At 46.7% G+C, this 110653-nt stretch overlaps 1 protein-coding gene across 1 annotated transcript; it reads right to left on the bottom strand.

Annotated features, from left to right (window-relative positions):
• Positions 1-17339: 17339 nt before the first annotated feature.
• Positions 17340-103669, bottom strand: tmtc2b (transmembrane O-mannosyltransferase targeting cadherins 2b). Its single transcript, XM_076042706.1, has 12 exons — positions 103489-103669; positions 65768-66344; positions 47406-48255; positions 45000-45114; positions 43777-43862; positions 40985-41169; positions 40040-40118; positions 36734-36855; positions 31192-31273; positions 29380-29494; positions 24436-24499; positions 17340-19672 (listed from the first exon to the last, which is right to left on the bottom strand). Exons 1-12 carry the CDS (start codon positions 103569-103571, stop codon positions 19493-19495), a joined length of 2538 nt encoding a protein of 845 aa, XP_075898821.1. The 5' UTR covers positions 103572-103669; the 3' UTR covers positions 17340-19492.
• Between the last annotated feature and the right edge of the window lie 6984 nt (positions 103670-110653).

Here is a 110653-nt window from a genome sequence, read left to right as displayed (position 1 = left end):
ACGCGAGTGTGGATGTTTGCTGGACCCGTGACGATCTGGCAACTCACCCAGGATAGGTTGGCCCGCCGTCACCCTGAGACAGCTGGGATATGCAGCAGGCTGCCGGAACCTTGGGTGTAGTATGGAAATGAATAGCTGAATGATGGACATAAGAGACCTCTGATACATAAGCGTAAGGTTGCCAGTTGCCATCAGACAGTTTTTTTTTTATTATTGGCATCAGTCCTTTGAAATAGCTAAAAAATGAGTGTTTTTCACATCCCAATCCAAGGCCTGTATTGATGAAGTCAGCGCAAATGCTGAGTCGGCACCCAGCTGGGCAATGATTAGATCTGAAATGATTTTCCACGTCTGGTAAAAGCTTCTAAAAGGGGAAGATAGAGGAAAAAAATATTAGAGAATTTAGCCGATAGTGGGAAGACTCAGGGCTGATTAAAATGCTGCCAGCTGAGCATTTTTCCTCACGCTCCAATTGCAAGACTTGATAAATCAACCAAGCGTCGGGGAAGCATGGGCCCTCTCCTGACCACCAGAGTCCTCGGCAGAGCCCGTCTGAAAGAGAGAGTTCATTTTCAGCTCCAGCACAAGTGGCCTCCAAAAGCAATTAGCGGCGGCAGCAGTGTTGGAAAAGTGCCCACTTTAGATCACAATCCATTTGAAAAACAAAAATCCGTTTTAGAATTCAGTTTTCTTTGAAGCATTTCATTCTGGTGTCTTCAAAAGCAGCCAAATGAACACAAGGCAGTAATTCATCATCTGGCATGAAGTCATACTGTGCATAACTTTGCTTGCTATCTCACAGGGCTCTTTAGGGTTGTAGTGCTGTACAGTTGATAATTCATGAATGGTAAATAATGCAACAAGTGTCAGAACGGGTCAAATGCACAATGGCACAGGTTTTTAGAGGAACACCGGGGGGGGATATTTTTACACGGGATGCATTTTTGATCTGGTGAAGCTGTTCTGGTTTCACTCCCCTCCCGCTGACGTCCAAGTTCCAATCGGCTGCCGACGATCAAACTGCAACGGAGACGGAAAAGCAAGCGATGATCACAAGAGAAAATGGAAAACCAAACAGGTGGAAGAATTTGACGTTGCTTGTGTTGGATGAGGAGATCGATGATAAATGACTCGAGTGACAGAGTCAGAGCCACTGAAGTTTGCAGCAGAGTTATAAAGTGATTGAATTGAATGTTTCTAGTGGAGCCGCTCACTCTAGTGGTGGACGGAGGAATTTGGCCTGTTTTGAAGGAGGTGGACAGAAAGTTTGGTGTTAGCCTCCTCCACTGGATCACATGATATTTAAAACACATGATCTGACATGTGAGGTTAGTCTCGTGCGAGAGGTCCTCTCAGAATACTGTGTTTCTGTGTCATACAAATAATAATGTTTTAATTCAATTCTGGCTTGGTTTTTTGTGTTTATTTTTGCGCAAAAGGTTCCATGTTTTGTTAAGTTGTCTTTACTAATGTCTTCTAGCAGAAGTTGATGACAGCGAACTCTCCACTACTGAAATTTGTCCCTCATGTGGTTGTCTTTCTCAGCTCCTTATTAAAGAGTGCCTTTGTGATGTCACTGACTCATTGCCCCACCTCGTTTTAGCTGGATTCTTAACATGAGGAAGATGCAATGAAGCAGTGGATCATTTGTAGCAGGATGTTAAAGTCAAGCGTTTTTTGCTGGCAGCAGCAAACAGAGGGCTAAACATGCTGTTTTCAAGAGATCTATACTATTTTTTTGGACTGAATAATACTGTATTAACAGAAGTATGAAATTTGTGAGACAGCTTGCGTTTCTCCTGCCTTCAAGCCATGCTTGTTGAACCATAGCAACAAGAGAATGACTGCATTTAATTTTAAAGCAACAACAACATAAATCATACGTCCTCAGCGTGGACTCGGACTGGCTGGCAGACGTGAGAGTGATCACGCGGCAGGATTCGTTGTACCGCGGCAAAAGGAGCCGGATGTCCACTGTCAAGCCCGGACATGAAAAACGAGCTCTTTTAAGCAGCGACAATTGGTTCTACTTTTTCATAACAAATGGAACATGCTGCACCACTGGGAGTACTTCAAATGCTTAACTGCATTTATTTCCCAAAAGCACCACAAACCGTGGACATCTGCTACAGCTGATGACCATTCCAGACTTGTTTCCCCACTCACATATCAACCTGTGCAATTGTTTCTTGGATAAAGAAAAAAAAAATAATACATATATTGAAAGTGAAAGGAGTCATCCTCGGGGAGGATGCATGGGATAGGTCGCAGATGTTGCAGCGTCAAATTATTGCTGATGTCATGTTGCGGTGCCGATGGTTGTGCTCTGCTAAATGAGGAGCGCAGCGACGGAGATTTATTGTATCGGATGAACGCGGAAGGACGACTGCCGCAGCAGCTCGGCAGACGGTGGAAGTCAAGCTCGACTACGTCACAAGCCACAGTAGTTGAGGCTCGATGATGACGATGAGCCGTTGGATCGCTCTGAGTTGAGAGGTGTCAGGCGGCCTCGTTGTGAAAGGCTGCAGCAAATGCGTTTGTATGCATAATTTAACTTTAATGTTCCAGTGTGCATGAATAACAGTGCTACTCCCCGATCTCGCATCATTCTTGTACTGTATGAGTAGTAGACCTGCTCTAAATGGAAAAAACCCTTTCGACCAGGAAATACTATGTAGTTATTTTTCAGAAACATGTTCAATTTACTGAATTTTATAAAAACAAAAAAATCTATTTCAGCAAGAGATGTTACCTGCGCACACACCTCTCTCGCTCTCTCTCTCTCTCTATATATATATATAGATACATATACACACACACGCGCACACACACACACACACACACACACACACACACACACACACACACACACACACACAGGCCTCAACGTAAACAAGATCCTGGGAGCTCGCTGCACTGTTTGCCTGCAGTCGATTGCATAATGCCTGAAGTGGAGGCCCCTGCCTGCCTCGTGATTAGAAGACATGGTCCTGTCGTAAGAATCAGGGATTATGTTGTTTCAAAGTTTTGCCCACCAGCAGCGACGGATTTTTCGACTCAGCGCTCAAACATAAAACACGCACTTGCTTCCTCAATCAGCCTGAAACAAGAAGCTCTTCAGATCTCTGACTTTGGAGCCGTCCCAAGGCCTCCTCTTGCTTGTCTTGTTGGATCACCTTGCTGTGATGGGTGAATGTGTCCTGTGATAACCTCGGGCACATTTCAAGGTTCAGCTGGGAAAAGCCAACATGACGGGAGGATAACAAGGGAAGATGGATAGTTGTATAAATCTTCAGCCTTAGAACACTGATGAACGGTGGAAAGAAAAGGGAGAAAAAAAAACATCTTGGCTCAATTATCGTTGCTTTAATGTCTCCTGTCCCTCGGCTCCTCTTCTGTGAAACAATTTATCCGCCACCGAAGTAGCAACACGCTTGTGTGTGCCAATCCCCCCCCTTCTTTCCCCCTGCAGAGAAAAAAAAAAAATCAGCTGTTTTTTGTACAGACTTCAATGTTTTGCTTTCATAAATACAAACCCTATGGATGTATACGACTCCACACAGCGCTGGTGTTTATGCAATGTGGTCTGTGAGATAGTTCAGGCAGTCGATTTGTGTTCACTGCAGCTGTCATTTCTTATCCCGTCAGATAAACTGGAGCAAATTCAAGAACCTATTCACCGCACTTGGCGATTAACATTCTGGGAGATACTACTGTTCTAATGTTTTGTTTTAATTTGCTTTTTTCATGATGAAAACGTTGTAAGAGTAAAGTAATTTATGGCATACAATTGAAGAAAACTAAAATTGCATGACCTTATGTATGTTTGTGTGGTGGGGCAGGCACAAGTGCTGTATTAGTGCTGTTTGGGGGCTAAAATGATTAATTCAGGACTAGATAATACAATAAATGGATGATAACTTTTAAAATATTTCTAAAGCGCACCAGCAGACACAGCAGCTCAAAGGCCAAGTGAGGGACACATTTGGCAAAGGCAACAGGTTGAACACCAGCTGAAATGAGTTCTGGTTAACGAGCACCAGGTGAGACACATCAGAGCAATCAGTGAAGGAGAGTTCAGGGCGTGTGAAGAAAAAAGAAAGGTTGACTTGCATGCAAACAATCATACATGGTGTTGAAAATCATACGCAACAAATGTGCGCAATAAACAAATACACAAGAGGTTAAAAAGGAAAGCTCACCCAAAATTGAAATTCCACCCATTCACAATTACAGCTATGGAGGTTCTGGGGACATTTTGGGCTGCATGTTTTCTCTTTTTCTCCTTTTTTTTTTTTAATCCTCAAAAGGAACAATGTGTGCAAAGTCACATTTTACTGATGTCACAACATCTTGACACCCTGAGCAGATCCTTGTTCTTGGCAACTCTCAACATCCTGCGCCTTCCAAATGATGATTCACAGTAGGGGAGCGATTCTGCGCAATGCCAATGGAAGTCCATGGTACAAACTTCAAATAATATCTGATGTCATGATCCAAAAAAGTCTCGCAAGGCCTTGAAACATGCTTGTCAACACCATGTCTTTAGCCGAACACCATGTTAGCTGTGGTGAGTACGTGGCAATAAGGCATAAGCAGTTGTTATTTTGGGGCAAGCTGGACCTCTGAGTCTCCTGCACACTTGGATGCCACCGCATGACATTGAGCAGAGTGGTAAGAGGGAGACATTTTCATTTTAAGCTGACCCTTTCAGAATATACCCAAACCACATATGAAAACAACTCACTTGCAAAAGCTTTGTCATCAAATGTTTGCGTCGTATTTAGCTGTAAGATGGTTGGCAACTCTCATCTGGAGCCAGAAATTAGCAGAATTAAACAGTGTGTGGCTGGTCTGATTTCTGGCGTCTGAACTAAAAGGTTGCTGCTTTACACACATGAGCCAAACCAAACATTTTCACCAAACATATACCCAATTAAGGGGGGGGGGAAGGGGGGGGGTTGGGAGTTTGGCCCTCCCACGTCAGGTCAGGGTTTATTTCTTCCTGTCTGTGGCAGGAAGCTGCAGTCATGTGCCGTTCTTTAGTTTTACCTCTTCATGTCCACGCAGTCCTCTGTGACTCACCATCACCTTTCACATGTGGTCCCCTGCACTTGCCGCTAATGCGGAGGTCTGCCCCAATGTGGCCCGCAGATGTTCATTTGATGGGTCATTTGCTGTTGATGTTGTATTAACACAAGTGTTTTAGTTGACCGAGCCAGCGGTGATTTATCATCTCCTGGGAGCTCCAGGAAACTGCGGTAAATGTTTTAATTGCGGGCCAACGTTTTCAAGCTCCCGATAGCTGACCGAGCATCGCGGTCTGGTCATGTGGTCTGAGAAACAATTATGTCTGAAACACTTGCGTCAAAAATACCCCAAAAAACAGGACTGTCGCAGGGTCACCGTGTGTGATTTCTCGATTGATGTCACTGGAATTAACTGGCCAGTAATGAGTGTTTACATACTTTGGTCTCTGCATCACGCAGTAAATCGTTGGGCAATGAAAGGGAAGGCGAGTCTTTGAACCGCCCCCCCCCCGTCCGCCTCCGTTGCTGTTTCCTGCAGGTGTCCATCACACAAAGGGCTGCTGTGTGTGTCAGAGCCTACCTGCGAGGTCGTTGCAAAGAGGCGCTCGCACAATGGAACTCTTGTGCACGTGTTCGTGTTCTGGTAAAATAAGAGGTTCAAGTCTTTTCAGAAGTATGAAGCAGCCTAATCCAAAGTCTAACACGAATGAATGCAAGCTGCTTGCTATGGAATAAACTCACAATTATTTCTTTCTTTCTTTGAGAAGAAACTGGCCTTGCATTTGCATTAGATGGACAACGGTAACAACGTCGATGACGAACAGGCAGTCAGTCTTTTTAAAAAGGCCTTTAAATTCCTTAAAACCACCATGTAATTAAATGAGTGATTTACTGGTTTCTTTTGCAACAATTAATTAACGTGACATTGCCTTGGTACGTTTTTCTTCATTACTGAGCCAATAAGGAGATGAGTCACTTCAGAAGACACTTATCGTCTCTTGCACAGTGTTAAAAATTCAAGTTTGAAAAGGCCTTTTTTCCAAAAAGAAAAGAGAGAGAAGCAAACGTCCATCCACACTGGTACACCCACCAAGCAACAATTCAAAGTTGTCTTTGCATTGTGAAGCCAGAGAACCCGCAGAACCAACACAGACGCAGTGAAAACACGCAAACTCCACACAGAAAGACCCACAACCCACAACCTTCTTGCTGTGAGGCAACAGTGCGAACCTTCGCACCGCCGAGTCCTCACTGGGTCGAACATGGTTGTGCAAGAGTCAACACTTACATTGTGTTTCAAGCATTTTCAAGATTATATAGGTGTAAAAATGACATCCTATGGAAAACATCCATCATTTGTCTCAGTTTCCTTTTTTTTTGTAAGCGTGCTTTTCACAAACATTTCATAATTGTTTCCAGAGCTCAGTTGTGTTGTGTTCTTCTTCCTGCTTGTTTGATGCCTGATGTGATGAATGAATACAGATCAGCAAACCTCCATAACTGGTGACAGAAACATATTACATTTTTCCAGCCTTCAACAGATGTACACCAGCACCAGAAATGGCCATGAATGAACTATAACAAACGTTTAAACTAAATGTTTTACTCTGTTGACAAGTTAATCCATATTTTGAGAGAATATCATGGTTCCTATCAGAGCTTTTATACACTTTACAGATACATGGAAGGCTGTTAATGCTTTTTAGTCATCACCTTTTGCCCTCCACGAAAGAACAACAGAGTTTGTTGTGTGGCCATAAAAGGCCACGCTGTTCGGTCTCTCCTCTGGCTGCTTTGAAACACAACAGAAGCTGCAGTGCGCGACGTTCCTCGGGTTCCTCAACGTTCTCCAGGAGGACGCGCGGCCGTGAATGGCCAAGCCGCGACACAATCAGAGGGGCAACCGGTTGCAGTCGGACGTGTGATGGCGGCCGGCAGCAACTGCAAAAAAAAAAAAGGCTGATTCTGCACAAAAACAAGTCGCACGGCGAAAGAGGAGGAGGGGGGAGGGCTTTTTCCGACAAAACACATGTTTGCGTGTAACTGGAGAGACTCCGCGCTCGAGGCCGCGCTGAGGTTGCCTGAAAGGATGAAAAATGCAGACATCGCCGCCAAACAATGACCCCCCGAATGCGACTGTACGTATGTGCGTTGATTGTTTTAACAGTGGGCTAAAACGCGGTCGAGCCAAAAACTCTTTGTCTTTGGGGCTCCAGCGATTTTACTTCATCAGTTAAAACATTTTTTCCCCCCTTTCGGTGCCGTTAAACACTTGCGTGCACGTTGTTGTCTTAAGGCTTTATCAACATTCCTGCAGAAAGGGGCCGACTCCAAGAGACGCTAATGGTAAAAATGAGTGGCACCCAGGCTCGCTTACCAATAGGTGGCGCAGCGTCTTTTTAATGTCAAAGGGCGAAAACGATCAACTTTTCGTTTACTTTAAGTTTCTGCGCATAGCAATTTTAATTGTCAGACTGCGTATTACACATCTTAGCATTGTTTGGTCTAACACACTGACTCTAATCGGTATAAACAACCCAGGGGATTCTTCTGGAGTTCAGTCATGCCCTGGTAGACATCCAAACCACAGCGCTGGGAGTTGTTTTTTTCTGTTTTTTTTTTTCCCCCGCTCCCCAATGGAATCCATACTGGAGCTGTCGAGGCCCTCAGGCTTGGAACCACTGTGTTTGTGAAGCGTCCTGAAGCCTCTTTGCACATTACCTCCCTCGGCAGAGTGCAGGGTAGAATAACACACGGCTGCCGTTCAGCCGTCCCGGGCCCGGACCCCCGGTTACCCGGGTCGACCGCCGCTGGGACAAGAGACGTGTGGTGGTGGGGAGGGGCTGTCAGATCTGGCTAAGCGGACCCCCGCTGATGCAAAGAGCCGTAGCTCCCTCCACGCTAACCCACTGGTGTCTCGTTACTATGGGAGCTCTCTTACAGGAAGTGTCCAGAGTTGTTAGCGTTGGACTTTTTACTGTTTCTGACATGCGGGTATAATAAAGCAGTCATAATGGTGGACTGGAGGGCCACGTTCATGTTTCATGTATTTGCATGATGGATGGTGGCAAAGGGTGAGCTGGACAGGCTGCCCGGCTCTAATGGGTCTCTTAGGAACTTAATCTGCTGTTCCCACAGCGCTGGGGTTAAGAAACAAGGCGGACAAGAAAGAGAAGTGGGGTGGCAAAAAAAAAAGTAAAATAAAAAAAATGCTAAGTTTAGCTAATGAGCTTGATCAAGAGTGAAGGCTGAGAAAGTCTGACACACACTTTTAAAACATGTCTTTCTTTCCAGAGTCGTGGGCTCTTGGCTGTCAAATGTGTTTATTAACATGAATGGTGAATACTTTTGGACGGATATTTCCTGTTCAAGCCTCCTGATGTATTTCCACTCAGATGATTTACAGCGAGGTGTGGTGGCCGCTCGCACTGCAACGGAAAGTGTCCTGGGTGCAAACTGGTCCATCCTCGTGGATTCCCACCAAGAAAAGTTCGACGAAACCAGCCAAACGCCGCCGTCCAAGTCTCCGCTTCTAGTTTTAGGAATGTATTGATGGAGTGTTTTTGGAAATTGTTCCGCAACAGATGGTTGGAAATGGCAAAGGAAAGAGCCGTCTGCTGGAGAGCGTTGATAATGAACTCATTATGTCTGCAATATGAGCCGAATAACTAAGTGCGAGGCCGGTCCGGCCGCTTTCCCCTCGTGGTCGTTCCCTTTTACCGCTGAATCCATACAAGCCGGATGATCAAATTGCAGCGCGTTATAAAAGCTCTCGCTGAGGTTAGGCTGCCGAGGCTACTGTGAGAACATTACAAGGCCTCTCCTTCGGGCCCGAAGTAAAACAAAGTTGTAAAAATGTCAAACTCAAGCTGCGTCGAAAGGAGAGGCACAGCGGCAGAAGGTTGCACTCTGGTTCTGAACAGTGGTTGGGATGAATGCAAAACACTTGAACGTCGCTCTGTAATTTTCTACACCGTAACAAGACAGTTCTTTGCTCCAGCGAGCTGCTTTGGGTAAAAAGGGCTGCACAGAAACTTCCAACATGATGACTTTTATTTAACGCTTTCTGTGAAATATCGGCAAAAAAAAATAAAATAAATACTTTTCATATGGGAAAATCTGGGACAGCATCCTTTGGGTACCCAAGGGGGGGGGGGTCTGTGGTCAGTTTCTGATAGCTCAGCAGTCACGGTCTTATGGAAAAAAAAAAATACTTGAGAAAAACTATTCAAATTGTAAGACAACACAAATGTAGCATAAATCCTACTGACGTTACTGTCCTCAAGAGAAAACAACTTTGCAACTCAGCTCTTTGGAAATGTCAGACAGCAATTCGACGTGCAATTACCACAAAACGGCAAAACACAAAACACAAGGATCACTAGCAGTTTGCATATTTCCTTTTACACATTAATTAAAGCAATATGTCTGCTTTTTCACATGAATTAAAAAAAAATACATGAATGAGCTTGTACGGCCCCTGAAATTGTTGGCTTGAATTGCAGTCACCTAATCTCAGTACACCGCATAGTTTAAAAAAAAAAAAAAGAAGAAGAAAAGAAAACGGATCAAAATTGTGGAACACACCTAACCTGTTGCACAGACGCACCAGTGGGATCAGACTGAATCATGACCTCGGCGCAGTTACTCACACATCTTTTTTTTTTTTTTTTTTTTTGCCGTCTTGCGGCGTGACCAAATGATTTGTTGAGTGAGAGTCAGAAGTTTACGGCCGGCGGGTTTCAGTTCGGGACGAGCGAAAAGGAGCAGACGCACGAGATGCAATTGATATTTTTCATTCGGTTGGAGAACCATCTCGTCCGACACATTCGTCAACATTTTCACTTTCTCAGGTTCCGGTTCAGACCCACCACGGAGCGCACTTTGCAGCGGTCGCTTCCTGTGTTTGTCGCCGGCGGTTACACAATGCGGGGAACATCTGAAGAAGCACTTTGGGTCGGCTCTTGGCAGGGTGGACGCGCAGGGTTTCAGTATCTGGGCTGCTCTGGGCTGCTCTGCGAGGCTACGCCGCTGGCGCCGTGCGAGGCTGCTGCTCCAGGAGCCATCAGTTACAGGGTTTGTGCTGACTGTGTAGCAGCCAGGTGAGAGATGTGCTTGCGCGGCTCCTGCCTGCTCTTTAATGGATTGGCTGTTTTTCACCAGCGAAGCCAAAACAACTGGACGAACGGGAAACCTGCCCGGATACAGAGGCCCCTGCCGTTGCACCATGTGCGATCCTGCGCAAGTGCACGGTGCCATAAGATAAAATCAAGTAAATTAAAACAATACGGAAATTTTCAGTGCTAGAAAATATTCAGGAAAACGGTGATTAGGTCTTTCACTGTTGCCCATGCTGGGTTTTACGTGTATAAGAAACTCGGTATAAACATAATAACGCCTGCATCCGCTCCCGTGTCGTAGAAAAGTCACTTGCACCCGCCTCGGCCAGATCATTTCTACTGATCTCACGCTGCGGTGCGAGCGAATTAAGACAGAGCGCTTGTTGTCGCGCACATGAAAAATGGAGGCGACGGTACAGTTTGGCGGTTAATTTCCCGGCAGGTGGAACGTCCCACTGTTTCATCACAGCGGGACGTTTTGAAAACACGTCACGTGATAAATTACACGCAGTAATCCCCGGCAAGATGTTCAGTAGAGCTAAACGGCGCCAGAGGTGCAGCGGCACGTCGCGAATGGAGAGACGGAGAAGAAGGGAACAGAAATCAAAGGTAAATGTCACATCCAGACAGGACAATGGATTACACAGACTACTGCTTTGTGATTAATTACTAAAAGTAGATAAACAAGATGCAAAAGTCCTGAAGTCACCCAATAATGAATCTTTTCATTTTTTTTATTTTTGATTAGAAAATTTTCATTGCAAATCATTCGCCAAACCCAGCTGACGTATTTCCAGAACGGCCTGGCTTTGTGAATGCTTTCAAAAGTGCTAACACGCTTCCTTGAACGTTCCCTTTTTCCCTGGAACTGATTTATCCAAAATGTCATTTGATGCCTATTTAAACGTTGCCATGGGGCTCGTTTGACCTGGAATCCACGCTCTTTACCCTAAATTGCGAATAATTTCCTCCTATTGTTTCGGATCTCCTGGCTTCGGCGTTCACACAACTTCTGATCCTTTTCGGCGCATCGCATTCAAACCACCTACAAGTATCATTCCGATGAGCGTGCCGACCGCGCGGCCGCCTGAACGAAAAGCCAGCTGCGCAAGGACGAGCCCGTTGTTTTGACAGCGCGGCGCTGGAATCCTCGCTTCTCGTCTGCGTCTCCAGCTCTCTGCGGAACCAATCAATCCCGATGCTGCGATGTGCACGGTCCACCTGCCCCGTCGCTTCCTTTTCCTCTTCAACACATGGATGCGCACGCACAACTAACAATGCATTTTTTTTCTCCAGCGCTGTGGCCCTTCTTCTGCTCTGCATCAGTCAGGGCAGAAGGACGTCAAAGACAAAACCTGTCGGTGATGATGGGGGGGGGTTGGGGAATAAACCAACAAATTAAGGAGCCATTTGTTGAGATATGTTGGCACCGCACTGCCAAAGAAGCACGCCGTTCAGTGTGTTGAGAAGGTCTGCAGAGTGTGGCTGTTCATAACACTGTAAATCCTGGAGGGTGGCCGTCTGAGGGACGCAGGTGTCTGGTTTGTGTCAGCAGCCCCTTCCTCTTGTTTGTTTTTTCTTTATGTTTTATTACGCTTACAGGGTCCACCTGCATAAGCACACACGACCTCCTGTGCAGCAAGTCACTGGGACGTTGCGGCGATGAAGTCCAGACATTGTAGAATAACAGAAAATGTTCCTCACCAGAAATGTATTTGAGACATATTGGGGATTCTGTGGGAGCGGTGATGGGATTCCAATGCGTCTGCACCATCCGTATCCCGCCGTGCTCCGTCTCGGCATCGCACAGGTCAGCGACTTCTGTTTGAGACTATTCAGAGGATGTTTTCCCGACACGTTTTACATCATGCGCCGCTGTCAGTGGGGTCGGTGTGACGGCTACAGACCAAATGGAGCTCTGCCGCGGCGCTGAAAAGGAGATTTATGGCGTGGACAGAGCACCACCCAGAGTGTTCATTTCCTGCGACACACACACACACACACACACACACACACACACACACACACACACACACACACACGCACACACGCCGTGCAGGTAGCAAAGCGCTGAGGTGACCTTACATTTCTATAAACTCACCGTCTCATCATTTGTCATTTTTAAAGGCGTGCCTTACAGAGCCGCAGTGCCACAGACGGGTCACCGACACACAAGCACGTGTAGGCCGAGGCCACTTGGCAATCAGTGTCTTTCTAAATATTCACAGGTGCAACACCACTATCACAGTGGACCGTCCTGCCTAAATTAAGCCCTGACGACCACAGCTGTGTCCCCCCCCTGAGTCAGTCACATGCAGTTAAATGAAACATGTAGCACTGCCAGCTATATTTATAAAAATAAAGGACGGGGGGGGGCATGACCATCACAGGCCAGTGGCTCACCAGTAGTGGTAAAGCATAACTTAAAATAGGGTTTCACACAACAAGTGCAGGAAGGATGGACTTTACAAAGGAATTAAGTAAATAAAGCTGTGAAGAACAAGCTATCCTGATTCATAGTATACTCAACGCAAGCTACGCAGCCAGTACACATTTGTTGTGAATGGGTTGCGCAATGGTATTACCCGCAGCTCATTATGGAATCCAACATGAGTTTGCATCAAACATAAATCAAATACGTGTCAAATACGGGACAATTGTGCATTTTAAGCGACGGTTGGCAACTCTAGCCACATGCTAACACCAAGCAGGAATAGCGTGTAGCATTCTCATTTTCTTAATCCAGCTCATTAGCATGCTAATCTAACTAGACATGAGTACAGTATCTGCTGCTGCTGAGCAAAAGGGCTTCAGAATCACCGTCAGCACCTGGACCCAGAGCTCTAATTAGGCTAAATTAGCCCCACCTGCCTGCACATTCACTCTGCTGTCACTGGTAGCGCTGCTTTTACCTGTGCAGTTTGACTACTAGTTTGTTTGACTAATGGCATATAAATAAATTCACCTCTTGTGTTGTGCATCTCATGCCCACTTTGTCACGACTCCCTAACCAGATTGTGACATTTTCACAACAAACAATAATCATAGAAGCTGTTAAACGAAAACTCTTTTATATTACACTACACCCAGTATGTGAGCATTTTTCTTACATCGGCTGGGATGTCTGGGTGAAGCCATGAAGTCCCACATCCCAATAAAGCACTCAACTGTAGATGTGGCATAGTAATATGACAACTTTTTTTTTTTTTTTAAGTCAACAAAAGCACGACGGTTGCTTGTTTTTTTTTTTTTAGAAACTTTGTCATGTTATTTGACAATAACATAACACATTCAATACACGTTCCATTTCACTGCAATACATTGCTTTTGAATTGTAACAAACTGGGCCTTAAGCACAATAAGGTTCAACAATCCCATCTGTAATGAACTCAGGTCGGCATCCATGCTGTGAAAGTCAAAGCTTCTGTCTGGCTCCAGTAGGCACAGAGAGTAACTTTCCAAAGAAATACAATTTCCTTTCATGACATCAAAACACTTTAATAATATGAAGCAGAGGCTCCGCTTAATGCTCCTCCTGTCAAGTAATAACAATGGATATTAGATCCAGAGGGAAGATCTTGACAGCATCACGCACAGAGCTGCGCTCTAAAGGAGCTGGCCGGTGCGCCAAGCAGCAGGTCCTGAGCTGCCTCACATCAAAGGCCCGACGGTTCATCAGCACATACCACAATATATTAGCAGATAGCGGTGGGCAGATTTGTCCGACCGCCGGATAATATAAAGAAATTCTTCTCTCAAAGCTTGAACCTTTCAGGGTGATTCGAAGCAATGAAACAGAGTTTCTTTTTCCAAGACATTTTTGATTTCCTTGGGTGCACAGAAAATCCAGGGTCTATCTCGTGTCTCGAACAAAATGCAAATGCCAGGAAATCAAGTTGCATGAGATTTGATTTTTCTCCCGGGGAGCCAAGCTACTTACCGACAGTCAGGGTTGAATCAGAACTCCTTCTGTGTCTTGGCCACTTCACGTCAGGATTGCTGCTGCACACGATGGCAGCGTGAGTGATTAGGTTTAGGGTGAGTATCCTTGATTCTGATTAATCTCAACAACAAAGACAAACTGACAAACCTGGGGCATAATTTCAAATCGACGCCTAAATGGGGACACGCAAACCTAAACACTGTCACCCACACAAATAAACTTTATTTATTATTAGCTCACCATTAAAAGGGGAACAACTGGAATTGTTAACCACAGATGATTGTGGCAAGCACACAGGAACCTTGATTTGGCAGTTTATTTCAATCTAATTTCCAGCCGCTCCTCTTCTCATCCCTAAATCTCAGTAAACCGACTCAAATTGATGGAGCCTGCATCACAAATTTCCCCTCATATATTGCAGCACAAAGGGTGGTTTAGTTTGGATGAGCGCGTGAGATGACTGATAAGGAGGAACCTTTACAGGATGGTAAGATTAGAGGGAATTAGGGAGGATATTGAAGGCAGGCAGTTGGATGGAATGAGGGGTCGACAAACAGCTGAAAATGTTGTTGACTGTGAGGCTCCAGTTCATGTTTTTTTTTTTTTTTTTATCAAAAGTGTCTGCAACCTGTATGCTTGGAGGTCTTCCACTACTATTCTTAAACTTAACCCACAGCTGTTTAATTGCTTTAACTGTTGCATTCTGTTGCTCTTTTACATTTATATTTAACATCCCCTACGGCATTGTGATTGAACAGCACTTTGATCATCAGTAACTGACAAAAACCTAAAAGAAAACTTATATTTTGGCTTCATGACAAGACTTGCAGCGAGGGTGCTGCAGAACTCGTGAGGGTTTTGATGGGCCGGCCAACACACGCTGAGAGCTGCAGAGCCACATTGAAGCCACAAGCCTCACTGAGTTCAGCAGAAGTGACAGTAGCTTCAGGCAGGCTGTGCCACGGTCAGGCCCTAATGCAGTCGGGAATATATCTTCTTGTGGAGTTGTCTCGCCTTCTGCAGGACACCAAGCATGGATGAGGAACTGAGATGGAGACGGTTAGTCTGCTGAAGTAGCCCTCTGGCCTCGCAAGGAGCAGTGTGACCTGCGGTTCACTGGAAAAACCATGTATGGCAGAGTGGGGCAGAGGTGGCGATGCAGGTGACGACCTGGCGTGACCCATTGGAATGACATGTGCTAAAATGTGGAATGACAGCTGAAAGCTGAAACATATTAAAAGAGGAGCGTAATTTCCCCCCATGAAGGGCCGATTTTGGCATTTTGGATTTTGGGATTTCTCCCCTGGCCCAGTTTACAAATACATTAATCTTTTTCTTTCTTTTTTCTTTTTTCTTTTTTACTGAAGTACGCGATAAAGGCCCTGTGTTAAAAATAAATGAAAATAAAATAAAAAGTAAGGGTTATGACGAGCCATCTGCAAACCTCTCGGATGCTTCGGAACAGATGGATTTGACTTTTCCACAGCTGCGGTGAGAGTTGCATGCCTACATGCTTCACACTGGGGCAAAAAACAACATTAGTATTGCCTTAAACGCGGCGAAAATATCTCTCTCGGTGCTGCGTCTAGCACTTGAGAATAGAATTTTTTAAGACTGGGGTATATTTACCATTGTGAAGGAGAAAAGACAAGAAATGGTCTGTGTGGCGAGGGGACGGGGACGGCAGGTCGCCGGGCCTCGCCGTCTCACTATTTTCCAAGGCGAGGGGGAGGGGGGCGCACCTGTGTTATGAGAAGGAGACGAGCCAAAACCCGGAGCGGACGGACGGCGGCGGTCGCCTCTCCGCACGCTGATCCAATAAAGGCAGCCGGGGAGCCGTGGTGAGCCGCGATGGCGGGAGCAGACCTTCCATGTCAGACACGTGAGAAACATCACAGGACGGAGCAGCCGGGGTCTCGGGGTGCGGCTCCTTTCTTGTCAGCAGGGTCTGTGGGGGCGGTTGTAATTGAAACACAGCAGCCATATGCAGACGTGCGCCACCCCCCCCCCCCTCCATATGGGAATGTTTTCTCTCGCTGTTGTTCGAACATCAAAGCGAGAGCAGATCCATTCGAGTTGATTTTATGACACATTTGAGGTAAATTTGCAGTGGGGGTGACTTTAAATGCCTTGTAAAAGCTGCTGCAGCATGCAGGAGCACCCCATTAAGTCTGATAGGCCACATGGACATCAAGGAGCTCCGACTGCCAACTGTTGACTGGAGACATTTCCAACTGAACCTTCAAGGGGCCCCATTATGGCCATTTACAAATTAGGAAGAATTAATTGTGGAAGTCTGCTTCCAACAATAACTCAAAAGATCTCACAAAACCTGAGTTTTGGCTCTCTTCATCCTCCCCTACCTGCTCCAGACGTGGCTCCGCCTACGTGGCTCCGCCTCGAAACAGCCCACTGTTCAAAAGTCTGAACTACTCATTTCAGGGCAGCAACACAGAAAAAAGCGATCTAGAGAAGGGCAAGTTCACATTCTTTGTACTTGGTGTGACCTTGAAGTGTAAAGTGGCAAAAATTCACTTGAACAATAGCTTCCTGTCCATGAGATATGTCATTCTACAGTCAATCTTATCTGCATTGCTTACCACATTTTTAATTTCTGGAAATCATCCCTTTATGATGTCACAATGGGCCTTGTGCAAGTTAGTAACAGCATTATTTTATTTTTTTTATCTATCCTGTTGAATTATTGGATTGTTACGGAATGCATTACTGCCACCCTAGGAAAAAAAACAAACATGTCTAGGTATCATGTTGTAACGTGATACGTGTAACGTGAAACTGCGTGATAATTTTCACGTTATAACGTGATACTGAGGGGACATTCTAAAACGCTTAAAAGCTTAACGTAGCTTAAGGACCGAAAACAGCGATCAATCATAGCCAAATTTCACGCGGATATCTGTAGTCATGCCCGGTTTAAATTTCAAATACCCGTATTGCATTCATTGTATTGTTTATTTCCCAAAATAAAGTACTAAGTTCTGTACACATGAAGACATAACAACAAACCGGTTTCAGCAGGATCGTTGTTCAACAGCAAAAAAACCCAAACCTCTTTATTGGCATCCTCTAAGCACTAAGTGAGCAGGCTGACGATGCTGTTTTCTGGAGATCTATGGACAATTAATCACACTTGGCTTCTCCACTGATGTCCATAAATTCCCAATTTAGTGTACGGCAACAAAGAAATACGAGAAAAAAAAAGTGCTTCACAAACCAAATTGGAAAACAGAATAACCGTAAATTTATTGTGGAAAACAAAGTGACATTAAGAAGAGGAAACAGTCTAATCTGGCACATTGCTCTTCTTTCTTTATATTACAAAAAAGGGGGAGAAAGGCTACAAATCTCCATAATTTATACAAATACGACAAGCTTTCAAAAATAAATCTTTAATTTAGTAAACGCTCTGTGAACACGTATCTGCAGTAACCCACTCCTTGAAATCCCTGAGCAGAGACACAGAGTGCAACCTTTTTTTTTTGTCCTTTTTTTTTTTAAAAAGAAAAAGAAAAAGAAAACATCTTCACTCACGCGGTAACATTTATCGGTGCTTGGTCACACACAGACACACACGCTTGATGTGAGGTTGCGTGAAGGGAACGTGAACGATGCCACTGCGGCTGCAGCAACAACAACAAAAAAAGTTGACGAGTAATTCCAGTCCGACGCTTCAATCCTTCGTCGGCGCTGCTTTTCCTTCACGTGGATTTAAATATCAAGCAGCAAAAGACCGGATCCTCTGCACTTGGATGTCCTGACCTCCGCTCGCCTCCTTCATGCTTCCCGGCTACGACACAGTGCCAGCTGTTTCTGCGCGCAGAGACTTGAGAACCGAGGACACAGACGCTTGGCCAATTACAACGAAAAACATCACAAAATACTGCACATAGTCTCACTGGCGGGAAGGTGCACTTTCGCTTTGCTGTGTTCCGACGACACCACGCACACGCACACGCACACACACACACTCAGATGTTAATTACACAGAATATATACAGAATGACACCTTAAGACTTCCGACAGGGTGGGAATATAATTCACGCGGCCAAACCTGCTCAGTGTCGAAGCTCCCACTTCAAGTCTGGCTACTTGCTTTGTCTGCACGCTTTTTTTTTTTTTTTTTTTATTATTATTATCATTATTATTGAAAACTATTCACACTGTTATTATATATTAAGATTAATTTATACAACCAAAATCAACGAAAAAAAAATGTGTTGCACCATTTCCCTCAGATGTGCAGCGTCGGTGCAACAGGTTGCTTGGCGAAAAGCACCTGCAAAGTGGTGGTTTTTGTATTTGGTTTTGGGGATATTTCTCCGTTGATTTGAATTTGTTGAACGGCTCGGCACACGTCCTACCGCCCGCCGTACCTGCTTATTCACTGCCATCAGCTCCATCTGACAGCGGTGTTTATTAAACTCTGTTTCTATGTTGTTGTTTTTTTTTTTTTTGCTTTTTTCTGCCACTTTTCTGCAAGAACGAAAAAAAAAAAAAAAAAATGTCACCTGGCTTCTGTGACATCAAAGCTAAAACAACTTGTGTGATCAGACAAGGCAACACCCGAGGGGTCCAATTTTTCCCGTTGAAAAAAAACATGCGTCTGCAACACTTGCGCCTCATCGGCAACCAAATTCAGTTCCCTTTCTTTAAGTTTTGTCTCTAAATACCTGCTTGCATGCAGTTTGGGGGGGAGATAGCACTTATATCAAAGCTTCATGGAGTGTGCGTAATCTCATTAGCAAAGCTGAATTGCAGATGTGTGCAAAAGTCAATTTAATTTGTCTTATGCGCGAAGGGATTCCAGCTGGTTTCTTCATATATGCCTAAATCTCTTTGTCATCCAGCCAGAACAGCTGAGACCTTTAATTAAACAGAAAAGAAATGGGATTCTTTGTCCTCCTTCACATTTCTTCTCCTGCTTTGGGACAAATTTCACCACTTTGAAGTCCATTTTCTTTAGTTTCCTTTTGTCTTTTTTTTTTTTTTTTTGAGAAAACCCCTAATTCATCACAAATGTGGAACAGTGTACCTATCTGGCTTCAAGCTTAAGTGCTGTAGATCTAAAGGAGAAAAAAAAAAAAAAAACACAAGGAGAAATAAAAGTGTGGTTCCTGTGAGGAGCTTTGACTTTGACGACAGTCCTTCAGAGTCCAGATACTTTCCCTCCGAGCGCCTGCCCGAGTGCGGCAAAGCTCCCGAGGGAAGCCGGCTGCCCAGTGGTGGATGCAGATCTCTGGACCCCCGTAGGTCGCTTTGAAGCAACAACCTCCCTGAGACCTTCTTGTCTTTTCCCAGCAAGATGGGCGGAAGGACCCGTACGTCCTCCTTGTTCCAGCTGGAGGCCCCGCGGCGGGGTGGTGGTAGGTGGAGGGAGGTCAGGGGCTCATGGTCCGCAGGCCCTGTTTCTCCATGATGTTCCACAGCTTGCGCAAGTTGGACTGGGTGATGGTGTCATCGGGCTTCAGATCAAGCGCTCGGAGGTAATTGGCTTCGGCTTCCTGCAGCTTGCCGTTGAGGTGGAGGATGGCTCCCAGGTTCATCAAGGCCGCGGGATACTGAAAGCCAGAGGAGGAGGCAAAGTCAGTTCATTTCAACTTCCTCTGCATCTTCTTCTGAAGACATTTTTAGTGGAGTAGAGAAATGCCCACAACTAATCAGAATTGATAGTTTTAAACCAATGTTTTTTTGATTTTTAATGTATTATCCAAGTACTAGAACTCTAGAAAACATAGAGTGAATTTAATGCAATTTTTAGAGTGAAATTCTTCAACTTGGTCAATTTCAAGCTTTTAAAAATTATCATTTGTACTACAGGATAGATAATTGTCCAATAGCAGCGCAGCAACTTTGTAGTTGTATGAGCATCTCTTTGGTCTTTCTTAGCATCATCCGCCAAACTGTTTTCACATTCTTTGCAATTTCAATTCACAGCGTGCGTTGCATCGCTGTGCCTTGTCACTTCTGAGCGAGCAACCGCAACTTCAAAGTGGAGGTAGGTAAACACGCCGCGGTGCCAGGGGGCCCAAATCCTCATCAGTTCGATAGGCGGCTGACTCACGGGGACATAAATACGGGAAAGGCGTCCGGGGAACAATTGCGGCAGCGCTGTAAAATATCCCGGCCCGGAGAGAGAGGGGCCACATCTGATTTCCATTTTAATTTGATGTGTGGAAAAGAAGTCTAATGCTGCAGCGAAGCTACTGTTTAACTGCTTAGGCCGATTGCAATTTCAAGTGAGACTCCTTGGAAACAAGGAATGTTAAACAGAAACAGGATCCTGTACTTTCTCTCGCACCGTTTTGTCTTTCTCCCCCCGTAATCGCCACCTCATGCATCACTGTCACGCGCAGTGGCACATGGCATCCTCACCATTGCTCATCCGCCGTTGGACGAGACTTCAGTCCCGTTCTCATGGATTCTTAAGCGATTCTGAATAACTGTCAGTTGCACTTTTAAAATAAAAGAACAACTGGGAAGTTTTACGTAATCGTCAAACAAAGGAGTTCCAGGAAAACAGAGCAAAAATATTTTCATGACTTGCCATCAAAAGGTGATGAAACTTTTAAAGGAGTTTTTTTTTATTTTATTTTTTTATATTTTTGAATATTAACACGCTAGCTACTTCGTTTGTGTTTCAGTTACAACTGACTGACTTCCTTGCTCAGTCATGAAGCGTAACACATGCACTACACAGGTCTGCACCAAAAGTGCTGCGAGTGTATTTAAGGTACTGACTTTATTACTCTGACTTCATGCTGTGCAATCACGTTAATCCCCCGGCGAAACAGAATTATCTCTCTGTGTTTCAATTATTGTTGGCAGGGAGCAGCCAGAGTTCCTGACGTTAATAGTTGTAGCAATTTGGAGCCTGCTTCTACGATAAATTGCCTGCAGACTGACCCACTACATATAGGAAGGTCAAACAACATTACAACGTTTAGTTTGAAAGTTGGTTGCTGTTATATCGCACAACTCGGCAGGGCATAACTTTTTAGAACTATTTTAATACACATGGATGTGGTTGAAAGAGACGTGGAAACGGCCAACTGAGGTAATGGCAGGAGGCAGGTGACAAGTAGGTGTATATTGAAAAATGGCTGTAAGTGGTAGGTGGCGCAAAATTTAAGAGGTAGCTCACCCAAAATGGACCCTTCTGTGGCAAATTTCAACACAATTATTTCTTGTGAGAAAAAGGTGATGTGTCTATTTGATTTTAGTATTTTACGAAGCAAAATATAGAAACAGAAGTGAAATGTAAACTGTAAACAGTTGAATTAGATGTCATAGCATGAGTGTTAGAGATGTATGTCCACAGTTTTGTGTGCGAATGACACCCTGCCAACCTCTGTCTTTAACTCAGACCGATGATTGAAGGAGAAAATTGAAAAGTCAACCACGTATTCGTGATTGACGGCTGTGATTATCTGGGCTGTGATTGTGATTCCTGGGGGCTGCACATGAAGGTCTCTGCTGGGTGAAAGAGAATCCACTGCTGGCAGGTTCTCGGGTCAAGACTCTTTCAGCAGAAACTCCGATGATCCCGATGATCCCTTCCCCATGCAAAACTTATCAGTTTGAGGCTTTACTTTCCCTCACCTTATCTTCATCCAAAGGCTGTCCCCCGACTGGGTACTGCTAAGACTTTGCTAATTTACAGCCCCAACACGGCATTTGTGCTCACCCTTGCAACGCTTGCAACACTTTGCAAAGCGTTCCCTTGTCAAAAACGCTCTTTTCTTTGCTCCCCACCCAACCCCCCGGCTTCACTTCCCGCTGCTCTGCAACGTCTTTGGCTCCCTTCTCTTCCCAAAATTGGCAATGCAGCGACGGAGGCGATGCCAGATGTGAAGCATATTAGTCCCGACCGTAAAGCTACATGTGCCGTAAAGGCTGTGGGTTTAGCTCAGGATGACCCAACCCTAATGGTTTTAAATCGCTATTTCAGTGAAATCACTGACATAGAATTAGGGACTTGGAAAGGACAGATGTCAATGGAGGCAGAAATTGGGCAAAAGCCACTGCGGTATCCACTTTGATTGGACTGGTCGAATTCAAGGGCCAAATGGACTGAATCCTGTCAACGGAGCGAATGGCTCTGTCTCCAGGTCATGGCGAGAGAACACATGTGCCTAATGTAAAACACAAGTGCCGCTGTTCAGTGTGATGGGACAAATGATGAAGATGGACAGGCTACACGGCAGAAGTCAAGTAGTATGAGGTGGAACAAAGGACAAGCGTGGCTGAAGATGCACTATTCGTGAGGCAGCTCGTAGAAGAAATGCCCATTACACAGCATTGAAATAAATGGGGACAAAATAGTTGCAGTGAAATAGGTCTGGGCCTGAGATACACCTCTGAGGAACACCTTAAGCTTATTCCCAGTGATTTTTAAATGCATCTACAAAGGGCTGATGTGAATTTGTAAAAGACAGTTTGTATCAACATAGACGTATTTATAAAATTTAAACTGTGAGCTACCCCTGTGATGGTGAGAAATGCAATCAAAATTGTTAATCTTTACTTCTGGTTTATGATGTACTTGAAGCAAAGAAAATATAAAACATTAAGCCTATGGCATTTAACTAAGAAACATTTGCTAGTAGGTTTTAAGAAATTGTTAAAAAAAACACCAATTTGCAGGAATGCGCTGTCGTGTGTGTTCCCCGTCCTGGTTTAGGGTGTTAGTCATTGCCAGCCAAGCACTTTGACACAGACGATGTTTTGTTGGATTTTTGGTGATTTAGTCAGAGAGTCAACTGAGCAGTTGGGGATAAAACATGTTCAAATTCAGCACTTTATCGCAATAAACACTTCACACAACACATCCCCCCTCCTCACACTGGGGATTAACACACTGCTGACTTTGGAAATAGAAATTCTACAGTCATTCGTATTTCTGAAATACAGTGGAAACTTACTTACACACACAAAAAACAAGACACAACCCATAAAACTGAATTAGTTCATTTCCACGTAAACTTTGATCACATCACAAGTGATCAATGGCAGAACACATGGAAAAACCCCATTCCAAATAAGCGCTTGCATGGACGTACAACCTGGCAAACACGGAGTTCCGTTCACAGCTTCCACATGTTCAAGATGAGCGCGACCGATTCCTTACCAAACCTTCAGCTACGGCTGCTGCCGGTGCTCAGAAACTCTCAGCACAAATGGATTTTGCACATGTCCAGACAACAAATCCGGGCAGTCCACGCTGCTTCTCCTATTAACCGGTGCCGAGCCAGTTCATGTGGACAATAGCTGCCATATCTGTCACCCCCCCCCCCCCCCCCCCCTCTGAAATCCATTGGACCTATAAAGCATTTTGGGTCCATTTGCATATCACACTTTAGTTTGCAGTCGAAAAGCTCCCCGCTACGTGTTTCTTTATCCGACGCTTCAGCAGCCATTGTGACTTTAAGATTATTACTATTATTTTAATGAGCTTCTGAGATGAGCCGCACTGTATCATGTCCTAAAAATAGAACTGGTGAAATTTAAAAGTGTTCTTGGGGCATTGCTACTGAAAGAGAAACTATACCGGAACACCTACCTAGATCGCGATGGTTCCCTGACATTATTTACGGTCCATGTGTTTGTATTAAGGCAGCGGGGGAAGAGTGTTTCTCTTGCATATGGATATGATCACATGCAGCAAACAAACAATCCCTTTCCAGGAATTTTACCCAAGATCAGGGTTAACAATGGAGCTCAGTTTGATGGTTTGTTTTCTGCGTGTCCTTTCGTTTTTTTTGGCGTTTCGTAAGACCCAAACTTCCCGTTGGCTTTTTGTTTGCCTTTGACTGATTATGTTACTGAAAAGCCCAACTACAGCCCTGACTGTCTTACATTGTCCAGAAAATAGTTTGATCATTAATCCTGGGCCGATTTCTTCTAATCAAGACGCCGGCGCAAACAGCGTGACCACATGCCGAACATAAGTCAGTTCCTTCTGCGGGACCCCGCCTAAACAAGTGGAGCCCCTCCCGTTGGGAGGCGGGGGAGGGGAGTGGGGGGAGAGTGAGCCCCCATTTGTTTTCAAGATGTCAAAGTCCCCTGACGGAGTGTTATTATCATTATTCTTTTGGGTCAACTCGCTTCGGCTCCCTCTTTGAAGTAGGTGATGGATGCTGCGCAAACAAACCGCTAAGCTCGGTCGAAAGTGAGCGAGCTCATTTCTCCGAAGTTTCACTGACAATGGAGGCTTGTTGAGACGAGGCAGTGCCGGGCACGGAGCCACGCGCGCTTTAATTTCAACGTCGGCCATCACGGCAAATAGTAATGAGGATGATTAGAGAGTCACGGCTGTACTCACGTTGGGTCTCAGGCTCGCCGCCTGTCCGTAATACTTCTCGGCGGCCTCGTTTAGGCTGGCTTGTCTGCAAAGGAAAAAAAAAAAACAGGGAGAGGCGCCCATTAGTCATCTTTATTACTCCTGGCTTCAGATGAGGCCTTGAACCCTGTGTGTATACTGGAACTCAGGGGTCACTGAGAAAATAACAGGGAGGACCAGCAAGAGGGATGAGAAAAGCTGCTCCAATCGGCTTTTTCTTTTCGCGTTGGAAAGCGTCGTCCAGTTCGTAACATCTGTCCTGTTTGTGTTAAAAATGAACTTCACGGTGGGGATGATTGGCCGATTGGCCGAAAAAACAAACAAACAAACAAACATAACGTCGGCAATCTGAGACTAAGCTGTAATGAAGAAGAAGAAAAAGAAGAAGAAGGAGAAGAAGAAGGAGAAGACCTTTATTGATCCCACGGTGGGGAAATTTGCATAATTACAGCAGCAAAAAAAAGGCTACAGTGCAAAAGATCAAGAACTATATTAACGTTAAAACGTTAAAGACACAAACAAAAATTAAATATCTGTAGGTATAAACAGAAAAATAAAGAGAGTTGGAAGTTCCTCTTCAAAACAGGAGAGGCGATACGAGGTTGGATGTGCGAAGTGAATGGCACAATCGCGCCTCTATTGTATCCAGGACAGCAGAACGGAGCACAACATGCTGCTCATCCCACACTGCGACACAAAAGGCTTTGGGAGGCAGATGGCTTGTCGGCATGATTCCCCGGAAGTGGGAATGTGCTTTTATGTTGTTCCCCCCACCCCCCGTAAGACATAAAACTCTGCAGTTATAACAGGAAATGTCCTGCTTCTTATCTCCTTTCATAGGCACCACTCCGCCCCGTGGCTCCTCCATTTCCGTTCACTTCCTGCTATTAATGCGTCTCCCATCCCACACGTTCACCTTGATGCTTTGCCGCTGCGCTCCCCCTCGACTGATGGCAACGATTGTCTCCTCGCAAATAATTCACCGCTGACAAAGTCAAGGGCGAGGTGGACGACGGCTCGCCCCTCAAGTCGCGCTGATCAAAGCGGCGGGGCCACTGGACCCCCAGCTTCATTTGGGCTGTCGCGGTTTATTAAGGGATCGTCAGCCGTACCGTCCCAGATAAAAGGAAAAGCTTTTACTGTAGGATTACTGCATCGGTCGCGGCCTGGCAAGACACATAGCCCTTTTGAATTACTCTTGATTTACGAGCTCTGTGGCTTCGTTCAGAGTGAAATAGAGTAAAGAATTGTAAATACTGAGCCTGAAAACATTTGTTTGTTTGTTTTATTGGGTCCAAATTACCCCAAGGGGGAAAAAAACCCCCAGATATTTAAAATCTATGAGTGAGTAGCATTTATAACTAGAGCATTACATACAAATTCTATCTCAATTTTAACTTTGGAATAATTACTTAATGGAGAAAACAAATCAGGAGTAGCGCGTTTGAAATAAAATAAATGCAATATTTTATCGCACTAAATCAGAAGTGTTGCATTTTAATTGAGAATATTTGAGAGAAGATGCCATTGAGGGCATGGGGAGTAACAAAGGTGAGTATAATCTGTCTTCTGAAAACTTTAGTCACAATTTACAAAAGCAAATGAGCTGTGAAACGCCAGGCTGCTTTGAAAAATTTGAATGACCACGAGCTGGACCTGAAGCTTCGGCGTATTCTAAAGAACACTCAACGGGCGAAGGCCGTCCTGGTAGTTATCCACTTTGCACACCGAGACCAACGGGCCACTGCTGTTTATTTTCTTAAACACAACTACATTTTTCCAAAGCCGTGCTACAAGAGGCATTTTACATTCCTGAGGCGATCCAGACACCGTCTTGAGTTGCTGAATTTGTCCTGAGATTATAAATGTGGGTTGTTCCGAGTCCAACCACAACCGCATGTTCGTTTGCCAGCATAATATTTAGAAAGCGCAGTGCCTTATGTGATTTTAATTTTTTTATTTTTTTTTTAAAGACAGACAAAAAACATAAATTTCATTCTATAATATCATTATCACATTTATAAACACATTATCAGAGGGAACTGTAGTGTTGCCCCGCTGTGGCGGCGAGGCAATGAGACCTCCGGGCCGACTGTGGGCTCAGAGGGGAGAGAGAGAGAGAGAGAGAGAAGGGAAAGGCCAAGCATGCAAAACTGCCGCCTGAGCACAAAATCCGGGTTAGCGCGAGGCTAGAAGAGCTCCAGGGTGAAGAGCAAGAAGAACTAAGCTGAGCAAGGGAAAAAAAAATAGGGGGGAATCGCCTCCGACCATATTCAAAATCGACCCCGCAAAACATCTTGTTGTCTTGCGACGCTTTATTAACTTCAGACGTGCACAAATCGCGGCGGCGACAGGACAGCTTGCGAGCGCGCGCCGCTGGATGCTAATGACCGAATGAAGAAATTGCATCCCTAACAACAGCCAGACACTCGTGCTGAAGACTGCAGCTGTGTCGTCTGCCTCCATTGCGCGGCCGACCACGGATACCTTCCCCCAGGAGGAGCCCACGAGGCTATCGCTCCAATTTCATTAGCAGTTTAGACAAATTGATACAACTGGAGACTGAGAAGGGGGCCGATGTGCGCAAACAGGCATGCCTAACAGTATGACATGCTGGTAATATGAAAAGTATGGAGTGCGGCATTCAATTAAAGACACATGGTTGGAGTAAAGGTCTCTGAAGGTGAACTAGAAGAACCGGTAGAAGTATTTCTCTCCGTCCCCGTGATGTCACATCAAAGATTTTCCTCTTGTGAAGAATTAGGAGGCAAAAGCACATCCCCGGTCACCTCGGCATTTACCAGTCTTCCATGTTCAACGGTCGCAACATAAACCGCAAATTAGTCTGAGAAACGTACCCCAAGCAGGCGGGGACGAAAGCGAAGCCAAACGGTTGCAGAGGAAAAAACCTTCCACGAGAGCAATAAAAACATTTGCACATCTGAGAGCGTCTGCCTCTCCGTTTTCTGATCTCTTCCCGTCTTCCGCGTCGGCTCGCTTGTGCCGCCACCAACCGTGGGCTTTTCCACGTCCCCGCGTCCAAGACAAACACTCAAAGCGCTGGAGCAGCAGAGCGCCGGGACCTCATGCCAAGCTGGCGGGAGAAAAAGTACAGAGGCAGCGACGGGCCTGGAGCTCTTCAAAAACTGACGCCGGCCCAGAGCTTGGGGAGAGGCTCTCCCAAAACTCCTGGTGGTGAAGATCCGGCGGACTAATGGGAGACGTGCCTGTGAAATGAAACTAAGGCGGTAGCAAAATTCCAAGAAATTTTCATTCCAAAAAAAAAAAAAGGGCCAAAAAATGGTCTTTGATTGGAAGAAAAATGGGGAAAACATCCTATTCTGGCGCAGAGGCTAAAAACAGGTGCAACTTCAACTTATTTGCTTCTCGGAAATGAGGACTGTTATCTTTGAAGGGCCGGTTTGTAAGACTTGGTAGCATCTACTGAGAAGAAAGGAAATTACAAACAAACCAGCAGCCACATTTTCATCATGTACAGCCTCCTGCTCATGGCCATAATGAAAGACTGATATGCATCACCAATAACCTTCTCACATCAAGATAAAGTCCACAGCGTGTTGACGTACCTTGATGGCTCGGCTGATCTCACTGCTTGTGTTTTTTCGTGCTGCGACGTCAGACCACGATGCTAAGATGCTAAGGTGGCAACTTAACGGCGCCGTATAGTGGACCATATCAAATAATTCTGATTATAAAAACACAACAATTACTTATTGTTGGTGGTTTTGTTTAACCAAACGCGAATGTGTTGATTGACGTTCAGACGTGCAGCTGCTTGTGGAGCGGCTCAGGCTCATCACCTGATGGGCGCAATGAGCCGATAGCGGATCGCCAGGACCGAAAAGGGGGAGAAAGAGTGAGATGGAGTGCTGCACCACCATATGAAGACACATCGCAGCAAGGCGCAGCAGTAGCTGCGGGGCTGGCACGGCGGCGGCGGTGGCGAGAGACGAGGATTACGAGGCATGGCCAAGTAATCAGGCAGGCTGAGGGAGTCGTGTAAAGCCTGTGGATAAAGCTCGCAGACGGTGGACCTCCCTCCCTTCTTTCCTGCCTCCCTCTCACACACAAGCAGCCTCCTCTCAGCTCGCCAGTGGAAAAGTGCAGTGAGGCTGAGCAGAGTAAAACAAATAAATAAATAATCCCGTGTCTTTGCGTAAACGGTCGGGGCAGGAGTAGGGGGGAGGTTTTTCGAGAAGGAAGGAGAATAGAATGGAACAGAATAGAATAAACTTTATTGAAATGTGCAGCAACGCATACGCAAGACAGTAACAGTATCAATAGCTTTGCGTTTCCATGACGTTTTTTCGCAAAACAAAAGCGATATTTCTAAAATTTCGACGAAGTACAGTTGCGATTTGCAGGTGCTTTCTGCTGAATGGCGTGAAGCGCATAAGCCGTAATTCTCTCGGAAAATCTCGTCCCGCGAGATTTACGTTTGCGCTTGCTTGCTTACGTTTGTTTGCTGTCAAGAATGGTTGTTCTAATTTTCTCTTTGGCTACTTGTGAAAAATATTCCGCTTCCTCCTCCATCCAAACAGAATGCGCCATTTTCACTTGAAGTGAACTGGTCACGTGACCCACGTACATCACGTCCGGTGAGGCGTAAATGCGAGAAAAGTGTTTCCATGACACCTTTGCGATATCTTATACCTCTTTATCGATACGTCTGAAAAACCACCTCATGAGAGCGTCAAAGCCTTTTAGCGATAGTTTAGGCGTTTCCAATACCAGTTTTTTTATTGCGATATTTAGGTTTTTGCGCAACTGTGATGGAGTGATGGAAATGCAGCTAATGTTATGTGTGTCACTAGCAGCAACAACAACATCAACAATACATATTCAACAATAAATAAGATGAAGATGACGGTGAGACAATATGATAAGAGGAGCTGAAACGCTCACCTGAGCATGTGGGCCGCGCTGAACACCACGTCAAACTCCTCGCCGTCGAGGCGCGCGGCCGTCTCCGCCATCTCCGCCGCTTCCTGCAGGCGCGACTCTTCCAACAAAAACTGGCCTGGCGGAGCGAGGGAGAGAGAGAGCTGTTAAAACACTGAGGGATCCCCTCCGAGGGCACGCCGGGGGAGAACACAATCTGCAAATGTTTCCTTTGGCCCGGACACGGGGCACAGCCTGCACCGCACCGGGGTAGAATGCTGATATATGAGATATTAGAGCCGTCGCTGCCTCAGATCTCTTTTGTGAATTTGCAAGCGTTTGCCTTCTCGGTGTCTTCCTTTTTTTTTTTTTTTTTTTTAAACGCGCCGACGGCGGCGCAAAGACGTGGCTCACCGACAGGTTTGAATCTCAGCCGCCGGTCGTGTATTTGAACGCCAAACCGCACCTGCGAAGTCACTTTCATCCAGAAGTGTGGAAGAAGAAACAGAACACCAGTGGACGCAAACCTGAGGTGCGTGGAGATTTTTCAAGGAACACTTTGGAGCATAAGTGAGTGTAAAATAGCTGCGGGCTCGGCAGAGGCTACGCAGGGCTGGTGATTTATCAAAGATAAATGAATAAAAAGCACATTAAGATGTAAAAAAAAAAAAAAAAAAAGGCATTCAAAAGACTGCGCGTATGGATACTTTAATTGATGGTGTGCGATTTCAAGGGGACGACTTGAAGAATTGGTTAGAATGCTAACAGTTCACAGTTGGAAACCAGAGCTCAGTGGCTTGTGTGGTCTTTGAAACAGAGTATCATTCAGCTTTCAAAACCGGCAACCAAAAATAGCATTATATATTAATGTGTCCCGTGATGATAAAGTATGTAATCGGAAAACATGCTAACTACTGAACCATGACCAGTCTCGGCGTCCGAACCAGGACTCTTTCTTTTCTAAACCAATTCACTTTATCTTATAAAAAGGAATATATAAAGAGACAAATTCCAGATGCACACCTTTTGATTTGAAAAAAAACTGCACCTGATTCACCACTGACCTGATGAATCGAACGGTTTCAGCGTCAAATATAATCATATAATAATAATTATTATTAGAACGTATTATTAATGTATCATTAATGTGTTATTACGTATTATTATAATAAGTTGCTGTTTACAAGTTTTGACATGAGGGAAGTGATTAACTTTTGATATGATGTGAGTGTTTATGTCCAGTTGGTGTGATATTGTGACTTTCATTGTGTTTCGTCGTGCAATGGGCAGCGATCAAATTATTCACAAACCGGCAAAAACTCCACATAAAAACAGCTTAAATTTAAATATTAAACAAAATAAATACACGACAAGCGGTGCCCGCGACAAAAAAATCTTTTTTAAAGATTGAAGGAATCAAAGCAAATACATGTTCAAACGTTGGCATAGAGTCGCATAAAATGAGGGAAGTTCGCATGATAAAAGTGAGTTTCTTAAGCCGGGATTTAAGAGAAGCCTGGTGATGACGTCTGTCCTCAGGCGGCGTGATCCAAAGCCTCAGGGCTTTTCAGAAGATGTAAGACGGGAGACGCCAAGAGCGTCACGTTTCATATTTCCGCCAAATTAAAGAAGACAATGAGAGGAAACCATCCTCTCCTCTGGTCAGTTTTTTTCAGCGGCCACGTGCCGGCGGACGAGCGCGGCTGATCACAGCGACGGAGGCGGCGAAGGAAATTCCGGCTTTTGTGCAAAACGCACGTGTGTTCGATTGCCAAACGCGAGATCTGAGCGCGGACGTGTCAGAGTTTCATGAAACGTTCGCAAGCGTGCGCTCACCGTAATGCATGTAGCAGTTTCCCTTGGCGGGGTCGAGCTGGATGGCCTTCAGGAAGTAGCGCTCGGCCTCGGTCTTCTTCCCCTGGGGTTAAACACAGTGGCGTTATTGTTCTTCGCTCCATTAAAATAACCCACGAGAGAGCCAGGAGAACCGTCGGGAACGGCTAATGTTCCCCTGCACGGCTCCACTTTGACAATAATGATAATAATAGAAAATCCACATCAACAGGCATGAAACACAGTGTTGGTCTGTGCTGGTTTAGGTGTCCGCTGTCGTGGTTGGCACAGGCCGACCAGCCGGGGTCGAGTGCTTGTTCATTATTAAACCCTATTATCTGTTCATATAATACTTCCAGAGCACAACCCAGGGTCGCCTGTGTGTTTATATGAGTGTGAATGTGTGTGCGTGGGTGGCCTGAACTCTACCAAACATAACAGGGTGAGTCCAGAGCTGTGAGAAACAAGAGAGAAATAGAACTTTCTCTATGTATGATGATTAATTATTGAAGTTAGCAGTATTTATATGTATACATGAATATACGTGGATGTGCAATATATTCACAAGCACAAAACCCTGTGCTTCCCTATTAGTGCATCAGTAATATATCACACTTTTCTCACAAATAAAGAAACATCATCAAACTATTGTTACCACTTTATTAGCTTAACTTTTCAGAAGAATTTGCTGTTATGCATTGACTTTTCTTTTGGCATTAATTGTTGCTGCAAAATAGAGAAAAACAAACAAACAAAAAAAAAAAACAGGTATTGTAGTTTATTATGAATATCCACTTTAAAGAACATATACTGTGATTGAAGGACAATTTTACACCATTCAAACAGGCTGAATGAAATCATGCAAGGCGCAGCAGTGGCACACAGGAATCCTTTCATCTGCTTTTGCAGCTTTGCTTCCACCATTATGAGACAATGGAATGCACGCAGTGAGGACGAGCACACCCCAATCAGAAGCATGTGAGGGCTTCACATGCTGGTGTGGTTACGGGGGGGGGAGGGGGGGGGGAGCTCCCGCAGGCCCTTTTAAACGTGACATGTAACCAATCACAGCTCAAACAGAACCGAGCAGCTGGCCAATGGAGGGTAGGGGGCCAGCTGGGACCGCCACACATCCCTGCTTTCAATCTGACACCAGATGCCACCCGATCAGTGATGTGCACCCGTCAGTGAAGGCGGATGTTTTGTCAATCGGCTCGGGCAAGTGACATCATTGAACTGTAATGCTCCGTAGTAAATAACTTCGAAAATGTTTACGTTTTTCTCCAAGGGCTGTGACGATTTGTGATGGCTGGAGAGATGGAGACTTTTAAGAGGGGTGTTAAGGCTCAGGATTGGCAATGAATCCGAGATGCAATGTTGGATTCAACCAAAAAGGCCGCGTTTAGACTGTGAGCGAAAATCCAATTTTTAGCCCATCCAGATTGAAACCAGTTGCAGTCTGAACAGTCACGTATCACATGAATCGGATTTTTGCAAAACAGATTAAAACCACGTTTGGGGGGTGGTTTCACATAATCACATTTGGACAGATGCGTCTCAGTGTGAACAGCGCTGAATACACCGATGGGTTTTGACTGTCTGTGACTGTGGACAGTCAGCCCTGAAAATTTGAGATTTGAGAAGGAATCTGATTTGAATCAGATTCGCCTGCAGTCTGAACGCAGCAAAATCGTAATGTCTGGGTTGGATTTTTCCTTTGTACAGTGTTAAATCACATCTGGAGCAAAAAATAACTAGTCTTCTTTTTGTTGCTGAAAGTGTCCAAAAATGCTCCTGATTGACAGCTTGTTTAATGGTTTTATTGTTTTTATAATAGAGTCTCTGGGTTCGTTTGTCTAACAAAGAAAAAAAAGAAAAATGGTGGTAAAAAAGTTTTTATCGACTCAAATGCTTTTCAGGGGCAAGTGATGAATTATGACACGACAAAGTGTAATAGCGCACGTCCTGCTGAGAGGAGCTGTATGGCTATTAGGGAGCAATAGACCCCCCCCCCCCCAAAGAAAACGTTCCGCATGTTGAAGAAGTTTCCAGGCTATAACGCACGGATATTGTTGTCATGAAAATCATTTTCCCAGTCAAGCATTGGACCTTACGATGGAAATACGTTTTGTTTCCTGCTCATAACTCATCATCCCAGCATCCACTGGGAAAAAAAAAAAGCTTCTGACTAACTTCTGTGCTGAACATGAAAGGCTCCTGCTTGAGACGAAAGCGGCCGGGGATTGATAGAAACCACAGCCGGCCGGCTTTGACGTCACTTTCCCCCCGGAATCTCGTGACATGAACTGCTGAACTGAGAGCACCTCGGAGGGTTGTGGGTGAAAAGACACAAAGCTGAAAACAAGACGTCGAAAAGGAAGGAAAAAGCCCAACACTTGCCGGGCTCGACCGGCCGCTAGCTTCACGCAGTAGCTTCTCCTGATACGATCGGACGAAGCGCAGATGTCGCTCCGGCTTCGGTAGGACGAGGCGACGACGCCGGCTGAGGCCTGCGCCGCGTTAGCCGAGGAATTGACAAATGTCAGCGCCGATCCGAAGCTGCGAGGCTGCTCGTGTACGTGTGACCCGCTGAGTGCACGAGAACCAGAGACAGACCCCCCCCCCCCGGAGGCGCGGAGGGGTCAGCGCGGCCTGACATCGATCTGTGCGATTCACTCCCACTTCCTCACCCTCCCTCCACTCCGTCCTCTGCTCATTGCTCATTCACACATCACGCAGCGCCTCCGCGGGGCTCCGCTCGGATCGGATCGACTCGGCTCGGCTCAGCCCTGGTCTGTCAGACCCTCTTCGCTCTCCCACTGGGATCCGAACCTCAAAAAAAAAAAAAAAAACATCTAAAGGAGCTTCATCGCTCACAGCGTTGCCACCACAGGAAGTGCCGTGGAAAAAGGGGGTTGGGAGTTCGACTTCCTGCGCTGGTTTTGATCATCAGCCTTTAACGGGCGTCAACACCGGGATCGACGTATATCAAAGTTGGAGTTTAACGGCCGCAAATGCGTTATTGCACTTTGATTAAAGGTCTCTCCCTTTTCAGAGGATCTTTTATGGCACTCGAGCTCTTTCACCAATTTCCCCTCCTGCGAGGGTTTTATTGGATCTCCAGACGCCATCCTTCCACCGACGAACCGAGCTCCGGCCGGCCGCAGCCGCCGTCTCGCTCGCTCCGGGTCTTGTTGAAACGCTGTGGGCTTTCGCAGACAGGAATTTACGACGGCGTGGCATTTTTTAACAGCGCTGCTGCCACACAGGAGGTTGCCTCACCAGGAGAAAATGACGCCGAAAGGCCGGTGTCCGACATTTCAACAATGCTGTTGTAGTGGAAAGGAAAGGACAGGGGGCAGACAGTGCGGCTTTATTGTCTGCTAGGTTTTCATTCACTAGTTGATCTCAACAGACAAAGATAATCATCTAATTGCCCCAAAAAAAAAAAAAAAACAGTTTGTAAATGAGTTTCTGCCAGCACAATGTGTCCTTTATGACCTTCCCTTTGAATTTTGGAGGATAAAAATTGACTTATTGTGTGCGATCGCAGCAAGCGATCACCACTTTTGTGAAACTCACGGTTTAAAAAAAAAAAAAAAAAAAGGCGGCGCCGCCAGCGCTGGCGCAATAAAATCCATTCAGATGTGAAAGAGGAATTCATCCTCCCCTGGACAAATTCAACAAGTCCAAATCAAAACCGGGCGCAAAACAAACAGTCAGAGGACACAAAAGAGGTTTTTGGCTAAGCTGTGAAACACGCACAGTCAAATAATTAGGGGAAGCGTCGGCGGCCGGCGAGGAAATGAGAGGGGACACGGCTGGGATGGCTCTCCCCTCGCTGTTGAAAACCAGATCCCACCGCTTCGGGCTCGGTGACACATTGGCTTCCTCCGGGGCATGTCGGCGTGGAAGGGAGAGGGGGGGGGGGACGGGGACGGGCGTCGGCCACATTTCTCTTGACCCTCGGTGCGGCGGCCGCTCTCCTTAATTTGTTTATTTTTCTTGGGGCAGCCCTCCCCGCCCCCGCTTTCAGCTCTCTGTCAGCGCCGCTCCAAATACGCCTATCTAGCCTGGATCAGTAACGGATGACTGGCCGACCCCAGCTCGCCGTCCACCCCCACGGTACACTCGGCCTGCAGCCTCCCCCTGCCCAGGAGACCTTCCCTGCAGCACAGGCGGCTCATTCTTTGCTTATCGAAACATAAGTCAGCTGCAAGAGAATCTCACTTTCTTCATTCTGGGAGAATGCCGGGTGGATGTAGGTTTTCTTTCTCTTTTAGCACTTGATATCCCCAGAATCCGAACGCGCTACGTGCCCGAGCAGAGCCACGCATTCGATTGGCGGTGCTGCTATGCTACCCTCGCTCAAATCAGCGCGCGCAGAGATGGATTTTAAATCAACCCCTGTTGCTGGTGACGGACAGATGCAACGTCACGTCTCGTTCTCTCACTCTAACCTTTTCTCCCTTTCATTCCGCCTCTTTGCCAGAGACGATTGATTATCCGTACCGAGTTTGCATCGTTCCAGCCTATGGCGAAAAAAAGAAAGAAGAAAAAACAGCTGAGGGAACTGATGGAAAACTAGCCGAGATGAAAGAGCGCAATGAAGAGGATTGAGCGAGCTGACGGACGGAATGATAAGAGGTCCGGTGAAACAAGGCGCTGGATGAAGAGGGCTCAGACATGCAATTATTGGGCCTTCAGACCTCAAAGTCGCCCCGTCTGGTACAACAGCTGAAAGGTAAAAATCCTCTGAGCAGCACACTACTGAGGAGTTTCCAACCTTTGATGGTTTATTCACCGACGCTAAGCATCAATCTGGAGTGCAGTCACGTCACTGGACGACTGTCTGAGTAGGGAATGACTCGACTCTCCTAGTCCATCAACTCAATCAATCAGCCTTTATTTGGCTTGCGCGAAACCGTAACCAAAGGTGTCTCAAAGTGTTGTGCCGACATCAGTGGAAAGCCTAAAGGTCAAGTGTGTAATATTTGAGGATTTTCAAGAATAAAAGTCGACATTTCAGATCGCAGTGTCTTTCATTGTCTCTCCCCCTCCTGCGCTTGCCTGTGAGCTACGGTGGCCTGCACGGACAAACCTGGATACCTCATCCACCTTCTTCTTCGTTGGTTTATTTGAAGATGCAAGCAGTCACCCTAATTATGAAACGTGCTGTCAGGCGGACTGGATTGTCCACACCAGGCTTCCTTAGAAATATGGCAGTGCAAGATGGCAGCTAACTGGAAGATCGACCCTTGGTCCCTGTATATTCTTTAATATGTATATGAATGTAAACCATAGTACATTTATTGTACTGCGATTATACACTTTTTCCAAATGTATTTATGGGCAGTATATGAACCTTATACAAATATAAAATTATAAATCCAGCCAAATATTATGGCTAAAAATAAAGATGTGCCTTTGTTTTGTGCAAACAATAAGACTTCGGCCTTGTATTAATCTGTATTCTATCCTCCTCAAACACAAACCGAGTCACCACTGAAGGATGGCGGTGGCTCCGGGCATTATAACATCTTACCGTCATGGCCAGCAGTTTGCCGTAAGTGAGATGTGCTGGGATGTGGTCCGGCTTGGCTCGCAGGGACTCCCTGTACCAGTGTTCAGCCTCGGGCAGCTTGTTCAGCCTGATGTAGGCCTCCCCTGTGGGGGCAGAATGGAGGGTCCGGTCAGGGGTCAAGCTGTCAGAAAGGTTAAGACATCGCAGCTGTGGGTTTCCATGACAGCCGGATCGGCCCTCGGCACCCCGCACATGTGCTGTTTTCACTGCGCAGACTTCTGGAAAGACTCTTTTCTACCAAACAAGCAAAGATTATACTGTGTTTTCTTCGATAGGGGAAAAAGGGGGGGGGAGTCTCCGTGGGATGGCTTATGGAGAAATAAATAAAAAAGCATATCAGTGTATTACACCCACTTTTTCTCAGCCTGACCTGTCAGACATCACCCGATACCTCCCCCACCCTGAGGTCCCACCCTGTGCCTCCTGACACCTGAAAAAACAACCGCCTCCCCCCCGTCCCCAATCTCATGGTCATCCAATAACACGTGTATTATTGCAGGACCCGAACAACATGGACTGGTACACGGCTGTTAAAATCAACACATATATCATCTCGAGGTGCTGGAGACAATGTGGTGGCCGGCGAGACGTGCGTTTCGCTGGGTTTTCCGTGCCCTGGCGGGGATTAAGGAAACAGGTGTCACGCCGAATCACAGCTCGGGTTCGTGAGTCGCAGCTCGCTGCCCGTTGAGCGATAACACTGTGTAATGACAACCCTGAACACGCGGCGAGGTAAATCAGGTTTAAGACGCAACTTCCCCTTATTGTGGAAACAAGAGAGGGGCAGCCAGTTTGAAGCCGGTTTCCCCTGAGATGTAAAATAATATACGAGTGTGTTCTCGAGATCTTATCTTGGTGTGAGCGCGGCGGCCTCGTGTTTCAGACCTGAGTGAGTGTTGGGGATCCGCACTATTGCACCGACCTAATGAGAAACATCCCCCCTCAGAGGTTACGTCAAGTGTGGAAAATAATTTGATTAAGACGATACCGTTCTCTTCCACCTCTTGTTTCCAACTTAGCGGCTTAAAAAATGTCAAGAGCGCATTTTGCGTTTTCCAAAAGAGGACTTAGGAAGTTTATTTCTGCCTTTGCGTTTGGTTAAATCCTCTGTGACTGACAGAAAGGATTATCGGGATTTCAGAGATTTACCACCAACCAACGGGCTGGATTATTGAAAAAAAAAATTTATGTATGTACTTTCTGTTCTGACACGACTTCCCTATTTGCTGATGGGTTTTAAAGGAACCTGGAAGATTAGTAAATTTACAGGCTGCAGACCTTTGGGTGAGATTAGCAAATAAGAAGAAATTCCATCGCTAGAACTGGAGTAGACGTCTACAAAGAGGGGAACATTCCTCATCCTACGAGGGAAACGTTGGAATGTGATCAGCAGGGCGCTGGATTCCCATCCACCTTCTGCTACGGAGCATCTGACAAACAGCTCAAGAACTGCGAGTGCACGTGCGCAGGTGTGCCAAAATGTGCAAATCGGTTCAGGCGGGGGTGGGGGGGTGGGGGGGACGAGGCTAAGCCGTGCAAATCGCTGATCTCCGGCTCAGCGCCTCCATTACAGACGCAGGGCTGCTCCTCGGCGGCAGCCACTGTGGCTTTTCATCAACATTTTGACATAATCTCAGTCGCTCTGTCAAACAGCATTTCGCCACCGGAGAAGTGAAGCTGCTGCACCCGCTCCCGGCCCTCCCTCCCACTTTGGAACTCACACAACCAGTGCCGTGCGAGTGGGAGTGAGAGTTAAGAGTGTGTTTGTATGTGTGTGCTGTATGTGCCTTCATGGGCCCAGGACTGAGTGAGTTGGGGAGGAAAGAGAGAGAGAGGGAGGGAGAAGCAGAGACGTAACGTATAGCTGCGGCGATAATGAGGCCTACAGCAGCTGTTGTGCAGCTGCAATCTAACGAGGCCGGTTGTTCCAGCAGTGAAAAACACAGATAGAGGTACCACAGTGTCAAAATAGTCCTAAACACAGTGTATTCCAAAAAAGAATTCCAGCGAATCCACTTTTTTGTTGCGTTGAAACTTTTTGCAGATTGGATCTGATTAGCTTAGGCTACAGGTTCAACTCTAAAAGAGTGAAGAGAAGTTAGAATAGAAAAAAGGCGTAAATTCTCCCGGCCTGGCTGTCAGCCTGTCAAACTTTTGCCATAACACATTTACACTGCAGGTACTGGTTACATGTGGGCTCAGAGTCAAGAATTACATTCTCAATGTAATGAGTCGAAAGATGACTCGAAAGGACTTGAATTTAAAAAAATATATATATATTAAATATTAGCATTTTTTGGCAACTTTTATTTATTTATTTATTTATTTTTAGATTACATTAGAAAATGTGTTTTATTTTGAAACATGATCGAGTGAAATGCACGCTGCCCGCTGACCAACAGCGGTCAAAACATCAACACATGAGCAGCAGTCATAGAGGTGGCTAGACCAAGGATAATTCAATTTGGGTCTAAGGATTATGTTGTCGATGATTCTCTGAAGAAGAGAACAGCGGTATGCAGGGTGTGCAGCTCAAAGACCAGTGACACAACCACCACAACTTCATCCGTCACTATAAAACCCCCAAAGAACGGCAAGCTACGTGAATGCACCCACCTAGCGAACTGTTAGGGCTGTTAGAAAGCTAACGTTCGCTAATACTAACATATAGCTTGAACTTAGCATGGCCAGAAAGCTAATAAGGAAGGTATGTCTTCTCAATAAAATACACAATAAAGGTGTCTTTAGCTAACTTATTGGCTGGTCCAATTCGTCAAACGTTAGCTAAAAAGCTAGCGTTTGCTCATTATAAATGCTAGTATTAAGCCATGTTAAGTTTAAGATGCATCAACGTAACGTCATATAAAGTAACTTACGCTTAAAGTGAAAACTGGGGGGAGATGGGTCAGATTTTTGTATGACTCGACTTGACTTCCTTGGTTCTCACCACAGTGACTTTGGACTTGCTACTCCCACTTCTGACAAAACAATAACGTTTCAACCAGAACCGCTGGGGTTTAACAATTTTCACAGAGCAAAATGAATGAGGCGGAAATTGTGGTGTCCGAAGCTAAATCAGTTCTGCCACGCGTGATTTAGGTTTTTCATGATTCAGAGGCAAACTAGTGCAGTGCCTGTCGTGGGCATCTAAACACAACTGTCCCACCACAACTGCAGCAGCAGTGCATTTTGTAAAGATTTTGTCTTCACTCCTCCATCTACATCTGCCACTGAAAAGCAAGACAAGTGACCCTTCGAGGCTCTTACCCATCATGTTGTAGAGGCTCTGCGGCGCAAACTGCCTCGGCATCTTGTGGATTGCTTCTTTAAACACAGCGAGGGCCTCCTGTGAATAAAACGAGGAGGGAAAAAAAGAGGTTGGAGAAGAGAAAGAGGAGCTGGTCAAGCCAGCGCTGCAGCTTTCAGCGTGGAATCGGGGGTCATTGGGAAGCCGGTACTGGTAGAGAGGGCCCCCGGTGTCACGGCCTCCGAGGGCCAGCGGAGCAGCGTCACACATTAACAATGTATAGAGCCGAGCGACCCAGCCGTTCACCTCCGTGTTTTATTAGTTCGGGGAGTTGAAAGCACTCTGCCGCTGGAGAAAATGTTGTGGCTGGAGGTCGGCGGAAGCGGGGCCGCACTCTTTCTCTGGCGAGCCAGCAATTTATAAAAGCCTTTTTTATTAAATCGTGCACGAGCCCTGATCGAATCAGCAGCTTCCGGCCGGCGCTTGTGTGCAAGATGTCAATGTGCGCCGTGCGGCGGAGCGCCAGTCACTGAAGGCCACCGGGAGCATGAAAGAGAGCGAATTAGTGCGGGAACGGCTGAAGACTATCTGCGCAAAACACTGTGTCCCCCCCCGTGACAAAGGCAATTCTGAAACATCTCCACATGAAAGTGCACATTTTCCCAGCGTCTCCCCTGACGGCCTCCGTCAGCCTGGCCGCATTTCAGCTCAATTTTCTGCAGGTTACGCATTTTCAAGCCTTTATTATAATGGTTGGAGGGCTGTTTGAGGATGAGATTGCAGATTTTTTTATATAAAACAAGGGCGCCCGGGGAATATTGGGGATACCAGAAACTTCAAAAAAACGATACAACAAAAACAGGAAAACAAAAGCACTTGCTCTAGATTCGTTCATGCATTATTCATGCAAAACATTCATTCATTCTTTCATTCATTTGACAGCCATTCATCTCTGGCCCTCTCACCTCCTGGTGGCCTTGCTCGTGCAGCAGCTTGCCCAGATTGTACAAGCAGGAGGTGACGGAGCTCTTGTGGGCGTGCGGGTCCTTCAGGTTCTCGTCCGGGATGTCGGCGCAGGTCAGGAAAGTGCGCTTGGCCTCGTCCAGCCGAGCCTGGTTCATCAGGATGATTCCCGTGTTCAAGTAGGCCGCTGGCGGTGAGACACAAGCAGTGCGGTTACTTTGAGGAGAAGAGCCAGAGCTCCTGCTTCAGCCAAACGGCTGTTCGACTGTTTTACACCAACGTGTTTACCAGGTCTGGGTTTTCTCCAAACCTGATGCATGTATTGTAAAAAGAAGATTTATGCATTGCAAATCTTGTTTTTATCCCTGTTTAATTTACGACTTCCAGAGCCGCTGTGACATGTGACTTCCCCTGGGTTGGATAAATAAAGTTCAGTCTTATTTCACCTCATCTTCACTTGAAATGTTTCCCCTCGCTCGACCTCAACCCATTTCACCTCATCTACATCTCATGTTCCCCTCATCTCTTTAAATACGTTCTTTTTTCTTCAGAGTTCCCATTTATTCGCTTCTGCATTCAGGCTGCATGTGAATCTGATTCAAATCAGATTCCTTCTCAAATCCCAAAATTTTTAGGGCTGACCATCCACACTGTTTTTAGCAAGTGTCCAATTGGGATCTGGCTCTGTTCACACTGGGTCACACTATTGACCCATCTGACAGGTTGCTGGAGCAACAACGTCGGAGCGGAGGCGTCGTCCAGCGTAGCGTGTAATCTGTGACGCCATATCATTGCGACAGCGCCACTTGTTGCGATACATGGCCTGGAGCTTGGCCTGAATGGAGCTATCTCCCCACAGCCTGATGAGCCAATGACTTTCCTCCTCTGTCCAGGGACTGCTGTTTTCCATTTATTCTGTCTGCTCCATTACGTGAAAAGCTCCGCACCTGGAATGGCGCCCTCTGGTCTGGCGCATTGGGTCTTGCGTCGCGTAGGAGCGACGTCCCGGGCAGTCGAAACCCCATCGGTGTGTTTGGAGCTGTTCACATCGAGACTCATCTGTCCAAATGCCATTTGAAATTTGGTTTCAATCCGGTTTGCAAAAAATGGGATTTCATGTGATTTGTGACTGTTCAGACTACAAAAGAGCCATCAGGTTTGAATCTGGATGGGCTAAAAATCTGATTTTGACTGGCAGTCTGAAAGCGGCTTCAACTGATCCTAGTTTTTTCTCTCCTAACGAATGGCACCTGGCTATCTGGAGAAATCAGCGCTCCTCGTTGGCGCCTTGCTTTCATTGGCTTAGTGGACCTCTTGTTGCTATCTGCGCCACACAGTATTCCCTTGGCTTGTTTCCTCCTCCAAAGACTTTCAAACCGATTTGCATCACACACACATATCAACACGCTGCTAGATGGACCTGTACAAATAAACAGCGCTTCAAAGGTGTTGAGAGGAAGTTATGCAGCCCGATCACGATCAGATTCCAGCTTTGCTGAATGCTTGACTACGGCACTCGTCCTCTGGTGTGTAATTGCTAAACTTTTCTTTCTGAAGTCGCAGACACCGCCGAGAGATCAATGCGCCGCAGAGAGTAATTAGTCCTCGGAGGGATCTCCCCCTCGCTAAACAACCTCACTATCAGGCGGCAGTGGGGATGAATTAACCTGACGCGGCGGATCAATCTGGGCGGCTCTCCTTCCCACTGCTGACAGGAAATCAAGGCGAAAGAAAAGAGGGCGAGTCTGTGGTCTGCACCATTGTCTCATCTGCTCTTCATGCTCTTGCATTCACGGGTCAATAGCCAGATTTCTTTGTTGTTGTAATTCCCATTGCACGGGAAGGCAAAACAGACGAGAGAAAAAAAAAAAAAAAAAAAAAAAAGACGGCAAAATCATTGGATTTTTCTCGTTAGATTTCCTGCGTGACAGGAATCCCAGACACTTTATCGCAGGAGGGGATCGCGCCGCAATGTTAAATAAATAAAGCCCTCTGGCGCCTCGCTCTGATTTCGCCTCCAATTAGCCGGCGAGGAATGGCGCAACCTTGAAAAACACTTCAACTCTCACATTCTCATTCCGCCGCCGCCGCCGACGCTCGGCTGTTCGAGGTAATTAATTAAGCTTGTTATCAGCTGTAGCAGATTGAATAATTGCATGCTGAATGAAAGCGGTCTCGTCCGACCGGGATCTTGATTAGGTCCATAATTAATCCGCGGAAGACGGAAAGAGACGTTGAAGATTGGTTGTTTATCTGTCATTGACGGATGCCTGGAACAATGGGCAGCTAATTTAACGCATGATCAGTTAAGATTGCCGGCGATTTGTACCAATCAGGGAGCCCGGGCTGCGAAGACAACCCCTGTATGGAAAATATAATTCAAGGGGAAGTGTAGAGAAAATTAAAAAAAATAATTGTCATTTGTCACTGGAGGGAGAGGCGGACTGGAAAGGCGGAGAGAGAGAAGAGAGGACGTGGCGAATGTGGGGCGGAAGAGATGAAACGAGGGTGTCGCGGCCCGAATTCATAATAAATGACATCGCGCCGCAGCCCGATGCGTCGACGCGAGTCGGCTCCGAGCGCCGGCTCGGACAGCTGTGCCCAGTGTCCAATTCAGCTGTGTGCCCGCTGGCCTTTGCCACCGATTACTGTCGCTCGGCAGAACCGCAGCACTGCTGCTCGGCGTTGCCTGGACACAGCACAGCCGCGACCGCGAGAGGCTGGAGACTGTCAATAAATTAGAAAAAAAAAAGAGGGAGAGGGGGGGAGGGAAAGAAAGAAGAGCTGTACTTACAAGCCAGAGTTGGCCGGCTCCCAATGGCCAGCTTATAGTAGTGGAGAGCCTCTGAGAACTTGTTGCTCTCCTGCAGCAGCAAACCACTGGAACGGACAGAGAGAAAGAATGGAAGAGGCGCAGCCAAAGTTTACAGGTCGGACGTTTTTTGGAGGAAAGGTTGTAACTGAGGGAACGATTGTGAGGAGGAGGCAGGACGGCCGGCAGCTGATTTAAAAACTGAGGTGGAAGGTTTGGATCTGAGCGGCGCACATCGCTGTTTAATGCTGACTTTTATTTTATTTTGTTTTATTTAAATTTTTTGGATGGATTCGCTAAAGGATTCCCTCTAAACAAGAAGCCGCGATGTGGAGAACAGCGATGCATCTATTGTGGTGTTCTGGCTGAATAGCAATTTTGCCTACGGGAAATGATGCCTTTTTATAGTCACTGTCAAAACAAATCACTTATTTGTTGTGACAGTGATAATGATGCCCATTCGGTGCTCCTTCGCTGAATGGGCAGAAAGTTCAGTCTTGAAAATTTAGGAAACAATTGTCAAACAAATGAATGAATGACTTTATTTTGACTGGAACGAAGCAGAAATAAAAAGGAAAGCTTTAACATAGAAGGTCACAATATATAACCAAAAAGGAGGAGGCTGAAGCCCAAGGCTTATTTGTGCCTATCATGTACCATCCATGAAGTTAAATAAGCATGGATAAACCAGAACATTTATAATAGGGAAAAACAGGACTTGCACTGACATTTGCCTTTTTAAATTCTCATTTACATTCAGTTTGCCATGTAGTCTTTCATTATTTTACACTTTAAAGTCTTTCTAAATTCCAGAAGAGAATCACACAGTTTGAGTCCATCATTGAGTCCGTTCAAATCTTGTTAGACCAGACCAGATTGACTTCTAGTGTGATCTAAAGCCATCAGCTCTGTAGGATTTTCTCTCTTTTTTTCAGAGACTCACAGGCGAATCTTAATGAAAACAGCCACACATCTGCCACCACCGGCAGTATTTCTTTTAACAGGCTGACAGCGATTAAGAATGCAAACGTTGGCCTTCATCCAGACTCGACTGACACCTCGGTGCATATTTTAAAGGACACACCCGAAAGAAGTTCCAGCATGTCTTGCAGGCGTCGACGGGGCACCAGATGGGATTAAATTTTGAAGAGGAACAGAGGGAAAAGAACGAGGGAAAAGAACGAGACGACGACAAACACACTCACAGGTTGTACAGCATGTCGGCCATGTTGCTGCGGTAGTAGAGGGCGTTCCTGTACGCCTGCTCGGCCTCCTCGATCTTGCCCTGGCTCTTCAGCACGTTGCCAAGGTTTCCCCAAGCTGACAGGGGACAAAAGAAGAGAGCGAAAAAAGAAGAGTTTTAAAAAAAAGGTGGCAACCTTTTTTTTGCATTATGCCGCCATTACCACCATTATTCCACCATTTCAATAGGAAAAAAAAAAGCTCTAAGACCAAAAACAGCAGGAGAGAGGCATTTTCCTGAGTGGCAACTAATGATTTTCTTTTGTGATGAAGTTCAAAAGTGGGGTTCATTTTTTTTTTTTTTTCCCCACCTCTTTATTTCTAAAGGTGCAGCTGGTTTTCTCTGAGACATCATAATGTAGGTAGAAAGAGAGGGGGAGCAGGGGAGGGGCGGGGGGGGTGCACTCAGTCTCGTGTCCGCCTGAGTGACACGGAGACCACCGCTGTGCTGTGGCGCAGCTCGCGGCGCTGGACTTAAATGACAGGGTTGCGGAGACTGACAGGTTCAACAGGGCTGAAGAGAGCCTTTTTGTAACAGAAGTGGCGAGGCGCGGTAACAGATGGTGGTGGTGGTGGTGGGGGGGGGGGGGGGGGGGGCGGAGAAAGGAGAAAAAAAAGAGAATAAATGGACGAAGAGAAGAGAAGTCGATGTTGGCAGTGAGTGATATCTCAGTTTTCTGCCCCGAAAAAGCTCGGCGGCGTCTTTGGATGGCGTTTAATGCAGGTAAAATGTATGAAATGATTCCATTCATGGAGGGATGTTTGAAGAAAGTACATGGAGCGAATATTTAATGCATTCCAGGTGTGATAAAGGAAGGGGTATAAAACTTGAGCATGTCTGAATATCCCGCCACTCCATCGCAGACGGATTAAGTCTGGGCGCATGCTGTTCTGTTGACTCGCTAAATTATGCACTGCATTTGGGGCATTTAGTTGTTGAAATTCATAACAACCACGGAATCCCACAAGAAAATTCAGTATAAACAAGCAGGGAGAGAGAGGAAAAGACAGAACCAAAAAAAAAACAACAACTTTATTTGCAAACTTTGCAAACACTCTGTTGTGCTCAAACTAATTAATAAAGTTAGTTCTAAGGTGGAAGTGTACAGGGAGAGGGGGTGGGGAGGGTGGATAAAAAGCTGCTTTGTGCATCCGGAAATTTCACGGTTCAAACAGAAGTGGGTGCGTCTCCGACGGCAGCTTGGCGAGATGCGAGCCGGTGACTTTGCGGCTGCTCCGTTTCGGCTGACGGCCAAAGCAAGCAGCTGTCGGGCCTCGGCTCCGCGGCAGCAATCCGAGAGGCAAATGAACGAGCGGAGGACGGCCGTCCTGCTGTTGCCTCTCGCCCCGACTCAGCACATCTCAGAACTTTCCTACATGGGCAGGAATCTGTTGCGCGCCCTTGAACGATGGCACGACTGGATACTTTATCCGCTGGCCGGCGGAGCCGAACCCCCATCCTCCCTTCCCAGAGATGGAAGGCAGCAGGGGAGCACTGATACAGACGTCAAATTGAAGTCCAACTTGTCTCATTTTAGATCTAATACCCACTTGTGCACAGGCAATCGTTATATATTGACGATGCCGTGTTTTATGTAGATGGAGGCAGGAAATGATTCGGTCCAACAAACTTTTCAGTGCTAACAAGCAACATATATGGTGATCATATATTTACATTTTCTTTCAGCAGCAACTGTTGATCCATGGGACCAGATTTTATGCCCTCAAGTTTACTACTTATTCTACATATTTTAATTCACTTATTCTATATTGCATGTACTTTTTATAGTACATGCGTAATTTAGCCTCCGTCTTTGCCTGGCCACTCTTGAAAATAAGGCTAAACATATTAATCATAGTTATGTTGTGTTAGCATTGATGCTAGCTGTTAAATGCAAACTTTAAGGATGAAGGTCTTTAAAGGTCCAGTGTGTAAAATCTGTCCTGATGATGATTTTTATCTTGGCAAAAGTTTAATATGAAACCCTTAAAACCATTAATAAAAGTGTATACTCACAGTACAATAAAAGTAATTTGGTTTTCCTACTCGTAGAACGGTTCATATTAATAAGCAAGGGTCATTCTCCCAGTTAGTTCTCCCATCTTGCACTGCAATATTTCTAAGGAAGCCTGGTGTGGACAATCCAACCCACCTGACAGCACGTTTCGTATTCAGGGTGAACGCTCGTGTCTTCAAATAAACCAACGAAAAAGAAGGTGGACGAGGTATCCAAGTTTAGGTGCGCAGGACACCGTAGTTCACTGGCAAGCTCAGGAGAGGGAGGGTGAGTGAAAGGGCACTGCAATCTAAAAAGTAACCACTTGATGTCGCCGTTTCTTCTCAAAATATCCAAATAGTACACTCTCACCTTTAGCAGGATTGACGTAGATCCCCGACCTGTAGAGCATCTCCTCGTTCTGCCAGTCGGCGTTCCTCAGGACGGTCTTGGCGCTGAAGAACAGAACTAAGGTGGCGCCGCAGCAGAGCAGCGCGGCCTTCGCCGAGCGGCCCCGCAGGCGGACGTGCAGGGCCCTGAGACCCACGGCCACCAGGAGGCAGAAGCCCATGCTGGGGATGTACAGAACCCGCTCTGCGATCACGAAGCCCACGTAGAAAAAGAGGTTGGTGGCCGGGAGGAAGGGGATAGCCAGCAGGCCCAGGGAAAAGACCACCACGTTCTCAGTGGTGGGCAGTGGAGTCCTGCACTCGTGGTGCTTTCCGGTACCGTTCTGAGTGTTGTTGTTGGCGTGAGCGTGAGCGTGGGAGTTGTTGTTTGCGTGTTCGTGATTGCTGCACTGGTAACTGTGTCCGTTGCTGTTGCCGTTCCTGGCGACGTGATGCGCTTTGCCGTTGGTCTCCTTGACCTTGGCCGCCCGATCGCTCGTCCGCAAGCCGAGCCACGCCAGCGACAGCAGCCCGAGGTAGAACGCCGCCGTGTGAACGTTCCTCCAGTCAGCGAAGGTCCGGACCAGCGGCAAGGCGTCCATTGACCAGTCGAAGCTCAGCGTGTCCGGGAAAAGGAGGAGCCAAAAGTTGGCGGCGGGCAGGTAGAGGAAGGTCAACGTCCGGGTGAGGAGCGAGGGCGAGTCGGCCGCGGGGTTGTCCGAGTTGGAGAAGTTGGGGGGTTTGTTGCCCATCCAGTAGAATCGACAGGCCAGCATGATGACTCCCCAGGCGGCCAGCAAGACCACGTTGAGCAGCAGGTGGAGGTTCTTTCTCTGGAAGGAAGCAGAGAAACGCAGATCAAACCTAGGCTCTGCCCCAAAACTGCGGCAGAGTCAGAAACACAAGGCATTTTTCAGAATGGAAAGACTGTTTTCCCCTCTGGGATATAGAATTTTTGTTGAAAAGAACCAGTGGATTGGAAGTTGAGGAAAGGTGGCCAAAGCGGAGGTTGGTTCAGCTTTCACAAATCTCAAATAAAGCACAATTTAATTAAGAGATGTGGCAGAGACCGAATAATGACTTTCAGAAAACGGTTTTGTTTGGCTTTTGTGGTCTTTGGAACAAAAAAAAAAAAAAAAAATTCTTCCTCTGGTTCTTTCTGACTGCACCCGCCAAGGAGTTTTACATTATTATTTTTTTTTTTATCAAAACCAGATTGTTCACACTGAGACAATTCATTTAGTGTTTATAAATGAAAGTAGCCTTACATCACAAGGTTCTATTCATACTTTAGAAAATCCTTTTCTCCGTGGCCTCTACAGACTAAACAAACACAACTTTATGAACCCCATTCATCATATTAGAGAGTCGGAATTAAACACATTCCGAAATGCTGCATGGAAATGGTTCTGAAATATTTATAGTGTGTTTTGGGTGTTTAATACTCTGCTGGCAAAGCGCTGAGAAATGACTGAACAGTTTCCCCCTCGAGCTTGTTCCGTACCTGGGTTGCGGCCAGCTGACCTTTTGTGTTGTGTTCATTTTGGAATCAACTCAAGCAAATTATTTTTCCAAATTCAGTGTTCTTAAGCGAAAGCTGCCGTGTTACCTTGTATTTTTTACACGTTACATAACCTCTAACCGCCGATCTCTTGCGGTATTAGTCGTAGTTGTCTTAACACAAATTGCCAGGTAGTGAAATTCAACAATCTGAACTTTGGCTTGCGGTATTGATTTCCCCTCCTGCCGGTTGTGTCATTTTCTATTTTTTTTTATTATTTTTCATTTTTTGCAGATTGCAATTATAAGGAAAACATTCAATAACCTCTGGGGAACGAAAGGGGGGGAAAAAAGCTTCTTGTGCTCTTGGGGTCACTGTTCATGAGAAAAATCGCATTCATGATGGGAACAGCAGCATAGGAACACGCCTGTCTGTCTGCCTGTCTGCCTGTGTGCGTTCGCTTAACTAGCCTTGAGAAAAACACTGATAAGAGAAACGGAGGAGGACAATCAATCAGAAACACACAAGATATTTTTTTGCTGTATTTCTACTTCTTTTCTTCTGAAAGTGCCGCTACTTCAGCGCTCTTGCTAATCTCTTTCGCAGCAGCCGTTGTTCAAAGCTCGCGGCAGCGTCTTTGGGAATTTTCCGAGCACTTATGGAAACCACCAAAATAGAAAAAGTGATTAAAAAGGTCGGCGAGATGGACGGTCCAGCTGACAGTTGAAGTCTCAGCGCAGCGTTGTCCAATTAACACGCGCGCACGCGGTGCATCGGCCAGCGCCTCCGCCATTCCTCTGGATATCTACATTAAACAATTTTTTTTTTGTCTTTTTAATTTAAAAAGGTCAACCCTGTCAGGAGCCCTTAAGGAGACGTGACAACAGTCCAAGTGCTGGTTGGTATTTCATAAAAGATATGCAGCTGCGGAAGAGTTATTATGTCGCTAGGCAACAGAAGGTCATCGCTTCACACCACATCACCGTTTCCGACTCGCTGGAGCCAAAGGTGGTATGGACGGATTCCACTGGAACTGTGCACATCACAGTGGTTAACGCGCTTTCCCCCGGTGTAACGCCCCGTAAAGAGCCAGGGTTTTGAAAGAAGCACATGCTTCAAAATACTCTTTTCTTTAAAATGAAACTGCCGTGCAAGGACTGCAAGCGCACGTGACCATGCCAAGCGCCGAGCCAAAATCAGTGTAATTTAGCTGAAAGCCTGCTATGATAATGACGGTGGAGTCCCTGCATAACAATTACCATTATCTAAACGCTATTAAAAATAGATTAGAGAGTTAAATACAGCAATCTGTTGGGGTGCGGCGAAACGGTCGTGACTGATAACACATGGCGGCGTTCCAAAAAAAGGAGCTCAAATTGCGCCGATAAAAGTACAGTGGTCATGATTCAAAGAATTGTGGGAAAAAAAAAACAGCCCAATTTCAAGAAAATATGTCGTAGTTCCTGCAGTACAAAGGTCAGCACTGCGCCTATGCATCATTTTAATTTGCTCACAGCACCCCTGTCTCTGTTGAATGGACTCGCTGCAACGGCCGCCCTCAAAATATACAAAACATAGATATGTTTAATTGGGTGATTTATATGGCATACATTTACAGTTCATAACTTAAGGGGGGGGGGGGAGATAACGCTCTCCATTTACTTGCTGAGAGTTGCACTGATTAGCCTCAGTGTCACGTAAAATGAATAGCTTATAGATGCAATTTGAATCGGGTTGACAAAAGAAAAGAAGTTGTTGAGCAAAACACATTTTCAGGCCTTTTTCCACTCAGGCCCTTTTTTTCTTCTGTATTTATTCAAGCTTTATTTTTTATTAACATATAATTATCTGGGCGTTTTGTTGTATGACTGACTGTGGTTAAACTGCAGAATAATATTTTGAGCATTGGTACAATATTATGGAAGCGCATTGCGGCCACCCCGGACAAAAAAAAAAAAACAGAGCTCAGTGTCTCGTTATTATGTGAAACTATTACGTTTTTACGTGATAATTATCACGGAATATATTTACATGTACCTAAATTCACTTTGGATTAACACAGTTCCTTCACCCTGACACCAATTAACTCTACGCCACTATTCACAACGGAAGCGTGCGCGTCTCACGCCTCCCGTGTTTACACCTCCCACCTCCAGAGTGCGCCGATGCCGACCACTCTGATCCACGCTCACCCTCGCCTCCGCGACGAGCCGATATGTCATCCTGACTCTTCCCAGATGGACTGCGCGCTTACACGTTTCCTCCTTAACGACGTCCATGTGTGGACAGGGAGGATCTACGCAGCGCAAAGTTTACTTTATCCGCCGTGCACTCAGACACAAGGTATTCCCTTTATCCTCGCGGGGAGCTGTCAACGTGCAAGGTGCGAATGGGGAACAGGAAGTGATTTTCGCGTTGATTGACGCCACGGACGGTCATAAAGATCAGTGTGTTTGGAGCTGTTCTCCGTCCAAATGAGATTTGAAATGATCTCCCGAAGGTGGTTTCAATCCGTTTAGCAAATATCGGATTTCATGTGATCTGTGACTGTTCGGACTACGAAAGTGCGATCCGCTTTCAGTCTGGATGGGTTAAAAATCGGATTTTGGCTGGCCGTCTGAACGCGGCTTCAGAAACATTTGAGCCTGCCGTGGGGAGACGGCCTCCTGGGTGGTTTCGCTATCAGACTGGACGAAATTCAAGGCGTTACAGCGTTGCGTCCTTTGTCCAAGACGCCGTTTTCTTTTGAATAAGCAGTTTAACGTGACCCCGTAGGCGGCAGGAGGGCAGCATTTTAGTTTTTCCTTCTTTTTGTGCTCCAGGCACAATCAGTGCGCCAATAAAACAATTTAGCCTTTTCTGAGGCAAGACCGTGGATTAAATATCCTTGGGGATGAAATGCAAAACAGGCCAATTACTGAAAGCTTTGATCGGGCTGAATAAGGACAATGTGAATTTCAGTTTTTCTTATTTTAACCACCGAAGATGGCGAAGATGTGACTGCGTTTATTTGAAAGAACTGAGATTTTTTTTTTTTTTTTTTCATGAAGCACGTAGCCTTTTTTTTCTTTAGTCCTCACATAATTGGCCGATGCACGGCAGAGCCTTTTCATGAGCGGCCCATAATACAATAACCTTAACAAGCCCATCAGACTGCCGTGAACTGCCCACAACTCAGAAAAAAAAAGAAAAAAACGAATCCTCCAAAAGAAGAAAAGACACGTCTGACCCGCCCCTTCCTTCCTCCTCCTCCTCCTCATTATAGCTCAGATCAATTGTCTGCAGAAGGTCTTTCATCAAGATCCCGCCTCAAGTTGATGGATTGGTAATGGAGGTATAAATGAGCTCAGGGTACCAATCAGTGACCGTAACTACCTTCAAAGTCTTCGCGTAAGGGCACACACACGTTTGGTGATGGGAGTGAGAGAAGAAAAAAAGGGTTCTCTTAAAGTGACAGAACACATCTTCTACACATTTTGACAGTCTGAAAAACAGCCTCGACTCGCGTCCTTGGCCCTCAGCTGTGGGATCAACTGATTGAGCCTGTTGCCGGTGAGCAAAAAAATTCGACACGTAATTTCGTCCTGATCGGCCACAGCTGTTGGGTGTGAAACCTGATTGTAAGCAGGCCGGACAAGATAAGAGCCGGCTCCCTGTCCTAACAACGTTTTAGGCATCGCCACCTGCTGGCTCATGTTTTGAAAACGTAATTAATGGGATGCCGGACGGTTTGTCCTCACGCATTCCTCACACATGTTGCATGTGGCTAATTTCATACTGCAATAGAGAGAGAAAAACTGCTCCAGCTGAAGATCTTCTGAGCTTCAGGACTTGGAAAATCGAGGCCACCTTGTCGTGGAGATGAAAGCAGCTGAACGCTGTGAATTTAAAGCTGCAGTCGTCGACCTCGTGTGGAGGATGGATCGCCGTCGGTGACAGAAACAATACACCCTCCGCGTTTTAAAGCGCTCAGATCTCTCCGGCTGCGCTCACGTCTCCCACCTGCCGCGCGGCCACTTTTACCATTTGGCGCTTATCGAACTCGCAAAGCCGACTAAACGCGACGTATCAAATCCGAGCGTTAAAAGTCGTTTGGAGACACTTTCAGAAATGATTCACTCTCTTTTATAATGTAAGCTTATGCTGTCATGACATGGTTTGGCCATTTTGCCAGATTGGCCTCACGGCCTGGCTGTCCTCGGCGGGAGCTTGGACTCGGATGCAGCTATCTTGGCTCCGTCCTTCAGTGATTCATGCGAGAGGCGCTCGGATATGGCCAGAATAAGCAGAATGGGGACACATGCCACAGAGACATTGGTGAACACGGACTGAAGAGTAGCTTAAGGAAATCACAATCTACTGTATAACAAGAGGCCTTAAATCAAACCTTTATTGATGCTGTTCATTGTCTTCATGCAGCTGAGATAAAGTGGGAGAGAAACTCCAGCCATTAGAAGCTCTCCCGCTCTCTCTCTCTCTCTCTCATGATAAATGATGGCGCTGCAGTGCAGAGTTTACTTTAAGTCAAGTGGCCGCCTACTCGATAGGAGCCTGCGCGCTGCGAAAGGTCACCGAGTCAGAACTCAAGGGGGTGGACCTGCTGCACAGTGTCGGGGCGATCAAAGCCTTTGGAGCGGAGGGGGCCCACAGAGCAGAGTCAGCTGCTCCGGCTGCCGGACAGACCGTGCAGTGGAAGGGTGGACGTGCCTCCGAGCGGTGGAAAAAAAAAAGCCCACCGACGTGCAAAAGGCAGTTAAAGATGCGTAAACAGAGCAGCAAAACACGCCGTGTTTGTTCCTAAAAATGTGAGTCATTAAAGGGGGAAGATAATGGGAAACATGAGGCTAGCAGCGGGGAACAGATACGGCGTGAGTAACTCATCGCATGAGACCAGCACTTCTACAGGAGGTTCACACAATGTCGAAGTTAAATCTTGTTTTTCTTTTTTTTTTTTTTCAAATATGGAATGCCGTCCTACAGCCAACCTCCAAATAAAAAGACGTAAAATTCAAGTGCGGTTAAGCCGAACATAGCTGAGTAAGACAATTTCCACCCGAGACATAGCAAAACACGCCACATCACGCTCTCTTGGTCAGCTTTGATTAGCCACAATCGCAGAGCCAACAACCTCATGATACTATTTTCTTAAAACGTCGACTGAAAATCTCAGCCCTTCACATCCTTCTTCATTCAGACACTTGTTTCAAAGGAATTACGGAACAAACTGTCTCTGAACCCCACTCACAAGAGTAAGAGGGTTGCAAAATGTCTTTCTTCTCCATCAATAGACGTTTATTTTATCCTAATTGGAAATCCGACACGTGAATGCAGAGCGGTGCATGAAAGATCTCTTTGCCCTTTGCCCATCCTTTGAGTTGACCTTTGTAAATGCAAACCTGAGCCGCTTCACACTACTAATCAGCAGGAATGCAAGTGAATGATGATGATTTATCTCAATATTTTCGTGGGTTGGTTGTAAAGCTGTCAATTTTAAGATTGTGGGTCACAATAACAATTTGATTTTAGCACTGATGTATTGATCATTGCAGAAGCCTGAAAATCGTTTTGGTGATGACGTCGTTGAAGTCGGTAATTTGGGACAGCTGTGACATTAAGCATACATTAGGATTTATATTGAACAGGTATGTGTTGTGTCATGTCCCAAAAAAAAACTTGAGCTTGTAATAGTTGCAAAAGACACTTAAGCTATGTACTTATAAAAAGACTCTGCATACTTATACCCATGCAATAATTCTGTTTTACTTTCACTAATCATGTCTTGTCACGTGTGAAAGAAATGAAATAAAGTTACAAAAGAATTGCGTACAAGTACCTGTCCTCTTCCATGAAAGTGTGCGTGTCAGACAGAACGAAGCACAATAGTCGCTCGGAGGCCTCATTCTTTTATAGTAAGACTCAGAAAAACCACAGAAATGGATTTGAAAATAAACTCGTACTTTCTAGCCTTTCTAGTTTCTGGCCTTTCTGTTTCCCCTTATTTCTCTCTGGATGTGTTTGCGCTGCCAAGGGCCCAACTAGACTGTGTGGCCACTACTGCAAATCGACCCTGACAAGATGCTGACTCAGGCTCGGCGGACGGGTGTGAAACGTTGCTCGCTTGTTGCCTTTTTTTTTTTTCTTCCTTCCTGCCGCAGGGACGGCGACCGTCTCATACGTTCTCTTTTTTTTTGTGTGTGTGCAAACCAGATTAGTCCCGCTCTACTATGGATTCCCGAATCATTACTATGCATCTGGGAGATCTGTGCCATTGTGTTTGCGGGATTTCACACAGCGTGTAAGCTCCCTCGGAACGTGCACGGGACCAGGCCTGCGACACGCACAAAGCCAGTGGCGGAGTCCGCAGCCTTGCAGGCTTCTTGTCACAAAACTGCCCCGACTGAATTCCTTTACTTTGTTCCCTCTGAAGCTCAATTGGAAAAAACAAAAACAAAAACAAAGCTCGCTGGTGTGTCACATTACAGTTGACCACCACGCGGCAGCAACAGAAAGTCATTGCATTGATAAAGGAGCCCATTCCCCTCTAGAAGAACGCAGCATAAAGGCAGCGTTCACACTGCCAGCCAAAATCCGATTTTTAGCCCATCCAGATTGAAACCGGTTGGCTCTTTTGTAGTCTGACGTCATTGCTGCAGCAACCTGTCAGATGGGTCAGTAATGTGGCCCAGTCTGAACAGAGCCAGATCCAATTTGGACACTTGCTAACAGTGTTAACAGTGTTGACAGTCAGCCCTAAAAATTGAGAGGGTATCAGATTTGAATCAGATTCGCCTGCAGTCTTAACGCAGCCAAAGACTTTCCATGTCAAATCTGTTTGTCCATGCAAGTCAAGAAATTTGTCAATACGTATGTGGAAATGTGTTTATCATACATGCTTTTCATGTCTGCCAAGTTCTATTCCACAGACCCAATCTGCTGTTGGGAAAAAGAAAAGCAAGAAACAGGGCTTTGCATTCAAATTATTCATCCTAGGTGTTCTAACTACTGCCATTTAGCTTTTACGAGGCCCACTGGGGACGAGGCATCTTTCACACCAGCCCTGTTTACAGCCAATAGATGTCCAACCTGGTTTCAATTTACTGCTGAGATAATTATTCCAGTGTGTCCAAGGACTGAAATTACAGTGTGAATCACATGTGGTTCGGAGGCCATTTAGTCCACACATTTGAATGGGAAAAAAACAGACAAATAAGTGCAAGGCAACATCTGAACGTGGGCGCTCAGAGAGAGAGAGAGAGAGAGAGAGAGAGAGAGGGAGAGAGAGAGAGAGAGACAGCGCTGAAGGAGCAGCACTCTGTGTTTTGGCTGCGGAGACGTTGCCGACACTCTGTGTGTGCTTTGAAAACCAAAGCTGGGGAACGTCACGTCCCGCGGGGCTGATTCATCACGGTGCCTCAATGTTGTGACACGCTAAAGAGCGCAAAATCTGATCTGAGGGCAACTGCAGACTCTCATGTGACGGCGAGGAATTAATTATTGACGATAAATAAATAAATAAATAAATAAATAAATAGATAAAAATCACTGAGTCTAATCTTCCAGACGGCGAGACATTACCGATCATAGCATTAGGCGGATCAAATTGCCTTTTAAAAGCATGGCGTGTCCTCGCCTACGCGCGGCATTAATGTTAGCCTCGTATGGACTGAAGGGACGGCTGAGGTCTGCGACTGCACAGAAACCAGGCTTGATTCATTCCCACTAACCCTTGAGGTTGTTTTCAGTGTGAGGGCACCGCGAGCCGATTGTATTAGAATAGAAAAGCAAATTACAGAAAGCAAATTTAGCCCCAGCAAGAGCTCAGGGGTAAGATTTAATGGGTTGGTAAAAGAAAATCAAACTATACCGTGTCTTGAATTATACTGTACTAGGACTATAAGGGGGGGTGCAGGGCCTGACGAGGCCTTCAGGCAGTGGTGAAACCTGGTGCAACACACACACACACACACACACTGTTTGTTAGCTTACTGCTGCTGGCCTTGTTCACTTTCGGCTAGTCTTTATTCATGTCTGTCATCCAACTGTGTTCTTTCACAAAACCTTTTTTTTAATGTGGAATAACAGTCATATTTTTGTCTTTTATTCAATATCAAGTAAAGGTGATTCTTATTTGAGCAAAACAATAAAATTATTAATTAAAAAACGTAACATAAAAAGCAGCATTGACAGGAGAGGTGTCCGCTAAAAAAATAATATATGGTGGGCATATGTATATCAGTACTACTAGCGGTACTAGTAGTAGTTATGGTAGTAGTATCAAAAATCTACAATGTGAAAGACATTTTCTTCTGGATCAAATTTGCAGAGTTTACTGGTTGTGAATGACTGATATCCTGTTTTTACATTAGCACATAAGTGCACTTCAGTGCCAACACTCACAGTGCCCTAAAATAGAAAATCAAGCCTCGGAAAAACCGTCTCCTGTCCCCTGGCTGCCCCGTCCGTCCATTACTACCGTCTCTCTGCCTCCACTTCACCGCGTCTCCTTCACATGCTTCCTTCCTCTTTAATTCTCTTCCCCTGCACCGGGTGCGGGGTGGGAGAAGGGGAGGGGCACGCCCACAGCGATGACAGGACCTCGGCTGGAAAAAAACGGAGCGGTCCATTGTGGTGGCACACGCGGGGAGGTAATTTCTCCCCCCCCCCCCCCCCCCCAAAAAAAAGGACTTTTATTTTATTGGGTCGAACCGACTGGGACGATGCACCCCGGGGGGCCACGCCGTGCGTATCGCAGGACGCGATTAAATAATGCGGCGGCGAATTTGCAGATCGTCCCACATTTATTATCCCGTTTCCTTTGTTTGTTGACAGTGGCCGCCCGCCCATTCCACATCTGAACGTTTCCATTTCTTGTACTCGGGCTGAGCCCTGGCAGCAGTTTATGGTTTATTGGGTATCTGGTTGTGCTTGTTTTGAATAGGATTCCTCGAGGTTGTTTTAACTGTGCTAAGCACATGAACGACGAACATGAGAAAATTCCCCAAGAGTCGGGCCCTACTGTAAACCTGTCACGGAGGTTTATGCCGCCGCGCTTTATGCATTTGCATCGAGCTTCATGTAGCGAGCGACCGCGAGGCGGCTAAAAAAACGGTACGGAGTTTTCAACAAGTCTCAAAAGGGGAAACGGTGCAAAAGGCGGAATGAAGCCCAAGCCGGGTGTCTTGCGTGAGGACAAGCGCTGGCTTTGAAAAGTCAATAGGAATTTGATGTGAAATACACAGGAAAATATATTCCGACCGGCTGGTTCTGCATGCCAGATTCATTTTTGCTGAGATCATAGAAAGGAATCATAAAAAGCAGCTGGAACAAAAGCCTAATTATAGCTCACTAGCGCCGAGGGTCCGAACTGTGATTTGCAAAAGTCTCCGAGCAAAACATGAACTGCCCGCCCGGATTCTAAAAGTCTTTGCTGCGCTGACATGGTGAACTCATGGGTGACTGAAAAATCTTTTGTGGGAGCTTAACAAGTTTGGAAGCGACCTATGTATGATCTATACATCCAGTGTATCCACCATGCGAGCCACCAGGGCTGGGATATTTATTCCAACAACTGTGTTCTTACATAACACACCACTTTCCATTCATGGACATGTAGCCCATAAAAAAAAAACAAAAAACAAAAACAACTTGCAAGTATTTTCTGCAATTCCACATTTCTGTCCCCCATCCCCCCCCGCCACCCCCCTCTTTTTTATTGTGTTTCCGTGGGTCTCATTCTTTCTCTTGCCTTCCACCTTCTCAAAGTCAGAGCGCCGGCCGCCGCCGCCCTGTCACATCCACTTGAGCGTGATGAACGGGAGGCTGAGGCGAACCCAGCAACAGTCACTTTCGATCAATGTGCTTTCTTGACTCGCCTTATTTTACCCCAAAGCGAAGACATTCAGACCTGTTCTGTCAGCGTCATGCGTCTGGGCGTCTCCGCGACTTGCTTTGCCTCTTGTGCTTCTCTGCAGAGGACACGATGTGAGGCCCAGGCAGCGTTTAACTCCAGCTTTGCTTTTTAAGTGCAGCTTAAGAAGTTAAAAGTTAAAAAAAAAAATCCTAAATTTATTGATGTGTTTAATTCATTTCATTCCGTAATAACCAAGAACAGAGTAGGTTGTCTTCTCCTGGTCCAACTTTCATTGGGAAAATAAACCAATATATATATATATATATTTTCAGAATACCTGTTCTTTTGACCTTTTGTGTCTCCTACAAACCGGTTTCCATTACCTGCGCCACCGACCGACCATCCCCGTGTAGCGACCAGATGCGTTGGCGCGTATCCCTGAGCGGGAGACAGGTGGGCGAGGGCAGGGGGCACCGGCTGAGCCCACCGGGGCCAATCTATCACACAGTGACAGGAGCCACCAGAGCATGGGGGAGCATCTGCGGCGCCCCAGGTAAGAATGTATCGGCTGGGCTGGGATTCACTCTACCTCGTCTGACGAGCAGCAAGGGAGAGTGTGGATGGATGTCGAGTGGATTCCGCGAGCGCAACACAAACACACGTACACACAAACCGGTTAACGTTTCATTTTGAAGGCCCGAACAGAAGAGGCGTCAGCTGCTGTGACTACAGATCGAAAACAGGTGAACAGCCATTTTTCTTTTTTATTTGTGAATAAAAAATAAACGTGTAATTGTGAAAATAAAGTCAGTGTTTTCACTTAATGTCCGATGGAGTCTGTTTAGTGCAAAATTGCTGCATTGTAACTGCTCAAGTTCACATTAAGGCTTTCACTCTTGATTGTCCAAACATTTATTTTACGTATCCAAGAAAGGGGAGAAAAAGGCCCCTCTGGGAAGGCAGTTTACAGCGTTATGCGATGCAATTAACGCTGTGAAATTACATTAAAAAGCATTCCTTCCGCAAATATATTAGCACTTTCACAATCCCTTTTTGGAAATGGGCCTATTAACTAACGCTGCGCAGGAAACAGACTCATAAAAATGGGAAATTTTCCACATAAACCGTGGCGGTACCACACACCAACCACGTTGCCGGCGGTTTCCTTTGAAATGCCATAAACCCCTGCCAGTGCCTGCGAGTAGCGCTGGGCCACATGGGCACAACCGCTTCCATCACACGCGAAAAGGTAGCAGGAGACTGCCGGCAGAGGAAAGGTCAGCCTGAGTGAACTAATTAACGACGGCTTTTTTTCCACGTCCCAAGAAGCTCTGCGGACAGAAGTAATTACGACATGATGCAAGTCATGAGACGACACGAGCAGCACTTAGCCTCACTTGGGGTTCAACACGGAACACTGACGAGCGGAGGGAAGAAAGTATTTACTTCTCTGTGTCGGCTGCCTGACAGAATGAATATCATACCGCAGACTTATTACTTTGATATTATGGTAATGTTACACTTGGATTTAAATACACCACTCTGGATCGTTGTACCCGCAGCCTTCCTTCTACTTATTAGCTTGTTGCTGTGATTTGGTTGAACGGTGCACAGGTGGTGCAAACCGAATGAGTCAAAACTGTTTTGTTCATTTCGTTCTTATGTTAATTCAGCGGAGTAAATAGATTTTACAAGTACATTATTACATTTTTTACCTGTGGAGCATCACAATGACTGACCAGCTCAGTGGTCGAGGTGTAGAGTGTCCGCCTGAGACTGGTAGGTTGTGGGTTCGATCCCTCGCTCGGTCAAACCAAAGACTGTAAAAATGGTACCAACTGCCTCCCTGCTTGGCACTCGGTACTCGGGGTTGAATCACCCAATGATTCCCGGGATGTCGGGTCTAATGCGTAGGACAAATTTCGCATCCTTTGGGATAATCCCTGAGACTTTTAACATCATCATCGCCTGAGAGAAAACACTGAAAGGTGAAAAAGCAACACGAGGAAGCTCGGATTTTGAATGGTACGTTCGCGGCTTGCGCGTCACTCTATAGCAGCTCACGATGAGTCAGCAGTATCGGTTCGACACCATCTCGGCCAAACAGGCGAAACCCAAGCGCAAAACTTTTAGCGTTGAAAGCTTTGTTTGCTTGATTCACCATAGACCGTGACAAACGCTTCGTATCCTTGGAATGGACAATGGAAAACACGCACTGGCCATGTGTTTCATAATCTTGTTAGCCGTTGTGTAAGGCAGACGGGGGAAATGTGATGAGAGGCCGAATCAGACGGGGCTTTCAGATTGGCAGCGCGCGTCCCGGCTTGAATTTGATACAGAGCGATCGAATGCACAATAAAGCCCTTTTTTTCGGGGAGTTATTGGTTCACGGCCTGAATCAGGAGGAGGATCCGCCGTGATTACTCTTCCGCAAACGGGTGGCGTATCCACTCGTGTTACGCAAGCTCTGATTTACGAATCCCGTCCGAAAAATCGTGCTTCCCCCTAACATGCAGACAGACAGTTAAATAGTTGATGAGACGAGTTATGATGTGGAATTCGCCTCCGAGCTCTCCGTCCCGACTGCTCCTGCCTGCGAGCCCTCGAACCGCGAAAAAACGGGAGCAGTTACGGCACAAAGAGAGATTAGCGGCAGACACGAGACCGTAACGTAATTGGCTGCGCGCAACAGTCAGATAAGCGGCTCCCAATTCGCCATTTCAGACGCTGAATGTCAGGGAGATTGCGGCTGAGTGGGAGAGTTGGCCGATAAAACCGCGGTGCCGGCTCGTTGTGGTCTGTCAGTAACGCAACCAGGCAGGTCCTCCAGCCAGCTGGAGGAGGCTGATGAGATCAGAAGAGGGAAATAGAACAAGCTGGGGAGAGGAGGAGACGTTTCCGTGCCCCCCCCCCACCCCCCCCGGACGCATCCACTTCTCACTGAAGTTTGGGGAGTCGGCGGGAGATTGCGGCGCCTCGCAGATAATAATAATACCTTGCTTAAATGATGAGAGAAACTGTGTTCAGCTGGCAAAACGGAGGCTTCAAGGAAGGAAGCCCCGGGGAACAACCTTGTTAGCGCCTTGTTAGCGTCTCGTCGGTCAATATGCAGCGGCGGACAGATTGTTCATCACCAGGCCGCACAGAAATTAGCCCCAGGAATCGGATCAGAACATTTGCACAAAAATCTTCAGGATGTAAGAACATTTAATCTGTAGACACGGACAGCAAGCAAGTTCAAATCACTCGAGACCGATGCAGATTTTTCTTGCAGACTGCATTTGCCAAAGCCCCAGGGGTACAGCAACCTTGACAGTTCTGGATGGCTGATGTCCGACAATTTCGAGGAGGTCGAGCCATTCGCCTTTTCGCCTCTGCAAAATTCGACACGAGAGCGAAAAAGCAACAGCCGCTTTTTCGGCTCCGTGGAAATTCGGTTGCGTTGACTTCAAGAGGTTTTTTTTTAAAAAAAAAAAAAAAAAAAAGCTAATGTGCACCTGGCAAATTTGCTCCCAGTGTGACAGGACCTTTAGACATATATATGTGTATATAAGTATTTTCACATGCTCAGGGATAAGCTGCCTAATTCAGCGGGGTGTGTTAAACCTCGTAACATCTTTTACAAATGGCTCTGCGAACAAGACCATTAAAATCACCGCCGCTTCTCTCGCAAATTGGTTGAAATTTTAATGAGCCTTTTCTTTTGTCTCTGAAGGCGAACGGCGCTTTTCACTGACGCTCACGTCTGGTGGTAACATGGGAAGGATTTTTTAATTGTCTTTCGGGCCGACTGGTGAGGTGTCAGTATTGAAAGTTAGCGGCGACATTTCAACATATTCTATTCTCTCATTTTATTCATTGGAATTTAAATATATGGGCGGATTCTCGGCAAAACAAGCGGAAAGGCAGAGGGAGAGAGGCGTCGACCTCGCGTTTCAAACTTCAGTGTTTATTCCGAGTGTGAAAAATCCATCTGGAGTTGACAGAACCCTGAATGATTCAGCAGATTCAGTTTGCTTCTTGCCTCCAACGCCCCCAAAACCTTCCTCCTCTCTCTTTATCATCGCGTTGCATCCTCGACTCGCCTCCTCCGACTACAATCTGCTGCCGCTGTGCCGAAACGAAGGAGCTAGAAAACATAAGGGAAGTTTCCTCTTTTTTTTTTTTATTCAGGTTTTCTTTTTTTTTTCCACCGGACGTGCCACGCTAGCAGCAAAACACATCTGCCCCTGGAGACGCATGCCAAGTTAGTTAAGCGCGATGGCAAACCATGAAAGGAGTCTGCGGGATTCGCTCCGTGCCAGCAGTGCACGCAGTGCGAGTCTATTTTTCTCTCCCTCCCTCTCTCACAGAGACAATTGGATCAGCAGGCTTTGTGGATTTTCAATCAAAAAAGGCTTGAAAAACTGTCAGCGACGAGGCATCATCTCTTCTGGCCCTGCTGGCTGTGTTTCCTTTCCAGTGCAGCCATGCCTGACAAGCCATCAGAAGGCCCGCCTGCCTGCCCGGCTGCCTGCGGCAACTGACGGGCCGAACTCCAGAAGGACGCAGGGGGCCAAACGAGGTTCAAATCACGAGAGGTCAGCGAAGAGGCGGCGGACCTTGAGTTGCACTTCCACTCTGCTGCCGAGCAGTGTTGGCAAGCAATCTATTAATAAGTAATCCACCACTGTACTTAAACTACTTTTTGAGTAATGGAATGGAATTACTGTGGCAAAACTGGTAATTATATCATAATTACTTTATAATTACTTTTACGAATCCGTCACTTTTCCGGAACATTTTACAAGCTGAAAGCTGAAAGAGGACGGAGGCAATACTTGGAATTGCAAAATTTGCACTTTACTAAAGTTTATTCCAAAACACTGAGCAACTTTATCTTTCTTGACTAAAGTAATTTGTAACACAGTACTTAAAGAAGTAATTGGATTACTTTTTAAAGGCGTAATCAGTAATCAGTAGTAGGATTGCTTTTGTGGAGTAATGCCACCAACACTGCTGCCGAGCAAAGACAGGAAAAGGCAGCGACTTCCTCGTTTTGCCTTGACCTCGATCTCTACGGACCGCCGGCCCACTGTCAACCTCTGTCACACTGACCACCAGCCAACTCTTTCCTGTCGGCAACAGCAGAAAAAGCAGAAGAACCCGTTTCCGAGATGTTGGACACTCGAAAAGAGAAACAAGTGTATAAAAACACGAGTGAGTGAAATAATTAATTACAGGCTTTGGTTGGATGTGATGACATCAATGCATAAAGCGAGGAGATCATTTCCCTCTTGTGTTTTTAAATTACTTCTTTTTTTTTGTCTTTGATTTGAACTTGATTAATACACTATAAATAATAAATGATTCAACAACAATACAGACGATTGAATGAGGCAATTAAATAAAGAGACTGTTTTGTTGTTTTGTTTTGATTGACTGGTGACACTTGTTGCCAGGCAGAATAATTCAAGTCCATGTAGCATTGTCCTATGATACAATGACTCTTTTTTTTGTTGCCTTGGTGATTCGCCTCAAAATCAAATCATGGAAATGTGGCGGCTTTATTTGCATTCTGTGACAACAAAGGGACTCATTGACGTGCGCACACACACTCGTTCACCTCCCACACCTGCCACTGCTTTTGCCTCAAGCCCACCAGCTCTTCATCAGCTTGTCACCACCGCTCACTATATCAGCTCCATCCAGAACCTCAGTCCCTGCCAGTTTGTCTGTCTGTGCGCGACGCTGTCTCGGAAAAAAAATCCATTCAGTTCATGTTTGTCCAAAATCCTGACTCAGCTTCCCGGCCAACCCAGTTCCTCCCCTTCAAGCCCTTTGCTTCGCTCTGCTCTGCTCCTGCTGCTCCTGCTGCTCCTGCTGCTCCCCTGACACCCACAACACCTTCACCTTTGCATTCTAATTTAACATCGTTCATCCATTAAAGTCGAGCCTGCTCCTCTGCCAAACCTCCAGACTAATTAGCCTGTTTGGTCGGTTAGAGAAAAACATAACCACAGGGAGAAATGATTTCCCCATCAGGAGAAAATGCTCCTAGCTAGTAGCTCCAATGGTTGCACAGAAATATGAGACACATTATAATGGAGCCACACCAAAGAACAACTTCTTTTTTCTTTCAGGCAGGTTTGAGTTAAGAGTTCACTTCCAAAAATGTACAACAGACCTGTTTGTTTGAGGATTCTGCAGCAGGCTGACATTAGTTGTGAGGATAATAAAGCAAGACCATTTCAGTGTAATACTTCCGAACCGATGCAATAATGGTTCGGAGCAGCCGTGACAACACACAGCAAATTATGCGTCATTTTCTGCATTAGCAAAACGCCTTCTGTGTTCACGCTGAATCAACAATGGACTCTGTTTGCTTTGCTCTGCCAGCACGTGGGATTCCCTGCGTCCGACAGAGAACACGGCACTCCGGCTAAAGCGGCGCAGCTGTGCACACACCGGCGCAAATGTTTTTCCCCGAATCATACCACAATGGAAAACATTCCCGTACGATCCAGCCCGCGCTGATATCGTGAACCCTCAACCGGTGTTGGAGCGGGAGCAGGTGCAAGAGATCGCACCGGAGTTGCAGGACTGGTGCCAAAGTGTCAAACACCATGGTTGGTGCCCAGCCCTCTCGGGCTTATTAGACACTGATCAATACATTTATCAAACGATATTCCCCACAATTACATCCACGTTAACAGGTTTTCTCTATAAATTTCGCGAAAGCAAAAACATAATTTTCAAACAACCAGCAGGGAATCTCACGTTCGTATTTCGGGAAATATATCTGAATTTGTTTAATTGAATTAATTAAAAAAGAAAATTCCTAAAGGATGATGATGACAAATGATATAAACTCGACAGAATCGTCAATATTAAGAAATAACAACGCTGCGAGTATGAATGGAGATTACGATTATTACGTTTTTTACGATTAATTATGTTTTTTAAGATTAATCCTGTAGCCCTACTTTATTAGCATTAATTTAATTTATTTCACCTTGTGCAGGAGCAGCACGACCTGCCGCAGCTTGAGCTTGTGGTGGACGCAGACGTCGTAGAGCGCCGACACGGCCAGCACGGTCACCCCCAGCTCCTTCCACAGCATGCTGCAGGTGGCGCACGCCAGGCTGGCCGCCAGCCAGGCGGCGCGGCGGCAGGGGCCGGCGTGGCCCCGCAGCCGGCAGTGGCGCACGTAGCACAGCAGCGAGAGCAGGAAGAAGACGGCGGCGCCCTCGTCGGCCCGGCCCACCACGCCGGCCACCGCCTCCGTGTGGACCGGGTGCGAGGCGAAGAGCAGGCCGGCCAGCAGGCTCCACGGGCCCTCGCCGAGCAGCAGGCGGGCCAGCGTGGCGAAGAGGCCGCTCACGGCGCCGTGCGCCGCCACGTTGGCCAGGTGGTAGCCCCACGGGTCCAGGCCCCCTGCCGCGTGGTTGAGGCGGAAGGAGAGGGTGCAGAGGGGCCGGTAGGACTTGTGGCTGCCGCTGTGCGTGAGCAGCGTGCCCCAGAAGTCATCGTAGAAGACGTTGATCCAGGGGGTCTCGGGCAGCAGGTCCTGGTTGGTCTTGATGGCGCGGCTGCGGGGAGGAACAGAGAGACGAAATGATGAGAGAAGCCAACGTCGGAGGGAAGGTGGAAGGCGGCGGGGGGGCAGGTTCTATGCAATGCAATGTCATTATCACGCTGCTTCCGTCGCCGTCTGCTGCTTCTGAGAGCACTTTGTCGGCCGCCAGCGAGGATGCAGCGGCGTGAAGAGAACAGAAAGTGTAGGTTGTCAGCGCATGACATTTGAAGAGAGAGAGAGAGAGAGAGAGAAAGTTTGAGAGAGAGAGAGAGAGAGAGAGAGAGAGAGAGAGAGAGAGAGAGAGAGAGGTCAGAAAATCAGAGGGCTCGTCGCCGCCACAGCCGCAGCTCTTAAAGGTCCAGTTATGATTTGTTAGCTGAACGTACTAGCCATAAATACAATAATAAAAGTGTGTACTCGCAGTACAATACAAGTAATTTGGTTTTCCAACCCTTAGAGCAGTTCTCATATATATACAAGAACATATATAGAGCAGTAAGGGTCTTGTCCCGAGTTTGCTGCCCACCTGACAGAGCCCTGAATATAAAACTCACTGTGCTTCCTTCAAAATTCTCCACACTGGACCTTGGGGATGAAGCCAGTGCACAAGACCCTCAGCCTGTAAAAAGGAAAAAAGTACAGGCACTCCGCGGGGGGTGGGGGCGGTTGCAATGTTTCCCAAAAAATAAAAATAAGAAACGCAACCCCATGGTGACGACAGACGAGGCAACAAACAATATTTTCTTGCGAAACTTGTTTTTTTTCCTTTCCTCCGCACAAATCTTGGCACGCTCGGGGGCCAAGTGACGGCTCGGCCTGATTTCCAGGCCTTGAGTGGGGACCCGCGCGACCTCGACTAATGACATTACATCAGCCCCAAGCTGTGCGTGTCAGCGGCCAGGGGGCAGACGGGGGCAGGGGGAGGGGCCAGCCAGCAGGAGGCCAGAGTGTGAAAAGGAAGGTGCATTTTCTCTCCTCGGGGACGGTTTTTCTTTCCCCTCAGCTGCCGACGGTGCAACCACTGCTGCTTTCACTGGTGGATGCAGGCGATTAAAAAGGACGGGCCGCTGCTGGGACGAGGAGCTCAGGGCAGAGGGACGGGCTCAGGTGTTTGGTAATTAAAAAGCATGTAGTAAACAGGACACGTCACGTGACCAAGCCAGCCGTCCTGAGACATCCAGGTTCATAACAAGTCGAGCGCGCCGGCTTGTTTTCTCACAAGAATCACAATTAAAGTACTCGATCTATTTAAAAGGTACAGTGTGTCCATTTATGCCATCTGGTGGTCAGATTAAAGATTGCAGCGCTCATTCGCTCACCCTCCCTCTCCGAAGCTTGCCAGTGAACTAAAGTGGCCTTCACACAGGAACCTGGATACCTCGGCCACTTTCTTCTTTGTTGGTTTATTTGAGGACGCCAGTGTTCACGTTAAATACGAAACGTGCTGACAGGCGAGCTGCGAACTAGGAGCGAGGAGCATGTATATTCTTATATGTAAATAATAGTCGTTCTATGGGTAGGAAAACCACATTTATTTTATTGAACCATGATTATGAGTATATTTAGGAGCAGTGTATTAAACTTTTACCAATATAAAAATCAGAAATCAGGCCAAAGTTTACACACTGGATCTTTAAAGATGGGCAGGTGGAGAGCAGGCAGGACAAAATGGAAGAGGATCAACTTTTTCCAATGAAAACGATACATGTGAGGCAAAAAATAAAATGGAACCACAGAAGCAGATCATTAAAAAGGCTTTAGCAGCAAAAAAAAAAAAAAGAGAAAAAAAAAGAATTGTACTCCAGTAAGCGTAACTGCAAGCACAGCGCACGACCGCAGGGTTTACCCAATCGCAAAATAAACCGCCGTTCCGGCAGAAAGGTGAGCGTGCGTCGCTGTCTCCGTGATGGATTGAGGGGAAGTGAAAACTACCTGGCGCTGGAGACGCTGGAACGAGGACAAAAATAACCAGCAGGGGGCGGGGAGGGAGCTGGGGAGCGGGAGAGGGGCGGGAGGTTGGGGGCGACGCGAAGGGTAAGACTCCGGTGTGAGCCCGGAGATTTCTGAGGTTCCTCCCGCGCTCTGCGCTGGACTAGCGGAGGCTCTGCGGCTCCACCGGTGGGCTTAAGGCTCGCCGGCACAGGCGCTCCACTCCATGACTCAGATGTGCCACTTTATTTTCTTTGGCCCATTTGTCAAGTGAGATCTCCATTCTGCTGAGAGATGCTCACATAAGGGGGATTATGCTTCAATTACTTCTTTAAACCATTTTGGAGACAAGTGTGCTGGAGCTGGAGAGCTCCTTTTTTTTTTTTTTTTTTTTTCCACATCGTAAATGCGGTGGAGGAGGCAGCGTCGGTGCCAGATACATTATATCTAGAGTAAAAACCACACCAGACCTTTCTGGCAGGCGAGCCAACAGACAAAAGCCAGAGCGAGTCGCTCCGAGTTCCAAGGGGCTTCCTGAATCTCCTCTGCAGGAGGTTCACCTCTCAAATCACACACGACCATTAGCAGACTTGAAGGGAACACACTTTAATGCGGTACGTGTAATTCCGCCGCGCATTAGCTTCGACGCTGGCGGTGTTGGACGTGAACCGGTCACATAAATACTCCTAAGCCGTAATCGTACTAACCCTTTGCTATCGTGGTGAAGCCGCTTTGTCAAATCCATGCTAACGGTGCATTTTCTCATGCGCCCAAAATGTGATATTTAGTATTTTAAGTACTTCCCACAGGACTCATTTTGAGTTTGCACACAAATATGTTAACGACAAGGCCGCTGCTCACACAATGGCCTTCAGCTTGTTTACTTCTTATTTCCTTGTTGCTGTTGCTAAGCTAGCGCCCCCGAGGATCACCCAGGATGTTTACCAAAGCATTTATTAATTTAAAGCATAACGTTGATGACTCGGACACACTGCCGTTCTACACTTTTCATACTTTTCTATGAGAGCGAAGCAAGGACGTGGCAAATTGTGAGAGAACGCCGGGGTGTGGCTACACTGAGCAAATGAGAACCCCTCAGAATGGATTTAGCACATTAGCATCGCAGCGCAACCGATCACGGGTCTGTCTTCCTCCAAAGCGCAATGGCTGCGGCTGTAGCTCCCGCTCGTCATCAGAGCCTCCACCAGCTGAGGGGCCAGCTGGAGACCAAGATTGAGTTTCTGCGGCCGGTCAGCCCATTTTTCAGTCGAGCTGGCGGCGAGAAGGACCTCTCTGTGCACTGCAATCCCTTTCCAGGCCGAGAGGACATTCCTCCCCCAACCGCATGCCAGCCCAGCGTCTCCCCGAGGGACCGGGGAACCATGTGGATGCTAACGAGACGAGCCCCCCCCCCGCCCCTCCGAGCCCCAACAAAACGGTTCCACCTCACATTATTCTCGCGAATCGACGTCTCGCTGCCAAACCCTCCAGCCCTCGACGAGCTCTCCGGATCTCAATCACGCTCGGTGAAATGTCACAAACAGTTTGCCTGAGCAAAAACAGTGGTTTTGACTCCTTGTGGATTTGACTATTTTATTCCCCTCCCCCCAAAAAAAGAAAAACTGAGACTCATTTTGTCGGGAGAGAATGAAACACGAAAACAGGCCAATGGTGCAGCTTTATTGTTCCAATCTGATGTACTGTACGCTATGCAACCGAAGAGGACAATCACGCTGCGGTCTAGACGTGGTAACAACATTTTCTCAACTATGTTAAAGTGTTACATTGCCAGCCAAAGATGCTCACGAAACAATACAAAGACAACACTGTGTCTCCTGATTATAGTTGAAACCAGAATAAGGTTAGAAAAAAAGGTCACGCTAGCATCCCATCAATCAGGGCTCTTAAAATAGAGCGTACACTTTTGACTTTTCAATCATGGATCACTGACAAAAGCTATTTATTTTTTGGCAGACACCGGCCATTAGCACAGCGACCCGAATCTGTGACTTATTTAGGATTCCACAAACCAGCCTCAAACCAAGGACACCTGCTGAGCTTGCAGTTCAAACCCAAAGTGAAACGATTTCCGTCCCCAAGGGCGTTTTGCTGACATCAAATTGATTTTCATGAAAAATGTCCGACCATGGCCTTATCTCTTTACCTGTGTAAAAAAAAAAAAATAATAATAATGAGAGTGTGCCTCCATTCCTCTGGAAAAGGTTTCACTTATAGAAGAGGATGCAGCTGCAAGGTGGAAAAAAAAACAAAAAAAAAACAGACAGGTCCGCTGACTACAGAATGCCATTTTAACAACCTATCTAAAATTGGAGAACGATGGGCTTTGTGGCGTGCAGGCCGAGCGCCGAGGCTGGATATTTCAAAAGAGATTGAAAACCAAGGACGTGTCATCAGGTCTTCCCTCGAGATGCACTCAATGAATTTGAGATGAAGCTGCGAGTGAAACGGATCTGTACCACCACAATAAAACCTTTTGTATGACTTCCAAACCCTAAAGCAATTGTGCTGCGGAACAGACGGACTATTCTTACCAAGGCGTGCATATGCAAGGCAACTGTCTGTAAATAGCATATGGGAGAGGGAGGGGAAAAAAAATAAAATAAAGGCAGAGCGCGTGTGTGTGGCGGAAAAAATGCTGGAGCGAAATCAAAGAACGGTCTTGTAAACAGAACACAAAATAACAGAGCCCCTCTTTCGGCGCTGATCGCATTCCTCCGTCAGATGGGTTTGTGAATGCTAACCGAGGAGGCTCAGGCAGGCCAGGGCAGCACTCTGACAAATGTTATTTATTATTATTATATATTAGAACATCCAAAAACATTCAGTTTGCAGTTGGAAGCCAGTTAGATTAAGTTAGAGTCAATACAAAAGTCAATGCTGCGTAACCTCGAAAGCACAACTAGCATAACGTGACGCGAGTTTCAAAAGCTGCCTGTTTGGGGGGGGAAAAAAAGAAAGAAATTAAGAAAGAAACTGAATATTCTCTGAGTTCACTTCTGTCTGAGTGCTGTTACACGGGGAGGACAGACTAACAAAAACAACAGATTCATAATATTTACACACGAGTCCCAGGCTAGAACGCAGACCGACCGGGCCTCCCGTTTGGATAATAAAAACACGACAGAGAGAATCAGCATGTGAAATTAAAAAATTTCCAGTCTGCCAGTTTTATGTCATCACCCGGGCTTGGCCTTCTGAAAAAGGCACAGTGGTATTTTTAGACTGCCCGCAGAGACACAGAGGGTAGCCCGCTAACTGTTTCCGGCAAGATCTTTTGTCTAATGTTTCTTCCCATGGGCACGGCGGCAGCACGTCAATGGCACTCACAGCATCCCCCTGTTACACCACAACAGACAGTTTGGTGTAACATTTTATCTGCTCGGATCCGACAAAAGGGATGGCAAATCCCAGTGAAAAGACGTGAAACAAAAGACTCACAAAAAAAAAAAAATAGCAACCAAATGTTCTCGTTTTTTTTTTTACTATGAAAAAAACAAAACTAGGGGAAAATTAACGCAGATGGACTGAGCGACATCCGAAAACCGCTCGGTTCGAATGAATCATTTAATTTGTGGTGAGTAGAGGATAATGAAGGACACAAGCCCCAAATGAGAGAGGGGGAAAAACCTTTAAGTGTCCCTTTAAAAAGCATGTAATAAACCACTAATGACATAATGACAACCGCCAGTTAAGTCGAGCATTTACATTTCAAGAATTAGCGACTGAAAGAAAAAAAAAAAAAAAACTGAGGAGAATCCATTTGAGAAATGCGAACTTGAAAAACCCTCCATAACGTCGGGCCTGAGGGGAATCAACACGGCTCGAGATTCAAAGTGACGCTGATGGTTTGACACCGATGTTCGGACAAAGGACAAAGCGAATAAAATATGAGGCACGCGAGGGAGGACAAATGCACACTGACACCGAGAGCCCCGTAAAATCCCGCCTTTGTCAGGGATGAATGGCTGCTTTCTTTCATTCGACATATGTGATTAGTAAGCCTGGAATAATAAAAAAAAAAAAAAGCTCTTGGGAAAAGAAAAATCAGCCCCAGGAAGCTTTAAAAAGCAAATGTATGTAAGAATTACGGCTCTCGACAAGCGTTTTCTTAATGTATTTAAAAGCTTACGTTCAGTCTTTTTTATCTCCTCATGGAACCTAACTAAGAATTTAGAATTGGGCACATATCAACTGACCAAGCGCGACCGAAATGCACGACAAAGTCATTTGACAACAAAATAGCGGGAACATTTCCTTTGTGAAATTCTGAGGTTTCTCTCTTTTTATAAACGGGCACAATGCAACCCTCAGCGTTTCTCCAAGTCAACCGGGTTTCCCTGTGAGGGGGCTATTTGCATTGCTCCACTTGCACAATCACACACCCACTCTCTCTATTTCATGGCGCAGCAGCCGAGCAAACACAGGGACACTGAGACGGCTGAGTCTGGAGCGGGGCCGGCGTCGTAGCGTTCGCTGCTCGTCGTCGTTGCGTGTTTCCGCTTCGGTTTGTTCCCCCGCCGCGCTCTTCGGCTCTCTTTTGTGCCCGACGGGTCTACGCGGTTGATCTGCGACCCGAATGCTGATGTCCGGGGCCAACGAGCCGCTAGATCGGAACCAACCAGGAGGCCACGGTTCCCAGCCAACTGGGCAGCCCCCCGCCGCCGAATGTCAGGGTGTGAAGATGCCAAGGGCTCAAGCTGGAGCTCCATGCGGCAGAAGACCTCCGGTGGAAACAGCCCAGTTATTACATCTGCACTGAAGTATGTCTCCATTATCCCCAGGAACAGCTACAAATCAATCGAGCGACTGGCAACCGGCATTCACATTTCTTTGATTAAGGATCATTTTCACATCTCGAAAAACACTTGAAACACCGCAGTGATTGTCAAGAGTCGCACTCCCGACACAGAGAGCAACGTCCTGCGCTGTTTAAAGTCGGGCTCCAGGTGAACAAGCTAATTAAAAAGCTGCCCGCACAGCACAGACGGGTACGGGGTTGATTTACGCTCTTGTTTTCCTGTCCAGTAAATCTCTCAGCATTTGCATGACTGCGGCGGGACGGTAAAGACCGACCCGGGTCGACCCCGCAGCTCTACCGCCCTCGACAAGGCCCCCCCCCCGGTCCATTCCTCACAGGCCTCATCTTTTCTCCCCGGTCCACTGCGCTTCGATTCCCACGATCTTCATTTAAAAATGACTTCGCCAATGAAAACGTGTGGTGGCAGAACGTTCCACAGCTGCAGATCAGATGGCCCTCGCGAGGGAATAGAACCTTCCTCAAGGGTAAGATTCGGTTGGCACTCATGATGCGCTAGCACACACACACGAGGGTCAAAGAGGGGAAAGAACAACAAAGTAACTTTGTTTTTTAACCACATTAGTCACATCAGTAACTCTATAAAGCTGCCATAAAAAAAAACGAAGAAAAGCAAGACCTAAAAGACACGTTGTGCTAAACGCTAATTTCAGTGCGGTAATACGTGTGGCTAATTTGTTTCATGCTAGTTTAGCTTGTGACCGGCTACTACCCGCCGTTAAAAGAAAAATAAGAGTTTCATTTTAGTTTAAGTCACTTGAACACTTAAGTGGAACATTTAACCAAACAGGTTTTCATTCAATCAACGTCCCGGGAGACAAGAAGGAGGTTTTTGTTTTCAACCAGGTTGTCCCCGTGTCTCCCCGCAGTCTGACCCATGTCTAATGCCGCGGCCGTCACCCAGCCTGTGTTTGGAGAGGGGCTGCCCCGCAACACTCCTACTCTCAACAGGAGGCCTTTTGTCACACTCTGACCTTTTTGGCAGTGCGCTAATAAATTTCCCTGATTTGTTCCTCCTCTCTTGTTTGTAGTGCTTCTCTTTGGCGCAGAGAGCCTTGATCAATGCCGGGTTGGGTCCTCTTCTCTTGCTAGGGTTTTCTTTTTTTTCTTTTTTTTTTTGCCTGACCCACCGGCCGGCCCTTTCAGCGCACTTACCGGCTTGGGCCCCGGGGGTACGTTGACCCATGAAGAGGGTCAGAATAACCCGCACCAGATGAGGGAGGCACCAGTGGAACGGGATGCAAAAACCTTGTCGGACAAGTCAGACAAGCAGAAATTGACAGATTGGGATTGTCTGCCCACTGCTTCCTCCCCAAAGAATTTCTTTCAGCCGCCCCGAAGGATGAGCCTGAATAATGGCAGATCAACCAAGAGGCCCTCTGCCCACTGATGTTTATTGCATGGGGGCCCTGTGTGCAGGAAGAGCCTTTAAGAAAGCCAGTGGAGCAGAAAGGGGAAGGCATCTTTAGTGCCCCCAAAACATCTAATACTCGCATTTGAAACAGCTGTGCCTTTCCCCAGTTCTCCTTGTGGCTACGAGGGCTCGGCTGTTTACATGTGAGGACGGTGCCTAAGTGCACGGGGACTCGGGGAGCCTGTTTTTCCTGCAGGCGTTGAGCTCTGCACTTATTTTTCAGAAACCCCACGACCGTCAGTCAACAACAGCGGCGGATAAAAAATAATGGCAAGGGCTGAAGACTCTGACGGCGCGAGACGGAGAACGTGCAGATGGAGAGCAGGAGACGGAAGCAGTTGATTGTTTTTCTTCCTGCACTTTTGATCATCCCGTCATTAGCTTTACATGAAGCTAATGACACAGATTTAACGGCGGACCCGACCGTCTGCTCACCGCAAGAGCCCGGCACAGCGCAAGAGCACATTTGGTGAACACAGGGGGGGGAATAAAAGCACACATGCGTAAAAAGACAAAAAAAAAAAAAAAATAGCACTAAAGAGTTAATGAACGTCAGGGTTGAAGAACGTTTTTTGAATGATGTCATGAGATACTATCACAACAACAGCCCAGTGTTCTCCCGGTGCTCTCGATGCAGATACAGCTTCTCTTTTTTTCTTCTTCTTCTTTTTTTAATAATGCAGCTCCCATTTGGGCCGCAGCTCCAGGCACTAATTGAAGGCACATGTAACTGAGTCACAAAAGAGATCGAAAGCCCCCGCGCACCAGCCGCGTGACTCACTTCACTTGTGCTGAGCTTGTCAGCGCTAATGTGGAATGACGGGAAGAGGAGGGGGTTGGGAGGGGGGGGGGGGATCAGCAAAGTCTCGCGATGACAAAATGCAAACTGACCCTCGGGATGGTCAGGATGGATGACTGCCGGTACGCCGGGGTGTCGGGTTAAGGCGACGGGTTTAATCCGGTATTTATTTGAACATGAATTGGAAGCGGAAAGCCAGGCTGCAGGGGATTGACCTTTTATCTCTAAAACAATTAGTTCAGAGATCAGCGGCTCTGGAAGTGTGTGGCTGAGAGGCCGGGGTGTTTGAGCTGAGATAAAGACTTTATAAGCTAGGTTTTTTACTAACTTTTACGTCACAGACATTTTCACGGTTGTTTTAAGTCATTTTCACATATTGACTTAAAACATCAGCCATTAAGAGCGCTTAATGTGTTAACCAGCGTGTCAACCGTTGCGTTTTTTGTTATACGCCGTTAAGCACATTCCGGTTTTCAACATTGACGGTTAACATTAACTCGATGGGAGCAAGGCAACGTGAAAGGGAATCGTGTAAAAATCACAAGACACGTTTTATTGCCCCAAAACTAAGTGCGGAACCTCCTCCTCTACTGACAGTATTACTTCCTGCTGCCTCCACATCTTTCCAGATCACACTGTTACTACCAGCAGTGCAGCACAAAGGACTTTCCCTTGTGATTTCTCTTGCTCTGAGTCAATAACACTGGGAGGCAATTTTCTTTGCTTTCCACCATCGGGGTAAATTGAATTCCAAACAGCATATGTATACTCAAACAGTCAGCACTATTGGATTTTCTAAAACTCAACTTTTTTTTTTTTCTTCCAAAATCAGTGAACTGTGGGCTCGCAGAGCACAGAACGCAAACATCACAAGAAAATGTGTGACAATCGCGTTAGAAAAGGCCGGGTAGAGTCCACAGACGTTGATAGAGCCATCTTATTAGCCTTGATTTACTGTGGGAGTGGGCGAGTCAATTGGCTGAGGGCGGCAGTGATCGATGTGTTTGGCCAATTCTCTTCAGAGAGCCGGTTTCAAACACCAGAAATCTATAGCTGCTCTGTTTAGAAGCTGGTCCTGATGGCTCCGCGGACAGCTGCTTGTTTCCTTGCCACTAATTGGCCGCCGAAAACGATCAGGGTCACGTGACTCCTCGGGGACAGATGGCGACGTTCGATACTCCCTACGAGCCCAGTAGGCTCCGGGCTGAGTTCCTGAAGTTGCCGAATTGTGGACGAAGACCTGAGGCTGAAAATAAATCAAAAAAAGTCAACAACAACATGAAAAATGCTTCAGCTGTTGCTGATGTTCGGACAGAACTCCACTGACTTTGCTTGGCCCTGACTTTGCCACTCGGTACAGCTGGTTTACATGGCTAAGATAAAAGTGTTGAACGTGTTTGTTCCAAACCCGCACAAAAGCCCCAAAAAGCTAAACTTGAAGACTGTGGAAAATACTCCAAGCAGCACGGTGACCTGAATTGGTGAAACATGAAACTGAAGGCCCCGGTGAAGGCAACCCAGAGGTAACCGCGTCCCTTTGATGTCCCGCCATACTCCTGTCTCGGTTTTGTGGCAAAACAACAAAGAACCACGTGGTGCGGAGGACGTACTCTAGAGCTCGACATCGGGCGAGTGCACGCCATGCACGCAGGGGCAGTGGCGGTGTGACACACCGGAGCCGAGGGCAGGAGAAGTTCACGCGCCTCGAGAAATGCCATCCCAGTCTCACATTCTCAAATAGTTTCAGTACTTTGATTAAGTGTCAGGGTGGTACTGCGGCCACAGGCCTTGACAGAAGTTTTTCAAATTAGCGATGCCTGCAGTGAAATTGAAAAGAAGAAGGAAACCTCACCGCCACGTGTGTCAAACATTAAAAAAGCACCGCAAAAATAGGAAATTTAATAATAAACCTCAAATAAAATGCGGCCAGATATCTTACATGCAGACTTTGGGCGCCTGTTTTTTTTTTTCAGTCCATTCCATTTCTTATTTCCAAGTCTGATAAATGTATCTCAAGGATGGATTAAAAAGAAAAAACAAAACCCTGCATGTTCATTCATGTGGCGTGATGATGGTTGCCCCACCAAAGTGGAACCACCGGGACCGAGATCTATCTGCTCTGTTGTATGTTTTTTGTTTTGCCCAAAAATGAATCCAGGACTGTGAAGCTTTAACTCGCTGATCAATCCAAGCAGGTTAGGAACATAATCCTTGAGACGCTAACGTCACCAATTAATATTCAAATTACCCAAATAAATGCCAAAAGAAGGACCTCGGCGGTAACAAGATCAAATCGCCCCCTTTTTCCCCCTTTCTTTCTTTACTTAGTCGCATTGACGGCGGCAGAAAGACGAGCATTCATCGCAAATCTGGAATACTTGTTGCTCGCATTTTGTACGACGGGGGCCGAACAAAGCCGAGGGGAGTGGACGCCGAGGCTGCGTGGAGCCCCGAGAGGCGGGGACAAAGGGCCCGGCGGGGCTGAGGCTGAGTGAAAGGGCCCACACAAAAGGCGGAGGAGAAGAACGCTTTATGGGGTTAGTTGGAGGGAGTGGCAGCAGAGGCGATGGGGGTGCGCAGCCAGGCCTCCCCAGTCCTGGGTGAGCCCCTGGAGAAGGACCATGTGTGGTCCATTATCACAGCGGGCCAGAAAACGAGCTCGACGGCTCTTTCAATGGGGAAGACGGATGCCCCCCCCCTCCCCCACTCGATGGCTGTTCCGAAGCACTGCGTAAGAAAAGGCGCGGGGAACAAAAAAAAAAAAAAAGGTTCCCCCTCCTTGGGGAGAGAAGCAATTGGGGAAAAAAAGGTCGAATGGACCATGTGTGCATTGATTCCCCTTCCACCGGCGGACGACAATGAGGCCGACAGGTGCTGCAGGGAGACAGACAAGTGGACCGGGAGGTGAAATGAAGATTGCGGACGGGTTGAGTGGGAGTGCGGAGGCGGTTAACGAGATGAAGAAAAGGCAAATCACTTCCCGGGTGCCCCGGCGCGCCAATTGGTGCCTCCTTCATTTCCAGCCTGTTTGTTTTCACTGACGGAGCAAAACAAGAAGGAGCCAAACGGTTCACAGCCACAGACAGAAAAAAAAAAGACGCTCACGGCGGGATTGTGCCTTCCGCGGCTAATGACGCGGCGGCGCGCTCATTAGCAAACGTGTCAATATTTCCCCGCCTCGCGCGCTCTAAAAGCAGGCGGACTTGTCACAACATGAATATTAAAAGGGCCGTGACTCATCCTTCCGCTCATTCATTCGCCTCCATCCGACGTGAGTGGCGGAAGCCTCCGGGAGCAGGAAACAGATGGAGGCTCGTCCTTCATCGGCTCCCAAAACAAAAAAAGAAAACGAAGTGGCACAGGAAGCACTTTGGGCCCTTCAGCGTCACGCCTGCATCGCGGTGTGACCTCCTGCCTCCTACTGCCTACGTCAGCCGCTCCCCCGGCGGTGTTTCCAGGTCAGCCGCCAAGAGTTGTGGGGGAGGAGGGGGGGGGGGCCCACTCATCTCAGGAAGCCTCCCCTTGAGGAATTGGGGTCAGCCGCTCTCCTCCGTTGACCTCGGAGGCGCCGAGGTTCAGAGATCAGCGGGCGAACGGCAGGAAGGACGTCACTCCCCCCGCATCCATTCCCTCCTCTCCCCTCCCGTCGTTAGCGATCTCTTACACAAGAGGCTTTGCTTACAGCATCAGATCGGGGGAGGGTGTGAGGAGGAGGAGGGGTATACGGGAGCAAGGATGCCGCGTCCATCCAGCGGGCAGATAGCTCATGACTGTCACCACAAATCTGTCGGCAAAGAGCACGCGATGGCGCGCGCGCGCTAACCGGGCTAGCTTCCGCTATGGCGGCTCTCAGCAGCTTGTTATGTCCGGTGACGGATGCCTGGGCGCGGCCTGGACGCCGTTCCTCCTCGTCCGGCCGCTGTTCCAGTCAGCACATATAAGGTAAAAAAAACTACAACACTGGGAGTATTTTTTATTTTTTTCCAAGGTGGTAAAATATGATAGCTAATGTTACACAGCTGTACAAGCTACCTGCTTTCTATTTTCTTTTCTTTTTTCCCCTTTTCCTTTTTTTCCCCGGCAAACCCAAGCTCCTCTCTCGGCCGTATTTAAATGATGAAGCGAAGCGTTAGCCGTGCATTCACATCGCCAGTAACTAGATCAACAAGTCACCAGGGGGCCATTCATTTCCTCAAAAGGAGAGCCGGGGGAGGAGGGGAGCGCGAGCCACGGGGTGGAAAAGGCCACCATGTACGAACTTACTTGGCGTCTGCCGCTCGGTATACTTGCCTCAGCAAGGAGACAAATAAGTTCACCTTGCGAGCAATTAGATCTTCTCAAAGTAGAGCTATAGAGCTTAATGGGGCGGGACTAATTGTGAAAAAAATAGCAGGGATTGTCTGGTTAACCAGGCAGGATTATTAGATCAGACGCTGAAGCAGAACCGGTTGCGTTCAATGATGACGGGTGGAGGAGCACTTTGGGGGCACAGTGGCCAGGCTTCAATCAAATAAGAATTGAAAAAGAAAAATTTGATTTTTTTTAATTTTTTTTTTGGTGTTGTTAAGTCGCACAAACGAGCGAAAGAAGAGTTAATATCATGTCCAAAGTTTCCTGAACTGCATCGAGAGCAACACAGCAGGAGACATGAGCAAACAAACTTGCTGTATGAGTGTCACGTGACCAGTTTATTGTGTTACGATAGGCTGATTCCACTCAATGTATCTGGGATTCCACCAATGGGAAAACTCCAAGTACCGACGCTGAAAGATGGAAGACAGGAATTCCATGAAAAATATTTTCAGAAATGGGGGAAATCCATATTTGCAAAAGCAAACAAGCGGCGTTTTTTATTCCTTTGCAAACAAGCAAAATTCCACTCCAAGGTTACAGAAGTTAATTTTTTGGGATATTTCAAAACGAAAAGTATCGTCTAACACCCCCGACATTCCCTACGTTGGCCCGCCTCCCACCGCCGCCTTCACCCAGCCGCCCCCCCCGACCCCGCTCACGTTGCGAACACCAAAGTGGTGACAATGGAAAGACCATGGTTTAAACATCCGTAAGTGGGGAATCATAATAACTGTCTGTTGGCGGCTTTGTCTGTTGATTTATGTGGCCAAACACTCCGGCCGGCCCGAGGTGATCCAAGAACGCTGGGAAACAATATTTGTGCAAATGACAAGATGCAGGCACTGCGAGAGACGTCTCCGCGTGGCCACCCAGGTCCAGCATCTGGGCTGGAGTCTGATAATGACTCATGCACGGTCACTGCAAAGTGCAACACAAAGAAAAAACCCACACGTCCTTCCTGTGGTGCAATAAGAATCAAAGCTCATTCCCACTAAGATAAATATGAAAAAAAAGGGTTAGGGTCAGGGTCGTCTTCCGCAGGGCGGCCAAATGATGGGCTGACTCATTTCCATTCTAAACAGTGACCTGCATGCGCACTGCCAGAACTAAAGCATCCAGATCAACAACAACAACAACAACAACAACAAAAGAAAAACACTGGACTTTTGCAGGAAGCTGTTTCACTGGATGTCACAGAAACAAAATAAAGCAACCGCTTTATTTTCAAACTGAAAAAAATAAAAAAAATAAAAAAGTTTAATACCATATCGCATTACGGTGCTAAACCACTAACAGCTTTCGGAAAGGCCAGATCAGAGTGCTAAACGAGAAATGATAACATTTCCTGTAAGCAGAAGAGCAAAAGTCCTCCCAAACGTCAGGAGCTCGGGGCTTGCGGTTTCCCTGATTCCAACTACACTGTGTTATATCACTCAATCTTTAGTGACTTCTTCGATTACCTCGGACCTCACTTGGCGCCGGACGGTTAGCGCACAACGCCGAAGCCTCCAGTCTGATTCCAGCGGCGGAACGGCCCGAGCAGACGGCCGAGCGAGACTTCTAATAATGCCAATATCTGCGGAAAAGCTTTCGCGGATCATTGTTTCAGCCCCAGCGCGGTTTGCCAACCTCTCAGAAGAAATCCCGCTCGCTCTTTTCCCTTCTGACTGGTTGCGTCGGAACGGCTGCCACCGGCGCCGCGTCGCCGAGACGGCAACGTTCAAACAAAAGGAAAACAGCTCTGATAAAAAACACACACGGCCACGTGTGCCAGATACGCGCCAGGGCGGAGGAGCCGCACTTGGCTCGCTCAGCCGTCGCCCCCGCGGAGACACGACGTCCAGGAATAAACTGGAGGGAGAAGATCAAAGATGTTTAGGTTGAGAGGGCCAGGAATACCATTCCCGAGGCGAAAGTTGTTCTCTGCTCATCGGTCCGAGCGCCACGCTGTCATTTCTGGTATGTGACCGCTAAATATAATTGGCTTTGGAAGGCCGTCGGGCCAGGGGCATCGCGTTTCTCATCTCGCAACACCTTCGCCGATATTTCACGCGCAATCTTAAGCCACATGCGATCCGCGAATAAATCAAGGGGAAGAAGGGAGTGGGGGGAAGAAAAAAAAAAAAAGAAGGATCATTCACGCCGCTGCTTTTGGATGTTTCCACTACTCCGGGGAGTCATTTGTTATTGCAGGTGCCTCCCAGAAATCCCACAGTTCCCTCTTAAATTTCTCAAACGAAGGAAACAAACCCCCCCGAGATTAGCAATTCTTATTAAAACGGCAATACGACAAAGCACAGAAGACGTAATGAATTGGCAATTCCCCCCTTTTTCAATGAAAACAGGGCTCATTTTGTGTTGCTTTTTTTTTTTTTTTTTAGCGTGACAAACACTTTGCATAAGTAAATTCACAAAAGTAGATTAGTCTGATTCCCCCCGCGGTAATCCCCTTTTGTTGCCAAGAGGAATGGATTTGTGGGTCAAGCCTGGGGGGGGCGGCGGGGGGGGGGGGGTTGACGGGTTCACTGCGTGTCCACCTACAGTGGCGACGCTGCCATAAGACAAGAAGCCTCGCCGCCCCTCCCCCAACAACAAACAGACACGCGACCTAGACACACACACACACACACAGGCAAACATCTTCTGCCAGACGAACAGGGCGCAAACCGTGATGGCCCAAAGACCTATAAACCGCAGCCCCCCCCCCTGCAGGAATTATTCACAAGCTTTTAAATCAGATTCCATTAAAAGTCAGCTGCTGCTGCTGCTGCTGCTGCTGCTGCTGCTGCTGCTGCTGCAGAGATGCCCGCCTTGCACGCAGCCCACGCGTTCTAACGCGCCATTGTTTAATGAGCTCATAACAAAAGACTCTCAGGCGGAACAATCCGCCTCTGTTAACAACATACTGTCTATTGTTCGCCGAGCGCTGGATGACTTCTGAGTCGTTGCGGCAGGAGAGCGCGCAGAGTTCTGGAAATGCACCAGGAAACGGCTGCAGTTCATTAGCACTTCGTGAATGGGTTTGTTTTAGGCAGGGCTATTAGGGTAATTACAGATTTCATTACGATTAGATGGAATTCATTTTTATTTTTTTCCCCCCATTGAGCCTCGCCGCCCCCCCCCCCCACCCCCCCCCCAACTTTGTGACGTGCCGTTGGAAGAACGAAGAAGAATGCAAGCGAAAGCTTCATTAACACTGACAAAGCCAAGAGTGAGTTAGCATGAGTCCGCAAGCTCGTGGTAATTCATAAATGGCCCTAAATAGATCTCCCTCAAACAGGTGGTAGACTTTGGGGGCCACCGCAGTGTTTTCTTTTCCCAGCAATGACCTTGACCGCCGCGGCCCACCCTGATCTAATTTGGCTGAGGATCTCTTTATTGCTTGAGTAAACGTTCTCTCGCTACCCCCCCCCCACACACACAACCCCCCCCAGCCTAAACTGGTGCTCTTTAGGACTACGAACCCGCCACCTCCAGTTTCCTATTAGCAACAGAATGAAACGGAACGAGACGCACAGATTCTGACTCAGCAGGGGCGGACTGGGATTACTGTTGAAACTGCCGGCGTGTGCACGTGACCAGCCTCCCGCGTGTGCCCGTTCTATTGATGATCTGATATCTCGGTCACGTTCTCATTCTGGGTCAGACTGATGAATCCAGCTGACACCCTGTATTACGGGGTGCGCTTCCAAGCACCGTCGCTCCCTGTTTGCGTCACGTGGATCAGACAGGAATTGAAACCGACACGTACAGGAACACAAAGCTTTGATGACGAACAAAGTCACTGATGCCGCTTTCAAACTGAAATTAGCAGGTCGACATAGTTTTTTTTTTTTTTTTAAAAAACGGGTCGACCAAATCCAGCTGGGTCTGACCACCTGCTGGCAAGCTGAAAAAACAACATGCTGAATGAATCCAGTCTCGAACGCAAACAGAGCTTTGTTTCGGTGCGTGATATACGCGATATTTTGCCGTAGCGCACGTCAACACTCAACGTCATCGCATAAATTTGCGTGTGGACGCAGGTCTGGCTCTCCCACTGCTAGCCAATCAGAGCCGATTATTACAGAGATCGATTAAAGATGATTTTTAAACCGGGTCGCTTTCCAGATTGTTTGACGCGGGTCGGTGAGCCTTTCCCGCTGCCACTAAATGCCGATTGTTAGAAGGATTAAACATTTTTTTGGGCCAGTGGGAAAAAGGCTTTATTATTCTTATCTACTCAGATTGTTTTTTTTTTTTTTTAGAACAACGACCTCAGATGAAACTTTTCTAAAACCCCTATATCACTCTATACCATCTCTTCACAGTGCAGGCACTCCCAGTGGAAATTGGGGGGGTCAAGGGCCACCTACCAGAGTCCCACTGTGTCCTACACTACTCAGAGCCCAACGTCGTTCCATTTGCGACTCTGGCCTCCGTTTTCTCCTCTCGGTCGGTGTTGTCCTTTTTGGAGAGCACGGTCGAGCGGCGGCCAGTAAATGTGGCTTTCTGTATTTACACAAACTGGACGTGCAACTGGAAGCAGTTAACACCTTTACAGCTCTTTTCATTGCAGCTGTACAAACTGCGCGGGAGTTTTACACGCGCTCCATAGGGGAGTCATGAAACAGAGGCGCTCTTTCTCACCCGCAACCCAGAAAACGTACGGAACGTTAACAACCTCCCATCCGTCGACGCGCAGGGAGGGAGGCAAACTTCTTTACGGCAGCCGGTCAGAAGACGCTGCGGCGACGCCGGCGTTGCTTTTGCGGCACAAACGGCGCGCTTCCTCTCGCTCTCGGTGATGTGATGGACCACCTGTTAAGACGCGACGCTCATCATTAGCGGCGACGCTGGGAGGCTGCCGTGGGCGGGCGTTCGCTCAAACGGGACGACTCATCCCGGCAGAGATGGGGCAATAAAGCGCACCCTCGGCGGGAAATCGCTGGCGAAAGGCGGGCGCGGGCGTTTACTCGCGACTCACGCAGACCTAAGAAGAGCGCGCGACGGCGCGGAATTTACACCGCTCTGCGTTAGTCGAGCGATCACGAGCAGCCGTCCTTGAGCACTGAAAGAGGCCATTATCCAGGTGGCTGTCGTTTTATTTCTGCTGCTGTTTCATCAGCGCGGCAAGTTGCCGGTGAAAACGCATTATCTCCCCAGCGGGTAAAAAAAAAAAAAAAAACAAATTTCAAAAAGATTTTGTAATTCCAACTAGCTGATGGAGTTGCTCTTTTATCTTCTCCATTCCAATGAGTCAAAGCATTCGTTCTAATCCCATTTGAATTTGCAATACATACATGGAACAAAGCACATGGACTGAGAGCACCGGCCGCGTTTTCGGCAGCGTCACTGCGCACGTCAACTTCGGGCTTTCGCTCTCCCAGAATTCCTGTCACAGCTTGAGCTCAAGCTCAGCTCAGGTATTTCAAGGTATTTCAGCGAGCGAAAGACTTTGTTCTTTGCAATACCGTCTCGGCTGTGGCGTCACTCCGCGCGGATTGCGGCGGATGCTGCAAACTATTTAGGGGCCCTGGATCGGGTAACAGCGTTTTACATGTGCACGGAAACTTTTTTTTTTCTTTTTTCCAGGAGTAATAAGAATCTGTGCCAGGCAAGGAAAGTGCAAAGCACACTCAGCTGGCCCCGGGGGCAGACAAAACAGCATTAAGTATTAAGGCTGCTTAAATGGAAAGAAATTCACTGTGTCAACCCAATTTCCACACGAAAGCGCACGGAAGCCATAATCTTAAAAAAAAAAGAAAGAAAAAAAAAAAAACGCTGACAGAGAAGGTGTGTGTTCGCCCTGCTACCGGTGCCGGCGGTGGTGGTCGCTGCGCACGCACGTGGCAGAGGTGGCGAGCAAATTACAGCAGCCTCGTTATGTCATCCCCCGACTCGCAACGGCACGATTAGTAGTGATGAAATATTCACGACTGCTGGTGGTATGAATGAACTTTCTATCCCTAATTACCTCGTGTGGTGGTTTATGGCGGCACGCTATAATAGCACGATAATGTGTAATGAAACCAGGCTTACGCGTCCGCAGCCGATCTTTTGCTAATTGTTAGCAGGTAGCAAGACAAGGCAAAAGAACAGAAATGAAAAGAAAACAAGAACACTGGCCAACACTGCAGGACGTGAAGCAGAAATCGAAAAGAGAGGCGCGTCCAGGGACAACAGAGCTACGAGAGTTTCTTTGTATTGCGCCGCCGGGCCGTCGTATGACTGATAACAGAGTTCAGAGGAGGACAGGCCTTCTTGGGGAAAAGATTTATTGACCCGCGCGACCCAGAAGAAGAGCGGGAGGAAGCCTTCGTCGCAACCTTTTCTACCAAGTGAGCCATATAAAATGAAGAGTTATGATTGGGTCAAAAGTTTTTGGCTACATATTGCATATTCCAGCCCATCTCCTTCACGGGTCTTGATTTATGACGCAGGTGCGGCGCAGTGAAATATTCAAGCCCTGAATTTCTTTCTATTGTTTTGTACTTTTAGTTTCAGTAAGCGGCTTAACTCAGTGGTTGACACGCCACCAGCCGCCCAGACTGAGACGCGACTTTGCCTTGCTGACAAAGTCGTGCTTTATTTTAAAAGAAACCGCCGACAACGTGTCTGTTTAGCCACTGCCGGTTCGGCCTCTCCAGCTTGTCGGCGAACCGCTACAGCAGGAGAAAATCACTCCGGCTAAACGTTATGGAGACTCGCCGTCCGCTGGCTGCAACAGAGCGCAGCCCTGGATTATTTACGGAACACGTATCAAAAATTCAAGTCATGCGAAGTGGGTTAAAACGCGGCGCAGTGCACAATTTCGGTCCAGCTCGGTAGCCAAGCGGTGCGACCAGACACATAAGTACTTCAGTGCTTTGCGGCACTGGGCTTTTAGGTGTGGCTGCGCGAGGAAACCCTGCACCCGACCGCCCAAGTGCAGCTCTGATGATGAAGAGAAATTGGCTTTACATTATTCTCTCCTTCTTTTATTACGCTAGGACAGCATTTCATGGTGACAGACAAAGGATGACTGACATAACCGGCCAAAACCCCGACTGTGTCCATGAAGATCCCTCCTCCTCACTACTTTCAGGCCTCAGGGTTCTCCTTCACGGGGCTGCGAACTAGGGGCCTTTCGGTGAAAAGTCTTGGGCAGCCGCCCACGAGGTGCGCTTCAAGGTTTTATGAGGTGCGAAGTGAACCTTTATTCCCTCGCCTTTGCCGAGGCAGAGGAATTCTCTCCAAACGTCAAAGGAAAATACTTATATTTGCATTTTTAGGACTTGAAAACTGTACTTGGCGGTTGACCTCTCGCCTTTTCTTTCCCTGGGAAAAGCAGAGTCGAAAGACCCGGCTGTCAGACGTGGCGGTGCGCGGTGGGAGAGAGCTTGCGGTGAAGGCTGGAGACACTCGACCGAGGGGCGGGAGCGGAGCGCTACGCCATCTCTGCATTAGTGTCCTTCGCCTGCATTATTCATGTTACACCAACAAATTATTTAGGCCTTGCCCCGAGCAAACGCCGGAATGTGGTGGATTTATTAGAGGGTATATTTTCCCTCTCGCATCATACAGCGCAATCAAGACTGCATCCCAAAGATGTGAGCTCACCTTTCTGAGATACGCTCAAATTGAGGTTATTAATCTTTTCATGACTAGCACCAAATGCTCCACACAAGGCCAGGATTGATGTGGACGGGTCCATTCCCGCTTTGCTGCCAGACTCCCCCCAACCGTATATGACATTCTGTTTTGGATTTGCATTCCTTTCAATACCCTTGACATCATTACAAATGCGCAATTACTTAATCACCGCCCGTGGCGTGGAAGAATGACCCAACACACGGCCACAGTAAAACCAAACGGCTTGTGTCACTGTGATGTATGTTTTTGTTTTCTTTTACAAATAACATCAGGAATACACAGTCGCTTTAAGGCCCGAATGAGAACAAAGGGCTGCGGCACAATTTCCACTCTCTCATCATGTAGTATTGATCCCCATATGGGTCATGGGCCACCTTTACTCTCTCCCTGCCCCTCCCCCTCCCGGTATGGCCTGAGGACTATACTTGTCATCTCGTTTCACCATCCCGGAGAGTGGCCTGAACAAATCAATTATCAGCTGCTCGCTGCATGACTCTATTGCAGACCGGAGTCCTTTTAAGGAATCAATGTTTTTCAGTAAATCTAAACAGCTCAACGCTCCACTCAAAATATGGAAGTTCGTCTGACTGACAGCCAGAGGTGTCGCTATTTCCCACCCGACTGAAGGACGAACACTTCCGACTGGTCCAATGGCTGTTTATCTAAGATTTATTTATTTTAAGAACTATTTTGTTTTTGTTTTTTTCTTTATATGTGATTTATTTCATTTCTGTATGTAATTGCATCATCCATTTGTATACCATAAAGAGAAGAACCGCATTGAAATATGAGCGAAACAGCTTCGAGTGTCGATTCGACGGGTTTCTCAGTGCAACTGACGCTGGCTGCTGCGCTCCCATCACAGATCGGCCAGAAGTTACACCACTCGTAGCGGCTCTTGCATCAGAGCATCATATTTGGATGAGGAAGGTGTAGGCTCACATTTCTCTGCGTGGGGTTTTTTCTCATAACGCACCGAGTATTGCAAAAGTGTTTACTACTCAAACTGACATATTTGTCTTGGTTGCGATACACAATGGAACATAATGTATTCGTGCCAAGTCCAGCTTACTGTGTGCAGTAAGGAAACACCAAATCCACATTTTTGTTTTTATGAATTTTACTTTTTCTCTTTGTTACTTAAGAAATTCCAGAGTATTTATGTGTTGCATGGTGTGAATCGTTAAATGGTTCCATGGTTCAGCTGTAATAGCGTGGAAGAAAATCTAAACCAAGGGATTTTCAACGACCACTTCATCATTGGCTGAAGGATTTAGGCTATTGAGTTTGTTTAGTCTGTGTGGGTCCACTGACACTGACACAAAAAACCTTTCAAGTCGGAAAAATCTTCCAGAAATAAAGCTTTTGAAAGGAACTTCTTTTTGGCAATTTGTACGTTTCAACTACATTTCAAGGAATAGGGGAGTTTATACATGCAAATGTTATCTGTGGAGTTCAGATAAAGTGACACCAGTCAAAGACACTTGTTCAGCTCAAATCACACTCCCATTTTTGACATGTCCCTATACTCTCGGAGGAACAGGCTCGCGTAAAGATTCCCCAACAGTGAGAGACACTTGAATTGAGTTGGCTAGTTGCACTATGGCAAGGGATTACTGTCAAGAAAAGACAACGGATGCTTTCCAAGACCAAATGAGAAATAAATCATCTGGATATTTACTCCGGCAATCAGATCCTTGACATGATGAGACAGCGGAGCGGCTTTTACGAAGAAAACCAGAGCTCTTCTTATTAAATGCCATGAGGTCCCTCGGAATGATGATTATGTGATTATGGCACAGCTCTGACTGAGAGTCCCGTCTCGGACTGTGCGCTGTAAAACTATTAGGCTGGGGCAACGTGTGGCATGACAGCTGAAGCAAAACCCTGGCTAATATCCAACAAGATGTCTTCCTTTTTCCTGAATCAACTCCTCATATTTGATTAAATATAAAATAAAGAAACATACACAAAAAAAGCTACAATAGGAGGCCTTGAATGAAGCAGACTGTAAAGAGCGAGCGCGGTCTAATCACGCCTCTCAGATGGGAAACCGTGATTGCACGCAGTGGAAGCCAAGTTTGCAACTTAGTGTGAAACACAAATTACCCTGAAAACACAGGCCAATTAGGCTGACAAGAAACAGAATGTGTAAACACAGCCAAGCTGAGAAAGAGGGATATTTTCTGTGCGCTAATAAATAAATATATGATAGTAATCCAACCACGGAGGCAACTGTGTAGCCTCCTAAACAGCTTCAGGAAAAAAAAATTCACTGACCAAAACCTCATTTCTCAAGAGCTTTCCACCAGATGGTTGAAAACCTTTTTTTTTTTTTTCTGTTGCACATTTCATTTGAAATTTTCAGGTCCTATGAATAAATAGATGAGCGCATTTAGTCGAGCTTCTGACCTTCAAAATGTGTCTCTCCAGCTATTCCAAGGTAAGGAACCTTGAAGGTCTCCATGTCACTCGGCCTGAGGAGAGGAAACAGCTCGTATGTCCTTTTAATGGAGAGTCAAATATTCCGCTGATGTATATGCTGATGTCACAATGTTACCGCAAATTAAAAAATCATTGCTTTTCAAAACAGGCCAGGGAGAATCCGGCCAAGTCAGCAGTTTGTCGTGACAGCACGCATCAATCATTCATCCTCATGATGTACGGTCAAACGCACGTCAACGGTTCCCACATGAATCCTGGCCGGACTAAGAGCCGTATGCAACATGTCAAATGCTAAACACCCTGTCTTGTATATGATCCAAGCTCCTTAGGGTTGGATTTTTTTATTTTTTTTTAGTTTCATCTATTTCAAGATGTAATCCGCCCCGGCCTCCGCAAAAGAATATATTTCACGAGCCAGAGTACAAAGCAGCGGCGCTGCGGGAAACAGACCTAAAAGCCATTCATTTTTCATAATGGATTGAAACATCAGTGAGCGAAGGAATGAGCCTTGCCATGCCTGCTCCGAAGAAACAAATTAAACCCTTATTCACCTAATAAGCGCAAGGCATCTGTGTTCTCACCGGGAAACGATGGCAGATTATTCCTTTGCTGAAAATCAATAACCTCAGAACGAGCTGCCAGCGGCGGGCGTGAGGAACTAGACGGCAGCGAGCAGCAGGGCTCGTGGTCGAGGAGGTGGCATAATCATAGGAGCCAATAAAGATCCATTGTCCTCAGACAACGGGGCCGGGTCCCCGGGGAGCCGGCGGGACGGCCAGATACCGGAGGCCTGCCTGCTTCGCTTCAGCTGTCAGCCCCATCAATCAAGCGGAGGCGACGCACCCACAGCACATGTTTAAAAGTGTTGCTAATGAGAAGCGGCGGAGGCGGCTGAGGCGACCCACTAATCATTTGTTCCGGGGGCTCAGCGCCTTATGTGACGTTCTGCATCTGCGCAAGTGTACAAATTCTGCAGTAGAGGCGAAAGATAATCCTATTTCTGGGGCCTCACCATAGACTGGAGTTCCTCTGTAGCATGTCACAAATATTCAAGGGGAATTTTAGAAAGAAAAAGTGTGTTTATGTGCTTTTCCACCCACCCACTTTAGTGTTGGAGTGTTTTTTTTTTTTTTTAAGAAAAATGACTGGCACTGTGCTGCACGATGGATCAAATCAGCCTTTGCAACATACATAATATGAAATAGAAATTATCAGACAGTGTGTTTACAGATGTGACAGTTTATTTGATGTGCAGTCTGCTTACTGTGATCAGTCCATTCACTGGAATTGACCACTGTGACGGTATTTGGGCAACAAGTTGGGGCATTTTTGAAAGCTGTGCAACAGAACCATCTGTGAAGAATTGATGGAAAAAAGTTAATTAGACAAATTTATTTTTAACAACAAAGACAAAGATAAAAGCTTCGTCTTCAGGCGTTCCACCTCAGCATAAGACCTCCCCGTCCCCCTCTTGAGTGACACTCTGTTTAAACAAGCAACAGGCTTGTGTTACTGAATGTTCGGGTCTTCATCAGCGAGCCCAACCAGTCACTCACTCCAAAGAAAAACAAAGCTTGGGAGCCACCAGCACTGCGGATGGATTTGCCTTAAAACTGCTTCCTAATTAAAGCAGCCGCTGATGTTTCCAACATGTGGCAGCAAGAAATGTGTCTACTGTGCCGGCCGGACACGTTACCGACGAGCCACTTGGGGGATCCCGCTGTGGGTTTGGACCCTCTTAACATCTAATCAGGCAAATGTTAGAGGACCCTAAGCAGCTTGAGTTCATCGTCGGGACAACACGTGTCTGATACAGGTTGCAGCAAGCGTCCGTGCATTCATGGTCACACTTTAGCAATCAAGGATCGGACCTGCCCTCGAATGCAATGATGGTCCATCACTCGGTCAATCAAGCGTCTCTATTTGAACTTCTCCGAGACTCTAAACATCTCAGGTGAACAGTGTATTTTCTCGAGAAGACGTGTCATTATTCTGCCGGAACCGCTGACAGATTCTCTTTCCATATCCTCAAATTTCAGGGCTACTTAGGAAAAAAGAAACCGTTGTGCACACTTTCTCCCAACCCAAACATCCTCCTGGCTTGGAAAATAAACTCCAGGCCAATTGTGTGCATCCACCTCCTGCCAACGAGGAAGAGCTCACTTAGCTGTATAGCCCGAGGGGGGGGAAAGTCACATCCCGACAGGTCGAAGACGAGCAGAGGCAGCCAAAAAAAGCCTCTCCAATCAAGGCCTGGTTCAGTCAATCCATCACTGGAGTGACTTTATTCGCAGTGACAGAGCGCGAGCGCGAGAGAAACCCAGCATATGAGACAGTTGGCTCTGTTCAAGAAATACAATACGACGCAAGCTGTTCCCCATATGGGCACATGTCGGACTCGTCTGGCTCGCCGAGCCACAACAAGCCACTTTATAAGTTGTCAATTGACACCACATCTGAGTGGACTTGGTTATGCCACGTACATACCAACACACAAAAAAAATTCATGGCTGAATAAAACATATGATCACTTATGACTCTATTGCAGGTGTAATTGGTGAGGAGGAGCAGCACTGTGGAGGAAAATACAGGAGAAAGCAGTGATGGATGGCCCAAAAGAGAATCTTTAGCTAAATATGTGTTTCACTTTTTTGTTAATCCGCACAACAATTCAGTCCAAAACTCTCCTTCGGGCTGAGATTACAGTCCTGGACGGTCTTGAACTATCGCCTCAACTGCAGCACTGTTTAATGAAGGGGCTTTTGCGAGGGTTTCATTGCTGCGGTTATTTTGTGTTTTCGTCTAAACTTACTTGAACGAAACTATACTAAAACCCGGGCTAGACTGGATGTCTGGTTGTGAATAACCTGCGGTGTCCCAGAGGGTGGCACGCCACTGGCTGTTGCGCCTTGCACGCATTTTGCTGAGTACCGAAAACCGCGCGCTGGTTTCCGAGGGATGGACGGTATCAATTAAAGGCAGAGAAAAGATGGGCCTCCCCCCGCCGCTGCGGTCTGGTCCGAGGGAGGAAGTGAGGGGAGGAGAGGGAGGAGGTGACATTGACAGAGGTGACTGTTTGGAGTCCACAAGTGGACAGTCTCTAATTTGCTCTTCAGCTTTGTGCAGTTTATAATTCAAGGGTACTTCAGTACCTTGCAAATCCCCTGGCGTTTGCTATCTCCCATTCAAAATAGACAGGAATGTTTTCTTTTCTACATCTCTGAACTGTTTGCAGGCAAAGTTCATATATTTATATCTCCTTGTACTTCTGCAAGTACTTAAATACTTGTAAAGCGCAAGAACTCCCAAGGGCTTCACCACAGGTTGAGTCAGTGATCCCAGAATCAACCACGTTAAGTTATTTCATTGGAAGCCAAGAAATACAAATATTAGGGTTTCACTTTTATTTTGCTCTTCTCTTCTTATTTGTTTTTTCTATACATTTACTGAATACCGTTGTGATGGTCCCAAGACCTTTGTTTGACATTCTCCAACAGGTCCCAGGAGAGTGGCGTTTCACCCCGGATTGACCACAATATATGACTATATAAGCCCAACCGGCCTGATCTGGGTTTGCTTCCTAGCACCACATGCCATTCACACCAAACAAACAAACACACCCTACCGCTGCATTTGATTATTTGTTGCCTTTTGGTTTGACTTTTACGGAATAAAAAAAAATCAGATTTCTCGCATTTGGCAGCATCTCCCGTTTGCTTCGTCACGGCTTTCGAGCCTGATTGTTAAACAGCAAATGTTTTTCATTACCATTTTGTTTGTTCATTTGTGCCTAATGGAAAACACGCTGAACTTTCTTATGTTTGTCTTGTGCTGTGTTGAAGTAAAACTATTGTTCCTCGTAAGGAAACGCGCCTTTTGAGTGCTCATCTTAGCTCTGAAGCAGCTGCACTACGTCCAAGCAGGGGTGCTAACAGCAGCAGACGTGACTCGTCAGGCCCTTTGGCCCTAAACTTGACTCACTTGAAACTTTCGCCACAACAAGAGCAGAAAGTAAATAGACAGAACAGCCACAACATTTAAAACCAACTGAAGTAAACCACGCCGATGGAGCACCGACAGTAGCTTCCCCGTGCTCCTAAAAGAATAAAGAGATGATCAGGGCTCCAAACAGTTAGTGGTTTAAATGTTTAGGCTGCTTGGTGGATGTCACCAACACTCCACCGTTCTTTCTAAACAGCATAAGGTTTGTTGGTCCAGAATTAACGCTAGAGCAATTAAAACACAAAAAGGCAAGAGCTTGATCATCTGCTTATTTTGCTCCCCAATTAAACCACTGCTACGACTTCAAGGAAGTGAAGGTGTGATCTAAATTTAACAGAGTAATGGATTTCTTGTCTAAACATTAGATGAAGACCAACTGAACACGCAGCCAAAGTCCAACCAGCAGTCATGTTTCTTAGGAACAAAGATCAATCTGTCACTGATGGAAAAATGATGCATTACGATGCATCAGTGCTTTGGATTGAGGTTTGCTGTGGTTACTTCCCATACACACACACACACACACACACTCACACATAGTAGAGGTTAAAATGACTGTCATTAGCGTTAGGCAAGAATGATCTTGGCCCCGCTGATAGACAAACAAACTGTCAACCCATCCAGAGTTGTCTTGACCTTATCCCTCCTGACCTCCTTCCTACACAGGATTTGTTATATAATAACATCCCTTGTCGTTTCCTCTTTAGCTGTGGTCATAATTTCCATGGCATGGAGTTGTTTTGAGGCACTTGTTCATATAAATGCTCCTGACATTTTTCTCAGGAAAGAAATCCCAGGAGTCCCTTGTTGTCCTCAGTACAGAATGTCTCTTTGCGGCACTCTTGCACCGGTTCAATCCATCCTAGACAAATAACGGCAAAAACAACAGAAAGGCCATCAATAACTGGGTTGTTTTTTTTAGTTATGCCACCCTTTTTGTGATTAACTCTTTTCAAAAGGAGGATTGTTGATGAACGGTCCAGTGCAAGTCACTGAAATATGCAACTGCTCTGTCACCCATTGCCAAAAACTGATGGTTGATCTCCAACCTGGCAACGGGCGCTGAAACTTGTCAGGCTGCATTTTCTCGGGCGTGCTGACTGACGCGTCATCTTTCCTGCCAAATGTCCACAATCCAACAACATGCCAGCAAGCTGAACCAGTATAACTCAGAAAAACAAAGAAGCTTCTGTTGATCTCCCAACTCTGAATCCTTTGCATTTATTTTTTCGTCCAGGTCCCTTGCAAACACTAACACGTCATGCTCGAGCATAACAACCGCTCCCGCTAGAGAGTTTTGGTTGCGAAAGCTGCAGCAGTACTCGCTATCTTATTTGTTTGTCCCCCATAAACAACCGGCAGACACCACTGGGATTTAATTGCTCTGCATGGGGACAAATAGCCTTCAGCATTGGGTCCAGGGAGAAAAGAGGGCATCGTACAATGGACAAAAGCCTTGCTCCTGAACCGGCCAACTTGTGTCATAACCTTCCCGAAACAAGCAAGCACTTATTGTCGGGGAATAAGGCCACCGAGCTGGAGAAGCCCAGAGAAGAAGGGTGGCCTTTCCTTCCCCTGGAACAGAAAAGGGCCAACTATAGCATCGCTGTTGGATATTGGGGACAGGGGGAAGTTTTGTCTCAAACAGCTCGGGGTTCTCTGCTTACACGTTGTGCCCCCTCTTACCCACACTCTTGTTAATCCCATTAATATGAAGAGGGCCAAGAGCCTGCGAGTGGCCACAGCTTAAGAGCCATCAGGCAGCATTATCCCTCCAAATCCAAACCCTTGTCTAGACCAATTAGCAACTTAGACCGGCAAAGTCGAATCATTCCAGACTTGTGCTGTAATGAAGGGAGTGTAACCTGTGATCAATAGGTAATGCATTCCATAAGGAAGCGCAGGGCAGATATATGGGAGCGGGAGAGACTCTTCATGTTGGTGAAAATGCACAGTGGCAGCTTTAATACCTTCTTGGGATTACTGAAAAGCTGTATTAAACATCTGCTCCACATTAGAGGGAGTCTGCAAAACAGGGTGACTCAATCTAGTATTAGATGTTACTTAAGGGTAATTAATGTCCTTGTGTCTATCTGCATTTGCCTGTGCTACTCTGACCACAATGACGCAAGAGCAGAGATAATCTCTTGTTTCTAATTTAAAAAAGACCAAGGTCAAGGTCTTGTGCACTGCACCAGCACAAATGATCACTATCACAAATTTCCACCTTCTAATAATGACCAGGTTATGTAACAATTAGTCATGACTGCATGGGTCAAAGTTTGCTGTGACCAAGACAGGTTTTCAGGTAACCACACTGAAAAGCTTGTTCATTTCTTATTTCTGTCTTACTGTGAATAACTGTTTGTTTGTTTTTTTCATCCTACCTGCCACTAATTCAAACGTGAAGTCAATAACATGATTTAATACAGAGAGGTGCAACATATTAAGGGCTACATTTACTGTGTCATAAACAACACAGATACAATAAATGCTGCCTCTATTTTTAGGCCTGAATAGTGGAGGAAGAAAATGGAGCATCATAGCAAGTCAGCTGTTTACCGCTGACCTAAATATGAACTCACTCTGTCCAAGATTCCCAGTGCCTCAAGTGATTCTGTAAGATTTTGTGGCAAAGGGAAGCAGCACACGCACTTATCTGAACCCTTCATTAAGACTTATTTTAGGAACAAATGACCCTCCACCAAAGTATCTTATCTTGCTGTATGTGGCTCATTTAAAGTAACAATTTAAAGTCCTACTGGAAAACAAGGTAATAGAATGATGGAAATCAAATCCATCTGTGGTAAGACATCGTAAGATGATATCTCTAGTCTGTCAAAGCTTAAGAGAAAACAACCACTGGCAACAAGCATACAAATGCAGGAAACTGCGTCATGTTTCTGGGGGGGAAAAAAGCTCTGAAAACTTTTTCGCATTTGAGTTTGTTGACTCACAAATTTGACTGTGATCACTTGCAGTAATATAATCTGTGACTGTTGCTCAAACTGCCCTTTCATCTTAAAATATCTGCAAGAAAAAGTAATCAGAAAACAGGATTTGGCACGCTCTCCATACTGTCATGCCAACAGATTGTGCTCCCCAGTGGTTTCATCAAGGAAATGTGGGAACATCATATTTCCTGCTCGGCAACAGAGCAACTGGCTCTGCTCAGCTTTTTTTCTTTTTCAACATGCTTTGTATTAATTTTCCGTTTACTTGATTTGCAATTTCTTTCTTTACTGATTGCAAGACGAAAAAAACAAGCTGCTAGCTTTCACAACCGTTAGGCTCCACTGAGACCAAATCTAGAAATGCATTGAAATGCCACTGGGTTGCGAAGCAATTGAAGATTTATTTCAATTCCTGTACCTAACACCCAATGTGTGACCTCAAGTTTTTTGACAAGAAGAAAAAGAAATGCGCAGGCATTAGAAGACGATTCAGCTCAGCTAGTTTTTCAAGTGAAAAATTCAAACAAAAACATATTTGTTGAACCACTTCCCGGGTAATTGGTAGAGTATTTCCATACAGAAATCATGGATGCTACTGTAAAAAAATCAAGACTGACTGTATTTTTGCCACTTAGAACAATCATCCAATCAGGACACTAAGTCTTATTGTCAATCCTTCTAAGAACTAGTAAATAATAATAAGCTGGTGAACATAGATAAAAAAAAAAAAAAAACCTTAACCTTGGCATCCATGCAAAGTAATTTTTTATGCACAAACCACAAATATAAGAAAAACACCCTTGAAGATGGAGCTACCAGCACACCATTGTGACATCGGTGATGATATCTTCTTGCCACTCTGTCACTCCGTCCCCTTTTACCCCAACCTGACGTGTCCGCTCTGGCAATTAGACAGTCACATCATTTTCCATTTGAATTCAGCTCCCCTCTTAAGTGCAGGAACAACCCAAATGGGACCATCTGGAGGAAGCCGATGGATGACGGGAGCTGAAGGCCTAAAAGCCTCTTCTGGGGGTTTTCGAGGGGAGGCAGACAAGGAGGGTAGAAAGAGGGGGGCAGCGAGGCAGCTACGTCTACAAAACCATGTCGTGAGTCCCACTGCGCAGACAGGACGGTAATTATAGGGTGCAGACAGAGAACCCCTGACCATAAAAAAAAAAAGCAGAGATACTCAAAATGCTGGGTTGCCGCCCTCAACATAACCGCAACCAGCCCGTCATGCATTTCAGGCCGTGAGAGTGGAGTTCAACGTGGTGCCAAGGCAACAGGCTTTTCGGGGGCCGTTTATGAGGGTCCATCTGGAGGCCAGGTAGGTCAACACAGGCTGGTTTCCATTCAGCAAGGACCACACAGCGCCATCAATTACAGTGCCTGTATTTCTGTCTAAATGCCACAGACGTGCACAAAAAAAGAAAAGAAAAACATCCTTTTGCACCTTTTGTTTGCTCTGTTTCTTTCAGAGGGTGTGCGCGGGCAGCCCTTTGTGTTGTCACAAAGGTCGGCAATACCTCACAGATACTTCTCCCAGGTTAGTGGCAACAATCCCAGCCAGATGATTGTTCCACCTTCTGAGACCACCTATTAGCTGCCTTGTTTGTATCTCCTGCCAAACATGCACAAGCTCTAACAAAGCGTCAATTTTAGCAGGAACTGGGCATTTATTCAGGAGCCTGTAAACAGAGGGGAAAATATGTTCTTTTGTTCAATTTTGGACTAATCCTGGAAAGCTGCTGGACTAGAACAGCGATCAATAAATCTTAAAAAATCTGAAAATGAGTAAAATGTAAAAATATGGCAAAATTAAAGAAATAACTTGCAGAAGCCAAGTTAAATCAAGCTAGCGCCATAAACACCAACGATAGGCTATTGTCTTGACATGATCCGGCTGTTATGTGTATTGGATAGCATGAATCTCCCCCCGGGGCTCCGTGTGGCTTCTCTGCCCTCATTCACTCACACCTCGCAACAGACTGCATCAGCGTGAAGTGTTTATTTATGCCCCATAATCCTCACTTCTATAATAAAGCTTCCAGGGCGTGGAGCTGAGGAGCGACTGGCTGTTAGCGACTGTCTGAGCGTTATAAATCACCGGCCAGGCCCGGGGATGCTGCGTCCTTCAGCGTGACCCTCCGCCTCTACACGGCCAAAACTGCACGACGTCGCGCCGGCACGGAGAAATGAGTTGGGCGCAGCTCATCGCATCTGTCAAGCTCAAGAGCAGGGAGGGTAATCTATAAGATCGCAGTGAGTGTGTGTGAGAGAGCAGGCTGGAACACACCCCGAAGGCGACTCATCACTCTAACTGGCAGCGGTAGAGTTAACAATTTCTATGCAGCTCATGCACTCAGTCGCATGCAAGAAAACAATCTGCCCAACATCATTTTGGATGGCACGATGACTCTTGTTATTTTTCTCTCGTCTACATGTGGCTAACGTCAGTTGAAAAGGGCATGAAGACATTGCTTTAATTATAATCAGTCGTGAAGCGCGATCATATTTAACCGATGAATTGTAATCCGAATCACTGCCAGACGCGATTTCAGTTGCCGTCTGGTACTCTTGCTGTGTTCAAACATAGCATCTTCCATGAAGCCAAATTGGGACAACTTCCAATCCACTAGGTGGCGGTATCAACCTCTAGCTACTGGCTCCTACCATTGAGGAAACCATAATCAGATGATTGGCTTTTGCATGGGCTTAAGCAAAATAGGAAATCTTAGAGAAAATAAATATTTTCGGAGTAGATAAAGCAAAAAATAAACCATCAAAATGGCAGCACTATTACTATGTTTTCAAACCAGAAAAATCTGCTGTGTACTCCTCCACTCAGCCCTGCCTCGGGGCAGCTGTGTCACTGCGCAGAAGTTCTCCTCCTGGTCACATGTCGACACGTCCTTGGGAAAGACACTCAGCCCAACTCGACCTGCGCCCGATGTTGTGCGTCATAGGCGTCTGAATTCCCTCTGATAGCTCCTTGTATGTGTGACTGTGTGTGTGTGTGTGCGTGTGTGTGTACGTGTGAATGGGTCAGAGTGACCTGTAGTGCAAAAGCTCTTTGTGGGGCCAAAAGCTTGGAAGAAAGAAAACACGAGTGCAGTCCATTCACCATCTTGACAGGAGTTGCTGGACAGAGGGAAATACTCCAAGCATTTTATTCTGTCTCATGTCATCTGCAACTGTGCAGATTAGGTTTGTACAAGCAGGTTCACCTGAACATTCTTGGTCGTGCAACACGCACGCAGTCCTGCCTAGGAGGCTATAGTGGATATACTTTGTTTAAAATATTTTGGTTGCCAGATTGGACCACTGGGCCTTCGAAACACTTAGACACCAGGGCTGTAATCAGGGCTGTCGAAGTTAACGCGTTAGGGTTAGGCTGCCCTGTTGTCAGAAAATGTCAGAAGACTTGTCTGTTTGAGCACATGGCTCAGTGCTAAATAAATGTATAAAATGAATATGTTGTGAAGTTACATATAGAGCAGGGCAATTAATTTGGGATTAATCACAAGTTAACTCAGGACACTAATGTGATTGATCGCGATTAGAAATGTTAGTCAACGGACAGCCCTACTTGTTATATAGCGCTGTCGCAGTGGAGATTAAAATTAAATTCCTGGCTGACCCGCAGCCCTGACCCCTGTTCTCCTTGAAAGACCGCCAGGATGGCGAAACGACACAGCGAGCCGCAGTGTAACAGTGAACACGGCTCGGCTCCTTCTCATTGCGGGAGTTCGGCCATAAAGCGCCGCTCCTATTGTTATACTGCACCCTGCCTCTTGCACGCAGGGCTCGGAGCGATTCTCCCAATATTGCGCCAGTATTTTTTCCTCCTGACATGCATTCGGGCTCAGGCCTTTTCTTCAATCAGCCCTAACTGTGCTTTATGGCGGCAGAGATATGAACTACATGACGAATGCTTCCCATTTTCCAGTGCAGGTGTCGTATCCGCACGTCTAGATGATGAGTGTGACAGGGGGAACCAGGGGAAAATATCCCTCGGGCGGGTTCGCGCAAATGTGGCCACTGTTGGCCGTGTGTGACTGCGAGGTCAAAGAGCCTCGTCTACAATTCATTTATTTGCCATTAAGTTCATCTATTAATAATGTCTGGACATGAACTTTGACTCGGAAAGGAAAGGAGCAGACAGTCGTGATGCATCTGATCGACGGTCAGTCCTCAGGGGTCCTTTGTACCTGCTGTGTAGCTGCTCTCACTTGTCTCACACTCGCCTACGAATACACCCCGTCTTGTTTTTTTTAAGCTCGGTTACGGAACGGCTAGCACAGTCCGTCCTGTTTTAGACCGGAAGCAATGTCAAACAGACAAAATCACAAGAACATAAAGGTGCAGTGGTGTCGAATCACGCGTGCAGTCAGCGAGCTCTCCCTGCGTCCGTGTGGATTCTCTTCAGGTACTTCTTCCCGCTGGACATGCGGTGAAAGAAAATGAATGGATGGGTCGGCCGTTTAATTATTTGGCTCCTTCCCATCAGGACATCATAACAGAAGAGACGGGGTCACCCGTCCCCTTTAAACACGTCAGCCTGCGAGAGAAGAGCGCGATGACTCGCGGCTCCGCGCCCCGTGTCACACGGCTGCCAAGGGCCGGTTTAAAAGCATATAAATTACTGTCAGACTCTCCCCGAAGGAATAATTTTTGCCTCGGCAGGCGCCCGCTGGGTGACGGCCCCGGGATCGCTCTTTTGATTCATGGCACTTCCTCCCATTAAGTATTTACTCCGCTGACAAGCTCCCTCACCGTCAGCACATCGTGTCAGCCTTTTGTTTTTTGTTTTTTTGTTCTTTGTGAGGCCTTAACGAACGAGATCCGTCTGTGAGTCCGAGCCTGTTTACTTAGCGGAATTATATCTCTCTGTTTGCGTGTCGCGCCCTCCCCTCCCTTCTCATCCCCCGCCCGCCCGCGGAGCCAGGGGGGACAGGAGACGGCTGCTAATTGCGCGGCCGCCTGAGCCAAACACATGGCGTTTAGGGGGGACAGAAAAAAAACAAAAAGAACGGATCGCACGCAACCGAAAAAAAGCGCGTCCCAGGCGTGATCACGGCAGGCAAGGAACCTTGGCACGAGCCAGCCTGCTCTTTCATCCCCCCTTCTTTTTTCTGAGAGAGAAATGGCCTGGAATCACACTGCAACGGGCCTGATAATCATTACGCTAACAAGATCCCTCCGCGGAGTAATCACTCTCTGGCTCACAGTCTCACACTTTTTCGAGTTCGGAGGGTGAAGTCTCGCCGCAGCAGCAAGAGGCAGCAGGAAGCAGGAGACTTTCAACCTCTCGGCCGGCGCTGCCACTCCCTGACAGGTTTTACGGGGCACGGAGAACACTGCGCGCTGCACAGGAGTCGGCGGAATCGGCTGCACCAGGGGTGCAAAAGTGCAACAGGCGCAGGGGAACGTGCGGCGGGGGCGAGGATCTGGCTTCAGGTAATGAGGCCTGTAGGAAGGTGCCGTGCAGGAAGGAGGAAGTGTCCTGTATGCAGCAGCAGCAGTAGTGAGGGTGCAGCAACAGTCAGTGGGGAAGTTTTTAAGGAGGCTTGACCGGGTCGCCTGTGTGCTTTGAAAGTTGGGTCTACAACACAAAAGCTAAAGAGCTCATCAAAAGAGCTTTAAAGTGCGTTCACTTCTCTCTGTAGCATATTTTTCCTGAATATCCTGCATTTAAGCTCTCAAGGTTCTCATGTTTGTAATAACGGAAAAGTTTACTGATGAAAGTGTATTCGTTACTTCTAGCTGGTAGTGCAGAATGTGACATGTCTGTGATGTCACAAAGGGAACCGACGCATCTTTGAAGGTGGTTCCGTACACGTAAAAAGCCTGACGCAACAGCATCGATCGCAACAGGAGGCTAAAGCCGAGCGTTTCTGCGTTAGGCCGCAAACAGGGGGCTAAATAGGAAGATACATCATTCGCTCTGCTCTGTTGTCTCGGATAAAAACAAAAAGAAGCATCTGAAGGAATGAAAGGATTCTGACGGGAGAGAGCGACAACGTGTCTTTGACCCACAACGCTGCATGTTTGTTTCTCTGACGAGCCTCAAAGCTCTGACAAAAAACCCTTCAGCCATCACTCGTCAAATGTCCAGTTTTGAGCAATGCATCACCGCGCTGAGGCCACGTGTGCACTCCACATCAGCCCTTTACTTCTTCTTTTTCTTCTTCTACTACTTCTTCTTTAGGCTATTTCAAATGCAAAACAAACTGCTTCCTGTATTGGGACCAAAACACAAAAAAAGAGAACCTACTGCACACTTGGAACAGTTTGACACTTGGACCCGAGCTGCGTGGAACCGTTGAGAAGCAGCACGGCTTCTCCTCCAGAGATCAATTATTTGCTCAAAGGCAGAGTGCAGCGAGTTCCAGACTCTGGAGACTGCAACACTTTGCACCCAGGCGCCCGGACCTATTTTGCTGCTGCTGATTCCTGTGATTCATCAAAAGTGTCCTTCAAAGTGTTCAACGTGCAGGAACTTCATTTCAAGAAAGGGGGATCATAGAAAAATATGCCAGATGGCTTAAGTCATATTTAATGGTGACAGGCTGAAGGCTGATTAAACAAAACAAACCAGTCCGGGGATCAGATTAAATATTTGTCTTCAGCTCGACTGATGGCGAGGGTGGTGATCAGATCTCACACACACACACACACACACAAAGTTGCACGCTTCTGCTTTTGAGACTGTTCGCTAATGGGCGCCAGCGACACGAATAAAGACAAAGACAAACCCGGTAGGAAACTCTCAACACGGTGTTGACATTCATTCATCCGAAGTACCTGTCATCGTAGCAGAAATCGGCTCCCAGCGTGTTGACATAGAGGACCAGAGCCACGGCGACGCACAGCAGTTCTGCGAACATTTCTCTCCTCTCCAACACACGCAGGGGGAGGGGGGGGGGGAGATTTAAAAAAGAACGAAAATAAATAAACTAAATAAATACAATTAAAAAAAAATGTTTAAAGAAAAAGGGGGGAGGGGAGGCGAGTCGAGCGATCTCCGATGTGCGTTGTTCCCCTCTTAGTCCCAGTCTTTGTCAGGATGCCTGTGTGAAAGCAAGTCCGGTCCCCCCTCCATCATCCTCGCCCAAGTGCACAAAGTGGATAATCCATGGCTCGCTGTCTCTCTCTCTAACCCATGTTGGGCCGGACAGCTGTTTTGTTCCCGCTCGGACTTTTTCGGGGCAGGAGAGAGAAACGAGGGGGGGGCGGGGGGGAGAGAAATAAGCAGAAAAAATAAAAGAGACGAGCAGCGTTTGGTGGACGTGTGACAGCAAACCGCACGCCTTCCCGACACGGAGGAGGATCAGCGCTCCGATGCTCAGCGGCCGCAAGCAGGAACGTCGGGATTAGGAGTGACGTCAAGCTAACGCCGCTGAGCGGCCCTGGGCTTCCGGTTGGGTGTGAAAATAAGAGCCCGCCGTGAAACTACGGGAGTGCGGTCAAGCGTCTCTAACAGATAACGGAGGAACTAAAAAAAAAAAATGAAGGTGCTGTTCTTTTTAAAAACATATATGTATCTGTGATAGTTTTATTGTTAATGCTACCAGACGATTTTTAATATGCCTTTTCTAAAGCATCAAACAAAGAACTTTATTCCTTGTTTTTTCTCAATTGTTTGTATTCATGTTGCACTGTCTAAATAAATGTAGTATCTATGTTTTACATGAACCATGTACAAAGTTTTTGGGGTAAGTATAGGTGAATGCCACCGTTTTGCTGCATAAACTGAAACTCACCTTGGTTCGACAAAATACAGTTATTTTTTTCTTTCAAAAAACCTAAAACAGAAAGTCTAGTGCCTATTATCATTATTATTAGTAGTAGTAGTAGTAGTCGTCGTAGTAGTAGTAGTAATATCAGTTTTGCTCGGGTAATTATTTTTACACTTATAAACCATTGCGTACACTTCCGTTCCCGCCGTTGATGTCTCTCTGCCATTGACGCTCTCGTGAGCCAAACGCATGTGGCGCAAATACGCATGCGCACTGACGCCGCTCACGAAGCAGAGGAAATCACAGCACACGGTGCTGCTGAGACCGGCTGTTTGGGGTCACTTACAACCAGCAACAGTAGTTTATAATGCGAGGTGCTTCTTAGTGTGGCGTTCACTGACGTTTTGGAAATATCCCCCAGTGGTAGGTACTTAAACGCTTCGTTTTCTGAACAGGATTTTTATTAGGAAAGGTTTCACTCTGATGGAGAAGAGTGAGGGTCACTTTAAACATTTCAGATTCAACTTCAGTGCAGAATTGCAAAATCGCTGCTGGAAATAGTCTCAGTATATTTCACACTGGACCTGTCTGGATTCAATCACCTGAAAATGGAGGATCACGGCTGCAAAACAGGGTGGGAAAAGAATTCCAGTGTCTCTGTTTACCAGAGGAAGGGTGGGGTGGGAGGGTAGCGTGGGGAGGGTCACCCACACGTGGTAGAAACATTTCTCTTTGATGCCACATGGCCCCCAAACAGGCCCAGAGACCGAGGAGCATTCTTAACGCGATTCAACTTTGGCTGCCTCAACATGTGCCACTATATGTGTGTCATGTTGCTGTACTCGACGTGACCACTAGAGGGCTACACGGTGCAGCGCCTCTGGTGAATCCCAAGGATTTGTGGACAAACGCGATCTAGTCAATCCTAAATGAACCAGGGTAAAACAAAATCATAAAAGAAAAGTATTATCTTCCATTTTTGATTAAGTCCCTGCTATTATCTGGACTGGACCATCCACTATTCAGCAAAGTTTAATTTCCGGAATCCTTAATTTTAAGTCCTCCACTGATCACAATGATAATGTTCCTTGGCTTCCTTGGGATATTGTGGTGGACTCTGCTTGGTGCTAAAGCTGTAGCCTAAGTTGCAAAAAAACAGGAAAATAAAACATTCAGAAGAAATAGTGAAGTTTGCACCATGGAGGCGCAAACTCTCTTGCAATATTGCTTTGACAATGTCTGGATACACAGTGATGGGTGTGTTATGACTGTTGCTCGCTACTGTAAAGGCAGCAGGGTCGGCGCAAACACAATAAATATTGTATTTTATTCCACAGCTTTTACAATCACTCAATGTCTTTTGTGCGGAAATCTCGCGCGCACGCCAGTTTCACAATTGTTAAAGGCCTTAGAGTGTGTGTGTGCGCGTGCGCGTGTGTGTTCTTGTGAGTCTGCAGCCTGAAGTGCTGACCTCCCGCATGCATTTTCTGAACACTCCGAACAGAATTACAGGGACGCTGCTTGGGCTCTTAGATAATTACAGATTCAGACCCGGCGTCTGAGGGCCAAATCACTTGTGTGGGGTCAAAAAATAGAAGCAAGAGTGATGTAAAAACAGAAAGTGATGCTTAACGCTGGCTGAGTTGCAAGCTTTGCACACACACACACACAAAAAAAAAAAAAAAACAGCCAAAGAGGCTTGCTTGTCTTTGTGGGCGCGCCAGAGTGCAGACAGGAAAGTGTGTAGAGCGAACGTCGATGGATTAGAAGAGGAATTGTGCACATGTGGGTCATGTGAGTCAGTCAGGGTGGACGAAAAAACACAAGCTCATTAGTTTGAGACATAAATTCTGAATGTTAACGTCAGAGCAGCTCACTGCGGGCGACGCGATGCCGCCGTGCCGCGGAAAGGGAGACGGATGTCTCCGTTCAACAAGGACGTGGTGGCTTTTCAGTCAGCGCCTCTCTTTGTCATCAGGGAGCGAGGTGAGTCGATCCACGTGGCAGCTCCATTAACTGTGACCAGCGCTGAAATTATGTTGCTGCTGCACAGTGCCCGGTGTAGCGTAGTGATGTTCAGAAAATTACTGGGTGGATGGAGGTAAAAGCTCCCTGCACGCAGACACACCTTCAACCTTCCATCATCCCGTGCGTCGGAGCAACAATTCCTAGTCCTGGTTAAAAAGAAGAAGCTATTAAATCCTGAGCAGAAAAGCAAGAAGAGAATCGGTGAGTCATCGAGGCATTCAAAAAAAGTACAATTGCGATTTGCAGGTGTTTCCATTGAATGGTGTCAAGCGCATAAGCCGCAATTCTCGTAAAATCTCATCCCTCGAGAATAATTCTCGTTAAAACCCATACGAGAATTACGTGGTTTACCAAGAATGGTTGTTATATTTTTCTCTTTGATTACCTGTAAAAAAAAAAAAAGAATCCGTTTCCTCCTCCGTCCAAACATAATGCGCCATTTTCACTTGAAGTGAACTGGTCATGTGACCCCGTACGTCACGTCTGCTGACGTACGCAGCTGCCTGTCTCTTGTGCGTAAACATGCCCGAACCAGCACCACAAAAAAAAAAAAAAAAAACTTCACTTTTTTTTACCTTCAAGTAAACATCGCCATCTCAGGAGTCCATCAGCACTCTTCAGCCTTGAACCCTGATTTCCCTCCCCTCCCCCCGCAGTAGCTGTCTGTCTCAAACATCCAAGCAGAAGAGGAAGCGTCCTGAGCTCAGGCTACTGTGGCAACTCAAGTGAAACTGGTTCTTATTTGTCGTGTGAAATTAAAACAACCACTTCTGCTGAAGCCATCAGCGGATTCATTTGTTTTGCTGTTTTTTGTAGCTTTGCTGATCAAATAAATTGTGAGTCCATCGGATTTTAGAAAATAACATACTTTTGGTCAATTATTCACAAGCCGCCACGTCTACACCAAATCATCAGTGTGCTTGTTTCGCAGCGGGAGCGATTCAGCTGAAAAAAATAAGAGAGCCGGTGGGGAGACATTTTTGGCGGTTCTACAGATATGAAAAGGAGAACTCTAAAATATATATATTTTTTTTTTCAAAGAAAGCCGGGAACCCACGGATCCTGCACAAAAGCACCCGACTCCATCCATCATGCATATTTCAACACGCCGCATGAAATCTCGGATATTAAACGTCCGCTTTAATTTTCGTTGCCATTAGCCGCGGAGGCTTTACGAGCGCTCTGTTTTTTTGGAGTGGGTGCCATATTTTCCTTCCATAGGATGAATGTGCCAACGCAGCAGCAGCAATCCCCTCAATAAATAAAAACAATAGACTCCTAAGTTTCAAAATAGGACGGCCAAGGATCTCCATCTGTTTCTGCCATTTGGACCCAGCCAGGGAGAGGAATGCGTCGGCTTTCTCGCAGAATGCCACTTTCTTCCAGTGAACCACCGGGAGAAGCTGATGGATGTCGCTGGTCAGGAGGCGCTGCTGACGTGCGTCCCTGCTCAGCACGGTGGCTGAGCAGGGACGCATGATGAAATTACCTGCAGCGAGGTCGTTCCGCGCACGACTCGACTTCGGGGACGATCTCGGAGCCACCTCGGTGGAGCCGCCAACCCTTTGCCTTTTATTGAATTTCATTTTTATATTGAATTTGCTGGGCAGTCAAATGTTGAACAGCATAGTCCAAAATTAATGCTCTGCACTTTGGTGCCTTTGCAGCAGTTGTGATGGACCAATAATGATTTCGAATTGAATTGGAATTGTGCGTGTTTGTGCTACCTGTCCTCACACTGACATGTCTGTAAAAATGAAATGTGTACACTGAAATTAAGCCAGTTTGAGTGTACACATTGCATGCATACATATGTGTGTGTGTACATATATATATATATATTCATACATGTATGCAATCCCTTTTGGCCCTGTCAACTAAAAGGGTCCACCAGATTGCCATCTGTCATCCTGGCAGTCGGCGTGCCAGCTTTTGTTTGCATCGGCTAATTAGCTTACATGCTCCTGTAACTGCAGTGAGCATTTTAATTAGGCGTCGAAGTGGTGACGTGCATTGTGGGCTATATTGCTCGACAGCATTCTCTATGAGCATCCTCTGAGATATTTGGGTCAGGTGTTCTGACAGTTTGAAAATATTCATAGTTTGGCTCCAGGACTTTTTCTTTCCCTCTTCTTCTTCAATGCGACCCAGAATCGCCATCTTCCATTTTAGGACTGCGCAACTCTATGAAGATTAATACACCACTGCATTGAAGTTAACTAACAGAAGTATGTCATATTTAGGAAAAAAAAATTTTTTTAAAAATCCTGCTTTGTGTGCTTGCAACCACCTCAGACCAGTTTTTTTACCCACGCCAATGAATGACAGAGGCTGAAAATAGAAGCACTAATGTGTTCATTTGGCCTCAGCCATTTCCAGCGCGCAACACTTGGCGCTCGTCGCCGCCCCTCAACCCCCCACCCGCCGCCGCCTCTGACGAGCATCGCAGCTGATTCGGGTCGATATATTCTGCAGACGGTTGAAGTCAGCGGACGCTTTGCAAAACGTCACCTCGGGTCTTCCTCTCGCTCTCGGCAGCTGCAGAGGAGCTTGGGTCCCGTTGATGGCTTGCAGTCGTGTCGTTTTTTTTCTTTCTTCTTTTTGGAAGAAACATTTCTCGACAAACTCAGACAGAATTTCACGGCTGCTGGGCACGAGGAGGCTCTTGGCTGGGCTGCAGCTTCGCAAATGTTTGGATGAGCATCGTTTTCTCCAAATGACACAGACAGCCGCAGGAAGGAAGCAGGGAGTCGGGTTCAGCGCGCCTCTCTCTCTGCCAAGTCACTAGCATAACCGTCAGGAAATGAGTGCGTGCATGCAGCTTTTTCATGTTTACATTTGTTTTTGTTTTTTGTTTTTTCATACGGCATATGAAGGTAGTTAGAAAGACGCCACGTGGCTCGTGATCTCGCTTAGCCATGTCGGTGCGGCAGCCAGTCGGCGTGCAAAATGGCAACGTGCCCAAACGGGATCAAATTTATGGTTGAAATTTTTTGTTTTGCATGCATGCAGTGAAAAACAGTCATCACAGAGTTGAGCAATGTCCTTCACGCAGCTGCTCACAGCTTTAAAATTGTTACTTATTATTTTTAATACAATAGGAGTTTTAGATTCAAGGTCAAATCGTGCATAGAATCCTATCAGACACTTTTCCCTCGAGCCTGCAGATACTAAAGATATGGAATTGATGAGCTTTGTCTCAATGGAGGAAAGGACCCTCAACACATCTCTCCATCAGCATTAGCAGTAGGGAGCGGCGACAAGCAGACCACCTGGAATTTCTGTCTTACACGATGTTTGCTGTTTTTACAGCCCCTCCTACCTCTCCCACAACTTCCACCCGTTCACATCCGCCCTAATGGCGCAGCTGTCAAGACTTTACGTCCTGACTATCAAACGTGTTTGAAATAAATCCGGGTGGGCCGGATAGTCTCGGAGCAGGCTGGAGAGGTTCAGTTTGGATGGGGGGAGGAACCGCTCGCACAACTTAAATAATTTGGCATGATAATTGGGTTTAGAGCAGTGATCCTGTGGAAGTGGCGATCCGACCTCAAATGCTCCAGATTTTCCGGTGGGTTGCACGGATCTCGTCTTCCTCCCTCGCCGTTTCCCCTCCGCCCTCGGCCCGTCTGTCACTCTCTGTGTGGGCGTGGCCTCCACCGAGCAGGGATGATTAACGGCCACACCAGACACGAGGCCCAGTAATCAACCCCTGCGGTATATTGACCCGGCCCACTCGCCCACTCTCCCCCGACTTGTTTATCCGTGCGGTGAAGTTGGCTTACTTTTTGAATTCTGCTTTGGCTCTGTCGCTCCCCAGTCCTACTCCAAATGTCTTTTCTGGTGCAGCTTTTGAGGAACTACTGTTGCCTGCTTCGGATGCTTGTGCACAGGAAGGATCGACCGTCAGCAGCCAGCAAGTTGCCAATATACAACCTGTTCTGCTGCCTCCTGCCAACAACACCTTTGCACATAACGCAATGAGCTGTTTGGTACATAATTAAAGCCTGATCCTGAGGTTCATTAGTCTGCAATATGTCCTGGAAGCAGTTGCTGCTGTGATATACCTTAAAATGGAGAGCAAAAATCCCTTGGTAAATACAGGAGCAAAGAGTATGCTTGGTTTTAGTACCAATAGGTAATGGAGCAGCTTCTGGACTCTATGACCCAAATGGAGCAGAACCATGATTAGTATCATTGGA

This window comes from Nelusetta ayraudi, unplaced genomic scaffold, assembly GCF_046127955.1.
Source record: "Nelusetta ayraudi isolate G7.1 ecotype Tasmania unplaced genomic scaffold, CSIRO-AGI_Nayr_v1 ptg000071l, whole genome shotgun sequence".
In the NCBI taxonomy this organism is placed as follows: Eukaryota; Metazoa; Chordata; class Actinopteri; order Tetraodontiformes; family Monacanthidae; genus Nelusetta; species Nelusetta ayraudi.
This window is presented reverse-complemented; position numbering and strand designations above follow the sequence as displayed.

Bases quoted from the DNA above. Each gene is read 5' to 3' on its own strand.
- tmtc2b (XM_076042706.1), bottom strand. From the start codon at position 103,571: ATGTTCGCAGAACTGCTGTGCGTCGCCGTGGCTCTGGTCCTCTATGTC. The intron at 40,119-40,984 runs GTGAGAGGGCCA...TTTTATTCACAG, and splicing joins ACGAGCAAGGCCACCAGGAG to GAGGCCCTCGCTGTGTTTAA. The intron at 19,673-24,435 runs GTGAGTACAGCC...TCTGGCTTTCAG, and splicing joins CGGCGAGCCTGAGACCCAAC to TATCCCGCGGCCTTGATGAA.